Below are 144,179 nucleotides of genomic sequence, written 5' to 3' on the forward strand. Positions count from 1 at the left end.
CCAAATTTATAGGCCCAAACCATGCAAACCTATCATCAGCGTTGATTGTTAACTCGAAATAATATTATGTTTGTGGAAGGAAACTGGCATGTTGAAGTTTGCTCTGAGGCCAGAGTCAATCGAACTGAGCCACTCCTTTGTGTTGACCCATTGCCTCCAAGTTGCCCAATTTTTCGCTTCAAATCAGAGGTGGCACCAAATCGGAAAGGTTTTAGAGTGCACGTCAAATTCACTCTATTAGTCTGAAATTAGGTAAATGCTATCGCTCCACGACGGTACAGAGTAACAATAAGCCTTGTGTGTGCTTCTCCATTAGTTTTGATTGGCATGCGGTGCTTTACTGGCGAGAGGCGAGCCGCTGTTTACCCGCGACAAGAAGTTGATTTTTCGAAAGTCGTAAAACTCAAGTCGCAGTGCGAAGCAACACGTCAAAAACTCACCTGCTTGGTGTGGCGCTTCTGGTCATCGCAGAGCCATGAAATTTTGGCTCGGAGTATAAGTTATAACACATCGTAGTCTCACTGTGACATATGTTTTCTAATCAAAATACCAAGAGAGAAAGTGAATATTGAGTCCGTTCCGGTTTGCAACCTACCGGTATGTCCTATTTGAAACCGTCGCCTTCTACACTTACATTTGTAAGCCTGGTTCACACTAGGCCGATTTTCCGGCCGGTGCTCCGACACCGACTCCGACATGGAGTCTGCCGACTGTGTCGACTGAGTCGGACGGCCTGTTCACACACGGGGAACGACTCACTCGCAATAGAGTCGCATCAATTATCCATAAAAGCAAGAGTTCATGGGGTTAGGAAATTTTGGTAGGACTTTACATTTCATCAAGAGTACAAAAGTACAAAAGTACAAGAGGTCATGAGCTCGACATCGACGCTCTTTGCTGTCATGGTGAAAAGCCTACCGTGATTGGTCCGAATCCCGCTCCATCACGTGCAAGCAGTAAAAATCGGCCGGCTTTTCGGCTAAATATCGACCAGTCGATACTTGGCCGAAAACTAGTGCGACAAGAAAATCGCCGCAGATTTGTCGGAACCCTGTACGACAACACAGTTCACACTACGCAATTTTCGCCCCGATCTTGAGGATTTTTCGTACGAGTCCATGTCGGCCGGAAAATCGGCCTAGTGTGAACCAGGCTTTACTCAGAGTCAGACTCAGGCTCGGCGCAGTGCTCAACCCGACTGCAGCAGGCAGAGTGCGGCGCAGACTGTTCAGTGCAGTTGGCAGTACAATGCCAATGGCCTAGACTAGTGTGTAGTGCATGTGCCACTCCACTCTCCAGTGCATGAACCCGCGATGAAGTACCGCGTAGATCTACCTACCATACCTATGTACGCGCATACTTGGCATTGGCCGGATTTTTTTGGCGACGACTGTACCACCAGCTAGATGGGGTTGCTATGGGGAACAACCTGGCACCTCCATTTGCCATCCTGTTTATGCACACCATTGAGACACGACTTCTTCAGGACTCACCCTTCCAACCTATTTTGTTCAGACGATACATCGACGATATCATCATCCTATGGACACATGGTAGGCAGCGCCTTCTGGAGCTCATAGAAAGATTCAACGCCAGCCACGAACGTATCAAATTCACGCATGAATTAAGTTGTGACAGTGGCTGCATAGACTACATGGACGTAACGATCGCGGTTGGGCAAACTGGAGAGCTGTCATTCAAATTGTTCCAGAAGGCATGCAGTAGTGGCCTACTGGTGGATTATTCATCTGCAGTTCCTCACCACATCAAGTTAGCCGTCGCTCAATCTCAATTCCTAAGGGCACAGCGACTATCGTCTAACCCCATGATGCAAGCCGAGAGCGAACAAAAAATACACAAACAACTGCGCATAAATAACTACCCAGACAGTATCATATCGGAAGAAAGGGAAGCTGCCAGGAAACCTCGGCGTAGACGACGCGGTAATCCCCGCTCTGCCTTCCTTAAACTACCGTTCAAGTCCGATGAAGTATACCACCATGTGAACAAAGCAATACGGAAATACAAGTTGCCGGTACGTGTCGTATACGAGCACTTGGGCAGCCTCAGGCGTCAACTGTGCCGTTCGGCGCTGTTACCACCCAAGTGCGTAAACGAGCCCAACATTACTGAAAAAAGACGAAGAGGACGTCCACTAGGGCCTTGCATTACCTGTCAGTCTGAAGGCGAACGAGTATGTATGACAAAGAATGTAGTCTACGAATTGCAATGCAAATGGTGCCGGGAAACGTATGTAGGGGAGACGGAACGCTCCTTGGAAACAAGAATTCGGGAGCACAATGGCGAGGCACGCCGTCGCACTCTCGATAAGCCATGGGGTGACCACGTGCGCGACAAACATTCTGGCGAGAGTCTAGCTGCTGCGGATAGTGTGTTCTCGGCTGTGTCAGTCCTGGCAAGGGCAGGCGTCAGAGCAAGCAGAAAACTGCGAGAAGCTGTTGAAATCCGCAATTTGCGGCCGCAAGTAAACACTAATGCTGGCTGGGCACTACTGTGAATATATCGTATCTGGATATTAATATATCACCAATCCCTTTCGCCACCTTTGTAGCTGACACATTTGGCGCAAACACAGCACAGCACAGTATATTTGCTGCTCCTTTGTAGAGTGCACATCATTGCAAACCTGATGAGGGCTATATGCCGAAACGTTGTTTTAACTACGAAAATGTGTTCGAACGTTGCAGTGTAAATAGAAGGGAGCGAGTCCGCTCCATCTGTAATTCTGGCATTGCTCATTGCTGAAATTGCAAGAATCTTCACCGATACGTCACACACAGTGTCGGCCAGGGTGAAAAAAATATTTGAAACATGGCAGGTTTTTACTCCACCAACTCGTCGAAAGTGGAGAATACAACAGAATATCTAATAAACAAAGCAAGGAGAGCAGGGGCTGCTGCCAGGCAAGCCTGTGCTGGTGAGGCAAGCCCACAACACTATGGTCATGCCGTTACCGTGGACTTGCGCACCATAGCCTAAAAGAAGGGGTGCGATTAAAGACAAGAGAAGAAAATGAAGGGGAGGTAGAATGGTTGAGGAGAGAGACAGAGAGAGACTGAGAGAGGGAGAGAGAGAGAGAGAGAGGATTTGGGGAGAATTACATCAAACAGGGATTCAGTGATTTGCCTGCACGAACGTTCAGGTGTTAACCACAAAACCGAAGACTGGTACATGAGACATTTGGTATCATGGTAGGCGTGAACTACAGATCAGCTCACTGAAATCCGGCAGAAGGTGCAAAACTAACGCGCAGGACTATGTACGATTGCATAACTTTATTTGTAGATCTGTACGTCTGTACGAAGAAGAAAAGAAGAGAAAACATCTGTACGTCCCGACGATTTCGCACCACTATAAGGACGCCAAATACGCATTTTGTGTAGCATCCCTGTAGACTTGAAAATTTGTTCCCCGAGATTTGAGCCATCAGGTTAGCCATGTAAACCTGGTACGCTTCAAGTGACGGCGGAACTTCTTGTTGAAGTGACGTTCAAGTGTAGAGATTTCCAGACAGATGTTCCGTTTAACGAGATGTTCAGGTGTGTACTGCGTGCACTGAAGCTTGATCATGTACTCCGTCAAAGACTGAGGGTAACGTTAGCAATGAAAAATTGTCCCGCGGAATGCATTAAAACGGTTACCATGGAGTCGCTTCACTGGATGAAGATGGTCCTACGCAAAGATGATGATTCTGATACTTACGGTATATCATATCATCTTAAAGCTCCCAGGAGGATGATAGAGACCTTCACACCCAGTCAACTGTACCAAACAACCATGTTGAATTGGCTGCAACGTTCGAGTTCAGAAATTGCTCTTCCCACCAAGTGTATGCATTACAGGTTAGAATGTTTTCACCTACCGAATTGGAGAGAGAGTAATTATGATAGGGGTTTAAATCAAATGAATATAGGTATTGTAGAAAGGAAAAGGACATAAGGATACGAGTTAAGAGTAACTCTCCATCACTGTAACTGCATACTATGTACAGTCAGAAAGTGCAATAACTAGGCACACAACTGACAAGAGTACTGAGACATTCGACGTCCTGACACCTAGCTTCAACACATCAGTTACAGTGATGGAGAGTTACTCTTAACTCGTATCCTTATGTCCTTTTCCTTTCTACATTTATTTATGGCTCAACATCCGAGTTTCAAATATAGGTATTTCTCATCATAAGACAAACTCTTTGGATATGAGTTTACTCCAGAGGGAGTCACGCCTCGTTTTTCTTCTACGAATAGCGAGCATCGTTGACCTTGCAAAATCATTACCAGAGCGGACAAGTTGGTTGAACCTTTTAATCACCATTAACATCTGTGACAACTGCATACCAGTGGTGGCATCTGCCCTCAAATACCTTCAGAACACGTTGTGCTATTTTCACTCGTTTTTGCCATTTGACTGTTCTATGTACGTGTGTACACCATTCTCCTGTGATGTTTACTGGAAATCAACGTGGCCTGCGTGGAGGTTCGATATACCAGACTTCCTATTCCATGACAGTATTGACCCTCGCATCGAGTTGAGCATTGGTGTCCGTGCTGACTCTACACGGCTTAATCCACGCAACCGGATGTTGTCTACTGGAAGTACAGCATCCAGTTCTTATGACCAGAGTACCGGAAGCTACGAGTCTCATTGGCAGCTACTACCCAAATCATGATGAGGACAACATCTGGATCAGTGGATGTATTTCACTTTGCTCTGGTCATTTTCAGAATACATACATGTTGATTGTGTTCCTATTCTCTTTCAGGAAAATAACAATCGAAACCAACAAGAAGATCGTCGACTACTTGGATGTGACCCCGAATCTCGCCACCGGAACATTCCAACCATACAGGAAACCGAATAGTACACCCCTGTACGTCGATGTGCGGTCCTGTCACCCACCGCAGGTGCTGAGACAAATACCCATTGGCATCAACAAGAGGCTGCAACGTATCTCATGCAATGAACGTTATACGAGGACGCACTGGCCTCAAGTGGCCACCCGAAAACCATGACATACAAGGATGAACCGAGCAACAAGAAGAAAAAAGCGAAGAAAGGGCGCAGCCGCGACGTCATCTGGTTTAACCCGCCGTACAGTACCACGGTCAAAACCAACGTTGGCGCAAAGTTTCTATACCTCGTCAAGAAACACTTCCCTGAAGGGTCGGCGCTACACAAGGTGTTTAACAAGAACACAACAAAAGTAAGCTACAGCTGTATGAAGAACGTAGCGTCGATTATCAAAGGGCACAATGCTGCAAAACTTCACTCGCGACCGCCAATTGTGCCATGCAATTGTCGGGTCAAGGCGTCGTGCCCCCTCAACGGTGACTGCCAGTCTTCCGACGTCGTGTACGAGGCGCATGTAGCATCCAACGAAGTCAAGACCTACGTTGGCATGACTGCTACCACATTCAAGCAGCGCTACAACAAACACACTTCGGACTTCCGCCATGAAAAGTACGCCGCATCGACTAAGTTGTCCAAGCACATCTGGGATCTGAAAAACGAGAACCGCGGATTCGACATCAGATGGGAGATCAAGGATAGAGCACCTTCGTACAGTAACATCAGCAAGAAGTGTGGCCTATGCTTAACCGAAAAGTTCCACATCCTGAAAGCTTCAAAAGCTACCTCCCTAAACAAGAGAAGTGAGCTGGTATCTAAATGCCCTCACCAGCGCAAGTTTCTGCTGGCCACCCCTATTACATAGACAGCTATGACCGCTGCGGGTTTTTTGACGCGTGATTGCAGGAGTTTGTGTGCGCTTAGATTTGTCATACGAACGCAGATGCCTGTGTATACGTGTGGACATGTGTCTATAGGTGTGTGTAGATGCGTGTGTGCGTGTGTTCGTGCGTGTGCGAGTTAGGGTGTTGTGGGTGGGTGGGTGTCCTGTGTGTGCGTGCGCCCGTGTGCAAGTTAGGGTGTTGTGGGTGGGTGTATGTGTGTGTTAGTGTGTGCGTGTATGTGTGTATGTGTGTGTGGGTGTTACTATGTGTGTGCGTGTTAGTATGTGTGTGTGTGTGTGTGGTGTGTGAGCGACATTAAGCGCGTACTTGTTAGTGCTAGACCTGCGCCTACTGCATCTGCCTCTGAAATAGCCCGTCCCTGTATACATTCACGCGATTACTCCTCTCGCTATCATATTATCACACCTCTCTCCACTTAGATATACCAGCGCTGCCTCCTATTCCATTATCGTTGTCTGATGATTGGTTCAGCCATGAAACTCGGAGTCACAACGGAATAAATTTGCCAAGGTTTTCATTGTGTGCCTTTGTGTACGCCGCTCTGCCTGAATCAGGCATTGAGCACTCTTGCAGAACCAAAGCATATTGCCTCTGTGTATTCTCTTTCACAGGTTTCTTTCAAGGTTGATTTTAGTTTCCTTTATTAAACACTTACTGCACACAAGCATTATCCCAGTAGTGTTGGAGTTCTATGTTGAATTAATCCCCATCAACGTTTTGCTCTTTGCCGACCATACTTACCTTTGTTTGATTTGCTGGTCTATAAAAAACGTTTTCGAATTCCAGAATGTTGTCCATGTCTGCTATAGTTCATAGGTATTACCCAATCCAAATCATGCAGGTTGAACAGGCTGGGAAGTTTGTGTGACAGCTTCAGCTGCTCTTAGACGACCACTAGTCAGACACATAGCGATGTTGTGCAAAGTGTAGCTGAATGAACGTAGCATGTGTCTCGGTATAGATGTACATGTACATGTAGTGGCATTGTACGGCTTCAATGTCTCTTACTTATAGTCCTTTGCTGCAGACATCCGGTGTACAAGCCAGGCAGCCCACCCCCACCCCCCCCCCACCCCACACCCCCCCTCACACCCCACACCTCGCCCCCACCCCGCCGACAACAGGATATCAGCTGGACACTTTACTTGTAGCTGCCCACACCAACAGCCTTCCAGCTTGGAATGTTCAATGTTGTGCTAGGACCTATGAGGGCAAGGGGAGCGCAGCTGTAATGTGCACAAGCTATATCCCACAGCAACAAATATTGTGAAAAGAACGATAAAGAACAATGAGATTATGGTAACTACAGAATAGTGGTGTTGGTGAGTCTGGACGCACTATACCTACCAGTGGTGCTAGCATCAGCACGAAAAAAGGGAATGCGTGGGAAGAGGGAAAAGAAACCAAAACAAAAAAGGAGGTGATCCCGGCGTCTATGATATCATGTCCCTACAAGTCTACACGAGACTTCAAGTACTACATGGTTACCTGTACAGTAGGTATAGGATAGTAAAACTAAGTCTGTTACAGTGCGTGTTTTTGTCATGCAGTGGTCACTGTACACGCCTTGCATGTCGCAAACATATTTTCCTGGTTGTACCAGCCACTGACCACCGTGTAACCCGGACAGTGAGGCGCATGACATTTCGTGTCCTGATATTTCGAGGTAGTCATTACATCGAGTGACATTTCTATGGACAAGACGGGAAAACTCTGAGTGGGGACAGTCATTGCGAATACCCGGGTATCATGAACTGTTGTTGTGGTTTGGTATCCCAACGGTTCACCAAAACGAGTTCACAGAACGATCATTCACAGAACAACGGTTCACCGAAACACATTTCACATAATGTAAGATTTAGCGACTGTTCATATCGCCGAAAATCAGGTTCACATAAAACAGGTTCATCGACAGCATGTTCACCGAATTTCTGTTCACAGAATAGGTATTGGATTGAGTTTTTCTCTCTTCAGATTCTTGACGTTTTGTTCATTTTTTTGGTATTGAGATTTTCTGTCATAATATTATGTAAGCACATTTGCTTTGCCCGTACAAGAGGCTTGTCCATAGGTAATGGCTGCTCTTTGAATGTCATGGCTCATTAGTGAAACTACAAGAATGAGCACACTGTAGAGTAGACGGTTCGATACAAGGAGTCGATACCTTAGCGGCTACCGACCCTGAGAAAGCGAACATCTTCTGTCAACAGTTCGCCAAGAATAGTCAAGCTACACCGTCGTCGGATGCAGATCATCGTGATCTCGCCATGCCTTCTTCTCCGGAAACATTTGCCATCCGCCCTCTATCTATCGTGGAAGTATTCAAGGCACTGTCGACCCTAAGTGTGCGAAAATCTACAGCTGGCAGTCTTCCTAACAGGATCCTACGAGAGACAGCAGAAGTGCTCGCCCAATCCCTCACTGCTCTCTTTAACCGCTGCACCACTTACCGATCCCAACCCCTTGAGTGGAAAGTTGCAATCGTTACCCCAATTTACAAGGGTAAGGGAAGTCGCAATGACCCTGCTAACTACCGGCCGATATCTCTGCTGAATGGTGTGGCAAAATGCTACGAAGCGTTAATCAGCCGCCAGGTGTACGCGTTTGTAGCGAAACACAAACTACTGTCGCCGAAACAGTTCGGGTTTCGCCACCACCGAAGCACGGTTGACCAACTTGTGCATATCACATCAACTGTCAGCTCTGCATTTGATAACCGGGCCCAGTGTGATGCCGTCTTTCTCGATTTCTCGAAGGCATTTGATCGTACCAGCCATCGCCTCCTAGCCTCATGTCTGTCCGGTTGGTGTGCACCTGACTCATTCGCGTGGCTGATGGACTTCCTGGAAGGCCGATCGATGTCTGTGCGGGTCGGAACCTCCTTATCAACCCATATGTCGCTCACCGCTGGTGTGCCACAAGGCTCCCACCTAGGCCCTCTATTATTCAACCTTTCTATCAACTCCCTTCCCAGCATTCCCCAATCCAGCGATCTGACTCTGTTTGCGGATGATTCCAACATGGTCTGCGTTTCTCCGCCTACTGTCGTACCCGCCGCGCACACTGCCTCCCTGCAACTAGACCTTGATAGATGTGTGAACTGGTCCCATAAAGCTGAAGCAGTTTTCAATGCTAACAAATGTGTCCATGTTCCCTTTTGCAGACCTAAATCAAACCCACCTGATCCCAGGACCGTCACCATGGCCGGTACGTTACTGACCCAGCCCTCTTCCCACCGCCATCTGGGCATCATCCTCACTCCTTCACTCAATCTGTCCCCCCATATTCAACACATTACCAGCAAATTTCGAGGTCGGGTTTTTCTTTTAAACCACATGTCCAACTTCCTTCCTTTTCCTGCTGTGAATCTTTTGTATAAATGTTATGTTCGTCCCCTCCTTGAATATGCTGTTCCCGTTTGGATGTTTTCCGTTTCAGCCACCATGTCCACAACCCTTGATAAACTGCAGGCTACTGCTGCTAGAGCATACTTAAATAGTAAACTCAAGCGTCGGCCTGACTGGACGACTTCCAAAGAAGACCTCAATGTTCTGTCCTCTTGGGAATCGTTAGCATGGCGACGGCAGATTCTTGGCCTTGTCTATTTCCACCATGTATTCTCCCAATACCCCTCCTTGTTGTCTCACTTCCAGCTACCCTCTTCCCAAAGCAGTCGTCACCCTTCATCCATAATTCTTCCTAAAGCTGGCACCTTCTTTCGTAAATCAACCCTTTTTTCTTTGAGTGTTGCCTGGAATAAACTTCCTGAAGATATTCGTTCACTCTCTACAACAGCGAAATTTAGTATTGCTGTTCGTCGGTATCATTCGCAATCTATGTTTTCTTTGAAAGGTATTCCTGACTTTTGTGTCTAGGCTAACCACATCTATGATAGTTTCAATAGTTTGTGTATATGTCAGTTATAGTAGTCCGCAATGCTGCTTTTCTAATTCTCATTATGATTAGCATGCAATGTACTACCCGAAGTACTGAATTTACTTCTTCTGTACTCTATATTCTAATGTATCTTCTACCTCTTCTCCCTTACGAACATACTTTCTCATTTTCCATACTTATATAGGAGACTCCCTTCGATAGGCATCTATTTGCCTCTGGAGGATCCGTGAAATAAAAATCAATCAAAAATCAATCAAAAAAAATACCGGAACGCTGGCAGGATACAGCCACTGGAACGCAGGCAGGGCAGGTAGCCAGACTGGCACTGCAGTTGAATGGCTGGATACACGTACCCATACACACAACACACAAAGCAGTCAAGAGATGAAGAAAGTGTCTGCTCGGCACATCTTTTGTACAGTCAAGAGATATTAGCATATTTGGAGGAGGTGGTAGCCTAAAACAGGCTCGACAAAAGTTACCGGCTTATGCCAACAACTCAGTGTTCTGGTAGAGTAGACGGTTCGATACCGGAACGCCTTGACAGCCAAATTTGTATAGACCCAAACCGATCATCAGCGTTGATTTTTCACTCGAAATATGTTTGTGGAAGGAAACTGGCATGTTGAAGTTTGCTCTGGGGCCAAAGTCAATCGAACTAAGCCACTCCTTTCTGTTGACCCATTGCCTCCAAGTTGCCCAATTCTTCGCTTCAAAAAAGTTCAAATCAGAGGTGGCTCCAAACCGGACACGTTTTAGAGTGCACCTCAAATTCACTCTGGGTCTGAAATTAGGTAATTGCTATCGCTCCACGACGGCCAGTACAGAGTAACAATAAGCCTTGTGTGTGCTTCCATTAGTTTTGATTGCTATGCGGTGTTTTATTGGCGAGAGGCAAGCCGCTGTTTACCTTCGACAAGAAGTTGATTTTTCGAAAGTCGTAAAACTCCAGTCGCAGTGCGAAGGAACACGTCAAAAACTCACCTGGTTGGTATGGCGCTTCTGGTCATCGCAGAGCCATGAAATTTTGGCCCGGAGTATAACACATCGTAGTCTCACTGTGACATATGTTTTCTAATCAAAATATCAAGAGAGAAAGTGAATATTGAGTCCGTTCCGGTTTGCAACCTGTGTCCCATTTCAAACCGTCTCCTCTACATACATCAGGCCCATTTTCTGTCATAATTTCTTTATTCCTGCTCATCCTCTCTTTCTCCATTTCTTCGCTGCCCTCTACTGTTCGAATTATTTACAGCAATACACTTCTGTTTGTGTGCATGTGCGTGGTTTGTTTGTGGTTTGTATGTGTGTGTTTGTGTGTTTGTGTTTGTGTGTGTGTGTGTGTGTGTGAGAGTGTGGTTGTGGGTGGGTGTGTGTGTGTGTATGTTGTTGTGTGTGTGTGTGTGTGTGTTTGTTTGGTGTGCTCATATTGGGATCATTTTCATGTTCACCCAGAGAATTGGCGAATTTAGGTTGTGTCGGCCGTTGCGTAATTCAATAGCCAGTGGTGTCATCTTTCCAAGATTCCTTTAAAGACCCTCTCCGCTCTCCCGGAAAGACCCACTTGACCAGGTTTGGCAATGCGCAACAAGTACAAAAGAACAAGTAAGTGTGTATGTGTATAGGAGCGCGGGGGAGGGGGGGGGGGGGTGGCAAGGGTGAAGAAAATATTTGAAACATGACAGTTCGACCTACACTCATGTTTGTAACTGAGGTGATGCTGAATATCATTAACCTGGCGATCTACAGTTTATAATCATGGAAGTGGTAAGGAAATTTGCGCTGTGTAGAATTTTGGAAGAAAAATATAAAAAAATTCTATTTTTCTATTTAATAGTGACGGGCGGGTAATATTAATATTTATTATTATTGCGCACACACTCGTGGCCAAGGCCAATCAAGGAGGATGTGAGGGCGATTATAGCCAGCCATGGCAAAAATAAGAAAAATAAGAAAAGGAAGAGAAACTTGTGCAAATCAGAACACCAACAATAAAAGAACAGAATGGGGGAATACATGACAATTCGAAATTTCTCTCAAAGGATTTAAGAGATTTGACGGTAGGAACGTGCAGTTTCTGATCACAAAACTGAAGACAGGTACCTAAGACATTTGGTGACCTGGTAAGCTGCTAAACGCTTGTACAGTTCAATAGCACTAACTACAGTTGCACTCATTGAAATCCGGCAAGAGGCGCAAACCTACCGCTCTAGACCAGTTACGAAGCATCACTCTATTTGAACATGTACTTGAAGTACATCTGTACCTCCAGCCGCATACCTATCACTCATAGGGCCGCCAATTATGGTTGTACAAAGCCTCTTGTACGGGCGAATAACGTAGCGTAGCAAGTCTGATAACTGTTCAATGATGATGTCAGTGCAAGTGTGATAACTGTTCAATGATGATGTCAGTGCATGTAGCAAGTGTGATAACTGTTCAATGATGATGTCAGTGCATAGCAAGTGTGATAACTGTTCAATGATGATGTCAGTGCATGTAGCAAGTGTGATAACTGTTCAATGATGATGGATCCTTGCTGTTGTGTACCCTGCTGTACTGGAACTGGTCCTAGTCACACACATCGTGTCATTCAGTCATACATAGAGACGATCTGTTGGCTACTCTCTTGGTCTCCACCCTACGGGAACCACCAAACTATCTGGACCCATCCCATAAGCTATCTCCCGGCGCTCTCTCGTGCTAACCTTCTGAAATATGTCATACATCATTGGTAGGGCTTGGTGTGATGTAAAAGAAAGCCACTTCCTTTCCTACATTGTCGGAATCGGTCTATGCACCAGCATAACATGTACTTCAGTCGTGGCCAAAGAAATCACACCCGCAAGTCAAAAGTAGCTCAGCGTTTGCACTCCAATGACTCCATGCACGTTCCTAAAACTGATCTGACGGCCGCATGAGACTTGGCATTGCCTTCGTCATGTGGATTGGCCAATTGGATTTCTTTGGCCACGACTGCTCAGTCATCATGTACTAATGTATACTATGGAATGACGGCAAGTAGTTATTTCTGTGCCAAACTGTACTCTGTAGTGTGTAAAATGCATGGTGCAGTGCAACACCTAAGTACACATGTACTGTACTGTGTAGTGTGTAAAATGCATGGTGCAGTGCAACACCTAAGTACACATGTACTGCACTGTGTAGTGTGTAAAATGCATGATGCAGTGCAACACCTAAGTACACATGTACTGTGTAGTGTGTAAAATGCATGGTGCAGTGGAACACCTAAGTACACATGACTTGTACTGTAGTGTGTAGTGTGTAAAATGCATGGTGCAGTGCAACACCTAAGTACACATGTACTGTGTAGTGTGTAAAATGCATGGTGCAGTGGAACACCTAAGTACACATGTACTGTATTGTGTAGTGTGTAAAATGCATGATGCAGTGCAACACCTAAGTACACATGTACTGTACTGTGTAGTGTGTAAAATGCATGGTGCAGTGCAACACCTAAGTACACATGTACTGTACTGTGTAGTGTGTAAAATGCATGGTGCAGTGGAACACCTAATAGTCAGGGAGCCGACCTTCAAAAAAGTGGCGCTCCAGGTCGGGCGAGATGGAGTACAAGATCTCTTCTGCAATGGGTTATGGGTCTATCAGAGAAGGGCTTTCGAGTTCTTGGCCATCCCAAACTGTGCACGGACATCGCGAGGACGCATTTTGTTCGACGATCAAATTCACAATTGTCAAGCATTTAGGCGCAAATGTTTTTCGTTCTCAGCCGACTTCTCGGTTTGAGAAGTAGGTGCGCACGCTCAAAATTCCAAATCAGTGACTATGCGTGTAACAGTTTTCCCCTGTTCTCTAGGCCTTGACGGATTATGCTAATATTTTCGTGATATTATGCTTTTCGCATTGCTGAAAAAATTGCAGAATTATGCTATTTTTATGCTAAAAGTTATCATTATTATGCCGCATTATGCTCACATATGCTGCTAATGCATAATGGTTCTGTGCAAAATAACAGGTGAATTTTTTTGTAGAGGGCGTTGTACTGTAGTAGCAAAAGTTCAACGGGGTCAACGCACCGTCCGACCTAGCTACGACCATCACTGATTGTAGTGGACTGGACATGTTATCAAGGGAGTCGTAAACCTACAACTTCCTAGTGCATCTACTTGTACTCGTACTTGTAGAACATGTACAACTGTATGGAATTTGATGCGAACAGGCGGATTATTACAATTTTATGCGATTCGTATGCAATTTGCCTCGAATTATGCGATTATTCGATTTTGGTAGGAATTATGCGAAAAATTATGCTAGCATAATCCGTCAAGGCCTACTGTTCTCTATAACTTTACACTCCCTCGCACCTCATGCGTCTTACGCCTGTCTATTAGCACCTTCATTGGCGCCATTGCCACATGTATACTATCACATTTTGCATATAACTGGTCGAGGCACGCTCAACCAGGCTCTTACTTTTCAAGTTTGATTAAACCTGTTACACTGGTAGCAGAGGATGGTTACTACTCTGCTTTTGGCAGGTGTTCTGGTCGCTCTGCTTACGCTCCTCGTACTCGTCGTTCGGCTGATAAACGATATCAAGACCGCTCAGCGCGTTAGCCAAGGAAACCGAACGATACATCCGAACTCGGAACCGTGGGAGCCAACACCCCGCCTTACGAAAGAGCCGCCTGTGTTTGGAGGAGATTCCGCTACATTCAAAGAATGGACGTTTGCAATGGACATGGCCCTACGGTCGTTGGCACTCCCAAATGCGGCACAGAGGGTCGACTACGCGGCAGGATTTTTGACTGGAAACGCTCGTCTTTGGTTGATAGCGGCATTGGAAGCTAACCAAGTGTTTTCCGACTGGCCTGCTCTGAAAGCGGCACTTGGCGATGTGTACGGACCACGGCACAACGAGGAAACATCGCGTATGGGACTAATTTCCGCAGCGCAGCGCAGGTCGCTGGACGCATACATTGCTGCCTTCACTCGCCTCAGCCTGCAAGTGCCGGAAATCGACCACCACACCAGAGCGCTGCTGTTCGTCAGGGGTCTAGTGCCGCACATCCAGCGACAGGTCATGCGTGAGCATCCACGTACCCTGGAGCAAGCTGTCATGGCAGCAAACACCGTGGAGCAGTCGTCAGGGCCACAGGCGTCGGGGCCACCAGCCAGTAGAGAGTCGCGTTCCGTGCCCAGCTTCCGTGGTCAGGGCCTCCGCAAGCTGACGGACCAAGAGCGTGTCCAACTGCGAGCAATGGGACACTGCTTTGCTTGCAGGAAGCCAGGCCACCTTGCTAAAGACTGTACTGAGGGTGGACAGCGCTACCCAAACGCTGGTCGCCAGTAAGAAAGGGGGTGCGCTTACTGGCGACGACCCAAGCACCCACGCCGGTACCAGTCGCTAACCGGTTCGGAGCTCTGGAGGTTGAAGACGTTGCTCTCCAGGAACCTACGGAGCCGGAGACACCCATAGCTGTAGGAAATTGTCCCGTTGCAGAAAGGTGTCATGTCAGCAACGTCAGCGTCGGCAATGAACCTGAACACGACCTACTGCGCATACAGGGAAAGATCGGCGGTCGCCGTGCAGTGATGCTGATAGATTCCGGTTCGACGCATGACTTCATTGCAGACAGTTTTGTTCGAAAGCATCATCTTGACACGGATGCAAGCTCAGCAGTGCTGAGCGTAACATTGGCGGACGGCTCGACCAGCGAGGTCCCGCAGATTTCCACACGCACGCTAAGGGTGACAGTCGGGGGCTTCAGTGAGGAACAGCACTTTACTGTGTATCCCCTGACTCGCTACGACGCTATTCTTGGCAAGCCGTGGCTTACAAGGAACAACCCCAGCATCAACTCCCGTACGAACGAAGTTCAGTTGGACGGTGAGCCCTTTGTTGCCAAATTGCCTTCAGCTAACCCGCCGACAGCCGACCGGCCATCTGTGGAAAGCATGTTTATCAGTGGCCGACAAGCTCGTCATGCCCTGAGGAGTGGAGCCGAGGGGTTTCTTGCATGGGTCACTGCTACAAACGAGGAGAATCGTTCCGGGCCACAACTCCAGGAATCAGAGCAACAAGACATCCAGAACCTGCTCAAGAGGTACCAGGATTTATTTCCAGACGAGCTGCCGAATGAGCTTCCACCGAAGAGACCAGTCGACCATGAAATCCAGATAGAAGATGGAGCCAGACCACCGTCTCGACCCGCCTACCGCCTGCCGAAACCAGAGATGGACGAGCTCCAGTCACAGCTGTCAGAATTACTTGAGAAGGGATTCATTGAGCCAAGTAAGTCGCCATACGGTGCACCTGTGTTTTTTGTGAAAAAGTCGGATGGTACTCTGAGAATGGTGTGCGATTGGCGAGAATTGAATAGAATTACGATCAAAAACAAAGCTTGTCTTCCTAATATTGATGACTTATTCGACACGATCCAGGGCAGTGCATATTTCTCCAAGTTGGACTTGCGGTCGGGGTACAATCAAATCAGAATTCAAGACTCGGATGTTTCTAAGACGGCCATTAATACGCCGTTCGGCCACTTCCAATTTAGAGTCATGGGATTCGGGCTGACTAATGCCCCGGCCACCTTTCAGTCACTCATGAACTCTATTCTGCAACCGCATCTCCGAAAATTCGTTGTAGTATTCTTGGATGACATTCTAGTTTTCAGCAAGACCTGGGAAGATCATCAGCATCATCTTCAAACAGTTCTAGAAACACTTAGAAATAGTGAGCTGTATTGCAAACAGTCTAAATGCGAATTCGGCGTGAGAGAAGTTCTCTTCTTGGGGCATAAAATCAACGGCACATCAATTTCCCCTGATCCCAAGAAGATAAGTGCTGTGGAAACATGGCCAACTCCGTCGTCAGTAACTGATGTGAGGAAGTTTCTTGGCTTTGCAAACTATTTCCGAAGGTTCATAGATCGACACTCGACCATCTCTCGTCCATTAGAAGAAATCACCGGAAAAAATTCACGCTTTGAATGGAGCGCTGCTAGACAGAAGGCATTCGAGTCTCTAAAATCAGCATTACTCGAGGCGCCAGTGTTGCAACTGGCCGATGTTGAGAAAAGCTTCACGGTAGAAACTGACGCAAGTGACTTTGCCGTGGCGGGTGTGCTCCTGCAGCAGGGAGAAGATATGGATTTGCATCCCGTAGCCTATTGTAGTCGGAAACTGTCAGCTGCAGAACGCAACTATACTGCGGCCGAGAGGGAAACGTTGGCTGTGGTATTTGCATTAAAGTGCTGGAGAATCTATCTATTCCGCCACTTTGACCTGATGACTGATAATATGGGTGTTGTCTATTTACGAACCAAACCGACTCTCACCAAGCGTGAGGCAAGATGGGTAGAGTTTTTAGCTGACTATGACTTTACGGTCTTTCACAAACCAGGAAAGAAAAACATTGCCGACCCGCTTTCACGCCGTCCAGATCTGTTCAGTGATTCTGAAATAGGCGGGTCATCCTATCCTCCTAACATTCAGTTGAATGCCATAGAGCATACCCTAGAGATTAATCCAGACTTAGCGCAGTTAATTGTCAGCGGTTACAAGTGCGACAAGGATCTTGCTCCCATTATCAGGAGACTGAAAAATTCAAGCCATGACAATCTGCACGACCGTTACCTTCTAAATGAAACACCCGGTTATCTTTATCTCAGATCTTCACCACAGAACAGGTTATGCATTCCAAAGAGTAGCAAACTCCGACTCGCCCTGCTTCAAGAATACCATGACTGTGTGACTGCGGGGCATCCCGGTCGAGATCGCACCTATTTCAGACTCGCTAGATATTTCTATTGGCCCAGAATGGGACTGGATGTAAAGGCGTTTGTCAAGTCATGTGACGTCTGCCAACGAGTTAAAGGCGGCCAGCTAAAAACTGGTCTCTTGCAGAATTTACCAGTGCCCAGTCAGCCGTGGGCGGATATCTCGATGGATTTTATCATGGGTTTGCCTAGGACCGATACAGGTCATGATGCTATATAATATTATGTATTTGTAGACCGCTTGACAAAGTGTGTACATTTAGCACCTACTTCCTCTACTATTGACGCTAAAGGAAGTGCTGATCTGTATATTCAACATGTATTTCGACTTCATGGTTTGAGTTCTAGTATTGTATGTGATCGTGATCCAAGATTTACGGCAGCATTTTTTCAGGAATTGTTTGATCGCTTAGGAACGAAACTAGCATTTAGTACTGCCAATCACCCTCAGACAGATGGCCTAACTGAACGAGTAAACAGAATAGTAGAGGATGTGCTCAGGGCTTTTGTAAATCATAAACAAGATAACTGGGATATGCTCCTACCTCTCTGTGAGTTTTCTATCAACAGCGCTACTCAATCATCTACAGGAAACACACCGTTCTTCTTAAATTACGGTCTAAATCCCAGAGCGCCACCCGACTTCCTCAACCCTATTCAGGGAGGCAGAGATTCAGCTGATTGGTTGCAAGCAAGACAAGACGCGGTCAAGATCTCACAAGATGCGTTAGTGGCAGCTCAAGCTCGTCAGGCCTTCTATGCAGATCGGACAAGGGTCGAGGGAAAGCTGAAGGTGGGAGATTTGGTAATGGTCTACCGGGATTTCCTCCTGACTCCTGAAGCTCGGGACCGACCATCCCATAAATTACGCCCCAAGTGGTTTGGCCCCTTTCCTATAACCCATGTGGTCGGCCCGAATGCCTACAAGCTCAAGTTGCCTCATACCAGCCGCTGTCACCCGGTATTTAATGTGTCGGCACTCCGTGCCTACGAGAAGAACGCTATTCCTAATAGGAGACAGCCTACGCCTCCGCCTATCACGGACCTTGATGGTCATGCCCGCTATGTGGTGGAGAACATTCTCAGTCACCGCCGCCGGCAGAATCAGCTTCAGTACCTAGTCAAGTGGCAAGGCTACTCTGATGCCACTTGGGAGCCTGAACATTATTTGTTGGATGAATCTGGTAATGACATTGTTCCACTTCAGAAGTACAAAACCTTGGCTTCTGCCCGCTGAGTTTTGCAGTTGAACTTCTAGTTTCACCTTACACATTTGTTGAGCTTATTACACTTTATTTGCATGGAGTTTCAGTCGTCTTATTGTGTTACTTCAGTGCGAAGCCTTTTTTCGTCTCGCACGTGTTTGCGCTTATTGTACTCTATTCCACTTGAGCATTTGGGTTATAAGCTCCTTCCTCTCCATAGGAGGGGGATGATGTAACAGTTTTCCGCTGTTCTCTATAACTTTACACTCCCTCGCACCTCATGCGTCTTACGCCTGTCTATTAGCACCTTCATTGGCGCCATTGCCACATGTATACTATCACATTTTGCATATAACTGGTCGAGGCACGCTCAACCAGGCTCTTACTTTTCAAGTTTGATTAAACCTGTTACAATGCGCCTGTCCCGAAGATGACGACGCTGCAAGCTTACTTTCTCAAAGCGTGACATACATTTTCATTACGATTTTGGCTTTGAAAGTGAGAATAGTATTGCCATCGTCAGGTCCACTAGTCACGAAGCATGGCGCTTCTGGACAAAAGCGCAACATAGAGTGTGTACCAGCAATAGTGCACAATAATACTCGCGCCTACTCCGGCAATTCTGCAACGCGTGCAAGCAAAGTTTCAAAAGTATATTTCCAGGTCTGACTGAGGTCGAGTCGAGCGAAGATTCCGGCAGAGTAGGCGAGATGTTGCTTGCTGACAAGTCGGCCTCCGCGTCCCGGAGTCCTGACTGCCAGTGCCACAGCCGTATGCACCAGTGACCAGTCACCGGACGTGCAAGATCATCATCACCCATGTCGGTACTCTGCCTGGCCTATTTATCTGCTGGTGGTGTCAACTCCGTTGCAGTTTGCCAGCTTGTTTGTTCCGGTACTCGTTCTTCACTGGTTCAGGTGAGCCTAGCTGCTTTTGCACAAAATACTTTGTGGATCCTGTGAGAGATCATGTAACTCGAAAACGAGACGTTGTTTGAAACAAAGGTAGAATGACAATCACTGCCAGTTCCACATGCACTTCTGACAGGAACTACGACAGACGTCTACGTGGCAGCACCAAAGGAGAGCATGGGATAGGCAACATAACAAGATAGAACATACATGCGCGCACGTGCATGTGTGCGAGCTTGTGTACACGCGCGCACGCCCACACACGCTTGCAAGCGTGTACTCACATGTGTGCGAGTGTGCATGAGTGCACACACACGCACAGACATGTGACTCTCTGTTCGCACACACACACACATACATGTGTGCGAACATGCGCGCATTCATCACACACGCGTGCGCACATACACACAGGTGGATGCGCACATGCCAATGCTCACACACACACACACGCATACACATGTACATGTGCACGCACACACACGCGTGCGCGCTTGCACGCACATACACACAGGTGGATGCGCACATGCAAATGCTCACACTCACATACACGCATACACATGTACATGTGCACGACACACGTGCGTGCGCACACACATGTGGATGCGCGCACGTGCATGTGTGCGAGCTTGTGTACACGCGCGCACACCCACACACGCGCGCAAGCGTGTACTCACATGTGTGCGAGTGTGCATGAGTGCACACACACGCACAGACATGTGACTCTCTGTTCGCACACACACACATACATGTGTGCGAACATGCGCGCATTCATCACACACGCGTGCGCACATACACACAGGTGGATGCGCACATGCCAATGCTCTCACACACACACGCATACACGTGTACATGTGCACGCACACACACACGCGTGCGCGCTTGCACGCACATACACACAGGTGGATGCGCACATGCAAATGCTCACACACACATACACGCATACACATGTACATGTGCACGACACACGCGCGCACACACAGGTGGATGCGCACATGCAAATGCTCACACACACACACGCATACACGTGTACATGTGCACGACACACGCGCGCGCACACACACACGTGGATGCGCACATGCAGGTGCTCACACGCATACATACATATAAACACACACACACTCATGCACGTGCGCGTCATTATCTATGAATCTCAGAAACATGCAACACGCGGTCAGAAGTTAATCATCACCAGTGAACTTGCTGTGATTGTGGTACCAACAACATGCTGTGCAAGAACGTCACCATCATCGGCTGCTCTGAGGTAGCATTCCAGAATGGCAATTTACAAAGCCGCTGTCTAGTGCCCTACTATCATCTCCACGGAGCAGCAGTCGGAACCCAGGAGATAACTGCTCGGCATAGCTGCAAACATCGCAAAGGTTACAGCACTGGATGCTTCTAGTGCAACGGGTCACACTGCTCGGCATAGCTGCAAACATCGCAACGGTTACAGCACTGGATGCTTCTAGTGCAACGGGTCACCCTAACCCTGTTCTATACTTGCTGGTGCATGTCCGAATGTGACAACCCAATCATTAGCGCCCATGTTCTGGATCGTCACTAACGCTTCCGCCCAGGGCCTTATTACGGGCTTCTACGGTACTCGCCGATGCATGTCCGAATGTGGCAACCCGCTCAGCAGCACTACACATGTGAGCAACAAGTGGACGTCGTTGGCAGCACAGAGCAGAGGATCGCAAACCGGCTGAAGAATGGATACTGTTCTCCATGATGAAGGGATCAAAAACCGTTCAACACAGATATTGCGCTACATCGTCTTGCCTGGATGTATGCGGTGGTGCCGATGCATATCGCGTCCATGACACTGTTTACATATCTGCATTCAGCCTTTGTTCACATAAATATGATGCACCGTAGCTGTAGTTTTAAAATGATTATATTCTACATGTTACCGCCACATTTACTGATTGCGTTTGCGGAAATTCCTAAAATATACTACGTCTACTACTTTTTCTCAATTTACCACACAAAGGACTGAATGAAGTAGGGAAATAATCATCCCATGATCTTCTACAATGTGAATGCTTCCACGTACGCGCATGTCATTGTGCAGCATCCGAAACTTCAACAAAACAATGATTCAAAGAGACGTTATTCAAGATAAGTCATGCATTTCTACGTTCACTGGTATAATCAAAGATTCCGTTCAAGGCAGCTGCCATGGTGTGTACCTTACCACCTTTAACACACGTTGTCAGTCCGCTCATTGACTAGCATGAAATCGTTTGTAGCAGGAGTACTCTTGTTTGTAGTGAGGATCAATCTACAAAACACTATTGGTAAAAACAATCCAGAGTCACCTCGATGGAGACGGACAGTTCCTACGAGACCTGCCTGTCGACATCAGGGTCAAGTGGCAAGCCATTTAGCCGTTACGCACGACAATCTCAGGAACACCAGCCATGTCCTCCTCCGACGAACCAGCTACTGTATGTTACTTCAGAACTCAGAACGACGCAATTATACAAACAGAATGAAAAATGCTTCATCGACGGTGTGACTTTGCGTTTCGCTTCGTGTTTCTTTGTGTTTCTCTTGAAAATCTAGCAAAATTGAGTCATTCGCATGAAAATGTCTGGTTACGTCAGCGAAACCCGCTGATTTTCCCCATTTTTCAAGCGCTGAATGGCGCAAAAACTGTGAAATCACGGCAACGAAATAGTGTTCGACGAGCGAACAAACCTCCTTGCACCGGCATTGGTGCACAGCTTCGGGACGGCCAAGTTCTCAAATCGTCCTCTAGAGACCCTTACCTACCTCTGTGCGAAGTTTCAAGTCCTCCCTCTGAAGTGGCATACCCCGAAAATAAAAAGCATCCTACAGATTTCAGCTCCCGGACTATAAGTACACATGTACTGTACTGTGTAGTGTGTAAAATGCATGGTGCAGTGGAACACCTAAGTACACATGTACTGTACTGTGTAGTGTGTAAAATACATGGTGCAGTGCAACACCTAAGGCTAAGTACACGTACATGTACTGTACTGTGTAGTGTGTAAAATGCATGGTGCAGTGGAACACCTAAGTACACATGTAGAGGAGACGGCTCGATACCGGGACGTTTTGACAGCCAAATTTGTATAGACCCAAACCGATCATCAGCGTTGATTTTTCACTCGAAATATGTTTGTGGAAGGAAACTGGCATGTTGAAGTTTGCTCTGGGGCCAGAGTCAATCGAACTGAGCCACTCCTTTGTGTTGACCCATTGCCTCCAAGTTGCCCAATTTTTCGCTTCAAAAAAGTTCAAATCAGAGGTGGCTCCAAACCGGACACGTTTTAGAGTGCCCGTCAAATTCACTCTGGGTCTGAAATTAGGTAATTGCTATCGCTCCACGACGGCCAGTACAGAGTAACAATAAGCCTTGTGTGTGCTTCCATTAGTTTTTATTGGTATGCGGTGCTTTATTGGCGAGAGGCGAGCCGCTGTTTCCCTGCGACAAGAAGTTGATTTTTCGAAAGTCGTAAAACTCAAGTCGCAGTGCGAAGCAACACGTCAAAAACTCACCTGCTTGATATGGCGCTTCTGGTCATCGCAGAGCCATGAAATTTTGGCTCGGAGTTTAACACATGTCGTAGTCTCACTGTGACATATGTTTTCTAATCAAAATACCAAGAGAGAAAGTGAATATTGAGTCCGTTCCGGTTTGCAACCGGTGTCCTATTTGAAACCGTCCCCTCTACTGTACTGTGTAGTGTGTAAAATGCATGGTGCAGTGCAACACCTAAGTACACATGTACTGTACTGTGTAGTGTGTAAAATGCATGGTGCAGTGCAACACCTAAGTACACATGTACTGTACTGTGTTGTGTGTAAAATGCATGGTGCAGTGCAACACCTAAGTACACATGTACTGTACTGTGTTGTGTGTAAAATGCATGGTGCAGTGCAACACCTAAGTACACATGTACTGTACTGTGTTGTGTGTAAAATGCATGGTGCAGTGCAACACCTAAGTACACATGTACTGTGCTGTGTAGTGTGTAAAATGCATGGTGCAGTGCAACACCTAAGTACACGTCACATGTACTGTACTGTGTAGTGTGTAAAATGCATGGTGCAGTGCAACACCTAAGTACACAATACTGTGCTGTGTAGTGTGTAAAATGCATGGTGCAGTGCAACACCTAAGTACACATGTACTGTACTGTGTTGTGTGTAAAATGCATGGTGCAGTGCAACACCTAAGTACACATGTACTGTACTGTGTAGTGTGTAAAATGCATGGTGCAGTGCAACACCTAAGTACACATGTACTACAATTATCATAGTTAGTAGCCTTAAGGATAAGTCCTTGTTACCTGAGATTAGTTACCAGGACAACAGGCACTTCGTACATAACTACTCTCTCACACATGCAGTCATCTTGAAACAATTATGCTCTATTTCTGATTCCTGGTATCATGAAGTACATAGTCAGCCATCTCTCTGTCCCCACGTCGTTTCTCCACTGACCAATATTGTCATTATGAAAATTAATGTCAGCCTTCAGCATAGCTCTGCTGTATTTGAGAGCGATGGAAAAGGGGATTTACATAAGGATTAGCCGAACTATAGTCACCATCAGTGCACACACAGGTGAAAACAGCTCAGTAACATGCTTCACCGCACTCATACATTGCATCCAGCACAACACATTGAGCAGCAGACAGCACACAGGCACACTGTGAAGGTCGGGTCTCCGTATGGATAACAAAAACAAGACTTCCGAATAATGATGATGAAAATAGAGAAAGTGCAGTGCACCGTACACTAACAAGTTGTGTACCGTAATGACGTAATGACGTAATGACGTAATGATCCGGCAAGGCAATTGCAGCAGTGGTACATGGTGTAAACCTTGGCAAAGTGTAAACGCATCATGTTGTGCAATGATAAGGAAAACAAGTGCAAGATCAGTGCAGACACACACACACACATTCTGTGCTGTAATTAAAAAAGAAGGCCTGCAAAGCAAATTGCTGTTCCGACAAAGTGTGTTCCTTACAGCCACAGAAAACAAAGTAAGAAAACAGCAGAGCATGAAAATACATTGCCGACTCCAACCATGTAGAATAGCAAGCGAAAGGCAACGGCAGCGAAAACAGCTGGCAACACAACAGCAACGAAAACAGCTGGCAATGAAAAAGCAACAAAAACAGCTGGCAGTGAAAAAGCAACGAAAAAAGCAATGAAAACAGTGATGAGCGGCACAAAGACCACACTGTGATCTCACATCATGGATAAAAGTAATGAAGTGCATGATCAGTCCATACACCCACCCACACACGTATTCTGTGCTGTAGTGATAAGAAATGATACAAGCGAAACAGCAGTGTACACAAACACATGTTGTGTAACTGCCACAGAAAACAAATGAAGACATCACTGCACACAAACCCATGCAATCATATTGCAGGTCGGTAGTGATGTAGGCTAGCAAGGGAATAACAATGACAAAAAGCTCACTGGGGTCTGGAATGATGGGTAAAAAAAAGAGGGAAACTGTGAGTTACACAAACAAATTCTGTGCTTTAGTGATGAGAAGAATAACAAGCGAAACTGCAGTGCTGTAGTTCACAAACATGATAATTGTGTCATGTAAAAAATAAAAGTAAAAAAACAAGTGACATCGCAATGCACACACGCACACATACATATTTCCATGAGGTAATGATGAAGACTAGCAAGTGAAGCTGCAGTGAAATGCACAAAGCATGTTGTGATCAGAAATGATGCATAAAAACAAGTCGAACTGTTCAACATGCAAACAATCATGACAGTGTGTTCTGTTCCGTTGTAGTACGAAAAGCAAGCCGAACGGGAACGTAAGGGCAAAAACACACATAGACATCATTGATGACGAAGAAGAGCAAGTGAAATGGCATTACACACAAGCACTTTGTGCTACAAAAAAAGCTAGGCAAATTTTGCAGGCGGCAAGAAGTGTACATGCACAAACAAACACACACACACACACACACACACACTCGCACACACACACACACACACACACACACACACACACACACACACACACACACACACACACACACACATATACACACACACACAAATACTCCCACACATACATACATTCGTAAAACAACTTTAAAAAGACGAGTGAAGGCCATAGTGAACACAAACACAAATCTATAGTGCTCTTCGATACTGAGGCAAACAAGTGAAGGATTTGTATGCATACATGCATGGCATATGCAAGTGAAGTAGTAAACAACAAATTGCCACAATGGCCAATTTCTAGCCAGCATCACTACGAATTGATAATGGAAGACATCAGACACTGTTCCGACTCTGGCGTCAGTGACCATGACAACGATGACCTGGTTGGAGAGTGTAGTCACCTGAAACCTGTATGTGACAAACAAACACATACATGTACACATCATTTATACACACGTGTACACATGTACACACACGTACACGTGCACACACACACACATGCACACACATACACACACCATGTACCATGAATACGCCCGTCGCAAAAGAAGCACAAAAATATGCGAATGCACTGGACGTGCACCCACAGATTTTCTCTAAAAGCAAGGATAGCGAACAAAATCTGAATGAGACAGATCAAGACTTGCGCCAGATAACTCTCTAATCCACACACCTGGCGAAGCCAGGTGAATCGACCACCAATGCACACCTGGTCTACACCACATGGAGGACATCTGCATAAAACGGCAAAGACAGTTATCTATGCACATCCTACACTTGCTGGGGTAACTAGTGTAGACAGCATGCTGCTTTGATAGAAGCAGACACTTAGATTCACTGGTACCTTGAAGTGAAAATGGAGTTACTTTACCAACCAGCCTCGGCTACTGAGTACTACCAACCCAGAGCCAACAGACATACCAACAACCTCAGTCATGAAAGATATTATAGTAAGGACACACTGGATTGTGGAGCCGAAACCAGTCCAACTTCCAAATGCTTACACACACACATACACACACGCACACACACACACACACCACACACGCACGCACACACACACTCACTCACGCACGCACACATGGACACACATGCACTAAACACACTTCAGTGCATACTTGGTCCATCTTGTAAAAATTGGCGGTTTTCTTCGCATTTGATAATAAGTTGATTTTTCGGTGTTCTGCCTGTGTTTCACGGCATGGAAGCACCGATTCACCGTTCTAACACAACCATTGTGCATTGCTTCCGACGACATGGCAGCACAAATCATCACAGAAGTTGCGATCGGTTCGTTTGAGTCTTTTCACTGGAGCTGGCGCCAACGAACACTTCCGTCAGCGCAAGAAATCGCTGCAACCTCTGTTCCAGTCCATAAAATAAGTCGGGATGTTCGCATTTCAGAGCGAAGGAGAATACACTTTCTGCTTACTTCCAGCTGTCTGGTGGCGAGAATGGTTGACCGCAGGGAGTGATAGAAAAGCTGGAAAAGTGCTTCGCGAGCTTGAATTTCAATGCTCGCACATTACAGCGCCCAGTGAAGAGTTATCACCAGCAAATCGCTGACGAAGAAACTACAGCTCATGTAGACATCTCCAGAACATGATACCAATCTGGCAGACACACTTTGAAGCTCACAGAGGACCAGGCAAAGGAGCTAATCAAAATGTACACCAAGTCCTGAGGGAAACACTCGTGCAAAGGACTTTCAGGAAACCAGCCGAAAAGACTGGTGCAATGCGCTGTGACTTAGGAAGTGAGGTGCAGTAGATCTACACATAGGTGTTACATCAATCAAGAGGAAGCTATCACTGCGGCCAAACAATTTTCAAGCAGTTGTCATGGCAACCGGCAGTGGTGATGTAATCATAGGAGTGTGCTGATCACTGACCTGATTAGACTCGATCACTCTCCGTCAGCAAACTGTTCATCTGCTCAAGCCGTGTTGTGTACAGTTGTCCATAACCCTTGACGATGTTGCACAGCTTGATGTAGCCATCACGTTCCTGTGCCATGATGATATCCAGCAGCTCACAGTTGTGGGCTTCCTTACCACGGTACTGCTCAGTGATCATAAGCTTGTTGATCTGAGCAAGATCCGTAAAGAAGCCGTGCTTCTGCGCTTTGCCACGTAGGCCAGCAGCACCTAGTGATTGCAGCCAGATGTGGATATCATCAATGAAGATGGCATGCTTGAATGGGTTCTTCAAGAACGTTTCTGAAAAGCAGAAAGGAACGTGATCATATATTGATGATGCCAATATACAATCTGATCCGGTACTGTTTCTGCCAAAGCAGCAAAGGCAGTATAAATGTTCTGCAGACAAAGTGCCTGTTACGTCAAATGATCAAATACCCTTAGAAACTATTCCAGCCCGTCAATTTTATTAAATAAACAACGAGGAGATAAAAGCTTTCCCTGATAAGTCTTTCATGAAAATTGATTACGAAATTTTGCTTTTAGATTCATCATATTCTTCTCTTTTTGTTTCGTATCCTCTGCCTCACTCATACTATTCTTGACTTGTTTTATCGGTTGAACGCGTCCTTATCGACATCAAGCTTTTAAGTTGTGCATTTGCGTCATAATGCATGCTGCCAGAACACTCTGGTTGACTTTGCTATGAATGAAGGCACAGTTTTCACATCTGACAATAACGAGATTGTTTCAATACTTCTATACCTAGATACCTGACAGTAACGAGATTGTTTCAATACTTCAACACCTAGGTACCTGACAATAACGAGATTGCTTCAATACTTCTACACCTTCGTAGATCTACCTGCCGTGGAATTTGCATTCACGGTGCTTGCAGAACTTTTCTCACGGTGCGTGCAGTACTTTTCTTTTCTCCAGCACATTTCAGGACAGGATGATACAGATTTTGCTCTCGCTCGTTTTTGCTCTCGCTTTCATTTTTAAAACTCACACTTGTGAATTTCACTGCTGTTGTTCTTAGTGTTATTTCTCTAACTTAGATTTTCTATGATAGCTCCATTTTGTTTTAGTGTCCTTTAGTACAACAACGATTCGTGATGAGTGGTGCACGAAAACTTGTTCGAATCCTTGTTTTCTCTACACAATTTCTGCATATTTTCATCGCTTTATTGTACATTGTCTCCACCGATTCACATTGTATGAATAAAGTGTACACAAATGTTGATTCAGCTTGTCTTATTGATTGCGGTTATCAAATTATTGTCTCCTTGCCGTTTGTTAAAGTATACTTATACCTCTCCATATTCACCCTATCATCCCTACAGCCCAACAAACGAGTCACGTTGGTCATACATGTATATGTACGCAGAACTAACGTAAGTCGTTGTTACTTCACTACACACTGGCATGTTCTTGCATGAATCGGAGAGTGATGTGTTCCTGACAGAGTCTTGTTCAACTTTTTGTTAGGATCGATCGTGTAGACATACAGCACCGAGTACTGCTCTCTTTACAGTAAGTATGGAAAAGTGGTGAATAAGTGGTGAATATCAAGCAATATCAACCATTTCTGTTGATGGTCAATTGCATGTGGGTGAATATGGGATGAAGTATAAGCCAGTGTATATAGAGCAAGAAGGTAGACAAGAAGGTATGTATTTTTGTGTGTTTTCGTGTATGTATATAGCATACAGACAGACTAAGACAACAATGGTAACAGCACACAAATTGAAGGGCAGTTGAGTGCAACTAGATAAGAACAGTATAAAGAGAGCAGTCTTATGTTAAAAGCAATAACGCACCTGTTTCTTCAGAGAGCTCTGCTTCATCCTCCTGATACAGGTTTGCAATGCGTTCGTCCGTTGACCACATGGCATGGCTGAAGATACACATGCACACACACACACACACACACACACACACACACACACACACACACACACACACACACACACACACACACACACACACACACAAACACACACACACATTCAAAATGAACAAACATGGAACATACTAACTATTTGATGACATAAATCGATCCTTGCACACACATGTACAGGGGCGTCGGAACCGGTGCGGCAGGTGCGGCCAAAGCCGCACCAATAATTTTCGAATTTTTTTGTCTTGTTAGTGGCTTGTCGACTCATCGACAATGCGGTGTATCATCAACATGCATATTCTTTTCATTATTCTAAAAGGCTTTTAGGCCCAATTTTCAAAAAAAATCCCGGTGGAGGACCCCGGACCCCCCCCCCTCTCACACTTTGGCCGCACCAATGTTAAACTCCTTCCGACGCCCCTGATGTAGATGCCCATATTGCTGGCCGCACTCCTGAGCGCATTTCTGCTCACACTCTTGCCCACGCCCAAACTCCTGCCCACACTCCTGTCCGCACACTTTGCCCACACTCCCCTGCCCACACTCCCCCCCCCCCCCGCCCACACTTCTATGCCCACACTCCCCTGCCCACACTTCTCTACCCAATCTTCTCTACCCACACTCCCCTGCTCACACTCCCCTGTCCACACTTCTCTGCCCACACTCCCCTGCCCACACTCCCTGCCCACACTCCCCTGCCCACACTCCCCTGCCCACACTCCCCTGCCCACCCTTCTCTACCATGGCTCCGGGTTCACGGATGTGTGTTTACTTGCTGACATTATACCATCCTTGGTTAGTGCACCCACACAGTTACTGGCCACAGCGTGAGCGGACCTAGCTTCCCCAGTTGACTACCTTTCAGAAGAACAGTGTACACTCTGCCCACACTCCCCTGCTCACACTCCCATGCCCACACTCCCCTGCCCACACTCCCCTGCCCACACTTCCCTGCCCACACTTCTCTGCCCATACTTCTCTGCCCACACTTCTCTGCCCACACTTCCCTGCCCACACTCCCCTGCCCACACGTCTCTGCGCGCATTCCTGATCACACTCCTACCCACACTCCTGCCCACACTCCTGCCAGCCTTTATGAACATGCTCATAGTCCTCCCCTCACTTCTCTGCTCGCATTCTTGATCACACTCCTGCCAGCCTTTCTGAACACGCTCATACTCCTCCCCTCACTTCTCTGCTCGCATTCTTGATCACACTCCTGCCCACACGCCTGCCAGCACTTCTTCCCACACTCCCTCCCACGGTACTCAGTCCTGCCTCCACTCCTCACTACTGCCTACACTACTGCCTGCACTACTGCCTACACTACTGCCTACACTACTGCCTGCACTACTGCCTACACTACTGCCTACACTACTGCCTTCACTACTGCCTACACTACTGCATGCACTACTGCCTGCACTACTGCCTGCACTACTGCCTGCACTACTGCCTACACTACTGCCTACACTACTGCCTGCACTACTGCCTACACTACTGCCTGCACTACTGCCTGCACTACTGCCTACACTACTGCCTACACTACTGCCTACACTACTGCCTGCACTACTGCCTGCACTACTGCCTACACTACTGCCTACACTACTGCCTACACTACTGCCTACACTATTGCCTACACTACTGCCTACACAACTGCCTGCACTACTGCCTGCACTACTGCCTACACTACTGCCTGCACTATTGCCTACACTACTGCCTACACTACTGCCTACACTATTGCCTACACTACTGCCTACACTACTGCCTGCACTACTGCCTACACTACTGCCTTCACTACTGCCTACGCTATTGCCTACACTACTGCCTACACTACTGCCTGCACTACTGCCTGCACTACTGCCTACACTACTGCCTGCACTACTGCCTACACTACTGCCTACACTACTGCCTACACTTCTGCCTGCACTACTGCCTACACTACAGCCTACACTACTGCCTTCACTATTGCCTACACTACTGCCTACACTACTGCCTACACTATTGCCTACACTACTGCCTACACAACTGCCTACACTTCTGCCTGCACTACTGCCTGCACTACTGCCTACACTACTGCCTGCACTATTGCCTACACTACTGCCTGCACTACTGCCTGCACTACTGCCTACACTACTGCCTACACTACTGCCTACACTACTGCCTACACTACTGCCTACACTACTTCCTACACTACTGCCTGCACTACTGCCTACACTACTGCCTACACTACTGCCTGCACTACTGCCTACACTACTGCCTGCACTACTGCCTGCACTACTGCCTACACTACTGCCTGCACTACTGCCTACACTACTGCCTACACTACTGCCTACACTTCTGCCTGCACTACTGCCTACACTACAGCCTACACTACTGCCTTCACTATTGCCTACACTACTGCCTACACTACTGCCTACACTATTGCCTACACTACTGCCTACACTACTGCCTACACTTCTGCCTGCACTACTGCCTGCACTACTGCCTACACTACTGCCTGCACTATTGCCTACACTACTGCCTGCACTACTGCCTGCACTACTGCCCACACTACTGCCTACACTACTGCCTACACTACTGCCTACACTACTGCCTACACTACTGCCTACACTACTGCCTGCACTACTGCCTACACTACTGCCTACACTACTGCCTGCACTACTGCCTACACTACTGCCTGCACTACTGCCTGCACTACTGCCTACACTACTGCCTGCACTACTGCCTACACTACTGCCTACACTACTGCCTACACTTCTGCCTGCACTACTGCCTACACTACAGCCTACACTACTGCCTACACTACTGCCTACACTACTGCCTACACTATTGCCTACACTACTGCCTACACTACTGCCTGCACTCCGGCCTACACTTCTGCCTGCACTACTGCCTACACTACTGCCTACACTACTGCCTGCACTATTGCCTCCACTACTGCCTACACTACTGCCTACACTACTGCCTACACTACTGCCTGCACTACTGCCTACACTACTGCCTACACTACTGCCTGCACTACTGCCTGCACTTCTGCCTACACTACTGCCTACACTACTGCCTACACTACTGCCTACACTTCTGCCTACACTACTGCCTACACTACTGCCTACACTACTGCCTACACTACGTATAGAATCAAGCATGGAAGGAAGGGCTTGGTGGAAAATTCATGCCCGCGTGTGTACGCTCGAGGGCTTGCCCAAGAGCGTACACACAAGGGCATGGAGTGCCCGAGTGCGTATGCCCGAGGGCTTGCCCGAGGGCTACGCACGAGGGTACGCATTTTCCATCAAGACCTTCCTACCATGCTTGATTGTGTTTCAAACATACCGCATACATCAACAAGCAAACACCAATCACCGATCAGCACGTCCTGATAACGTCCGGAGCTGAAAATGAGCACGGGGGCATGAAGGTATAAAAGCGAGACTCCTCTAGGGGTGGTGGTCGGGGACGTGGAGGATTCAGCTTGTTAGTTTCAGCTCCGTACGCTCGAGGGCTTGCCCGAGAGCGTACGGAGCTGAAACTTCACCTTGCTCGAGATGAAACTAACGGTTACTTCAGAACGAAACTTCACCTTGCTCGAGATGAAACGAACGGTTACTTCAGCACGAAACTTCACCTTGTTCAGCTGAAACGGAGCTGGAACTTCAACTTGTCAGTTGCAGCTCCCAAGCCCTTGAGCGTACGGAGCTCAGAACGAAACTTCAGCTTGTGACTGTGAGTTTGCCCGAGAGCATACGGAGCTGATACTTCGTGAGCTGAAACTTCAGAAACTTCAGCCGTGCGCTCGAGGGCTTGCCCGAGAGCGCACGGAGCTGGAACAGCTGGAATCCGAACATGGAAAACTGACCCCGGTGATTGCCACTTTACTTATTTTGGATTGCTAAGTTCAGAGCAGATAGATAGGTGCATGCTCTTTTATTTCGCTTACCAGAGCAAGTAACGTCAGTTCACAGTCGAATGTACATGCGAACTGAGCTGACAACGAAAAACTGCCAGTGCCCCAGACCCTTGCCGAGCTACGCTGATAGATGGCACCATAGCCTGGCATTTGCATAGCAATTAGCATGCATGCAGGGCATTGGATGTCACCGTACTCCGTAGCATGCTAGCAGGGCATTGCCATGCCGTAGTCCAGGCAATACACACAATTTCTGCCCTGGTACAAGTCGATGCTGATTGGCCGTCGGATGGCAACAAGCACGTGATATGTTTGAATGCCTGCACTACTGCCTACACTACTGCCTACACTACTGCCTGCACTACTGCCTGCACTTCTGCCTACACTACTGCCTACACTACTGCCTACACTTCTGCCTACACTACTGCCTACACTACTGCCTGCACTACTGCCTGCACTACTGCCTACACTACTGCCTACACTACTGCCTGCACTACTGCCTACACTATTGCCTACACTACTGCCTACACTACTGCCTACACTTCTGCCTACACTACTGCCTACACTACTGCCTGCACTACTGCCTGCACTACTGCCTACACTACTGCCTACACTACTGCCTGCACTACTGCCTACACTATTGCCTACACTACTGCCTACACTACTGCCTACACTTCTGCCTACACTACTGCCTACACTACTGCCTGCACTACTGCCTGCACTACTGCCTACACTACTGCCTACACTACTGCCTGCACTACTGCCTACACTACTGCCTACACTACTGCCTACACTTCTGCCTACACTACTGCCTACACTACTGCCTGCACTACTGCCTGCACTACTGCCTACACTACTGCCTACACTACTGCCTGCACTACTGCCTACACTATTGCCTACACTACTGCCTACACTACTGCCTACACTTCTGCCTACACTACTGCCTACACTACTGCCTGCACTACTGCCTGCACTACTGCCTACACTACTGCCTACACTACTGCCTGCACTACTGCCTACACTACTGCCTACACTACTGCCTGCACTACTGCCTACACTACTGCCTACACTACTGCCTACACTTCTGCACGCAGTTCTCTTTACACACTTTACCCAGGCGCGTAGCACCGCTGTTGGCGTTGGTCCGGCCAGGGGGGGGGGGGGGGGGGGGGGTGGGGGGGGGGGATCTCCCCCCGGAAATATTTTGAAATTAGTGTGCAAAATCCTGCATTCTGGGCACTTTTGGCATCATTTTACTATTTCCAAGAAAACAACTATGGACAGCATTCAAAGCCTGTTATCTCCTCCACCATTGAATAGGTGTACACAACTCTCAGCAAAACTAGCGAGGAAAAGAAATGCAGGCAAGAAATAATAATATGTGACAGATGGCGTAGAATATGCATTGAAACAATAAGTATGATATTTATTACTGTGCATGGTCCCTGTTGTGAAACCACAAGTTCTCGAGAGTGAAAGGCCTTCTCGCTTGTGACATTGTGTTCGTTCCAATGCAGCTGTATCCCGACTCCGCCGTACCGCTGATGTTTACGACGTAGTATACGCTACATGCGCTATGTGCGGTTTGCTGTGTGCGCTGTAGTTGTATGTTGTATGTGTATGCTTTTCTCATATACGCTGTCATTTTCACGCTATAACTACCTGGTGGTTTTAGTGTTAGTTATTAAGTTGTTCATTCAGTTATTCAGTTGTTCATTCAGTTGTTCATTCAGTTGTTCATTCAGTTGTTTATTCATTCATTCATTGTCCATTGTTGTTAGTCGATGGAAGTGAAATATACTGTTGAGAATACATAGTTGTCCTCGTGCCGTGTGGGGTCGTTCGTTCCTGATACTTTAGAGAACCGGAGGGTTCACAACATTTGGCGACCACGCCAGGATACGAAGCGAGCATGGCACAGGAACTATGGATCATTGAAGCCAGCTTTATCGCTAACGGAATTCGGTATGGATTTGAAGGCGATAGGTTGAGAGAATACGTGGAGAAGAGGCTCCGACAGAGCGAGGAGTTTGAAGAGCACAGTGCTAGACGGCAAGAGGGTGCGCTCCGCACAGAGTTTAACGAAAAGCTCAAGAAGATGGACGAGCGCATCGCCGTCAGTACATATTATGAGGAAGCAAAGCGAGATTTGCTTGCCTCGCCCGGAAGGACGCCGGACAAGGCGTGTAAGACTTTGCTTACAGACAAGCAGCGGTCAGAGGAGTATTCGAAGCCAGTGGGAGGATCAGATCCAAGGCCCACTGGGTCGGTACAGTGCATGGCGACATCGGTCGGAGACGCTCAGAAGCAGCTGGAGTCTCGGCCGAACGACGTAGAGGCGCAAGACGTAGAGGCGCAAGACGTAGAGGCGCAAGACGTAGAGGCGCAAGACGTAGAGGCGGAAGAGTTGGAGGCGGAAGAGTTAGAGGCGCAAGACTTAGAGGCGCAAGACTTAGAAACGCAAGGTGTAGAAGCCGAGAAAATGAGAAGGGCGATACTACTGGTTAGCACGGAAGAAGTAAGCGGCGAGACTGTGTGGAACACAGAGAGCCGATGTGTGTCCTCGGATTCCGCGCCCGCTCCGGGTCGAAGCAGTGTACCGGTGACCATGTCGTGTGTGACAGCCCACATCGTCGAGCTTTATGACATTTTCGGTTGTGTGTTGTCTGGTCCAGCGTCTGCCCCATGTCGAAGTGGATCAGTGACAGTGTCGTGTGCGACAGCCCACAGCGGCAAGCTTCGCGATGTCGAGTGTTCTGAATTGGTGGGCATTAGTGATATTCCACCATGGCCACCACCGCAGCAGCAGATGACGCGTAGTAAGCCCCAAATCGTTTGACTTGTGAGTTGTTGTACGGCGGTGAGAAGCCCTTTGGTGGGGAGAATGTTGTGAAACCACAAGTTCTAGATAGTGAAAGGCCTTCTCGCTTGTGACATTGTGTTCGTTCCAATGCAGCTGTATCCCGACTCCGCCGTACCGCTGATGTTTACGACGTAGTATACGCTACATGCGCTATGTGCGGTTTGCTGTGTGCGCTGTAGTTGTATGTTGTATGTGTATGCTTTTCTCATATACGCTGTCATTTTCACGCTATAACTACCTGGTGGTTTTAGTGTTAGTTATTCAGTTGTTCATTCAGTTATTCAGTTGTTCATTCAGTTGTTCAATCAGTTGTTCATTCATTCATTCATTGTTCATTGTTGTTAGTCGATGGAAGTGAAATATACTGTTGAGAATACATAGTTGTCCTCGTGCCGTGTGGGGTCGTTCGTTCCTGATACTTTAGAGAACCGGAGGGTTCACAACAGTCCCGCTGCTGTGTGCGAAAGCCAAAGCCACGGAAAAAAGACAAGAAGAGCAATCACAGGCAAACTGCTAGCTGGGTTACTTAGCTGCAAGATCAGCATCCGTGAATGTGCCAAATATTTAGCGGCGGTGATCACTGCTGGTGACATCGACGAAGCCATTGCCCAACTCCACCACAGACAGTGCATCTGTCCTGTCCTTGTGCGTCTGGAGGAGCATGACTGAATTTAACCGACCCTAGCCCATTGTGAAGCGGAGATAGGTCTTGATTCTCCGCATTGCTGAGAAGGATCTCTCGCTTATGGCGTTGGTAGCTGGGCTTACCAGAATCAAGCACACCAGCTTCACAACTTCAGACAGAAGCTGCCTCTGAGATGTGGAGTAGCCCCGCAAGAACTTCAGCACCGACCTAAACGTGACATCGTCATCAGAGTTCAGATGCGTCTGAAGGAGGGAAAACTGGGTCAGAAGGAGGTTGGAGTCGAGATCCTCGCCGTACAACTCTGTCACTGCCTTGAACTCGTCTGTAGCGTCAACCCCTTTGGCACTCTTGAAGAGAAGGTTCTCCATCTTCGTGTATATGGCGAAGCCCTTCTGATTAAACCGGGTCTGGATGGAGGACTTGGCACTGTCAAGCACTTCATAATACAGCTGCCGATAGTGGCCTTCCGGGGAGCTGGGGTGGTGTGCTGGCTCATCTCCACATTCATACCTCTGTGGACGTTTGCGTTTGCGAGGGAACTGCGGTTCAGAGACATCAAACTGGTGACTTTTTGCCACAGTAGCCTCCCAGAACATCGAGAATGAATTCTCTGTGCGCATCTTTGTGATTGTGTCCACCGTCAAACGTGCTATATTCTGGGCTTGGGCAGCAGACATTGTTGAACTCTGGAGGGAAACAAAAAGGTTGTCACCATGTGCCAGGACGAGACGGGCCAAACTGATTCCAAAGAAGGAGTTGAAAGTCTCCATTTGAGCCTTCACTCCGATTACGCGAGCACGCACGTCGGGGTACACACTCCCAGCCAGAACTTCATCCCACAGTTCTTGCAAGACCAGATAGTTATTCAGGATGCTTTGCAGACTCTTGCCTCGCACTGTCCAGCGGGTCGGGCACAGCACACGGAATCCTGGTGTGTGGGGCGAGATCTTACCCTTCAGGGCGTCAAATCGGGCATTCCGTTTTTGCGAGTACTTAATTAACTTGCTGATCTCGCAGGTGACATCGAGGGAATCTCTGGTCAGCACAGTCGTCTTGATGGTGTCGCACAAGCCAGGTTCAGAGAGTGCCCGTAGCAGTGCACAAAATTAGCCCTTGGCTCTTCATCTCCCAACTGCTTCGCGACACCAGATCTGTGGCCAGCCATATTTGTGGCACCGTCGTAGCATTGGCCTCGGCAACGGTTGAGTCGGTTGGAGGTTGAGTCGCAGCATGCAGTCCCGGATAGCCGCAACGATCGTATCTGCAGATATGTTTTCAATCTGGCACAAACCAACGAAATCTTCATGAGCTTCCAACTCCTGGTCAACCCACCGGAAGCACAACGCCAGCTGTTCCTTGTAAGATACATCTGCGCACTCATCGGCCATTACGCTGAACACCTCAGCAGTATGGATGGACTTGGCCACATTCCGGGTATGCTATGCGACATTAGCTGAAGGATTTCGTTCTGGATTTCGGGGGAGCAGTACTTATCCACTCGTCGCTCCAGCCAAGCATGCAACTCGGGAGTATGTAGCTTCTGTAGTTGCAGCAGTTGCATAAAGTTCGACTCTGCATCGTCGTGGCCACGCAAGGGAAGACCTTGGCGACCCAAAAACTTCATGTTCTCTAGGATTCTCACGAATATTCGCCGATTCAGGGCTTTCTCCTTGGCATGGGCTTGACTTAGCGCCTCACCAACGTCCGAGACAGTCTGCGGTAGCACAAGCATCACCTGGACAGCGTCGATATGACACAGCGACTTTTCGTGCCGGCGGAACCCCTCCGTGGCATCTTTCCAATTCTTGAAGGCCTTAGAAATGAAGGCCGAGTCCTTCGATGGCGCTTTCAGCTTCCCTTGCTGATTAGCAAAGGAACACAAATGGCAGGTCACAGAATCCGTCGACTCGTCGTAGTGCAACCAGTTGAATTTATCGAACCAAGCTGGTTGAAACGGACGCTCAACGATCGATGTTCGCCCGAAACTTCGCTTTGGAAACGCAAAGTTCCGAGGCTGATGAGCCTCCATGGTGTCCACACAAGCAGCAATCAGAGAGAAAAAAGACACACAACTACGAGAATTCTTTGGAAAAAGTGGAACACAAAAAGCAGCGGATCAGCGAAGGCGTGCAAGCGAAAAGCGTCCGGGTATGTGCATCACACAGTGTACATGGTCGTAGGCCATACCGGTAGCCCTATATGCACGTACACTCGCATGTGTTACGCTTAGGGCTCCCTGGTGCAAGCCAGGAAGTCGTACGACCCCCTACGACTCCCTGGTGTAGGCCATGCAGCCTTGCAGGGCCTTCAAAAAAACCTGGTCGGGCTAAAAAGTGGTCATGTCATTAAGCAAGCAGTGTAGGGAAATTATTGCCACTGCCTACTGACCAGTACTTTGGCCGAGTGGTTGTGGGCTTGCCTGCGAGTCCCAAGGTTCTGAGTTCAAGACCAGTGCTGACACCAGTGAGCGTGTACGTTGTTAACAAATGCTGTGATGCAAGCGTGAAGCACTTTACATGCAGTTAACTGCTCTGACAACCACTGTCAACTGTGTACTCACTACACTGTATTCGAAGTGAGGGTAACATTGATGCAGCTAACGAGGTTTGCACCTTGTCAGGCATTGCTTGTGATACTTACTAAGTTACCCTCACTGTCACGTGCTACATCTGCCACCCTGGTATCTCAGGCATGGTGGTGGCCTTGTTCAAGCAAAACTTCCTAAACTGGTTGTGTTTCTCAACACAATTGCATAGCCGGTTTGGTTGCGTATCTGCGATCTTTACTTTCTTCTGCTTATGTACTTCAAATAGGGAAGGGTGTTTTAAATAGGATCTGGCAACTACACAGCTCAATAAGACCTTTCTGCTTTCTAGGGATGACGCCACCGCCACATGAAAATACCACATGAAAAGACTACATGAAATGACCACATGCAAAGGTGTCAGATGCCGCTTTTTTACGGATGGAGAGGAAAATTCAGATCCACCAATTACAGTATTTGGGCAAAGGTGAAAACCCACTTTCTGCATCAATGTTGCCCTGTTTTCCACACCTCGTGTTCCCAACTCACTGTGGTGTACAGCACAGTTGAAGCAATCCTCTTCAAGTCAAGACTTGCCCATGATACATATACCTGTCATTGCACAATCATGGTCTGAGATCTCACTCACTGCGCCGGGCTGGCTCATTATGTTGGAAATGGTGCAGTACATTTCACTGAACTTTACACAGGACTGATTCAACGGTTCTATACTTCATTGTTGAGTAATGCATGCGTAGAACTTACAGTGGTGAAGTGGATAGGAAAATCCCACAGCTTCCATGACCAGTGTGATGCTCAGCATGGCCTGATACATTCAACAGGAAAGAACAGAAAACAGATTTAAAACTATCCCTGTCTCTGTGCAGAAGTATTCGATTATAGGAATGGGTATCAAATCATCAAGGTTAGCATAACACATACCTAACCAGTCATGTGTTCATTATCCACAGAGAAAATAATTCATTTGTTCGCATAGAATCCCATGCAAACTGAAGTTCTCTTTGAGACCTGAGCAAGCCCATAGATCAAGTTGTGTTGCAAGATAGTGTGAAGTAGACATTTGCACACAAGTAAACTAACACTAGCATACAGGGAGCACACATGGTGTATTGAGCACATTCAACTTTACCAGCATCATCTTGCCGAGCAGCAGTGGACTGACTGGCTTGATCAGAGTGTGACTGGCTGCCAGAAGGAACGCTCTCCGCGGAGTCTGATTGAACAGTGGAGGAAATAGCTCCGTCAGAGACCGGCTGGACGGCTTGCACCCGACGCTTCCGGAACATGTCTGGAAAATCGGTCGCCAGCTGCAGTGCGGAGAGTAACAAATATACAAACAAGCAACAAACATGGCTCTGATATCAACATCAGCTAGTGTCAATATCATCCACACCACTGAGAGTGAAATCAATGAGAGGTACACGGCCAAGAATACATTGTGCATTGCGTAATGGTAGGTTACAGATGTTTTGTTGAGTAAAATGTTAGAACAACTTGCATACATGAACAGAGATACATAGGCAGAGAGGGGGAGAAGTAGAGAGAGACTGAGAGAGAGAGAGAGAGAGAGAGAGAGAGGGGGGGGCAGAGAGAGAGAGAAAGAGAGAGAGAGAGAAAGAGAGAGAGAGAGAGAGAGAGAGAGAGGGAGAGGGAGAGAGACACTGAGAGAGAGGGGCATACGCAACAGGCGATCACACTCACCAGTTCTTCATGCTGCCGTAGCACCTTGCAGATCTTTGCAAAGCGCTGGGCGTTCGGTGATTTCACTAGCAGCTGGTAAAGCTTGGTCGAGGTGTGATGGTAGTCGGTAACTGCCCAGCTGTGGACCAATGCTGCTGCAGTGTGTGGATGATTACTGTGCTCACGTGATGAAGATGGTAATGTAAGGCCCAGGCAGGTGGCTAGTGCAGGCAGGTCGGACTCACCAAGGCTTTCTCGGATGGACTCAAAGGACTGTGCAGAGAGCAGTGAGGCATGGTTGACCGGCCATTCGAGAAGAAGCGAGGCACGATCAACGTAACGTTGGCTAGTGGAGAGATGAACCTTTGTTGCTACGGATGATCGGACTTCCTCTGCATCGTACACAGCGAAATCAAACTTGTCGCTTGGCTCGTCGAGGTGCTGACGAATGGAAGCAGAGCTGATGATGCTTGTGGAATAGCTAGTACCCGGGCTATACTGTGCTGCCAGGTCACCAAACACCTTGCGCAACAGAGCCAGCAGACAATAGCCATCTAGCGTATCTTCAACGGGCGCATGGACAACAGCGACAGCTTGGCGCAGGCTGTCCGTGACGGAGATGCAACCACGGGCTGTAGAATGGACTGGAGCCACTACCACCAGATTATTCCAGAGCTCAGCAGGAATGCCGTGAAGCTCGTGGAAATAGGCGTACAGCTCTGTCTGTAGCCGGATAACAAGAGCAGTGGAGAAGCAGTGCTGAGTCGTGAAAGAGACTCCTGCGCACGCCGACCGAGATGATGAATCTTTCTTGGCCAGTGAGCCGAGGCAGTTGTCAGCGGTCGGAAGACGGCTAGGTGCCAGGATCCTTTCTTTCTCCTGCAGCAACACACCTAGTTGTATTACCATCTGCAGCAGCAGAGGGCCTTGGCCTTCTGCTCCCTCGAAGCTGTTAAGCTTGTCAAGGACTTCCTGGACCTTTGCAACACCATCTTTGAAGTGGAGCATAACTTCATCGTCAAGCCCAGGTGGTGCGAAGATGAGACCAATGACCTTGGAGAGCAACCAGTTGGGTCGGTTAACAATGATGTCGTCCAGCTCAGGTGATGAGAAAGAAACAATCTAGAAACAAAAACACGATATGCAAACCCATACACACAGCAACACACATAATTGTAAGCCGACACACGATATATGCCAAAACATGGATACACACACATTCCACACGCATGCGCAGACAGGATATTAAAAAGGCCAAATACCTCCAAAATAATACAAAACAAAGCAAGTCACCCAGGCAATCCTCGATGCGTCATGACATCACACTTTGCCAGACCCCACATTTAGTGGCAATGAGAAACTGTTAAATTAAATGAACCCTCCTAAGTTTTAAAGAAATGGAAGTAAGGGAAACGGGTACAGATGCCCTGGCTTGAGTTGCGCGGAAATCAGTGTCGTATCCTCTCATGGACACAGATACAACCCTCTGGTGCCAGCCAAAGCAGGACTATGCCGCGCACCTTCAAAGAAACTCACTGTTGAAGATCAATCCACAAAGGTGTAAAGCACAATGCACCCGTTGTCAATGATTTCTTTTTCAGCCTAAAGCCAGCAATCTGTTGGTGATGTCCCCTGTCAAGCCCCAGCTAAGCAATTTGTGCACAGCAACACACTAAATCTTTCCCACAATTTTTACTTCACCTTGAAGTTTCCAGCAGCCTTACACTTACTAGTATCGGTGTATAGCTGGTCTAGCACAAATTAATAGATCATAAACTACAGCTAATTGCAGGATGGGCATCGTAATGTTCTAGATATGGGCTGTAAAAGAAGTAGGAACAAATCAAACCGGTTGCATCTTTCCCTCAAACCAACGAATAAGAACAAATCTAGTTTAGGGGTCGTTGCAAACGTTTTTTGTTGTCCCTGAGACAAGCATCATTCGTTGGAGGGGTGGAGGGGGGGGGCAAAAATCGCAAGTCGACCAACACTACAGTCAATTCCTCGGAAACTGTCTCGCTGGCTTTTGAAAGCTCGATCTGGGCTGAATTGAGGATCAAAAACCCACTTTAAATCTCAAAAATCTCATTCTGGGTTTGGGATTTGCTTCTCCACATATTTTGCCGTGGCATACCGGTGCAAATTTTATAAACCTGGCTGAATGTCTACTATGTGAGGGAGACACCAAAAAGGTAGGGTGGCAGTTTCCAATAAATCGGGAAAAAATCACAAGTCGACCGATACTTTACATATGTACATGACTACATATACATGCATGCAATTTTCATCATCCAGCATAGCAAGCTGTGTTTGTTTCATAGGGAGTGGAGGGTGTGCGAGTAAGAAATGAGCGATGTTCATTTCAGGGACGATAAAACACTTTTGCGACGATCCCTTAGAAATGTATATGACGTAGATGACATACATCATAACATGAAATACATCTACTGCAAGTAAATTGAAATTACTCTATCTGCAGAGTATGTACATACCAGACCATACGCATTGAGGATCTTGCGATATCGACGGATTTGTGCGGTGTTGATGCTATCTTCATCGTCATCATACTCTACGTTGCTAGCAGCACAAAGCTGTCGAGAGAACTCCCGACTTGTTGAGAATGGCTCTCGGATGTTGTCATGCAGTTGTGCCAGTACTTCCTCTGCCTGCCCGAGCACTTTGGGTTGCTTGGGAGATTTCTGAACATGAACATCAACACAGTGGGTTAATTAATTTTAACCCTAGAACAGCCAATGGTGTCATTTGACACCGCGCGAGTCAAACTTATGGAATTACCGAAATATGGCTAATCAGAATAAGCTCAAATCTTGTTACTATTCCTAATTTTGCTTCCTCTTTCGTCTGCCATAAACCTTTGATTTGTAATTGATGAGGTACCATAATGGCGAGTACGTGTACATATACCTAGAACGGCCAACCAGTGTCATTTGACACCTGCACTATAAAAAGCCATTATTGCAGTTAGATGGAAACAATATGAACACATTTCGAAGGTGTCGGCCATATCGAGTTGCTTGTATGCCAACCAGACAAAAGAAAGGTACATGTGCAGGAAAATTGCTGAATACAGGACAAAATATATGATCAACATCCAACCGTCGGGCGAGAATCGTGAATTTGTGGCGGGTAACCATTAGTGCACAGATTAAACAAACACTCCTCAGCTAATGTCCTTGATACTGCTCATTCCCTTTCATTTTCCTGTAAATTGCCCCAGAGGAGCCATCGCGGTCTGACGGCCAAGGAAATACTAGAACGGATGTAGCCTATTACCATGCATGAATCTGATGATCATGAAAGATAAATTTCCTACTTTATCTTCATTTTATTGCTGTTCAAGTGTAGTAACCATTGGCAATGGTGAATCTGGTCTGTCATTGAGGGTGAATCGTACGGTCACAACACCTGAGTACCTGTGGATTCAGAATGTATTGAGGTTTACGAGCCTCCAGAGAGCGGACGAAGATTATGGGATAGTCCAGACAAGGAATTGTCAGAAACAGTTGCAGGAGTTGTGGAGACCCCGAAATGGATAGTGTTGAGGAAGAGGAATTGCAACTCTGCAACCTGGAGATGGTACACCGCATCATCGCAAGGATGGTGCTGTGTAGATAATCCTTCTAACAACTTGACGAGCTAATAAGGCTCTTGAACCAAACCTCTTCCTCACCCTCTTCAGGCTAAACGGTAGGCAGCCGCTGGGATGCCTTCTCTCTCTTTAGAGGCCCTGGCTGCTGCAGAAGGTGATTGCTAAGTAAGAACTAATAACTTCATCATCAGTGCATTACTGGTCTAGAAACTGTTGGAGAAGAAAGAGTTGCAGTATGAACCACTTTGGTAAATTGAAGTGAACTACCATGTTACCTCATTGCCAATAATAGCGGATTGAATTTTGTTTTTCAAGATAACATTGTAGGATGCAAAGACGGTAGACGTAGAAGGTAGAAGTAGCAAGAATTATCAATGGTCCGCCTAGTGTAGACCACCTAGAGCCATATGTTTTACATGGTGAGAGTAGGAAGCCCCACATCGTCCAATTCTAGCAAAAGACGAGATATGTCCTTGACCGTTTCGATCGAATGTAGTGGATCTACTCAACAAAGACTATTCCAGAAGATGTCCCCCTGCAAGGCGGTGACATAAATGAATAGATGTGACAGGCATCAATGCCTTCACAACATCCCAGAACTTTGCTAGTTCATGCACATCCAGAAAACGCTCATTCCTGCACTGGTCAATAAGCTTGTAGATAGTCATGGCATCTGGTTTCCAAGTGCCAGGCAAGGAGAAGAGAAGGGTATACCTCTTTGAAAGAGTCTAAAATGCAGTCGTTACTAGCCTAATATTGAAACCATGTCTGCCAGCATATGTGTCAGCTTGGTGAAAAAAAGATGCTCATAGTCAGTTGATGTTTGTACTTGTTACTGTGTGTCATTCATCGTGACGGTCGAGTAATCCGATTATGCCAAAGCACATATTCCCGAAAAGCAGTTCCCCATGTGCCCAGTGACGTTGACACATTGCTTGTTATTGTAGCAGACCGAACAAGGTTGTTTTCAACTCTCATGGGAAATTTTTACCTTCCCTTTTCTTACATTAATCGGACAATTATGGAATTGCTTTCCACCCAAAATTACCGCTATAGATTCTGTTTCAGAATTTCGGACACAATTTTGCGCTCATTATAAACAGCATATATTTGCCTGCACAAGTCGTTATAAATTATTGATCATTCTCACTGTTAGGAGATCATCCAACAATTTCTCACCGCTCAAAACATCCTCTACATAGGCAGCTGTACTATGTCCACTTGTCACTGTGCGCTGTTCTTCCTGTTATTGCTGCTCGCTGACAACAGGTACTTCCACGTCTGGCGGAGTGTGACTGTCAAGTGTCAGTCCGCTCCGAAAGTAAAAGTTCAACTGGAACAACAGCGACTTCATCACTCCCACTGTTTCCTGTTGGAGCGGCAGCAGGAGTTGCGCCGCCAGAGCAACGCTTTACAAAAAATCCAGGCTCTGCTGGCTAGAGCTTGGCCTTTGGGGATGTCGCTGAGACATCGAAGAAAAGTCCTCGAGTCAACCAAAACACGATTCAAACGAGGATGATCGCCCGAGCCCTCGGCATTCGAATCGTGTTTTGGTTGACTCGAGACTTTTCTTCGATGTTTGTCCGTATACTCTACGTTGAAGATGCGTCGAGTGCGTCCCAGCAGGGATCACACTGTACAGTGTACAGTGTACACAGTCAGGTCACCCTCCGTGTTTCTTTAGCCGTGCATGCTCACTGTAGTCTGTAGACCATTAGTAGACAGTACTCTGGATTGTAGTCTGTACAATCAACACTAGTCACCAGCTCGAGCACCGCTTTTGGACGATCGTTTCAGGCCGCGCGCGCCCCGAGCCTAGCCTAGCTAGCCCTGGCGCCCTGCCTTTTATTTTTCGAAACCAATGTAGAAACTTTGGAGGGGGGGGGGGGGGGGGCGCGCCCCCCCCCCCCCCCGCCCCCCCCCCTCCCCTAAACCCGCCACTGCTTTTTGGAGGCTTAAAAGCCTGTCAGAATAAAAGTCGGTACTGCGGCTACCCTATGGAGGGGATAGATCACTGAAATGTTTGTCTATTGCCGACAAAAGAGACCATGAACAGAAGACAATAAACACAACGAAGTTTTGTGTAGTCATCATCATCATCCTCTGCGTTGTCGAAAAAATAATAATAGTGAAATAAAAATAAAAATAATAAACGACACTATGCAGCTGTGTAAGCAGTAGATGCACAGTGTGACTGCCAGGCATCTCTGTCAGATGCCAATTGGCAATTCTCATGCAGAGACAAACCAGTCCACGAAACGATATTGTCAGCAAAGGAAATCTTCGGACGACCACGCTTTTCTTACCATCCACGACAACAAACATCACGTCACGTACAAGGTCGCAGGCAGATGGGCGGCATGTGTGTCCGAAATAGGTCAGTTTGCGTATCTTGACCCTGGCTAGCAGCTGTCTCTGTACTCCCAACTCCACCAGGAAACTTTCATTTGTGCGCTTCTCCATCCAGGATACTCTGAGCAGACGTCGGTAGCACCACATTTCTGCTGCCTGTATTCGTCGTTCATCTGTCTTCCGGAGAGTCCAACTCTCAGCTCCATACAGCAGGACAGACCACACAAGGGCATGCATTATTCGGATTTTCGGTTGTCTGGAGATGTTGTGGTCTTTCCAGATGTCAACTAACTGCAGCATCCGCTCTTTCGCCATAGCAATTCTTGACCGAATATCGAGGCTGCAATCACCGTTTGTTGTCTTCCAGGATCCCAGATACTTGAAACTGCTCACCTCTGCAATTCGTTCTCCATCGACCACAAGTGGCGTTGAAGCAGTATCGTTTGCACCAGCAGTACAGGTTCCGATATGCATGATCTTGGTTATGGACAGGTTCAGTGCCAGGTTCTTCTCTCCTCCAGCGTTATTAACAGCATTGCTGAGGGTAGACACTTCTGATGGATGTGCACACAATCCCGTGTCATCTGCATATCGTAGGTTCGACAGCAGGCGTCATCCGATGCTCACACCGATACTGTCCACATCAGCAACACGCATAACACTCTCAGTATACAGGCTAAATAGATGTGGGGACAAAATACAGCTCTGCCCAACACCCTTCTTGATGGCGAACTCTAGCGAATGCGAGCCATTCCATCTGATAACTCCGCTCATCCCCGTGTAAAGATTCTGGAGCAAACAAACTATAATGGCGAAGGAAACCAAAATCCAAAAGGCAATCGAAAAGATGTAAGTGGTTAACTGTGTCAAAGGCTTTACGATAATCGATAAATAAAATGGATATAGGATTCTGCCATTCAAGAGATTTTTCGATAATGATTTGTAGAACACAGAGCATATCTACAGTACTGCGACCAGCTCGAAAACCAGCCTGCTCATCTGGTAACTCAGCCTCTATCTTCTCTTTCATACGATTCAAGATAATTGTCAGAAGGATCTTGCTTGCATGTGACATCAGAACAATGGTCCGATAGTTGGAACACTCCTTACCTGATCCAGCTTTGGGTAGCACGACGATTTCTTGACGTTTCCACGCTTTTGGCAATCTCCCTGTTTTCCAAATCTCCAAAAAAAGTTTATGTAGGAATAGACCACAAACTGAGGATGCATGCTGAATCAGTTCCGCCACGATCCCATCAAGTCCAGGGGCTTTCCTCTTCTTCAAGGACAATATGGCTCGCTCAGCCAAGAGAGGCACAGGCTCAGGGGTAATCAGTGGCGATGGAAGCTCCTCCGCACCATTCTCCGCCGAGGCCGAACACCCTTGATCTCCTGACAGCTGGCCAAATAGCTGCTGCCCATATTCACACCACCGCAGCAATACATCTTCCTTCTCCGTCAGGGTCGTGCCATCAGCAGCATTGATACATGCTTGATTTGGCCGGAATGATGATTTTTAATGGATTTAATGGTGTTGAATCATGGTTCCTCCCAGAAGATTCAATGTGTTTACATTTATCCTCTAACCACTTTCTCCTGTCACAGCGAATCCTTCGACGCACTTCTAGTTTCAGATTCTTGTATTCTTGGTCCTTACCAGTGCATCTGGCTATACGCTTTCTTTCTACCAGAGCTATCACCTTCTCACTGATGCAGGGCTTGGGAGGCTTTTTCCTTTCTCTGCGCCCAACTACTTCCTCCGCAATCTCCATAACTCCCGCTTGAATCTGATCCCACAACTCATCTGGTGTGTATTCCTGGTCCTGCAGCAAGCTGAAACGATTTTCAGTCGCCACTGAATACTTTTCCGAGACGTCAGGATTCCGCAGTCTCGCCACGTCGAACGGTCGCACAGCCATAGACTTGCAGCGAACCTTACGGAAATGCTTGGTGCGTCACTTCAATGTAACTAGATGGTGACCAGTGTCACATTCAGCACCAGGGCGAGCTCTGGAATCCAGCACACTTGAGAACCACGACTTGCTGATCATGACATAGTCGATTAGATTACGGGTGCAACCATCAGGAGATATCCATGTGTAGCGACTGCGCAGATTGTGCTGAAAAGCTGTGTTACAAACGACCAAGCCATTAATCCTACAGAACTCTGCCAGCATGTCCCCACGTTCATTGCGCTGTCCAAGGCCATAGTCCCAAACACCGCTTTCAAAGTCTCTCCCAAGTCCCAACTTGGCGTTGAAATCGCCCATGACTACACATACCTGACGACTCTTCATGGCGTCAATGACAGCTTGCAATTTTTCATAGAAATCATCTATTTCCTCTGCCGAGCATGACGAGGTCGGCGCGTACACTTGAATGATGGTAATAGGGACAGGAGTTGCCTGTATGCGCACCACCAAGAGACGATTTGATACTGGAGTATATGATAATAAGCTGTTCTTCACCGCTGTGCTCAGAACGACAGCCACTCCGCCATATCCACCGTCCGGCGAGCTGCTTGAAATTACCAACTTGTCACCACTGGCGAAATGGTCTTCTCCGCTCCAACGCGTTTCACACAGACTAAGAACATCCAGCTTGAGTCGTTCCATTTCCTTCAGCAAAAGATCTAGCTTGCCCAGCTCTCGCAGAGTTCGAACATTCCATGTCCCAAACTGATACGCTCATGAGTTTTCCGTCCCTTTTTTTGTTGGTTTCCTCCAACTCCTTTGCTGACCGTTTCGTGGAGCGGCTCTCTCAAAACTTTCTTCATGAAACAAAACAAACACCGCTCGCACTGCTCGCCCACTACTCCACAGTCTTCGGCAAGAATAAAACAAGCACAGAAGGTCGCCATTACTTTCTGTGCTATCCATGTGCACCAAGAGAGCGGAGCACCAAAAAGTGCAACCGCTCTCCACCAGTGCACATCTTTGTGTAATGGAGGAAGTGTATTATCCTCATGAAGGGAAGAACTTCCATAAAGGTATGGTGAAATAGAATGTTGTTGCAACTGCGAGTTTCCCACATGTGAGATGATCAAACAAAAGGCATCATGCCATGAACAATAGATGAACAATAAAACACCACAGTAAGAACAACTACGCAAGCGCAGCACATTTTTCCACAAGCATCCGCCATTTTTTCTTGTCTAGAGCCAGTTCAAAACAGTCAGAAATATCAATAGCGGCGTGCTTTGGATCATTTTTAATATTGTCAATCCATCTGAGATGGGGTCGGCCACGTGGGCGCTTGGTGTACCGGGTATTAATTGCCATCTCCAGTGCTTGGTAGGACGCTGAGTTATGTCCATCGCGAACAACATGGCCCAGCCAGAGCAGCCGACGTCTGCGACAGGTAGTGCTGACTGGGTCTTGTCGCGTTGAGGAGTACACCGTAGCAATTGACATGTGGTGAGGGTACACAACACCAAGCAGGTACCGCAATTTTCTTCGGTGACACGCATCCAGCCGATTACTGAGTTGCTGTGTCAGGGCCCACAGTCCGCAGTTATACAACAGGATAGGCAGAATGAGGGCAGAGAACATACAAAGTCTGGAGCTCAGTTTATGACGCTTCCATGAAATCGAACCGAACGCTCTATTTGCAGCACCTATTCTTGCCTGAATATCCTCTGCGGACCCTAACAAAGAGTCAAGCAGCTTGACAGATCGCCAAGAGGAGTCGGCTTTAGTTACTGTAATATATTGTGTTTTCTGCATATTTAACATTAGGTAATTTGAATTTTTCACTTGATTTCTCCACCATCTCCTCGACTTCTCGCCTCTCCGTATCATGGATTGTTGTGTCGTCTGAATATTGGGTGGTTGGTGCTGGAAAAGATAAGTGCGATAGCTTAGGATCAAGGTGGCGCATGGCACCCTCAGCATACACATTGTATATGATGGGAGAGAGCGGATCCCTTGCACTACTCCGATATTTGTAGCAAATGCTTTGCCTAAATGAGAACACTCTCACCGTCGTGTCCGAGATCAGAGTGGCAACGACATCAGTGGCAGCTCCAGAGTCTGAAAACTGCGCCAGCGCCTTCTCACGGACAATGGTATCAAATGCACCGCTGAAGTCTAATAGTGCGGCAGAGTATTTCCAGTCATCGAGTAGTGCACGTTTGCACATGACACGGGTATAACAACTTCTTGAGCATATCAAGACCAATGCAATGCCACAAGAGCATCCTGCACCCGAGTATAATGTGCTTGAAGAAGGAGATTCTTCAGATGCCAAAATCTCTCCGCAGGACAAGAAGATCAAGATTCTGTGGGATTTCGCCATCCGGTGCGATCGCTTCACTAAGCACCGACGGCCTGATATTGTTCTGGTGGATGGATCTGCCAAGAAGGCCCTGATCATTGACATTGCTGTACCTGGTGATCCACGCGTTGCTGAAAAGGAAGTTGAGAAACGTGCCAAGTATCAGCTTCTTGCTTGCGAAATCCATCGCCTATGGCAAGTTGAGACTCAGATTGTTCCTGTAGTAGTTGGGGCTTTGGGCATGTTTCCAAACAGTTGCCAGGATACCTTGACACCATCGGTATCACCAGCTTCTGCTCTGCTCTGTATCTGAATGACAAAATAATGCTCTCCTTGGCTCGGCAGCTATCCTGTGTAAGGTCCTTGCTTTGTAATGCTCTGGGGTGGGTGGCGGAGTTCTTTCGGTCCTATTTTCCTCCAAACTCTCTCATGTTTCCTATGATCGATATTTAGAAAAGGGTTGTGTGTTTCTCTTTGTTGTTTACCTACCATCATTTAATATCTATATGATGCACGGCCCCACCTTTGGCTGCTGGATTCTAGCTCGATGGGTGCCTATCTCTAGCCTTCGGCCGAGTGATCATGGATAATTGGATAATTCAAAGGATGAGTCGGGGAAGTGAACTGCCTGAAAAGATAAAAAATCACCAGACCCCTAGGACCTTGTCCTGGTGGCTGAGTAGATCAGCCACGTGGTCTTGGACCAAAAATCGCTGATCCATATTTTCCCTCGTGTCAGGCCATGATCCAGGCACCATCCCTGCAGCTTGCCACTTTCTATGCCGCACAATATTTTGTGAAGGTCATTCTTGGAACATCGTATAAGGTTGCTTTCCAGTTTGAATAGTTCTTTCGTAACCAAATCCATGGCACAATTCACGGGAGAGGTGCAAGTGCGGATCACCATAAATGATTATAAACTCTGTCTAATGCACTGGTGTGCATTGCAGTTCTATCTCCGTCTATCTTTAACTCAAAATCTCACTCTCTGTCTCCCCAACTCTTTCCCTCCATCATTTTTCCATCTTTCTCTTCTTCTCTTTCTGCCTTTCTCTCATTCTCTTTCTGCCTCTCTTTCTCTCATTCTCTTCTCTCATGCTCTTTTCTCTTTCTCTTTCTCGTTCTCATTATCTATCTCTTTATACCTCTCCCTCTTTCTCTCCATCTTTCCAACTATACCTCTTCCTACCACACTTTAACTTTCCTGATCCCTTTACTATCCCCTAGTTTCTCCACATGTAGTAATTGAAACATGGTTTACAGTTTTACTTACGCTCAGGATATCTGTGCAAACCACAGAAAGTTTTTCTCTCAGGCGGTCGAAGCTTGTGTCATTGACGGTGGCATTGATAGCAAAGGGTCCGTGAAAGTGGAGTTTATCACCAAACTCCCCCTTGACACTACCATAGCTTGCGGCAAGCTTTGCAGCAAGTTCTCCATGATCCTCTCTCTTGATCTCGTCGCGGAAGGTCGCAATGATCATGACATTGAACGGCTGGTCTGTATTTGCAACAACAAGAGATGGGAAACGGACACAAAAAAAATTATAAAACAAAATTATTATATAGTTGTGGTGAGGAGATTTGAGGAAAGGTGATTTTAAGCAAGAAACTCTCCGCAATATCATAGCATGCAGCTAAAAAATTGGTCAAAAGAGTGTTTTAAAGCAATTGTGCTAATGCTACTTCAAATGAATTGGCGACCAATAGTACGTACTAGGGTGTTATGAGCGGCCTCGAAGATCTATCTCGTGACTGAGGATGGAACCATGCCTGACCTCCATGTGTTCGGTCTCGGGCTGAAAACCTTGGTAATCTACTGGAGAAGTGGCTGCACAGGCCAGTCAGAAGTTATCGCTGCTGTTTCTGCGACAAATGAAGAAGAAGCAGCTAATGCCGACCAGGCTGATTCTATTGTCAGATCTCTGGAGAGCAAAGTCTGGAGATGGCGAAGATAGATGCGAGTTCTCTGAATGTTTCCGAAAATCTTGGGCTCCATCGGGCATAGACAATTTTGGTATGGACATAGCTTATTTTGGACATTGCTCAATTGGAGAAGAGAGCAGAATATTTGAACCAAGGCTCTTCCATTCAAGGCTCTCAACACTAAAGGATCTGAACGTTTTCGATCCAGAAGCTGTTTGCTGTTTTCTCACTTGTCAGTTGTGGACTCATTGTTGCAGCAAAGATGAGGCGGGACTATTCCATGCCCTATAATAAAATAATTAATTTCTTTCTCATACACAAAGCTCACTTTCCCTGCCTGCATGTATGTGCCCGTGACAAGTCTGTGGACTTGTGCCACGTGATTCATGTAGCACGACAGTCCGGGTGTCCAGTAGACTGGTAGTGGTACATAACTTTATGCACAGACCATAGTGCTCTGTGTGGTAAAACTGTTAACCACTGCACACACACAGCATGAAAAGTCCAACTCTGGAAAGTTTGGAATAACTTGAAGATTTGTATAATGTCCACTATCCGTGTACGCGCCCATGTGCAATGTGTCGACACTCTTATCTCATTTTCTAGACCACCTCCGTGTGAACATACATGGGCAAAAGGAAAGACCCAGTACATGGGGCAGTGCATGTTCAGCTTGATGTGCAGTAACAACTCGTTAGTACAGTGTACAGTGTAGTGCACAGCACTTGTGAACGAGAGAGCTTGGAAGTTGAGGGCCCTACGCTATGCTTTTTTGCCTTGATGACCTAGACAAAAAAAAACATAGGGATGTTATAAATTCTTTAAAAAAAATCCTCTTTCTAATTAAGACATAACCAGGGATTTGAACCCGCACTATCGCGCGCCCTGCATGCATCCCCCGATACACTTCGCATACATACTAATTCTTCCAAGTTGTTTCACATTGTGATCTGACGGCAAAAACGCATAGGATGTTATAAAATTTTCAGTTCTCCTATTTTTTTTCAGGCATATCCTGGGATTCGAACCCGCACTATCGCCCTACATGCATTCCCCCATACACTTCGCATTCATACCCATTCTTCCAAGTTGTTTCACATTGTGATCTTGCATTTGAAAGCCCTATTTGACTATGCATTGTGGCCAGCCGTCTTTGATGGCACGGTACGGTAGGGGATAGGTACGGGACAGGTACGATCGAGGGTAATACGACACCGTCTCCCGTACCGTACCGTACCATCAAACACAGCTGGCCACATACAGCTGCCCGCAATATTCAAATAGGGCTTTCAAACGCAAGATAATAACGTGAAGCAACTTGGAAGAATGGGTATGAATGCGAAGTGTATGGGGGAATTCATGTAGGGCGATAGTGCGGGTTCGAATCCCAGGATATGCCTGAAAAAAAAATAGGAGAATTGAAAAATGTATAACATCCTATGCTTTTTTGCCGTCAGATACGGATAGCGCCAGGCGTGACACAAACAAACAAACAAACACACACACAAATACCAAATTAAAGCTGTGTGGACCCTGGCTAGCGCCAGACGTTACTGAAGTAACGTCTTCTGCATAGCTACGGGAATAAAACTGTTTGTTCATGTGAAAAACAGTCTGATTTCACGTATCCAAAATATCGCCGGGACCACATACCCTCCCGGGCCCATATTGACGCACGTGTGCTCGACCTTCACCAATGTTTCAACCCAAGGACTTATTACAGGCATTTACCATGGACAGAGAGATGAATATCTAGGGCTGAGTCTGGTAGCATTTTTCTTCAGGGATTTTTTGGGGTAGTCTTCCACGGGTAGCACGGATACCCTATTGGGTAATGTTTCCATGGTGACAGCACAATGCACTCCTTCCCTTACACACTGGATAGACATGCAGAGTACTACATGAATTTGTACATGTGCACTGTACATGATGCCATCAGCGACTTCGGCTTTTCAGGTACTATTCTGTACCCGTCTACACAAGATCCTCACGGGCTGCATGGGTATCCGACTTCCCATGCACACCACTATAAATAACACACACACATAAACACACACACACACACACACCTGCATGCACACACACACACACACACACACATACCTGCATGCACACACACAGTGCCCTCCCTCCACCAGTATACAGAATCAAACACATACCCCAATCATTCATTCATTCATGTAGTGTCGTGAGAATGAAGTTGAAGACACCACTGCAGCTGTACTTATGGTTGATAAATATGGTGGTAAAGACACACCTGGCAATATGGCGGTAAACACACGCCTGCCCACACACGCTCTCTAGGCTGCAAAGTTCTGGCACAGAGCTCTCCTTCTCACCACCACCACCATCAGTTCGCGCCTGGCGCCTGGTCGATGCATGGTTGGCGGTATCCGGCATAGCAGGCTGGTACATCAAGTAGCGCATGGCACATAGATGATGACACAGCAACTACATAGCTCGATTGCGACGTACGTTTCGTCCCCGCTGGACTCATCAGGCAATCTTCTTCTTGGATGTCTTCATACGGAGCTTGACTGATGAGTCCAGCGGGGACGAAACGTACGTCGCAATCGAGCTATGGCGTTGCTGTGTCATCATCTATGTGCCATGCGCTACTTGATGTACCAGTCTGCTATGCCGGATACCGCCAGCCATGCATCGACCAGGCGCCAGGCGCGAACTGATGGTGGTGGTGGTGGTGAGAAGGAGAGCTCTGTGCCAGAACTTTTCAGCCTAGAGAGCGTGTGTGGGAAGGCGTGTGTTTACCGCCATATTGCCAGGTGTGTCTTTACCACCTTATCAAGAGTCCATAACCCAAGAGTATGCAACTGTGATCTCTTTTCTATGGGCCAGATGCGCGGCGCGCTGCCTTCATTACATCATTCAGCTGCAGTCCGCGCACTGCGGAGAATCAATCACCGCACTTTCCCTCAGTTTGAAATGAACTTTTGTACGGAACTGGAGTTCACGCGCCAGAATTCTGAGATTGTGTAGGTACTGGAACGAATCGAGCAAAAACGGATGGGCTCGTGCGAGAAATTGAGAGTTTGAATGCATGCTTTCAGAGCGTGATGAAGGCAAGTTACGTAATGAAGGCAGCGCGCCACGCATGCACCCATAATCACAGTTGCCTACTCTTGGGTTATGGACTCTTGACCATATTTATCAACATGTAGTGTCGTGGACATGGAAATCCGGTCACACATCTAGCGGCCCCAGGGCACTCGCCATGCGGCCGTGGACAAGCGATACACACATGTTGTTATGCTCTGCAGAGCGCTGGTCGTATCGGATCAACATGTGCACTGCTCGCAGCGTTCTGTTCTCGCTGAGGGCGCCAGCCCTGGTCAATCAACTGAATTTCCATGTCTGCTACAGTACATGCCGACATACGGATCAACAGACACAAACAAAATTTCACAAAAATGCATTTGATAAAATTTCGCACTGACCTGATGTTACCGATGGTGGCTTCCGGCTCAAAAACCGACCAACTGTGGTGGTTATGCTTGTTGTAATCCGTTTCTCGTCCCATTTACTTTTGACAACAGCAAGACCGAGGCTTGGTACTGATGTGGATAGGCAGAAAATGTCGTGTGTCGCTGAAAACGCGTCCTGCCCAGCGAGATCTTTGATACGCAAATGCTGACCACGCTCATCAGTGAAGTTGGACATCTGGATGCCTCGGGTTCGTTTCGAGTCGTTTGATGTGCCGTTGTTTCCTCCTTCTCTCAATGTCTTGATCAGTGTGGATTTCCCAACAAGTTGTTCACCGCTAACTAGAACAACTAGAGTGTTAGCGTCCACTTGGCCTTCAGAATAAAATTCTTCCAGCTGAAGGTAAGTCTGCGCATATGTAATACACACAAGAACAACAATTAAAGAATTGGGCGTTCGTCAACTTACAATCGCTCTATGCAGTTGCTATTCTCACTTGGCTCATGCGCTGGATGAAAATTCTTTATCAGTGACATCGACAAAATTATGACGTTTCGGGCCACTCATTGTGCATAACGTTAGCAACTGAATAGAGTGGTTGTCAGTTGATAAACTCCCTTTTCTTTATAATGCAGTTGTGTGAAGTCCACCATTATCTTAGTAAAGAAAAACAATTACTGGATATAAGTGTTGAAAGCAATTTTTCCTAAGGGTTGGTTGACATAAGCAAAATCGGCGCCAAAAGACATCGCAAGACATCGGCGGTGAGCGAGATCCCGATCCGTTGCGCATACGGTTCGAGTACCAAATCTACTACAAAGTATTACAGAATGTGTCCAAATGCTATGACAGGTTTGCCAAGTGAAGCTTGAATTCTTTGTGTCTTCAGTAGTTCAAGGTCTTTCGGTGATGGCCACTGGTTGCTACCTTTTACTGGAGATCAGGAAACTACTTCTACACATTTTCTTGCAGTCTAGTGAGCTATGGTTTCGAAATTATGCATGCAAACGTTGGTAAAGTCACAAGAACTTGCCAATGTATCCATCGTATTAATTGTTTCAGTTGTATTTGTCTCATACGCTGCACAACAGTCAAGCAGATCATCCGAAAAGGACGGGTTGGTATGCTGACTTATTTGCCACCTTGAAGCGAGTACAAGAATGGCGAACGAACCTCGTCTCTAGCTTCAATTTAGGAAAATTTAGGTCGAGCCTTCGTTTGAAATTTTGACAAAGTCTGGCTTCCGGTAGGCGATCACCGGCCCTAACGGTTCACAAACCACTTTTGGTCAAAATCGTATGGGATCAGTGCCGGGGCAGATCGCAAGAGTTGGGCACCGTCCAACTTTGCCGGCGGTCCCTTGCGATATTTTACTGTATGATTTTATTACGACTGCACTGGTTCACATAATCGTAATGCGCTGGGAGAGGTTACAAGAGGCCCATTCCCGTTAACTCCCGGCACGTACCGGCGATATGTGAACCAACCCTAAACAGCTGGGAAGATAATAATGCTCCATAGTTGGTAGTGTTCATCTGTTTGACAGTAAAGTATGCGAGGAGAACATTTCTTAAGTGGTGATGTAATTTTTTATAAGTCGGACAATATAAATGAGAAGATCAGCTTGTATATATGCTATATGGGTCTTTCGGCAAACTGCATGCACAGCAAACATGTACTTGCCTGAATTTAAACACAGGCAGGAAATGAATCTATGAAGATTCTTGCTACTTTCAACACTAGGGTGGTGTACATCGAAAAAATGAGTTGGTCATAGCTTTGTGAAACGTATTGAAAGTACAGATGACTTTTTACCTAATGCACGGATTAAAAACGAAACTCCATCCTTTTTAACAATTACTATGTACATAACATCAGCGAATGACCTCAATTGTCACGATACTCTCCATAGCAACCTGATACTTGGAATACTCAGTATGACAGATAATAATGACTTTACCTTAAGAGCTCGGATGGTGAGCCCATGTAATCATGGAAAAATAAAGAAAGGACAACATTTTACAAGTTATGACCAACTGTCCAACAGTGAAACCAGATAATTTAACGTCATCAAGTGCGACAACAGGGCACAAAGCTGAAAAGGAGTACTGACACATTCAATGACTTGGCACAAATACATCTGAGATGTGCGAACCAACAACCTTCCAACTTGGTAGGCTCAGGTAAGGAAATATCGAAAGAGGGGAAGGAAAGCGCAACAAAGAAGAGCACGGACTCTGTCCCACGGCAACAAAGAACTCTGAACGTTACTGGATGAAGACGAGAATAGTAAGACAATTGTACTTACCAGTCTTACTACAACACTACGTTGCAAAGTAACTGACCACCCAAATTGAGACGTTCAAGTTTATAAGGTGAACATGGAAGGGGAAGCTGAGTGTTCCTTGTCAGTTTTTCAGGTAAGTACTCCTTGTCAGTTTTGTGCCCTTTTGTCACATTTGCTGACTGTATAATATCTGGTTAAATCGGTGGACAGCTAGTCATAACTCGTAACATGTTGTGCTTTCTCTACTTACCCGAAGAAAACGACAGTTGTGAGTTTCAGCAGTCGGCTTGTCAGCGGCATGTCGCACAATTTCCATGACCTACATTGCCAACAGAACACACAGGAAAAACCATGACAGTTGTACAAGTAGGAATAGGGAAGAGGACAGGTGGTTGGTAGAGAATCGTCCGTAGAGAAACAGGGTTGCCGTGAAGTGAGGTGCCATTAAAGACGGTCACGGACAAGGTAGCATGAGTAGAAAGAATAATTTTCTTTGTGGTTATTTACTTAATATATATATATCTATTATTGCACGATTAACGAGGTCAATAGATGAAGCACAGAACGAGTAAAAACGAGATCCCCCGAGGTCTTTTACGACATCTATATTTCATATATTGACCGATTATGAGGGCAATAATAGATTTATAAAAAAAGGTTTCAGAGCAGACTCGCTCTCTTCCCATTCACTCTGCAAACTCGAACTCGGGTTCACGTCCATTGTGGCTAGAATTGTTCCCTCTGGCGCTTTCATATCTGGGCATATGGTACGAATATGATCGAGAGCATCGCTGGTATTGGTTAAATGCGCGGGGACGAATTCCAGTAATTCATGTAGTACGCGCTCTAGAACAATCGCGATTCCTGTAACTGGACTATCACAAGCGGAAACAACTGGGCGGAGGGGCAAATTTTGCTTATGGTCTTTGGGCAGGCCGTAAAACTCTGGAAAACTCGTTTCACTCGGTATTATCGACTTCAGTACATCACCGTCCATGTTCTTACAATGAATCTTCAGGATACTTTTCACTTTCTCCTCATACGCGTTGATGGTGAGGTCAATATTATTGTACATGGTGCTATCGGATAGAAGATTCCCTGCTTTCTCCAAGTAAACTTTCTGCCCCATAGCCACAAGCTTCTTACTCTTATCTGATGGCTTGATGACTGTATTTGGGTCGTGGCGAATTCTTATCAGCTCCTCGCGCTCTTCTTGAGTTATATTGGGCTTGGACGGCGTATGGTTGTCAAATGCTGCTACAATCTCATCCTTGAAATTGGCGAGCTTTCTCTCTTCGTCTGGGCTCATCTTCGGAGGTTGCATGAACCCAGCGCGACAAACACCTCGTGAAGCTCCAGGTAGCAGCGTGAGTCAGAGTCGCTCATGGAGTTGTGCTAAACAGACGTTGAGAGCCAGTATAGCTATTTGCAACGCTGTCACCTCCAACAACTGGAAACTGGAAGCTGGAAACTGGAAGCTGGGAACAACTGGAAACAAGCAACAACTGGAAACAAGCTGGAAACTGGAAGCTGGAAATAAAGTGTCTCTGTAAGTTTGTATCCCTGGTGATGGGTTTTCCTGGAGAGCAGTATATGAGTGGTGCTTTTCAGGCACAATCTTCCTCAGCCTACTCAAGCTCAACTGATGAGGGGTGAATTCCCCGAAACACTGTGTAGTGAGCAGGGAGTGATGCTTTCTTGCAGGTTTGCGGAGTGGAAGGTGCGACGTGCTTCTCGTGTGCTCCGGATGGCAGTCGTGAGTCAGTCAAGTGTCAAGTTCGGCAAAAGCGTGTGTTCCTAGTTGGAACAATCAACTTCATGACTATTATCGCCGAAATCGCAACTTCTAAGTTCGTATAATTATCATTGATAAAATATGGTGGTAAAGACACACCTGGCCATATGGTGGTAAAGACACACCGGGCAATATGGTGGTAAAGACACACCTGGCAATATGGTGGTAAAGAAACACCTGGCAATATGGCGGTAAACACACGCCTGCCCACACACGCTCTCTAGGCTGCAAAGTTCTGGCACAGAACTCTCCTTCTCACCACCACCACCATCAGTTCGCGCCTGGCGCCTGGTCGATGCATGGTTGGCGGTATCCGGAATAGCAGGCTGGTACATCAAGTAGCGCATGGCACATATATGATGACACAGCAACGACATAGCTCGAATGCGACGTACGTTTCGTCCCCGCTGGACTCATCAGGCAATCTTCTTCTTGGATGTCTTCCTACGGAGCTTGACTCCGGAGAATGAAGTTGAAGACACCACTGCAGCTGTACTTATGGTTGATAAATATGGTGGTAAAGACACACCTGGCAATATGGCGGTAAACACACGCCTGCCCACACACGCTCTGTAGGCTGCAAAGTTCTGGCACAGAGCTCTCCTTCTCACCACCACCACCATCAGTTCGCGCCTGGCGCCTGGTCGATGCATGGCTAGCGGTATCCGACATAGCAGGCTGGTACATCAAGTAGCGCATGGCACATAGATGATGACACAGCAACGACCTTGATTGCGACGTACGTTTCGTCCCCGCTGGACTTATCAGTGTTTACCGCCATATTGCCAGGTGTGTCTTTACCACCATATTTATCAACCATAAGTACAGCTGCAGTGGTGTCTTTAACTTCATTATAATTATCATAATATATACAATGTAGCTCATTGGTATTGAAGATATGTCATTTTTGAATATGTCTATAATTATGAATATTGCAGCCTGAGTGATGATGATAGTGCTATTTCCTGAGTTTGATTGTTTCAGGATCTGTCAGTATATCACAATGCACAGACCTTCATGCATAGACCTCGCCATGCTGGTCTGTCATGGGCAATGGCTCGCAGGCTCTGCTATCACGACATAGCATACCTAAATTTTGCTTGCTTTGTCATAGGAAGAAAGGAATTCCATTGTAATAGCACATAGTATGCACGAGCACCCGGGTCTACGGTTAGACTTTTTCGAGCTCCGTAGTTTTTCGTGCGATTTATCAGCCCAGCCGGCACCTTCTTTCATTCTCATGATGGCCTGTGGCCAATAAGAGAATAATAGTTACAGGCACTGGGATCAGATACAGAGAGATCAAAGTTTAGCTGCTTGCTGAGGCAGCAGGGATGGCAATAGGGAGTTTATCACATAGGCTGGGCACAATGGGGCTCTAGATGTACTGAGCAATGTGAGCAAGTACATACGAAAGAGATGACAAGTGGTAGGATGTTTGCTTTGAAATCTCGTCTGGGGTTGATTTGCCGGAGGCTGAGTGGAATGCTATTAAAGAGATCAAGAGAATCATAGATGGGGGAGTCCCTTAGCCGGTTTGTACGTGCTGTGGGTAGCTCAAAGGTTCGGGGGAACCTGAGCGTGCGAATGGATTGCATTCGGGTTAGGTGAATTGCAAGAATGTGTGGTGGTGCATATCTACTTGGTCCGGCTCATCGCAATTGTCGTTTATCCCTCACGCACTTTTTGACAGGTGAAGTACAATCACGATATCTTACTTACCTTTGTTTGGGAGGTTGGGATGGCAAGATCAAAGGAGGCACCAAAGAAAATGATCGCGACTAGGGCTTTGAATCGCGATGTGTTCGACCTTTTACAGAAGAGGGAATCTGGCCATTCACTGTCTGTGTTGCCAATAGCCAAGCGCTGCGACCTGAAGACCGGAACTGTAGCAGGGGCAACTGACATCCTGACCTGGAGAGCGTGACAGGCACGCGTGCATGGCAGAAGGGTATTAGCATCATGCTGAAAAAGAAAGGTGTTTTTGATGCGGTGGCGGATGCACTGACGTGTTGTTGATTCCTTCGCTTGGTGGACCTAGCAGCAGCATTACAAGAGTCGTGGTCAGCGTATCCAGCTGAGCGTATGACAGCTATCTGGAGAGGCCGGTATGCCTCATTCGATGGTTTTGTTGAAACACACTCTGGTGACACACAGGTCCCACTACACACAGTTCCTTCAAGCACCGAAGTGACAGCCACAACTGTTCCTTTCCCATTGCTGCCATACGACACTCGACATACGACACTGGACAGCAGGCTGAGAATGCAAGAGGTAATCTACCAGTCTACGACAGCAGCTAGACATCAGCAATTAATGTCAGCTCATGTAATGGCGCGGCAGCTCGAGTGATGCAGAGTTGAATGAACTCCGGACCTTTATTACTAGTGTGAGTGCATGAACGCGCTCCTTCGCTGATTTAGTTCGTCCATTTTGCTTACCTTGCTTCCTTTCTTCGACTCGCTTCACCTGATTCCACTGCTGAACCTTCTTTCTGGTGGCAGAGAGTATTCACGTATCATGCTTCCTCACTATGCCTATTGTAAATTTCACTGAGCAGTAAAAAAACTCCTGTTCTTAGTAGCGATAGATAAGCGACAATTGCGATGAGCCGGACCAAGTATGATGCAGGCTATGCGCAAGAAGGATATGGAGGAGGGTACGGCGGCTGCTGAGTGATGGCCATTTGAGTCGGTCCGGCAGCAGGGACTGGGTTCTGTGTACAAAGAAGGGAGATGCAAACAGAGGCGAGCGGCGCGCCGTTGGAAGCGCTCAAGCTGGTCGTTGAGGGTTGCGTGGAGGGGTGAGAGGACAGTGCAAGCAAAAACAAGAATTGGGCGGACGTAAGTTCGATAGAAGGAGGAGAGAGCAGAAGTGTTTAAGCGAGCATGTCTGAGAATACCAAAGTATGTGTGCAAGTGGATCTCTCCGATTTCGCTCAAAATTTGCAGGTAGGTTCCCTTTGGGGTGTGGATCGATTATGCAAAGCCCTTGAAAAAGTTTCTGAAGGGAACCTTGAAATTTGCATACCCCTCAAAAATGGTCGAAATATCACATTATTTATGGGTCTAGAAACAAGTCACGCCACAGCGTATACGAACAAGCTATGAACAAAACTCCATCAAGCCAACATTGCCTCACCTTAGAAGAGTTCCTGGAGCAGTACCGCTTAGCCACGCCAGGATCCCAGAAGACGAGGTCCATCACCCCCTGACGCCACAAATGATACTCTTGAAAATAGCCAATTTACAAGCGCTGGCAAAACAGCCAGCTACGTCCTCAATTGGCCAGAACTATACACCGGCAGATAGTAGAACACCTCTTCTAGCGCTGAGGACATGTCCCCCATCTTCCTTTTGGGGTTTTCTTGAAATAAACCTTTTTGAATTTTTCCACTCGACCATGCTGAAATACGGCCAAAGTCATACCTGCGCAGGAAAGCACGCTACTCCGCGACGTCTCCTCAGCAATTTCTACTCCAACACTTCTCCCAAGGCCGCAGAACAAAGTGTAGTGTTGACTCTGACAAGGAAAAGCAGCGGTGATCACTTGTCACTCCAAACGACAAGCTTCTCCTTGCGCCACCAATAATTTTTTGTGCGACTGTTGATGCAAAAGTGACTGAAGGCCTGAGCGCAGTTTTTGAATTTTATTGCAAGATGCACGGTGAGATCGCGTGCCCTGTGACGTAGATGACGCTTCCTGCATCACGTTACGCGGCCATCGATCGCGAATGTGCCTGGAACGCTACTCGGAACAGACCATGATGGCAGAGGTAAGATGAGCTTCATTTCCTGCTTGAACTGCTGAGAACCCCCACAAACTGTCCTAGGAGTGTTGCAATCGCAGCAAGCCGTTGAAATATGCCCCGTACAGCATGGAGAGTTATTCGTCTTTCACACTTACCTCCTGCAATCCCGAACATAGTCCAACAGTAAAAAGTCCCTTGTTTTCATGTCGATGCTCGACAAAAGCGACTAGCTCGGTCCCTTTGTGTTGACGGGCACGCGAGCAGCACTGGCTGCACGCACTTGTCGCGTGAACTGCATGAGAGATTTCTTACGTCATAAAGAATGTGATTTCATCATCATTTCACTGGTCTTCGACCTACATGGTCAGGGAAAGTCCCGGTTCGTAGGCCTACAACACGGTCAGCGTGTTCTTGAGCGCCGTAACAACACAAGTGTGATCACTTCCAGACCAACGGGCGTTCAAGGCGAGTAACAAGCGCACTTGACAAAGGTGACTCTGAAATCTCGTGAGCCGTGGGCCACGCGACTTGGCATTCTTGCGTCACAAGGCACGTGATTTCACCGTGCATCTTGCAATAAAATTCAAAAACTGCGCTCAGGCCTTCAGTCACTTTTGCAGCAACAGTCGCACAAAAAATTATTGGTGGCCAAGGAGAAGCTTGTCGTTTGGAGTGACAAGTGATCACCGCTGCTTTTCCTTGTCAGAGTCAACACTACACTTTGTTCTGCGGCCTTGGGAGTAGTGTTGGAGTAGAAATTGCTGAGGAGACGTCGCGGAGTGGCGAGCTTTCCTGCGCAGGTATGACTTTGGCCGTATTTCAGCATGGTCGAGTGGAAAAATTCAAAAAAGTTTATTTCAAGAAAACCCCTAAAGGAAGATGGGGGACATGTCCTCAGCGCTAGAAGAGGTGTTCTACTATCTGCCGGTGTATAGTTCTGGCCAATTGAGGACGTAGCTGGCTGTTTTGCCAGCGCTTGTAAATTGGCTATTTTCAAGACGATCATTTGTGGCGTCAGGGTGTGATGGACCTCGTCTTCTGGGATCCTGGCGTGGCTAAGCGGTACTGCTCCAGGAACTCTTCTAAGGTGAGGCAATGTTGGCTTGATGGAGTTTTGTTCATAGCTTGTTCGTATACGCTGTGGCGTGACTCGTTTCTAGACCCATAAATAATGTGATATATTTCGGCCATTTTTGAGGGTATGCAAATTTCAAGGTTCCCTTCAGAAACTTTTTCAAGGGCTTTGCATAATCGATCCACACCCCAAAGGGAACCTACCTGCAAATTTTGAGCGAAATCGGAGAGATCCACTTGCACACATACTTTGGTATTCTCAGACATGCTCTCTTAAGGAATTGCATAGTCGCAGAAGAAGGAACATCTTCCTGGTCGCTCTAGTCATGATGTAGTCAACATGCGAGTTCCAGCATAGATTCTGCTGTATGAGGAGGCCAAGGTGGCGATGCCTTAAGGCCACAGTGAGATTGGTATCGTTGAGTGGGATTGACGGTGGTCTAGGAGGTGGCCGGTTGGTGTGGTGAAAGTGGACGACTGTGGTCTTACTTTCGTTGACCAGGAAATTCCAAACCTTCAGCCACTGTGCCGCAGTTGTCACAGCTGACTGGAGGCGCTCTTCTGCGGCTAGAAATTTTCTCGTGAGCGGCAATGATGGCAGTGTCGTCGGCAAGCTGGTTGCACTCAGTGTTGGCATTTATGCAGGCGGTTGGCAGATCGACTGTGTAGGCCGTGAACAAAAGTGGCCCCAAGACAGATCCTTGGGGGACCCCCGCTGAAATGTTCAGCCAGGTTGAACTGCTGCTCTTCACTTCCACACATTGTCATCATGTTGGTGAGATAAGAGGCAAGCCACTGGAGGCATTTGCCATCGAGTCCGAGGTGGGCCAATTTTCCAAGCAGTCCTTGGTACCACACCCGGTAAAACGCCTTAGATAGGTCGAAGAAGCAAGGAATTACTGTTTGCCCAGCGTCTCTTTTCTCGGTGATCTGATGGATTACCCGAGATAGCTGCTGGGTGATGCCATCGTTTGGCGGAAAGCCTGATTGGCCATTGGGGAGGTGAGGTTGGATGTGCTTCGAGATGCGGTCAGCAACTATCCTCTTTTGCACTTTTGACGTCATGCTGAGCAGCGATATCGGTCGGAGGGCTCGGTTCTGCTGCCTTTCTTGTGGATGCGGGTGACTGTTGCGTCCCTCCACTCTTGCGGGATAGTGCAACGTTCGAAGGAGATGTTTAAAGGGTTGCTAGGGATGGCGCAAGTGAACTGGCTACCTCTTTCAGTAGGCGAGTTGGTATGCCATCACAGCCCGAGCTCTTTGACGGGTCCAGGTTAAACAGTGGCTTTGAGACCTCTTGGGCTGTTGTTTCGAGTGTAGTGAGGTCAGGTGTATTGGGTATGGGGAAATGAATGGAGGGGAGTTCCTCGTGACACCCTGTGACTGACTGTTGGCTCTGCGAGATGAAGAAAGCGTTTTTCAGCGGGGGTTGAGAGAGTCTGGCCCTGGGAGAACGTGTCTGGCAGAGTAGGTCGTTTTGAGGACTGGAGGCTGCGCATCAGTTTGTGTAGGTTTGGTGTGGAGTGGCTCGTCCCAGTGCCATTACTGACATATGTAGACTTAGTGATTCGGAGAAGGTGAGTAACTTTGTTGCGTTGGATGGTGTATGCTGTCCAGTTGCAGGGCGCCCGGGTGCGCAAGTAGGCACGATAGAGCCAGTGTTTTTCCCTGATGGAGTTAGTGAGCTCTGGGTTCAGCCATGGCTTTGCTGGGTGGCTAGCATGCCTCGGGGAGTGAGGTACTGCACAGTGTTTGCAGGCGCAAGTGAGCACTTTGTGCTTCCATGAGTGCCACAGGTTGTCTATGTTGGTAGTGTTCAGGGTGTCACCTTCCGGTAGCAGTTGTGTGCGTTCAATTTCGGCTTTCAAACTGCTGATGCTTTGGTCTGACCATTTCCAATGGGTGGTGTTATGGTTGGGAGGTGGTACGGCTCGAGGGGGTGCAGCGACTGGCTTGATTAAACCCCTGATGGATAGGTGGTCCGAGTTGCCAATCTGCGGGAGACCAGAGATAAGGACATAGTCGCTGTCAACATCCATGACGGCGAGACCTAGGCAGGATTTAAGGTGCCCATTCTGCACAAGAGTGGGGAATGTGACATGTTGGTGTAGAGAGTAAGTTTGGAACCGCACTGCTAGATCCTCGCCAACAGCATCTGTCGTGTCAGAGTGGCACCAAGCAGCGTTCTTTGCATTGAAATCAGTGAGGATAATCTTTTGCGTTGTTGCTGGTATGGCTCGGATCAGTTCCTCAAGGTGCTGGCAGAATAGACGATGGTCGCAACGGGGTGGCCGGTAGGCACATGTTGCGTTAATGGTGCGGTCGTTGGCTGACAGTTTCAGCGATAGTAGGTCAAAGCTGTCTGGGGTTGTTGTAGGAAAGAGTTTATGAGGTATAGGTCGTTCACGTAGAGACTCACTCCTCCACCTTGGAGGTCTGGACGGTCTGCACGATGTAGTGTGTAACCACTGAGGGCAAACAGGGAGTCTGGGTCGTGCTGGGTACACCATGTTTCAGAGACAGCAATGACATCATAAGGTGCCGTTGTTGACGATACTATTGCTGACAGGTCATCCATTTTGGGGAAGAGACTGCGAGCATTGAGGGAAAGAAAGGAGATGCTTTTTTGTACATTTCCGTTTTTCTTTTTTTTTTCACTGGTGGTGGTTGATGCTGGTTCCAGTTCAGGCGTGGTCCATGATGACTCCTGTAGGAATCTGGTCAGCTAGTTTATTTAGTTTTTTTGTGTTTTTAGAGGCATATGGCTGTTGTGCGTCTGGGGGCGTCTGCTCTAGCTGGTGGCGTCTGCGTGTGCGACGTCTGGTGTAGAGTTTCCATTCTTCCTCTGCTGCATTCAGCTTCTGCAGGAGTTGTTTGGCGCGATTTCCATCTTCCTCAAGTAGGCTCTCGTCGTTTCTGTCGTCTTCCGCTGGCGTGCGAGGTGAGCCTGGTGAGTGGCAATACATGCTCATACTGGTTGATAGTGCACAGACTGCTCTCTCGTCGGCTCGATCGATATCTGTGCTAGTTCTACGAGTACGAGTTTGGTGCTCATCGGAGGCACTGGCAGTGTGTCCGTGCAGGTCTGCACTTTTGCTGGGCTGGATGTGTTCAGTGACTTCCTGTTGGAGTGAGCTGGCAGGGGTCACAGGGGATGCTACATGTGCGTACAGTAAGCTGGCCTGGCTTTTGGAGGCTGTCGGATCTGGTGCTGGATCGACTCCACCCTACGCCAAAAGTTCGGACCTGTTTGTTTTGTTTTCGGTTGTAGGTCTGTCTCTTCGATAACAGTCGTATCCTGGGAGAGAGAAAATTTGAGCTCCGTGCAGCCATGTCTCAGTAATAGAAACGAACAGCGGGTCCCACGTCGAGCAGAAGTCAGTTATTATTGCTGGAGCGCGCGATTCAATATGAACTCGTACGTATCTTATTCGGGGTCCTTGGGACTGTGCACCGCCCGTATCTCAGATTTGCCCGTATATCAGAACAGCTTGTCTACCATCTATTATACCAGTTTTGAAGCAGGTTTTTTGGCACGTATTACGCATGTTCAGGATAAAAAATAGTGAATTGATGAAATATAGCTCGGATGGTGAGCCAATTAAATAAAAAAATTGAAAATTGAAGTTTTGGAACTAGATGTCAGGTCGACGAACGTCTCAGTACTCCTTATCAGTGTTGTGCCATTTTGTCGCACTCGCTGACTGTATAAGATCTGGTTACTTTGGTGGACAGTTAGTCATAATTTGTAACATTTTGTCCTTCTTCTTTTCACCATGAATTGATTAAAACGTGTTTTCACTCACAAAGCAACTGTTGAGTGCATGGGATAGTGGTCAAGCTAAAGGTGCTCGGTAGAGAGGCGTGCCAGTATCCGAGGCGTCCGGATAGGAGACAATTGAGTGCACTCATTGATATTAATATTTGCAACTATTGCACCCTTTCCGCAGTCTTAGTAAACTGCGTTGCAACCATTCATGCATGATTGCACTCATACCAAACACCCACGCATGACGTTTCTGCTGCGAACGTCACTTTTGGGTCACGTAATGTTTGGCCATATCCCATCATTAGTTTGAACCAGTAACCTGATACTGAGCTATGCCTGAATTTTTGGTGAATCAAAAGCGGTGTTCGCAGCAGGGAGACCTTTTTGTGTGAGTGTATGGAGGGAATAGAGTGGTATTGTTACCTCATTGGTTACGCAAGTTTTCGAATGGGAAATTCATTTTGATGTATTTTCATTTTTTTTAAGTTGCGCTTACCTTCTCCTGCTCCTCTGGGTACTTGCTCTCAAGATGGCGGATAATTGCCCTTAAGTTAGGTATAGGTTTTTCCCACGAATTCCTTGCTAATGCATAGTCCAGGCATGTCATGTTGCCCTGGTAGAATGAAAAATGGTAAAACCACAAGAAAGTGAAAGGCCTCTTAGTAAACATTGCATATAGCTATGTAAACGAGAAAAGCAGTCGATTTTGAATACTTTGAAGATTCAAGAAAGTAATGACTTTTCTAATGCCCATGCTGAGAATTATCACAACTCCCATTAACACATTATAATAGTGGAGCCAAACTATGTCTTGTGATCAGAAAATTGTACTAATTCTTCAGTGCATACTTCAAGTATGGTATTGGTCAGAGAAAATAATGTAATTCGTCATTGGTTGATTCGCGTTTTTGAGTTGCAGTAAGACCAATCTGTCAAATGGTCTTACCTATCTCCTGATCATTCTGTAGCTTTCGACATTCTTTCCTCCCGAATGATATACCTCGTGCACACCTTTGTTGCATTATCTTCCCCTCATTTGACATTTCTGCACGTAAAGCTTCCATGTGATACAAGAAAGTTGTTGTTTTTCAATTCGTAGATTTGTTGGCGCTAGGTGTCAGGTCGTTGAATGTCTCAGTACCTCTGTTAGTTTTGCGTCTTGTTGTCGCACTGTCTGACTGTTTTTCTCCCTTTACATTGGTGGATCATTGTCAAAACTCGTAACATTTTGCCCCTTGCTCCCAGTTTGACCCTTACTCCCATTTTGACCCTTACTCCCAATTTGACCCTCACTCCCATTTTGACTCTTACTCCCATTTTGACCCTTACTCCCATTTTGAACCTTACTCCCATTTTGACCCTTACTACCATTTTGACCCTTACTCCCATTTTGACCCTTACTCCCATTTTGGCCCTTAGGGTCGGTCCAGACTAGGTAATAAAAATGGCGTGCCGTGCAGTCAACGTACGTAAATGTACGTGACGTACACGCGGCGCTCTGTCCACACTACAATCAGGTGCACTCGCAAAAGCTGTCGTGGAGCACGTGCACCCGTGTAGTTGCACTGCAGACGCTCCGCTTCATGTAACACTATAGTGGCCCTTTCGTTTTCTCTGCAAACCCGCTAGAAATACCAGCATTTTTTAACGCCAAACACCATTATAACCACTGCCCTGGATAACCCCTGTGCCACTGCCTGCCTTCATTGGCCTTGTTTTCTCTGCAAGTAAAGAGTGGTTTGCAAGTTTTTTCTCTCTCTCTCTTTGTTTGTGACTTTGACGTGTCTTTTCCTTTTGTGATTCAGTTTCTCCTAGCGTAGCTTTCACGATGATGGCCCCCTCGGATTTTATTTCGTTGTTGGCTCACCCTGAGGTGCGTTTGGCTTTAAAAGCTGCATCCGTCCCCACCGGCGAGATACAAAATGGTCCCTCCGCCCCAAACAGCGGAATACAAGTCGGTCCCTCCGCCCTACCAGCGGAATACAAAATGGTCCATCCGCCTCCGCCAGCAGCATACAAAATGGTCCACCTGCTCACTCCGGCCATATACAAACAGGTCCTTTTCGCCACTGCCGGCGGCTCAGAAATTGGCACACGGCAGACACCACCTCCAAGACCCTCAAGGGTAGATTCACACAGGGTTGCCACTGAGAGCCCCCGGGCCTCAGATGACGAATCTATGGGATACCATGGCCATGCACGTTTTGCTAGGGACAAATCCCCAGGTTTGCACGTCCTTGTTTCCGACAATGAGTTGGGCCACGGTCGTTCCCGTTCTCGATCGCCATTTTCCCATCAAGAACACCATCGGGGACTCGAAAAGGCCAGTCCGCTAGCAGGCAGTCCGCACATGCACCCTCAACGGGATTTCCGCATAGGGTCCCGCTAACCGGGACTGGGGATCGATCTCAACGACGACATCGTCGTTCGTCGAGTGAGTCCGGATCGGGACCCGGCGATGTCGTCCCCTCCCGGGCCTTGGTCGAGGGAGCTAGGCGGAGAGTCCACTCTCCTGGTCGTCGACGCTCGCAGTGCAGACGCTCCCGGTCCTCATCCACGGACTCCGGATCTAGTAGTGGGTCGTGCTCTTTGTGCGAGGTTTTCTCCTCTAGTTGAACGGCCTCCTCACCTGACCGTGATCACGAGGATGAGGTCTTTGACCCGTCGCGCTTAGTTGCAAAGGACTCTTGGCGTCCACCAGCGGATATTGAGGCTTTCGTCCGTGCTAATGCCCAGCGGTCTCTCATCTCCAAGCAGAAGGCAGAATTGAAAAAATCTCTGCCCATTTCCGGAGGTGAAGGAGGCCCAGGGTCCTCGCCTGGATAATTTTGTACGCGGCCTCCCGTCGCTGGGCTTTGGCCGAAAGACTGATATAGCCATGGCGGCAGTCCAAGCTCGGGTGTGTGCTGCGTTTGTGCCCGTTTCGGCATCTTGGGCCGCAGTGGATGCTGGGCGACCAGCCAAGGAGATCACGCAGCTCCTGCAGGTCGCAGTGTCTTTTGTGGGTGATAATGCTAATAGCATCTCGGTCATGCGGCTGCAAAGACTGACGGGGCAGCTCTCGAACAAGTGCTCATCCAGCCTCCTCCGGGAAATGGCCCCGTCTGGGAACTTGCTGTTCGGCGAGGACTTTACCAGCCAATACAAGAAGCGGACTCAAGGAATTGACGCTTACAAGGATAGTCGGCCTTCCAACTTCAGGGGCCATACTTATTACCCAGCAAGCGCTGGTGGGCGTCGTGGGGCCACCGTTCATTTCCCCGCCATGACAATCATAGGCAAGAGGGTCATTCTTCCGCCACTGCCGGTTCAAAAAGGGCGTGGAGGCAATCAGCCCTTTCGGGGGCGCGGTCAGGGTCATTGATGACCCTGCCGGTGGATGGTTCGCGCTCCCAGCTCAACCTACATCTTTGCGGCCATCCAACTCCACCCCACAACGAGCTGGCACGCGCTCCGCTCGTGCCCCCGCTCCCCCAAATTCCGGTCGCTGGGCGTTTGAGGCATTTTGTGCAAGCCTGGTCGGCAATCACGTCAGACCCGTGGGTCTTGGATGCGGTGCGGGGCCTGAAGCTGGATCTCGTGGCCGATCCCGCACAAAGCACGGAGCCCAGAGAATTATCTCTGGAGGAGGACAGAGCGCTTGCTGTGCGGCTCAAAGTGGACGGATTGGTGCTGAAAGGGGCCGTTACTCGAGTGCAGGAGCGTCCTCATCAATTCGTCAGCCAGATTTTCACCATTCCAAAGAAAGCATCCGGCAAGGAACGCCCCGTGGAGAATTTGAAGGCGTTGAACGGGTTCGTTCGCTACGAGCACTACAAGATGGAAGGATTGAAGCTCCTGCCCGATCTCCTTCAGCCCAACGACTGGCTGGTCAAACTGGATCTGAAGGATGCTTATTTCGTGGTGCCAATCCACCACGATTTCAAGAGACTGCTCTGATTTCCATGGTCAGGTCAGCTGTTCCAATTTCAGTGCTTGCCTTTCGGCCTGAGCAGCGCGCCAAGGGTGTTCACCAAGCTCATGAAGGTTCCGACGTCAATTCTGCGCAGCCAAGGTGTGCGCCTGATTATCCATCTGAAGGACCTGCTGATTATTGTAACAGATTCACTGTTACTACTAACACTAGGAATAGGATACACTTATCACCTGCTATTATCACGCTGCTGCTGTTAGGTGTTATGTCCATCATTGCTTGTTCATGTATATCAGAATGCATTATGGCAAGGATCATTGCTTATTCCAAGAATGACTACTGAAGTTAGTTGGACTGTTACACTGGTAGCAAGAGGATGGTTTTTCTTTTCGTCATGTTCGGGCTATGCGCAGTGGCCGCATTAGTCGCCTACGGTATATTCGAGATTCAGAAGCGTCTGAATCACCTTATCGCACTCGGTCAGTGCGATGGATCAGATCAAACGCCAAGACGTGCTCAAGCTCCCAGCGGAGAGAGGCCACGCATGCGCCATGTTAAGTCTCCGCCTGTGTTTCGTGGAGATACACGAGAGTTCAAGGAGTGGGCCTTCGCCATCGAACTCGCCATGAAGTCCCTGCAGCTGGACAACGCGGAGGAGCGCTTGAGCTACGCGGCGAGTTTTCTGGAGCGCAACGCTCGTCTTTGGTTTATCGCCTCTGAGGAGGCAAACACGCTGTTTTCCGACTGGCCAGACCTGAAGAGCAAGCTGGGAGAAGTGTACGGCCCGGTTTATGACAGGGAACAGGCGCGCATCGACTTATTTGCTCTTCACCAAGATGAGACACTTGACGAATACATCAACAAATTTTCGCGGCTTAGCTTACAAGTTCCCGAGCTTGATGACCACTCCAGAGCTATCTTGTTCACGCGTGGGCTGGCTCAGGGCCTAAGCGGTGAGGTACTTAGGGAGCATCCGCAACATTTGGCCCAAGCCATACGAGCTGCGGTCTCAGCAGACCAGTCGATGCGGCTAGCCCAAGCAAGCTACGCCAAGGCAGTGCGCGCACCAGGGCATCAGAGGCGCCAGCCCGGACCCTGGTCAAGCCAACCAACACCATCCGGTGGGAGAGAAACCAGGGAGCAGAGGGTCGTTCAAGGCTGTTTTTCACCTGCAGGAAACCCGGCCATATTGCCAGATTCTGTCCAGAAGGAGGGAGGAACGCCACAAGCAAGCCTTCTTTAAACGATGGACGCCAGTAAGGAAGGGAGTGCGACTACTGGCGAACACGAGAGCACCCAGGAATAGGTCACGAATCAAAGTTCAGAACAAATTCAGCCCCTTAGCAAATGAGGAACCACGCCTCGAGGAGACCGAAATTGAAGCCTCGCCTGTCAAGCATTCGTCACCTGATACTGTTGGCCGGCCTAATGAAGTAACCGCCAGCACAGGGAGCATTTCCGCCGACAACGAACACGACCTAATGCGCGTCCAGGGCAAGATAAATGGACGTCGCGTTACCATGCTACTGGATTCTGGGTCAACCCACGACTTCATTTCAACTGACCTTGTCAAGAAGCACAACATCTCCACAACAACCGGTAGCGACGTCCTGAACGTCACACTTGCTGATGGATCGGTCCGCTCACAGCCTATTACGAAAACGGACAGCTTGAAGACCGTAGTCGGCGACTTTAGCGAGCACCAACAGTTCCTAGTATTCCCTATGACGCGGTATGACGTCATCCTCGGCAAACCATGGCTGACCCGGACAAACCCACAGATCAATTTTCGTACCAATGAAATCAAGCTGGAGGGTGGATCCATCATCTGTCAACCGAGTGAAAGTGATGGCACGGACAAATCCAACCCACCGATCGAGACGTTCCTCATCTCAGGGAAGCAGGCTAGGCATGCAATGAGAGGTGGCGCAGAAGGAATCCTAGCGTATGTGACAGCAGATCCGGACGAGCCACAGACGGTGGATAGTCCGGGTAGGGAGGATCAGAAGGATTTCAAGGACCTGCTGAAGGAGTTCGGGGACGTCTTTCTCGATGAGCTTCCAAACAAGCTGCCACCCAGAAGAGGCGCAGATCACGAGATAAAAACGGAAGAAGGAGCTAAACCGCCATCTCGTGCAGCATATCGTTTACCAAAACCAGAGATGGATGAGCTTCAAGCTCAGCTCACCGAGCTGCTCCGTAGAGGATTCATCCAGCCCAGCAAATCCCCATACGGAGCCCCTGTGTTCTTCGTAAAGAAAGCGGATGGAACACTTCGAATGGTATGCGACTGGCGTGAGCTAAACCGCATAACCATTAAGAACAAGGCATGCCTACCGAATATTGACGACCTCTTTGATACCGTCCAAGGCAGTGCGTATTTCACCAAGCTAGATCTGAGGTCCGGTTACAATCAGATTCGAATAGAAGAAACAGATATTCCGAAGACAGCAATAAATACCCCATTCGGTCACTTTCAGTTCACAGTGATGGGTTTCGGCCTAACAAATGCCCCGGCAACATTCCAAACCTTGATGAACAGTGTCCTCCAGCCATACCTGCGTAAATTCGTTGTGGTGTTTCTAGACGATATCCTCATATTCAGCAAATCATGGGAGGAGCACCTCGATCATGTCAGAACCATCTTAAACGCCCTCAGGAGCAATGAGCTATATTGCAAACCGTCTAAATGTGAATTCGGCCGGACAGACGTTCTGTTTCTTGGGCTCCGGATAGACGGCCAATGCATTTCTCCAGATCCAGAGAAGATCAAGGCCGTGCATAACTGGCCTGTCCCGACGACGGTCACGCACGTAAGACAGTTTCTGGTCGAGATACGCGATTCACGTCGGCGTTCTTCAAGGAGGTTTTCAGTATTCTTGGCGTGGAGCTAAAAATGAGCACGGCCAACCACCCGCAGACCGATGGCATGACTGAGCGTGTGAACCGTGTCATTGAGGATACGCTAAGAGCTTTCGTCAACCATAGGCAAAACAATTGGGATGAACTCCTATCGCTATGTGAGTTTGCGATCAACAATGCCGATCAAGCGTCAACAGGTAACACGCCATTTTTCCTCAACCATGGATGCCATCCAGTTACTCCCTCGAGGTTATTGACGAAGCAGAAAGCTGGAGCTGGCATGGACACGAATGGTCCGCTGTCATGGCTGGATGGCCGCGTAGAGGCACAACGTGAGGCACAGGATGCCATTGTGGCGGCGCAGGCCCGGCAATCATTGTATGCGGATCGAGGACGGGTGGAGGACGCCCTGAAGGAGGGGGATGAGGTGTTGGTCTTCAGGGACTTCCTGCTGACGCCCGAGGAACGAGACAGGCCTTCACACAAATTAAGGCTCAAGTGGTATGGGCCGTTCAAGGTGCAGAAGAAAGTGGCCCCGAATGCGTACAGATTAGCTCTTCCAAGAATCATTCGGGCCCATCCAGTGTTCAATATTGCTGCCCTCAAGCTGTAGAGGGGACGGCTCGATACCGGGACGTTTTGACAGCCAAATTTGTATAGACCCAAACCGATCATCAGCGTTGATTTTTCACTCGAAATATGTTTGTGGAAGGAAACTGGCATGTTGAAGTTTGCTCTGGGGCCAGAGTCAATCGAACTGAGCCACTCCTTTGTGTTGACCCATTGCCTCCAAGTTGCCCAATTTTTCGCTTCAAAAAAGTTCAAATCAGAGGTGGCTCCAAACCGGACACGTTTTAGAGTGCACGTCAAATTCACTCTGGGGCTGAAATTAGGTAATTGCTATCGCTCCACGACGGCCAGTACAGAGTAACAATACGCCTTGTGTGTGCTTCCATTAGTTTTGATTGGTATGTGGTGCTTTACTGGCGAGAGGCGAGCCGCTGTTTACCTGCGACAAGAAGTTGATTTTTCGAAAGTCGTAAAACTCAAGTCGCAGTGCGAAGCAACACGTCAAAAACTCACCTGCTTGATATGGCGCTTCTGGTCATCGCAGAGCCATGAAATTTTGGCTCGGAGTATAACACATCGTAGTCTCACTGTGACATATGTTTTCTAATCAGAATACCAAGAGAGAAAGTGAATATTGAGTCCGTTCCGGTTTGCAACCGGTGTCCTATTTGAAACCGTCCCCTCTACCATGGCAATGAGATACCGGGCCGTACTCAGCCGGCACCTCCACCCCTAACCGATGCGGATGGCCATACGCGGTACATTGTCGAAAAGGTGTTGTCGCACAAGAAGAGAGGACGGCGCACGCAGTACCTAGTGAAATGGAAGGGCTACCGAGATGCCACCTGGGAGCCGGAGGAATACTTGATGGATGAAGCAGGAAACGCTATTATTCCGCTGAAAACCTACCTGGACCGTTTTTCATAAATTGCTATTTAATTGGCAGCCACAGTTGCATTGCTAGTTTCTACGTATTGCAATAGAAATGTAGCATTCTGCATGATTAGGATAGTGCTTCCCTGCCAGCCAGGCGTTATTTGCAGAGGACATGCACTGGATCTTGAGTTCATCAGTGTTGTTTTCGGCTACCATGCATTCCACATATCCATGCATGATCATTAGTTACCATAACTGTTCCTTCGAATTGGTACTGTTCTGACAGTTGAGAGGGGGGAATGGTGTAACAGATTCACTGTTACTACTAACACTAGGAATAGGATACACTTATCACCTGCTATTATCACGCTGCTGCTGTTAGGTGTTATGTCCATCATTGCTTGTTCATGTATATAAGATTGCATTATGGCAAGGATCATTGCTTATTCCAAGAATGACTACTGAAGTTAGTTGGACTGTTACAATTATGGCATCGGCGGCGGCGGAAGCACTGGAGCACTTGCGCCGGGCAATTCAGTTGTTACATCAACTAGGATTTCTCATCAACTTCAAGAAGTTGGTGTTGACTCCTGCCCAGAGCATCTCATTCTTGGGTTTTCGTGCCATGGAGATGCGTGTGCCTCCGAAGAAGATCCGGAAGCTTCGCCAGGAGTGCACCAAGCTTCTGCTGCAGCCACGGGTGACTGTTCGCACGTTAGCCTGTCGGTTGGGGCGCTTGACATCCCTTTCTACGGGTCTGCTAACAGCGCCGCTCCGTTACCGGCATCAGTACGTGTCCTTCTCGATAGTGGTAGTCAACGGTCCTTCATCAGACGGAGTGTGGCACAGTCTCTCAACATGCCTGTGGAACATGGCAAAGTCATGCGGCTGTCAACTGTCGCTGCAAACAAGCCCACGGATGTACCGACAGAAGTTGTTTCTGCAAGCATTGCCATTGCTAACAACCAACAGGTGAAGATGTCTCTTCACACTCTACCCAAGGTCACTGACCCATTTGTCCGCAATGCGATTCCATCGGCTGACATATCTTTCCTGCAACTACTGTCATCTGGGTCCTTGGCCGACGTAGTACCAACGGAAGATACACAGGTTTCCATTGACATTCTTATTGGAGCAGACTACTTCTGGGACTTTGTTCACTCATCCCAGAACAAAGCCGTGTTGCCATCTGGACTGAACCTGATCCCATCTTGCTTCGGCTATCTCCTCACTACCAGCCATCTCACCGAGTCCGTTCAACCCTCTCCTCGACCAAAGTTAGTTGGACTGTTACAATTATGGCATCGGCGGCGGCGGAAGCACTGGAGCACTTGCGCCGGGCAATTCAGTTGTTACATCAACTAGGATTTCTCATCAACTTCAAGAAGTTGGTGTTGACTCCTGCCCAGAGCATCTCATTCTTGGGTTTTCGTGCCATGGAGATGCGTGTGCCTCCGAAGAAGATCCGGAAGCTTCGCCAGGAGTGCACCAAGCTTCTGCTGCAGCCACGGGTGACTGTTCGCACGTTAGCCTGTCGGTTGGGGCGCTTGACATCCCTTTCTACGGGTCTGCTAACAGCGCCGCTCCGTTACCGGCATCTGCAGGAGCTCAAGATCCTAGCTCTTCGCGAGACCCAGTCTTACGAGGTGACCGTCCAGTGGACATCTGATCTATGGGAGGAGAATTTCGATCAGGAGTGCCGCTCCATTACCAATGCTGTGGGTCTGTTAGAGCAGCAGGGCATCATAGGCCCTGGAAAAATCCCCACAAGAAATTACTGTAGCAGCGGATCGTCAAGCGAATTCTACTCCAGCTACAGAGGAAACAAGTGGGCGTGGCAGCAGCCCTACGTCATCACCTGGTCACCCATTGTCTGCCAGTTTCACCAGTAAATCGACAACACCCACAGATGTACCCATCACCACAACCGTAACCACACCAGGAGCAAGTCCTGTGTTATCCACCACACCGCCTGATACACCGACACCAGCAATCAGGCAAGCAGACTTTATTACTGCTGTGGCCGCCGCCGCCGCACAAGCAGCCACAGCTGCCACAGGAGTAAATTCACAAAACAACGTCCTCGTGAAATTGCCAGCCCTCCAACTCCAACACTTCCACAGTGATATCTTCAAACGGGCGGAGGTCTGGCAAGCCTTTTAATCCACTGTCCATGACAACGCCAAGGTACCGGACGTGGCGAAATTCACCTATTTGAAAATCATTCTCGAGGGTGAGGCTGCGAGAGCCGTAGACGGTATACCAATTACGTCAACAAACTACCCTGTTGCTATTTCTGTTCTGAAGGAGAAATTCGGTCGCCAGGACCTCATAGTCATGAAGTTGTATTCTCAGCTGATGAGCATCGCAGTTCCCATGAACAAGTTTGAAGAACTCAAAGCCACCATTGACTACATGGAACAACTGCTTCGTCAGCTAGAGGCACAAGGAGAAACAGTAAATGCTCAGCGGATGCTCGTCCAACAATTGATGGCGAGGTTTCCGGTGGGATTTCTAACTAACCTCGCAGAACAACGTAACAAACCCTGTGAACCCTGGTCAACCAGTGACCTACGTGCTGCTATGAAGAAGTATCTCGATGTTCATGCTACAGCCCGCAAAATGGCTGACTTCCAGCACGAACATCGACACAACCAGCCATCATCACACCACCCCAGACAACACGCTAGACCATCAGCCAGCTCACTCCAGGTCCTTGCAGCACATCAAAGCCTACCACAACGTGCTAGTAAGCCTCTGTCCTGCAGCTATTGCAGAGGGCCACACTGGAATGATGAATGTGATCGCCATACAACAATGGACAGCAGAAAGGCCCGCCTGGCTGAAGAGAAGAGATGCTTCCGTTGCCTCCGCGTAGGGCACGCAGCCAACAACTGTCTACGCACGAAAGACCGCAAGTGTGTCCACTGTGGTAGGCTTGGCCACAACCGCTCTCTGTGCCCTACTAAGTTTGGCACAATGACCGAGAATCGTCCTTACCAATCCTACAGCACGGCAACAAATGTCGCCACCCATATGGCAAGTGCTACTCAACTTCATCAGCCGCAGTCGGACAGCGGCTCACTCCACTGCAACATCTCCGGCAAGAATGCTCTACTGCAAACTGCTACTACAGCGGTGAGCGGACCCAATGGGGTTGCAACAGTACGTGTCCTTCTCGATAGTGGTAGTCAACGGTCCTTCATCAGACGGAGTGTGGCACAGTCTCTCAACATGCCTGTGGAACATGGCAAAGTCATGCGGCTGTCAACTGTCGCTGCAAACAAGCCCACGGATGTACCGACAGAAGTTGTTTCTGCAAGCATTGCCATTGCTAACAACCAACAGGTGAAGATGTCTCTTCACACTCTACCCAAGGTCACTGACCCATTTGTCCGCAATGCGATTCCATCGGCTGACATATCTTTCCTGCAACTACTGTCATCTGGGTCCTTGGCCGACGTAGTACCAACGGAAGATACACAGGTTTCCATTGACAGTCTTATTGGAGCAGACTACTTCTGGGACTTTGTTCACTCATCCCAGAACAAAGCCGTGTTGCCATCTGGACTGAACCTGATCCCATCTTGCTTCGGCTATCTCCTCACTACCAGCCATCTCACCGAGTCCGTTCAACCCTCTCCTCGACCAACAACTGTCCTCAGTGCGGTCTGCAGCCAGATTCCGGCATCGAACTATGTCACGACGACCAACTGTCAAAAGTCTCAAGGACTTCTGGCTACTCGAGAATATCGGCATGTGGGATTCTCCCTTCACAAATGATGATGATGTAGCGCTGGACCACTTCCAACACACAACAGTGTTCGACCAGGGGCGCTATGCAGTCAAATGGCCTTGGAAATCAGAACTCACAAAGGATACGTTGCCCGACAACTTTGGCCTCGCACGGGGCCGGATGACAACCTTGGCGAAACGCCTGTCCAAAGACCCACCGCTACTGCAACGGTACAACAAAGTCATCCAACAACAACTGGAACGGGACATTATCGAACTCTCACCACTACAGCCTGAAGGCAAGGTGCACTACCTACCACACAATCCTGTCCTCACTGCCGCCAAATCCACAAAGGTACGGCTAGTATACCATGCTTCATCCAAGGCCCGTAAAGGATTGCCTGTTGCCTGACTTGGGTGGTGTCTTGCTCCGGCTTTGCCTCAAACCCGTCGTTTTGTCGGCCGATGTGGAGAAAGCGTTTCTGCAGATTAACCTACAACAAACAGAGCGCGATGTCACTCGTTTCCTGTGGTACAAGGACATGTCCAAGCCAGATGTGATCGAGAACAACCTTGTCACGTACCGCTTCCAACGAGTGCCTTTCGGCATTGTCTCCAGTCCGTTTCTGCTGGCAGAAACTATCCGCCACCGCCTGGCCAATGTCGACACACCAACAGCCCAGAAAATTCAGGATGGCCTGTATGTTGACAACCTGACAACTACCGTTGATTCTGCAGATGACGCATTTGCCTTCTACAAAGAGGCCGAGTCTACCTTCCAACAGTGCAGCATGAACCTACATGACTGGCAATCCAACTCCCAATCGGTCATGGAACAGATTCCAGACAAGGACCAACTTCGGAGCACACCAGCAAGTATTCTTGGCTTGAAATGGGACTCTGCACAGGATGTCCTGTCCATCAACTCCCCAGCTCAGAGTATCAGTGAACCTACCAAGCGCACGGTTTTGCACCGAGTGACCAGCGTCTACAACCCTCTCGGCCTGTGCTCGCCAACAACTCTACAGGGCAAGCAGTTCCTACGACGCCTATGGGATAGTGGATATGCCTGGGACGCACCCCTCCACACTGAGCTGCTTCCTGAATGGTCAAACCTACAATCAATGCTACAACACCTGAGCACTCTGTGTATCCCACGCTTCATCGGCCCAATCACAAAGTCCCAGACGTTAGAACTACACGTGTTTGCTGACGCATCTCAGTACGCTTATGCTGCAGCCGTCTATGTACGCTCCATGCACAATGGTCAACCAGCCCAACTGGCTTATACCCAAGCCACAGCCACTGCCTCAGCATGCCTTCAGAGAGCTGAAGATACCCATGCAGCATCCATCCGTCGAAGGCTCGCAGCGGGTGGTTTATCCAGTCCTGAATGGTGGTCCACTGTCAAGCGTGCCGGTGGGTGTGGGCGTAGCCATGATATCCCTACCCTCAAGGAGGAAAACGGCGAGGAGCTAACCACCTGTAAGGACAAAGCAGAGAGCTTTGCCCGCTACTTTTCAGCGAAATGCAGCCTTGGTGATGACCTTGATGCCAGCAACCTCCCGTATGTACGCCCGCGATCTGATGCTTGTCTGAGTACCATCCACTTTAGGCCACGAACGGTATGCCGTGAACTGAGGAGGATTGTCCCGTCCAAAGCCACTGGCTCGGATCGTGTACCAGGACGAGTGTTGAAGCAGTGCTGTGAGGAACTGTGCAGGCCTGTGGCCCAGCTCTTCAGCAAGGCATCCCGCCAAGGCCGGCAACCGTCACTGTGGAAGCTTGCCTCAGTTGTACCTGTGCACAAGAAGGGTTCGAAGTCCGCAACAAAGAACTACCGACCCATATCCCTGCTACCAATTCTGTCAAAGGTCATGGAAGCTATCATCAATCGTGGCCTTATGGGATTCCTTGAGCGCCAGCACATCCTCACTGCTAACCAGTACGGCTTCCGCTCTGGCCTGGGATTGCAGGACCTCCTTACCATACTACACCATCGTTGGAGTACCGTGGCTGCAGGGGGCGGAGCTGTGCGGGTTGTTGCTGTGGATATTGCTGGAGCGTTTGATTGAGTCTCCCACCCAGGTGTGATCCACAAAGCCCAGCAGTACGGTGTATCTGGCATGCTCCTTGCATGGTTGGGGGACTACCTGCTGGACAGGCGCCTGAGTGTTGTCGTTGGTGGGCAGTCGTCCAGCCCACACCGCATCACAGCCGTGAATTGGGGCACCAGCTGGAGAATTGCGTTCGAGCCAGCCAAGTCCCAGGCCATGACTATTGACCATCACCGCCCCGCCTGGGACTTCCCAGCAGTACAGTTTGCGGGTGTCCCCCTGAATGGAGAGAGTAACCTCAAGCTTCTTGGGGTAACCTTGTACAGCCAACTTTCCCACCGCAACTACCTCCGTACCATCGCCATCAGAGCACGCCAGCGTCTCGGGCTCCTGCGGAAGGCCTCGCCGCTCCTGGATTCTCGCAGCCGAGCTACAGTGTACCGTGGGTTTGTACGCCCAGTAATGGAGTACTGCCCATTAGTCTTGAAGGGCGCAGCAGATTGTCACTTGCAGCGACTTGACCAGACGCAACGCTCAGCCCTCCACTTGATTGGCCCCGGCGCAATGCTGCAAAGCCTGTCTATCCGGCGCATGGTAGCTGCGTGTACCTACATTTACAAGCTACTGTGCTCAAATCCTACCAGCCCACTTCGTCAGCTCTTGCCTCCCTCTCAAGCCCCCCGACCAGCCCATGTTCAACCCACTCGTCTCTCTCTCGTCCGTCTCGACATGCATAACTACCAGCTTGAGACAGGGCTACCTGTCAATAGGCGGGAAAGTTGCAGTAGAGCTTTCCCCGCCTGTGCTGTCCCTGTATGGAATGCCCTGCCACCCGCCGTCCTCAGCCAGCCACCTGACCGGAAACGGCTGCAAAGTTTCAAAATGTCTGTCTTCCGCACCTCCGTGCCCAGCAATGGCACTGGGCCAATGACACCTTGTAAGATGTATGCACATCTGCCCACACACTGCTGCATATTGCCATACGCATCGTGCCCTGCTTACTCTTTTCTCTGGATCTGAATGTGCACCCCTTACGCATTATATAATTATACTTTATTTAGTTCTCTCCCCCTCTCTTGCCCCCAACCCTCCCCGCTCGCTCTCTCTCCCTCCCTCTCTTTCTCTCTCTCTCTCTATCATTTTTTTAATATACTTAATTTAGTTCTCTTATTTCGTTCTCTTGCTCCCCAACCCTCCCCGCTCTCTCTCTCTCTATCTCTCTTTCTCTCTCTCTCTCCTCTCTCTCTCACTCTCTCTCTCTCTCTCCTATCTCTCTCTCCTCTCTATCTCTCTCTCTCTCTCTCTCTCTCTCTCTCTTTCTCTATCTATCTCTATCTCTATCTCTACCTCTATCTCTATCTCTATTTCTATCTCTCTCTGTCTACGTCTCTCTCTCTCTCTCCCTCTCTTTCTCTCTCTGCTATTGGCGCACCTGGTTGTGATGAACCCGAGACCCAAGGTCGGCAGAGTATCCCAGACCATGCCACCACTCCCCTTATTCATGGCTCACACATGGGTTTAAGTTGCTCTAGTAAAAAAAAAAAAATCGCTACCGCCTGGCTCCGAAATCCAAGTCCACGGACACCAACATGACCATCCCACGGCTGGAACTGATGGGCGCTGTCATTGGAGCAAAGACTGCCAAATTTGTCAAGAACGAAATGCAAATCGCCACCACCCGAACTACCCTTTGGTTAGATGCCAAATGCGTCTTGGCATGGATCACGTCTTCGAGGCCACAGCAACGCTTTGTGGAGAACTATGTCAAGCAAATCAAAGAAATCCCTGATCAGCAGTTCCGGTATGTCACCTCGGAGGACAACCCTGCCGACCTCGCCACTCGTGGACTCACCACAGCCGACCCGAACAACAACAGCCTATGGTGACATGGTCCAGACTGGCTCCTACTGCCTGACAAGCACTGGCCCACATACACAATGGACGATACTGCAGAGCCGCAAAGGCCTGATGCCTCGTCTCCAGTGACCTCCGAGGATGCAGCTCCGGAATCAGCACAGACGTCGGCAACCCACTCGTTCGCTACGGTCAACGCAGTACCTACTACCGGGTCATACCGACAGTCCTTGGCTTCATTTTAGACCGCAGCTCAACATTCAACAAAGCACTGAGGGTCACATCCTTAGTGCTCAAATTCATTGCCAAAAAGGTTTGGCAATTCTGAACCTGCTGTTGCGCCATGAGCAGCATCGCTACTCCTACGACGTCTTTCAAGCTGTTCAGCGGGAGGCGCCAATGCCGATTGTGCGACAGCTAGGCATTGCAGTAGCAGCTGACGGTCTTCTCATCTGCCATAGCAGACATGACCCGCTGGACAACACACCTGCTCCACTGCTACATTGTCGCTCAAATCTGAGCAAACTCATAATTGAGCACATTCATCAGCAGTCCCATCATCCTGGAACAGCACAGACTCTGGCCCAACTCACAACAACCATGTGGACTCCCCAAGGCCGAGCCCCCACGAAATCGGCACTGAGGTCTTGTGTCACATGTCACCGGCACAAAGGTCCCAGCTTCTCGAAACCAGCTATGCCACAACCACCGAAGGAACGAGTGCAGCGCTCTGAGTCATTTCAGTTCACAGGCTTGTACATCTTGGGACCCCTCTTGTTCTCAACAGAAGGCAGCCAGCCCAACAAGCTGTGGGTGTGCCTCTTTACATGCCTTTCAACCAGAACTATTCACCTGGAGTGGATGGATGACATGACCACTGATACGTTCCTCGACTGCCTGAGGCGATTCATCAGCCGCAGAGGATGCCCCACGAAGATCCTGAGTGACAACGCCCCTCAGTTCAAGGTTGCCAGCACCATCCTCAACAACCGCTGGGCTAAAATTGTCCGTGACCAGCAAGCTGCAGCATTTAGCCAGCACCACAATGTGCAATGGAAGTTCACAACTGAGTATGCGCCGTGGATGGGAGGTATCTATGAAGGAATGGTTGGTCGGGTCAAGAGGAGCTTGAGGAAGACCATTGGGCGCCAGCTTCTCACCAAGCCGAAACTCATCACCCTTCGGACTGAGATAGAAGCCACCATCAACAGCCGACCACTGACGTATGTTGCAGGAGAAGAAGATTTTCGGCACTATCATCACACCAGCTCATTTCCTGAATGTAAAAGCTCCTTCTACAATGCCAACAGCTGATCCAGATCAAGAGGATCCCTGACCACTGTCGACGTCAGCGCATCTTGAAAGCCAGCTACGACAGCAGGAAGCCCTGCTTGACTAGTTCTGGCAGATATGGGAATCAGAGTACCTGACGTACCTGAGAGAGCGATCACGCCAACACCACCGGACAAGGAATGCGTTACCAAGACAGCCAACACCTGGAGAAGTCGTCACCATCAAGGATGAAAAGAAGAAAAGAGCAACGTGGAAACTGGGAACCGTGACACAATTGATTGCCAGTGCAGATGGATGCATTCGGTCTGTAAAGCTTCGCCTCCCAAACGAAAGAACCCTCACCAGGCCGGTAGTCATGTGTTACCCACTAGAGGTGACACCAACTCAAGACAACCCGCCACCAGTCTAACCACAGGGTGGTCTGAAGTCAACCAACAAAGCCGCAGCACGAATCGGCTCCGAGACTCGTCGACAAGCAGCATACATCGCGCGCTACCGCATTGCTGCACAGCTTGAATGAACACTGTTATCCACCAAGCTTAAGCATCTAGTGTTTGCATGAGCTGTTCCTTTCTTACTTGCATATTTTTTTTCCTTTCTGCTGGGAGTGTCAGTCTGAGTAATGAATATTGTATTTCTGTACTGTGCATACCATGTATTTGTGCCGGTGAATCACTGCGGTTTCACTTGTAAGTTGTGACACGTATTTTACCCGATTTCTTGAACGTGGAAAATATTGCCACATAAGTTTTAGTTCGGGATAGATTTTTTTGAGTGATATTGGAGAAGGAACAGTTTGAACAGATAAATGTTTTGGTTCTTCTTCTTCTTCTTCTTCTTGCCAATCTGAGAGGTAATTCTACTCTTGTTCTCTTTGCCTGGTGATATATCGCGAGGAATAAAAGAATAATTACAAGTCATTTCGCGACAATGACTATACTATAGTCCAATACTCATTTACTCTACATATGCACTGAATTACACCTACCGGTACCTACCTGCACATTCAGTGCGCGCGCCATAATAATTTAGTGTCCACTGGTGCAAAGATGGAGGTTCTTGTAGAATTTCCAATAATTGCTGATTTCAAATTGAATTCAACGGGATCTGGGGGATGAATTCTGATTAGGACACGTTCGATTACCTACTAGTACAGAGATGTCTTGGTCAGAAAGTACTGATATCTTACTCTCCTGCCAGAATTTGTGCAATATTTTGGTGTACGCTTTCTTGACCCCACGCTGGTACGTTGCATGACATGGTATACTAGAGAACGGGTGTATTGACAAAGCCTATCGCGTGAAACGATAAAGTATGGGTTCGGGTGTGATCAAATGCACGCATCGTGCTCATAAACTGTGTGCAGTGCTCTCTTCACCAACAGAACACTACCATACTTTGCAGATCTTGTACCAATCCCAGGGATAATGAAACACAAAATTGATGTGTTTGAGTCACGACACACACACATAGTAGTTATCACATGAAAACATGATTGTGATAACTACTAGCACTATGGTACACCGTTTTTCGTGCCATGCCTGACAACAATAAGTAAGTTACACGCAAAACATTACGCGCATCGACCCTCACAAGGCAAGTCAAGACATACTCGGAGCAAAGAGAATTTGTTCGTGTGATGCATGAAATTTGGTATAACTACCAGTACATTTTTTTCTTGTGCGACGCCTACTGTAGTGCACCTGACAATAATAAATTTTCTCCAAAAAATATTATCGTATCATATTGGTGCGCGATCCTCACAAGGCAAGTCAAGACAAACTAATTGAGGCTTACCTAATTTCAGACTCTTCTGTCACTGGCATTGGCGGCTTCTGCATGTCGAGATAATTTCGAAGAGCAGTGGTGGGTACAGCCTAATGCAAGGTTACGATCTCGTTAACTGCGAAGTCCGCTACGCAAGAAACCTTGGGCCGACAGCGACGGCAGCATCCTACCAGAAAAATAATTCCCGCGGGCTGGGCATGGCTTTGTCCACACTCGCACCAGTCGGAGTCCCAAACGAATCGAGAGTCTGGTGGCCAAGCTACTGGTCTTCTTCTGTCGAACGCAGCTGCTGAGGCATCTTCTTCCTCAACATTTGTAACACGCGATGGCAGCTCTTTAGCAGAGTATCTGGGCTCCCTGCCCCAACCATACGCGGCGGTGGGTTGATGGTGGTCTTCACTGACCTCAGCATCGCTGCCTTCATTGCTGGGTACAAAGAATTGTTCGGAATAGCTCATCTTTCCTTGAAATTGAATACTAAAAGAGTGCACCTAGATTCAGACCATGCCACAATGACGTAGTTAGGCCGGGATGACATAGCCAAATGGCCGCATGACGTCACGGCGCGGCCCCCGTTTTTGCCAATATCTCAAGAACCCTTTGCCGTAGACACTTCGGACCAAGGCCATTCGAGTCAGCACCCGAGACTACAGGATACGAAAGTTTCATTTTCCGTGGAGTTCCCCTTTAAGATAAAACATGTTTGCATGCAATGTTTATGATACGAGTGCGCACTTGATTCTATTCATCGGCATATCATGATTGTTATTTCCACGATGCCAATTTAACTAAAAGTGTGACTTACATTTCTCAAGGCGAGAAGATCTGAACCCGCTCGAAGCAGAAATTCTAGAACCTCCGGCTTGCCGTGTCCACAGGCGTTGTGCAATGGTGTTTCTTGAGCCTGGAGTAGGGAGAGGTGAGAACGTTGAAGATATTTTGTTTTGGGAAAACAACAAGGGAAGGGACAGAGAAACGAACGACTACATGATTGATCACGGCAAAAGAAAGAGAGGGAGAGTGAGAGTGAGCAAGGGAGAGAGCTACAATTTAGATAAAAAGGCCTGAGTGCCTATGACCAATACTGGTGCACAAGCATCTGGTATGCAGGAACTCGTCAAGCTTTGTGTACTGGGTGCAGACAAGCAAGAGAAAGGTTGTGCTAAGAAACAGTATGCAGAAGATGGGGACCTAACAGTTTGTTCAGGTTCTGAACAGAGTACTACTACTAGTAATCAGGAAATGTCATGCGTCAAAAGAGACCATGTCTGAGAGTACCAAAGTATGTGCCCTTCTGGCTTCACCATAGCAGGGAGGTACTGCCATCTGGTGACTCAGCATTTATGGAGGTTCGCGTCCTTGCAATTGAGTCGCATCGGGCCAGGCGGAGGAGGATACGCAAAGCGATAAAAATTCGGGACATGGGCCTGAGAATATAAGCCAACGCAGGATTGAACCTCCTGTAAAGGCATTCCTGATACAAATTACTGGCCCAGTACTTGCTTCTCTCGGATAGTGAATTATTTGTCTACTTCCATAAACTGCTGTTGCCAGCACCCGCAATTATGTGCACATGTACATATTTATAAAAAGTAAAAAGGACCAAGAAACTACAAGTTACCCTATAATGCCCACTAACACAATCAGTTACTAAACAATCAGCTCATGCGATAACATTACTAGCCAGTTAGTTGTAGAACGTCAGTGCCGGCGGTCAGTGTCGTGCAATGTTATCACATGAGCTGATTGTTTAGTAACTGGTGGTGCTGGTGGACATTATAGTGTAACTTGTAGTGTCTTGGCCCTTTTTGCTTTGCATAAAATTTATTATTTAATAATCCTTGGCTCTCCATCCGAGTTCATAGATGTACATAATACACGCACATGTTCTGCTTGGTGCATGTGGAATGTTTTACAGTTGTCACGTATCATGCTTTTGCTGTAGCAGTTTTGTGTTTGTTTCTGATGTTTCCTCAACCTCTTTTCTCTCTCTCCACAGTTCATGCATGTATGAATATTATCTCCCCACAGCACTGTTCATTATCAAACCTTTCCCAGTGGTGACCATGCCCATATTCATTCTTGATGTCCTTGTTGCTATTATCATTTCTGATGATGGGTATTTTATGACCGAAACAATTACCGTATTTTTCCGGTTGTAAGTCGACCTTTTACGACTTAAAATAGAAGGAGAAAGGGTGGGGGTCGACTTACAACCGGGATTCGACTTATAACCGGTAACTATCAGAATCTTCAAAAAAAATGACGTGCACTGCATGCACGAGTGTACCATGTTTACACATTTTGCCAGTTTATTGGCCTTTTTCAAGGATTGGGAAGTTATATCCTCCAATAAGGAATGTTTACATGATTTGTTAATGTGTTAGTAGCAGGAGGTGGTTAGTAGTGCTTCTTTGGGTGAACACTTTTTAAAAAACTTTTTAAATATTTTCCTGATATGATTGTGCGTGAGTCTGTGTTGCTCACAATCCACTTTCACGGAGCAGTGCCTACATCCTGGAGGTTCACTGGCCACCTTCGCCGATGATACAACGGTCTACACCTGTGTTGGATCACCCGAAATGCTCCCAAACAGTAAGAAAAGCTTACAAGCTACCCTGGATGCGCTCAATGACTGGGGCAAGAAGTGCCGGATCAGGTTTGATCCCACAAAGTCACAGCTCATGACGATAGCCCATCAGCGGCACAGGTGGCCTATCATTGAACTCACGTTTGGAGATCACACTGTGTCTGAGCTATTGGAAGTAAACCTCGGCATCACATTTTGACTCGGGCCTCTCCTTCAAGACCCACCTCCACGACACAGCACTCAAAGCGAATTCTCGCCTGGGCTTCCTGCGCAAAGCTGCTCGCGTACTCGATGGTGCTGGTAAACAAACCATCTGCAGAGGCCAGTCCTAGAGTATGCGCCATTGGTATGGATGGGAGCCGCTTCAGGCCATCTGCGCCTTCTCGATCGAGTGCAGAGACGCGCCCTCCACATTCTTGGCCCTGATGTCCTCCTCCAGAGTTTGGCAGCAAGGAGATTGGTCACCACCCTCAGCTATATGTACAAACTGATGTGTCTGGCAGGGCCACCGCAAATAACGTGGCTGGTCCCCCCCCCTCCCCCACCCCCCCCCCCCCCCCCACAGCTTTCTCCACCAACATGTCCTCAAACTTGATCCGATCACTCGGTGCGCCACAAGTCTCAGCTACAGAACGTCCTCCCGGCTTTCTCTCCTGATTACGTGCGACGCTGCTTCCCCCACAGCATCATTGATGAGTGGAACAACTTGCCCCCAAATGTGCTGCAGTCCCTGCTACGCCTGACGGCCCTCCAGTCGTTCAAGGGCAAGGTGCATCAGCACCTAAGACAAAGCCGCTGGTATTGGGCTACATACTCATTGTAACACCCCATACTACATACTCGCTGTAACACCCCATACTACATACTCGCTGTAACACCCCATATATCCACAATAAGCTCATCCCGCTCACTTGTCTATTTACATGTGTTTCGTAATCCCGTCCATGGTGCGCTGGATAGCGCTAACGCCGAGACCCTAGGCCGGCGTTGCTAGTCCCGCCTCACCGGCACAGGCTCCCTCTAAGACCCTACTAGTACATTGTCTGTCTTTCCCCTCGGCTGCAGGCAGTAATGCGCGATTGAGGCCTTCCTCCAAGGCCTCTGTCGTCTTCAACATTGCGCCGTCAGTTTCTTCTGCCGCTGCCTTGAGTGTGGCCCCCGATGTACTTGCTTCGGCTGTTTCTCAGGCAGTCGGCCAGGTCCTCCAGCCCCTGATGGAGCGAGTAGAGCAGTTGAAATATGCTGCAGCCGTCGTGCCGCCTGTCAACTCAAGCTCTGTTCATGCATTGGGCCATCTGCCGGCTGCTCATCCGTCACTCTCTGTACCTGATAACCTTTGCGGGCGAATTGAACGCGGCGAGCTTATTGATTTCGAGGACCTCCTCCCGGACGATTCATCTTCAACTGGCTGGCAACGGCTATCAACTGGGTCCTTGTCCATGTCGGCTCCTTGCCCGACGTAATGCATTACCTCGATGACTTCCTCGACATCTGCCTACCAAGCTCCTCCCTGGTGGCCAAGCACAAGGCCATCATCTTGGACTTGTTCCAGTTCGTGAACGTACCTGTCGCCACAGAGAAAGTTGAGGGCCCTTCCACTGTCCTCACCTTCCTCGGTTTGGAGCTGGACACCGATCGCTTGGAAGTGCGTCTGCCTCGGTCCAAGCTTCTGGCCCTACGTCGTTTAGTCTCTACCACCCTCGACAAGGGTTGCATTCTCAAACGCGAACACGCCTCACTCCTGGGCCACCTCTCGTTCACTTCCGGAGCAATTCCTGCCGCCCGTGCATTCTTACGCCGCTTGTAAGACCTTGACAAAGCCACATCTGAGATGTCATCTCACCGAATGCTGCGCCTCTCAGCCTCAGCCAAGGGTGACCTGAGCTGGTGGCACCTGACTCTGGCAACATGGAACGGAAAGTCATTGTTACTGCTAGAGAAGTGGATGACCTCCAGTTGCAAACCGACGCAAGTGGCACCATTGGATTTGGAGCCTTCTTCAATGGTCGCTGGTTCAGAGGTGACTGGTCTTCGCAGCAACTGGAACTAAGCATTACCTACAAGGAGCTCTTCGCCATTGTCGCGGCCTGCGCAACATGGGGGATCGAGTGGCTGCGGCTGCGTGTGGAGTTTCAGTGCGGCAACCAAGCTGCCGTGGAGTGCCTGAAGACGGGCACGAGCCGGTCTCCTGCAGTCGTGGCACTCATCCGCACCCTGTACTCAATTTGTGTGATGCACAATTTCCTAGTCCGAGCATCGCTCCTGCCAGGCATGTCCAATACCATCGCTGATGCCCTGTCCCGGAACAAGATGGATGCCTTCAGGACCTTTGCTCCCACAGCTGCAGAGCGGCCTGACACCCTGGTCCAGCCAATCACTGAGTAAGTGCAAAGAGATTCAATTCAAGATTCAATAGGATGCAGATAGCGTTCTCTGTCGATCCTACTCCACAATATCAGTCTGACTTTATGCCTCTAGAACAACGCTCTTGTGCAATACATACTTACCATCTATATGTGCTGTTATCACCCGCTATCTCCTCTGGCCCTAATGGGAATGTCGGCATGGGCACTCCTCCTTAACTGGCCTCTCACGCACCTCTATTAAACTCGCATGGATCATAAACCGCTCCTGCTCAACGCAGGCCGACCCACCAACTCGCATGGGTCACAAACCGCTCCTGCTCAGTGCAGGCCGACCCACTTGGTCATATAGAGCTCCTGCCCTCGGTAGGCCGACCACATGATTCGTTAACGCGCACTCAATTGAGCTACTCTGCCCGACATTCCCATTCTTCCAAACTCACTCTCTTGTCTTTCGGTGTGTCGCGTCCTGCACGCTTGTGTGTCTACTCTATACTCTAGCATAGGGAGTAGAATGTTGAATGTTCGGTTGACGTAGGAGTTACCCGTTGTTAACAGTCATGTACCATTGCTTCGCTGTTGGCCTTTATAACGAGTTGCATGACCCTCCTTACGTGTGTGCACGATCTTGCTCTCTCTAGATACTGCTGTGTATCATAGACATTACATGCCCACGCTCTGCGCATGAGCAGATTTCCTGTGCACACAACAGAGCTTGCTGTCTTTCCAGTTTCCTTGCCTGCAGTCAGCTTTCAAATTCTCACCCACCATCCTCATAGCATTTCTTACTCTTACACTATTATTATTATTATGAACAGTTTCGCGTACTTGAGGACCAGCCTCTTTCCGCCTCTGTGTTCCTGAGCAATAGAAGGAGAGAGACAAAACTATACTCTTATGATGATGACAAGGGAAGACATGGACTGCAAGGTACGGTTTACAAATCGACAATAAGCAAATAGCACTGAGAAGGATGGGCAACTTCTGTTTCGTCAGTGTCTTACACTACACTCTACATATTTTTGAAACACACGATTCGTTAACGCGCACGCAATTGAGGCCAGCTACTCTGCCCGACATTCCCATTCTTCCAAACACACTCTCTTATCTTTTGGTGTGTCGCGTCCTGCACGCGTGTGTGTCTACTCTATACTCTAGCATGGGGAGTATGATGTTAACTTATGTATATACAATGGTTCTTATGCAGCCGAATGCAATGGACCTCTGCCACGTGACATTACCGCCCATCGGGCTTCTCCCTCCCTCGTCGTCCCTGCCCCTCGGGTGTCTCAATCCACATGGGTATGTGTAAGTTCATTGAATAGGCAATTCACGCAGAAAAAATGCCCTATACTAAAAATGAGCAGGGACAGAACAGCATAGGCAGCAAGCGCAAGAAAAGACACTAAGAGACAACAATTAAGGCAACGTAATGGCGGGCGACGGACAGCACAAGGGAGGTAACCAAAACTTCTAACTGAGGCCGTGTTGCAAGACCCCTAATGAGCACAGTTTCTGAGAGAACAAAACCGGACTGCATGAAAGCGGAATGGTGGTGGTTCCTGTCCAAAAAGACAGACCGGTTGGGATGCATCCCGAAATGAGCCGAAACCGGGCTGAAAGGTTTCTCGGGTAACGGTGAACGGTGTTGCAAGCCCACTTGCGCGCCAGAACGGCCACCATGGTGCTGATGGCCAGTGAGGTAAAACAACAGTGGCATGACACGGTATAGCTCTGAGGAAATGAAACAATTTGCTTAACAAGCGAGGTGGGGGGGGAGACACAAATTGCTTTCACCCTCCCATGTGAAACAGTCAACACCCGACGAACCTGGGGACCACCAAAGGGAGTTGAAAGTAGGGAGTTGATGGGACAAATGACTCGCAAATCTATCGACAGTATGGGGCCCCCACTTCTTATCAAAATAAACAAACAATACAGCCGAAATAGCCCAGTCATCCATGTCTAGAATCCGTCAGAGATAGTCAGCCGTGGTATTTTCACCCCGGGGGATCCACTGTGCAAACAGTTCAATGTGTTCACATTGACAGAAACGGAAAATGTCAACAGCTTCTTGGTGCAGCGTTGGGTTACGGCTACCGTTACACAAAATGGACACCACGTTCTGGTTGTCGGCATTAAGACAAATTGCATGGCCAGACAATCGAGACACTAAAAAGATTAGGGCAAAGCGGGCAGCAAGCAGCTCCCTCAATATGGAGCTGGTGTGTGCGGCTGACATGGTCCAGGGCCACTTGCTCCTTGCAATTTCAACCCCGTTCATCAGGCTGAAACCACCCCACCCGGAGTCACTAGCATCCGTGAATACCAATTGCAGCGTGCGGGGCCCAGCAGGCCAGATGGGTCTCCCGTGAAAATGATCAAATTCAGATTGCCAAAAACGTTATTCAGCCTTGGCAGCATGCTCAAGTGGGATAGCTATCTCCCAGCCCTCTTCTTGGGTTGGGCCCAGACATGCATGCAAGCTTCTTGTCTGCAAGCGCACCACGCAGCCCAGAGCAAGTCACATAGAGCTGAGCGACCCCGTTAGTTTGGCAAGCAAGCGTGCGGGGACCACAGTGGGGTAAGACATAATCTCAGCTAGCAGCAGTTTAAATTTGGATACGCGGTTTGGGGTGACATGAATGCTGTTGTTGGCTGTGTCCAGGACATGACCCAAGGCCGAGACCACCTGCTGGGGTTGAAAATTACTCTTTTGCTTGTTAATGACAAGACCGCATTTTTCCAAATCTGACCTCACAAGTTGGGCGACCCGCTGCTTCTCCTCTGCGGAGTTTGCGGCTCCAGTTCCGTCATCCAGATACAGGGAAATACGTATGCCTTGGTCACGCAAATGGGTGACCAAAGGCCGCAGCACTTTTGTGAACACAAATGGGGCGGGCTTAAGGCCAAACAGAAGTGCGGCAAATACAAAAAACCGAGCCTGATCCCGGAACTGCCATTGAAAACATAGGAACTTCCTATGTTCTGGGGCAATAGAGACGTGATGGTAGCCATCCTTCAGATCAAAAGTGAACAGGAGACAACCCGGATCGAAGAGTTTCGGGATGAGTCTCAGGTCCTCAACTCTAAAATGGGAGTCTGCCAAATGCTTATTGAGGAAGCGGAGGTCTATAATCAGCCTCAATTTTCCGTTGCCCTTGGGAAACACGTCCAACGGACAAATTACATGGGTAGCGTTTTCCTCCACCATCTCGACTGCCCCCGAACGTAACAGCATACGGATTTGGTCAGACACAAAACTGGAATGATCATTAGAAGACTTTAGGTTACATGTCCGGGACTGGGGTGGGGGGGGGGGGAGACAAAACAAAAAAATAGCCATATCGAATAATACGTAAAACAAAATCAATATTTTGCCAAAATGCAATGCAGTGTTATAACCGCACATGAACGTTATTGTCACAAGCACTTATCTCGTCATACTCCAGCGGGTCCGGGCACTCATGCTATGTCCATTCCAGGACGAGCTCCGGCAGTGGGTTGTGGTTGCTGAGTCCAGTGTGGTTGGTGACTACTCCCTCAGCCAAACTCGGGGCAATGCCTGCTGACGTGACCCAACTGTTGGCAGTTCCAGCAACGTGGGCCGCTTCCAGGGGTTCGGCCACCGTTGGCAAACGGTCCGTGGCCCGATGGCCTCCGCTCAAATTGAGAGTTGTTGCCAAAACTGGGGGCACGACAATTTCTACTTGGGTATGACCTCTCAGTCTCAGGTTGGAAACGCTCCCTGGGCTGCAGTTGCCTGAGTCGACGAGCAGTGGAGGCCGCGTCCGCCATCCTTTTGTCGTCAGCGAGGCTGTCACCCACCCTGCCCTCCTCATAAACTCTCCCAGTCTCCGAGTCGAACAAATCTGCTATTTTCATTTGCTTCTGCCTTTTGCAGATTTCGCGCTTACCCTCTGCGTCAGGAGTTCCTTGGCCTCGGGTGCGGAGTCCGGGAGCACCGATATGGCGGCATCCACCTTTTGGAACACAGTTTCATTGGTGGCGAACTGGGCCTGCAGCCCTGGTGACTTGAGTTTCGGCTTTGGGGCCTGGTTTAGTTGGCTTGTTAGGGACTGCGCTGCTTTGAGTTTGCCACCTCAGCGCGGGCCGCCATGGCCTCCTCCTGCACTCCCTTGATTTGTGATGACAGGTTGGTAAATGCGGAGGCGAACAACGGCGGCATCTCCTCACCTGCCGAGCTTGGTGTTGGCGGGGCAGGTGAGGTGGTGGAGGTGGCGGTTGGGCGTCGTCTGGCGATCCTGGCAGGCTCAGGATGAGCTACAGGAGCCGCGGTTCCTTGGCTGCGAGTAGACGGCATAATTTATCACTTAGATCTCTGGATGTCAAAAAACTGTACGAGGAATACAAGACCACGATGGCAGGTGGGGGAGAGTTGCGCAGTGGAAGAGGAGCAGAGCACGACAGAAAAATGGTGAGTGAAAAATACGTTTTTACACTCTTTCGCTACGCTCAGCCGTGAAAAAAACAACACTTTGCTGTCACCCTATACTGATGACTATTGTCTATGTCTGATTCCTTACCTGTGGTACGGCTGCTGGTGAGTATATGCCCCGTTTATATCAAAAGTCAAACTGCGACAATTTCGATGACAATTTCGATGACGCTTAGGAGGTCATTAACTTGATGTGTCCTTTTTCTCATTTTTTTCTAAAACACAGCCAAGTTCGCGTAAATCTGTGCAATTAACCAATCCATTCCAGAAGAAGTTTTTACATGAGGTATCAAGCCGTTTTCTTCCCTTCCTCTCCAGGATTATACAGGGAATGGCTGAAATGAAAAATACTACTTCGAAGTACAACGTATAGCGTAAATGTATTGAGATACAACTCTTGTGACAGGGGTTCGGCCACCGTTGGCAAACGGTCCATGGCCCGATGGCCTCCGCTCAAATTGAGAGTTGTTGCCAAAACTGGGGGCACGACAATTTCTGCTTGGGTATGGCCTCTCAGTCTCAGGTTAGAAACGCTCCCTGGGCTGCAGTTGCCTGAGTCGACGAGCAGTGGAGGCCGCGTCCGCCATCCTTTTGTCGTCAGCGAGGCTGTCACCCACCCTGCCCTCCTCATAGACTCTCCCAGTCTCCGAGTCGAACGAATCTGCTATTTTCAGTTGCTTCTGCCTTTTGCAGATTTCGTGCTTCGTGCTTAGTCAGGAGTTCCTTGGCCTCGGTTGCGGAGTCCGGGAGCACCGATATGGTGGCATCCACCTTTTGGAACACAGTTTCATTGGTGGCGAACTGGGCCTGCAGCCCTGGTGACTTGAGTTTCGGCTTTGGGGACTGGTTTAGTTGGTTTGTTAGAGACTGCGCTGCTTTGAGTTTTGCCACCTCAGCGCGGGCCGCCATGGCCTCCTCCTGCACTCCCTTGATTTGTGATGAAAGGTTGGTAAATGCGGAGGCGAACCAAGACGGCATCTCCTCACCTGCCGAGCTTGGTGTTGGTGGGGCAGGTGAGGTGGCGGAGGTGGTGGCTGTGCGTCGTCTGGCGGTCCTGGCAGGCTCAGGATGAGCTACAGGAGCCGCGGTTCCTTGGCTGCGAGTAGACGGCATAATTTATCACTTAGATCCCTGGACGTCAAAAAACTATACGAGGAATACAAGACCACGATGGCAGGTGGGGGAGAGTTGCGCAGTGGAAGAGGAGCAGAGCACGACAGAAAAATTGTGAGTGAAAAATACGTTTTTACACTCTTTCGCTACGCCAGCCGTGAAAAAACAACACTTTGCTATCACCCTATACTTATGACTATCGTCTATGTCTGATTCCTTACCTGTGGTACGGCTGCTGGTGAGTATATACCCCGTTTATATCAAAAGTCAAACTGCGACAATTTCGATGACGATTTCGATGACGCTTAGGAGGTCATTAACTTGATGTGTCCTTTTTCTCATTTGTTTCTAAAACAAAGCCAAGTTCGCGTAAATCTGTGCAATTAACCCATCCATTCCAGAAGACATTTCACATGAGGTATCAAGCCGTTTTCTTCCTTTTCTCTCCAGGATTATACAGGGAATGGCTGAAATGAAAAATACTACTTCGAAGTACAACGTATAGCGTAAATGTACTGAGATACAACTCTCGTGACAGGGTAGAAATATGTCAAGTTTTAGAAGGAGATATAATATAACTGTTAGGTGCCTCCTCCCGTACAATCTTACCTACAACCATTCCTTAGCTGGCTGGCCTGCATGCACCCGTACTACGTCATACTCACCTTTCGTTCCATCGGCCTGGGTAGCTACTTGCGCGCCCATGTTTGCCATAGCTACCCATGTTGTTGTTTCTGAGTCGATCTCTCTCTCTTCAATAATCTCGCTCTCTTCAATAATCTCGCTTTTCTCACTCTTCATCAATGTAGTCGTTTCGTTCGTCTTGGTCTCTTGTCTCGTCCTCTATCATAAATGTTGTTCCCAATAACTTGTTCCCGTTGTCCGTTGTAATGTCTGGAGAATATGTCGTCAGTTGACCTTCTTCGGACTCAACATAACAACAACAGCGTAGTGAAGAAATTGTGTAGCATTATTCACACATCGACGAGGAATAGCATCAAACAATTGTACAGACAATACATTTTCTTTCTGGAAACAAAGCATAGGATCAAACTTAAGTTTGTACAACGCTTCTAACACAACCGAATGCAATGAACCTGTACAACGTGACAGTACTGAGCAAACGTCATTACAGTACAACTCCCGACAATTAGCATACGTGGACAGATGGCTTTAGATAGATGAAGTACCACTCTGGGCTCATTTCTTTGTTGTCCCCTGAAGTGTCCTGTCATATCTCCTCTGCGTGACATCACAGTACCCATCTCATGGCCTGGTGGAGTTCATTGTCCCTTCAGCTGCATCTCCTCCAGTATGATTCTTCGTGGAGCTTCTCACTCTAGCTTCTCTAGTCTCAAAGTTCTGGTTTAATTACGCGGTCTTCCACGTTGTCCAACACCCACTTTGGTTATCACTTCTATTGTCATTGTAAGTCGGTCCTCTCCAGTACGTCTTCTCACTTGGCTTCCTGTGACGCTGATGGATCCTTTCACAGTTTGGTTGGTTTTTCGGTGGGCCTTTCTCCAACTTTTACATTTCTCTGGGTTGACTCCAGCCCCACACATGTGAATGATGAGAAGCAAGTTGGCATATCTACACCGGAAGAGGATGATTCAACAGTAGACGGTGAATTACATATAGGAGGACGACCACGACGACGACGAGACTCAAGCGCATCAAGCGGAACAACACTGAACGGCACATTTTGGCGGATGCGTGCGCTTTATTATCATACTGTTTTTACAAAACACATACATCGTTATTTTGACGGCACAAAGTAGCAAGGCGGCAATGAGACATACGGAATGGCACGGGTGGAGGAAAGGGAGGGGCAGCTTGCTGGACATAGGATCTCGGCTTCATTGCTACCCAAGTTCGAGGCAAGGGGATCAACGGCCAGTGTTCATATCGGCAGCATCCACACAACGCAGACAGGAAAGGTGTCAGCTATGTATAGGTTCCACAGACCTGAGCCTCGAGATAACTCCGGACTTCTGGCCAAGGCCTCTATACCGTGCGAAGCCCAACCGACAACACCCTGCCAGCGCTGCGAGAGATGCCCCTACAACTGATGGTGCTGACGAGGCTGACAGAGACGGTACGGCATTAGCTAGCGCCCCCCCCCCCCCACCCCCATTGATCAGTGCAGCTCCGCTGCTCCGCTGGCTAGTGACCAACACATTTGATCTCACCAACAAGCTGGAAGCGTGCCAGCATGCACTGCTCAACAATAACGTTGACATAGCAGTTATCACAGAAACGAACTTCTCGGCCAAGACTGTAGCCTCTGAGACGATATTTCCAGGATACTAGCTTCCCATCCAACGTGACCGGGATGCATCTGGCAGCGGCATTGCTGTATGGGTGAAGTCCGGCCTCCCAGTGGGGCACCTCGACCATTCCCACTGATGACCACGAAGTCCTCCGGCTCGCAGTGAGTCTTTCTACGCAACAATCTGTTGTTATCGGTGCCTTGTTTCAGCCTGGATCCTGTGCGGACAACGACACCTGTCTGATTGAGTATCTTGGACCTGCACTATACATGGCCCGCACTCACGGCACTCACATGGTGCTAGCTGGGGATTTTAATGTCCATCAAGAGACTTGGCTCTGCAGCACCAAAACAACTGTAGCTGGAGAGGCCTTGGAAGAACTGTGTGCTGAGCTTCAACTCCACCAGCATGTCTTGCAGCCGACTAGGGGTCTGAACACCCTGGACCTCATCCTCTCCAACACGCCCGTTCCTATAGACACCACTGTCAAAGCGCCACTTGGTTGCACTGACCATGGGGTTGTTCTTGCCGACTTCTAGCTCACCCCTGATGCTCAGCAAGCTACCTCCAGGACTGTCTGGCGCTACAATCAGGCAGATTGGGGGCGCTTCTGACTGGTCCACCATTGCGACTGACGACCCTGAAGAGTCCTGCAGAAAGCTGAGTGACGTCATCTCCAGCGGGATGCAGAAATTTATCACCGACAAGCAGCTTGTTACCCGCCCAGCAGACCCCAAATGGTGGACTCCTTTGTGCACCACAGCAATTAACGCTAAAGACAAGGCATGGAAGACCTGGAGATGCAATATTGTCAGCGAAGCCCACAAGGCTTGCTTTATGAGCTCAGTAGAAGATGCTATCCTCGCGAATGTGCGAGCTTGCACACCCTGGGAACTGAGAGTTTGTCGGAAACTGTCACGCGAAGGCCTTAGAGACAAGCAATGGTGGTCAGTGCTGAAATTTGCTGCTGGCGCCAGTCACGGCTCGCATATACCATGCCTGGTGGATGACGCTGGTCGACAACTCCATATGAATGCTGCCAAAGTGAACTACCTTGGTCCCTATTTCGCCAATAAACGTAGCCTTGGAGATGATGACTTGGGCCGGGGGGGGGGGGGGGGGGGGATCTCCCTCATGCTCGCGAACCCGGGGTCACCCCACTTACCCGAATCCACTTCCGCCTGCAAACAGTGAAACGCCTCCTGAACCAGCTCGACGTTGGCAAGGCGTCCGGTCCGGACAACATCCCTGACCGAGTGCTCAAAGAGTGCTCCCATGAACTGGGGGGGGGGGGAGGGGGGTACTAAGGGGAAAGTAGGTAAAATATGAGAGAGTCTAGAAGTGAATGGAAGAGGGAACAGAGTTAGAGCATTTTCGTCTTTTGCCTTTAGTTCGTAGCCTGTCCATCTTTGAACATCTGCAATGCTTTCCTTGTTCACGGGTTCAGAAGAACACACTGCGGGAGCTGGTTCCAGACCTCCACAATATGCTGAGGGAAGGATGAAAGTACATCATTCCGTTCTCTGAGGGGAAGAGTGGGGGCGAGCTGAAACTGGTGTGATGAATGCAGTTGGGTGCTATGGCTTGATGTGTTGGTAGCTCGGGGTGGAAGACGGGCGAGGAGCATATCTGGGCCAGTTGAACAATGGAGCTTGTACAGAAAGCAGAGTGCTCCAAGCGTTCTGTGAATGCCTAGGCAAGGGAGGTTTTTCTTTCCTTTTTCATTTTTCCACATTGATCATGGCTCTTGGGCAAAGACAAAAAAATTGCATAGTGGGAGCATAGTAATGGTGAGGCTTTCTGGCCTCAGCCGACCTGAGGTCTCGACATTATGGGGACATAAAACGCACCAAAAAAAAGAAGAAGAAAAAATTAAAGAAGTGACAGGTACATGACACTAAATGTTAGTAGAAGAGACAGTACATTAGAAGGAAGGGAAGGATAAGACAGAGAGTGTTACGAGGAGAAGGAGAGAAAATAAGGAAACACGTTATTGGAATGAGTACATGGAGCGGAATTTGAAAATCATGGGGTGAGGCAGATATGATGCTGATACCCAGAGATGATCATGCACCCACGATCATCCGTTGTTCTTCAAACAGCGGTTGGCTGCAACTATGAAATGTTGCAAGTTCTTGTTGCAAAATGGACCAGAGAAGACTCTGGCGGGCAGCTGGTTCCAGACGGGGAAAACTGAGCGAGGGTAGGCTCGACACAGGTTGTATTGGGAAGTGACTGGAAGTTCATTTTGCCAGTTGGTGTGCGTGGGCGTTACATCTTTGAAACGCACTACGGGTGGAGTGGACTGTTTGGGATTGGGGCTGCTGGGGTGGCAACATCCTCTGCAGAAAGCGATGTGCATCTGGACAATGCATATTGTACAGGAGGCAAAGGTAGGGTCCCTCACCGATTAGGCGATGGCCACACTGTTGGATGGGGCGAGCCAGAGTGGTTTGTGCCCGGGCGGACAAAGCGCCTGCAGATCACACAATGACACCTGGAGTCCAGCATTTGAGAGGGATTCCGGAGGAAGCCGAGATGCTGCGATCCTCGAATAGCCATCTTGGAAACATATACCAGATCTCTTCAAGACATTGGACTTACGAGCACGTTTGAGGTGACGCAAGTAACTTATTATCCTTTTCCAGGCTAATGAAGCTAAGGAAAAATGTTGATAGGAAACACCTCGGGCTCTTCAACAACGTTCTGAAAACTAATGGTTTCGCGAGTAAACTTCCGTACCTTCTCCTCAGGTGATATAAGAGCAAGAGCAAATACAATGAATTATGAACTCGGATGGTGAGCCAATTAAATTTTGGTTGAAAAGGAGAAGGACAAAAAAATGTAAGAGTCATGACTAACTGTCCACCAACCACCATTTTGTCACACTCGCTGACTGTATAAGATCTGGTTACGTTGGTGGATAGTTAGTCATAACTCATAACATGTTGTCCTTCTCCTTTATCACCATAATTTAATTGGCTCACCATCCGAGTTCAACTTTGCACACCTTATGAGCCGCCATAACCTATACGGCGAAACGTACGTCGTGTGGAACAACTTGTTACTGCACATAATTAGCCTATCATACTTAAAGGACACAGTGTAGTGAAGTTCAGTAGAATGTTGACGTTTCGGTTTGTCACAATTCGTCTTCGCTTAGCTTCCCTTTTCATTGTTTTCCACATAAACTTGAGCCTCCCAAGTTGGGTGGTTTTTTCGAGTTGTAGTAAGGCCGGTATGTCCAATAGTCTTACTAGTTTCGTCATAATCCAGTAACATTTGGCATTCTTTGTTCCCGTGGCGCGTAGCTCGTGCTCTTCTTCGTTGCGCTTGCCTTCCCCTCTTGGACCTTTTCGAAACTGAGCCTTCCAAGTTGGAAGGTTGTTGGTTTCTGCACCTTGGAGAAGTGTTGGAGCCAGGAGTCAAGTCGCCGAATGTCTCAGTACTCCTGGTCAGTTTTGTGCCATTTTTGCCGCAACTCTGCTGTGATAGTTGCTGGGACTTCAATGTACATCACCAAGTGTGGCTCCACAGTAGCATAACAACTAGAGGTGTCGAGCATGCAGAGGACAGGTGCTACATGCACGGTGTTGAACAGCTAGCCTAGTCGACCAACCACAGCACGGCTGCAACACACTGGACCAGATGATGACCGACCTACCCGTAGAATCATTGGTTTCTGCTTTGCCACCTCTTGGCAAATCTGACCATGCCTGTCTACTTGCCGACTTCCAGATCCATGCATCACGCGAGCCTCCCATATCTAGAACAGTATGGAAGTGTAACAGGTAGCCGAGTGGTAGGCGCGGTGCAATCAACAAGAGTTAGTTTTATTCTACTTCTCTCAGGTACACACCTGGGATATAATTATTAGTAAAAGAAGAAGCGGCAAATAAATGACTTTCTCTCCGGCGCACACCTAGAGGTTGACTACTTCTTCTTCGAGTTAGCTTTGTCGTTTCTATACAATCTTAATAATCTAATGAAATCAGCAATGCGCAACAGCTTTTATGCAACAGACGCCGTACGCTTACAAACGGAGATACACAAAATATACATCAGGTAAAGTTCCGTATTAGTCCCGTATTACTTCCGTATTAGCCGGCCAGGGATACTACACCTTCCCTTCCTACAGATAATCACGCCCTCGTGATTTTCAAAAATTAGCGAAGAGTTATGTACCCAGCGTCAACCGGAAGATGGCAAATTATATCGGAAATGATAACGTTAAGAGTAGACACGTTTTTCGGGCTCTCCTTTTTTCCCCTTTTTTGCAGCCCAGCCGGCATCAGGCCGGACTGGAAGTAGACTAGATCAGTGATTAGAAGTAGAGTAGTGTCGGAAACTTGCCATGCCCGGAGCTACCACGAGAACTAACTCTCGTGTATCAGCCTTGACTGAATCTGAGACGAAAATGTTGGGCTCCCTGCCTAGTATCGAGTCGGATGTATGGGCAGTGCTAAAAAGTCTGGCCGCACTTGTCTCCGAGGCCGCCGATCGCGAGGATCGCCTGAACAATAGGTTCGATGAGCTATCCAGACAAGTATCTGAGCTGAAGGAGGAGGTAGCTTCTCTCAAAGAATCCGCCATTGCCGCGGCGAAAGCTCCTCAGCCATGCCAGCCAGGACGTACTACGAACCCTGACCGTACCCGTACTGACCCCCGCACAGCCTGCAGGCAGTGTAGCATGAGTGCGAGAACGAGCAGATCTACCAGCTACAGCAGCGCGCTGAACCAAGGTCCAGCATCCGATGCGCCCCGTACTGAATTTGAAAATGATGCTCGCCCAGCAGCCAGCCCTGGCCACAATGTGGACAGCGTGAGCGAGAGTGACGCGGATGACGGTTTTCAGCAGCCACGGAGACGAAAGCGCAACAAGAGCACAAAGGTGGTGCAGCCCATCTCCGACGATGCATGGAAACTAATTGCAGATGAGCCCCACAGAGCGAAGAGAGCTGTCGTATATGTTGGTAACCTCAGCAGGGAGACAACTGAAGACCGGTTACGCGAATTTGTTGATTTGCGTAGCAGGGCCGTCAACTCCGACACACCAGTAGTGCTCCACACCTGTAGCATGCATGTCAATGCTAGCGGCTGCATGTCTGCAAGAGCGTTTGTGGATGCCAGCTCCCTGCATATCCTGCTGGCTGCCAACTTCTGGCCAAGGCCACTTTATTGCAGGAGGTGGACCTTCCACACATCTGACACTCACAAGACAGTACCAGGGTCAGCTCAGCCTGGCTGCCCACCAACTGACACGCCAGAGACATCCCCATCCCTGCCCAATCCACTGCAAAGCGTAGGTAGCAACAAAAGCAGCAGCGCAGATACTGCAAGCAACAACAAAAGCAGCAGCGCAGATACTGCAAGCAAGCAACAATGAAAATCCTCCTTACAAATGCTGGTGGAATCATGTCCAAATTTGGAGAGTTTCAACACGCGCTTGTATCCTCCAAAGCTGATATCGCTGTTGTTACTGAAACCAAGATCACCGCAGAGAAATTCTCCCTTCACGAGTCAGCCATCCCAGGGTACTCCGGCCCACTCCGGCGTGACAGGACTGAACATGGTGGTGGCATAGCAATCTGGATACGCAGCCCATTGGCGTACCATCATCTAGATCAGTACGACTCATCTGTTCACGAAGTAACTTGGCTCACAGTGCAGTCTGCCCATCATGGTAAGATAGTGCTGGGTGCTGTATACAGGCCAGGATCCGCCTCAGACACTGATATCTCAACACTTGAGCACCTCGATGGCATCCTGGATAGCGTCAGAAAACACGGCACCCACACCATGCTGGTCGGAGACTTCAATGTCCACAACACGGCTTGGCTCGGCAGCTCTAAGACCACCCGTGCAGGGGAGTACATGGAGGAACTAAGCGCTGCCCACAGCCTCATGCAGCATGTCCAAGAACCAACCCGAGGTCTCAACACCCTGGACTTAGTGCTCTCTGACTTCACTGGTACTGTGACCACCGGTATCTCGCCGCCGATAGGAAGGTCAGACCATTGTGTTGTCCACGCTGTGCTCGCTCAAGCCCCGCTAGGAAATGAGCCCAGCACACGGAGGCGTGTGTGGCGATATGGCCAAGCCGACTGGAACAGACTGCGTGCCCACTACCGTCGCATTGCCTGGGCAGCTGAGTTTCCGGAGGACCCAGAGGAAGCATGCAGCCTTGTTACTAGGCACATCGTGTCTGGGATGCTGCAGTTTATTCCCCACAAGATGCTGGAAACAAGGCCGTCCGATCCGAGCTGGTGGACACCAGAATGCACTGAGGCTCAACGTGCCAAAGAGAAAGCATGGAAGGCCTGGCGTCACCAGGGGCCCAGCGAATGCCTGGAGCAGTCGTTCATGACAACTGTCACTCAATCTATTACAACCCAACATCGTGCACAACAAGCTGAAGAGCAGACAGTCCGCGAGCGTCTCACACGTGGTTCCATGAGAGACAAGGACTGGTGGAGGAATGTCAAGCGCGCCGCCGGTCTGGGTAGGACTACAGACGTGCCAACACTCACTGATGCTGACGGGCACGAGCACAGTACATCGAAAGCCAAGAGCGAGTGCCTTGCTAGATTCTTTGCTGAAAAATGTAGCCTTGGGGATAATGACATCGACAATGCTGAGTTACCAGCAACACCCCGCACTACCACTCCGGGCCTGCAGCGCATCCGCTTCCGCGTCTCTGAAGTCCAACAGTGCCTGAAGCGTCTCAACACATCCAAATCCACTGGTCCAGATGAGATCCCAGGACGAGTACTCAAGGAGTGTGCAGCTGAACTAGCACATCCGCTGGCTAGATTGTTTCGCCTGTGTTTTGCAAATGGAGTCCAGCCCCAATCATGGAAAATTGCCCGTGTCGTTCCAGTGCACAAGAAAGGACCCAAATCCATGATGAAGAACTACCGGCCTATATCTCTCCTGACGATCATCTCTAAGATCATGGAAGGTATCATCAATCGGCAGCTTGTGAACCACCTGGAAACCCATCAACTCTTCTCCTCGTCCCAGTTTGGCTTCCGACGTGGACTGGGCACAAGTGACCTACTGACGGCTCTCCAGCATTCCTGGGCCACCACCCTGGCTGGCGGCGGTCTTGTGCATGCCCTGGCAGTTGATATTGCCGGGGCATTCGACAAGGTTTCCCACCCAGGTGTCCTTGCAAAGGCACAGCAATGTGGCATCCACGGCCAACTCCTGGCTTGGCTAAGGTCGTATCTCCATGACCGAAAACTGACTGTAGTTGTTGGCGGTCAGTCCTCCCCATTGTTCCCGATCAAGGCTGGAGTGCCCCAGGGTAGCCTCCTAGGTCCCACTCTTTTCCTGTTATATGTAAACGATGCAGAACAGTGTTTAGCCCCAGGCTCCAGTCTAGCTGTCTATGCGGACGATACAACACTCTATGCCCTAATCAGAAACCCAGATACCATCGCTGCTGCTTGCAATAGCCTCCAAGCATCTATTGACCGCCTGCAGACTTGGGGTGCCCAATGGAAGATAAAGTTCGAGCCATCAAAATCTCAGGCAATACTCCTTGACCGCCACAGACCATCCCTGGATGTCCCACAGCTCACATTTGATGGCATGCAGGTGCCTGAGAGCCCTCAGCTCAAGCTGCTAGGAGTGTTATTTGACAGTACTCTCTCCTTCCGGGCCCACATCCGTTCCCTTGCCGTTAGAGCCAACCAGCGACTCGGCCTGCTCCGAAAGGCATCTCGGATCCTGGACAGTGCAGGGCGCCTAACTGTGTACAAAGGATTTGTACGGCCTATAATGGAGTACGCCCCTCTCGTCTGGGCAAGTGCGGCACATTGTCACCTCCATCAGCTGGACCTGGTCCAGCGTCGAGCCATGAAGGTTATTGGCCCCTCATTGTTCCCCAGCCTGGCAATCCGAAGGCATGTTTACGGGCTGTGCTACCTGTATAAGCTGCAATGCATACCAGGTCCAGCTCTGCTCACCAACATGGTACCTCCCCCAGCAAGAGTTAACGCTGCACCCCGGACGCGCCGGCAACGCCAGTCCCTCGGTGGCCACTCTTTCCAACTCGCAACTCCTCTGCCAGCCTCCAGTCCAGAGTTAATCCGCCGCTCCTTCCCATACTTTGTCCTGGAGAGCTGGAACACACTGCCTGCCCCAATCCTCGCCGAACGCCCAACTCTCAAGAAATTGCCGACATTCAAGACCAAGGCCTACCATCACCTCCGCCAGACCAATTGGCTATGGGCCACTGAAGTCCACCAGCACTGAGAATAACCGGTTGTCTCTATTATTATCATTTTCTGTCTCTCTCTCTCTCTCTCTCACTCTTCCTCTCCTGGGAAGCTCCTCATGCTCATTCTCCCTTTCTCTGTCCATTTCCCCTTCCTGATGCGTAGACCAACTGTTGAACCCGAGACCACTAGGTCGGGGGAGGTTGACCTACCTCATCGGCACGCATGCCACGCTCCTCTGTGTTGTCAAAGTTCGCTTGTCCACTTTTGTCTACCTCCCCTTTTATGTTGCTGGCCAGTGCTTTGTAGTAAAAAAAAAAAAAAAAAAAAAAAAAAGACAGAAGAAATGAACTGATAACAAATCATAACATAGAAGTAAAAGCACACCAGGTTCACACGATCTCTCGGGGTCAGGGAAAGAATGGTCCTCCAAACAGGACGTGAAAGACAGCCAAATTTCTAAACATCGCGGGCTCAAACTGCCAGGAAATTCAAAATTTCAAAAAAATGCATTGCATCGTGGGAAATTACTCCGGTACACACCTGGAGTGTAAAAGGGGTTTCTCACACACTTCTCTCACCAGGTTAAATAGGTAAAATGTGGCTCACTATGATCAGACGCCTACCAAACTAAACTGGATATCACACACTCGCATAAAGGAAGACTGAAGAGAACAGGGAGACTGAAGGAAGACAGGAAAGAAAATGCCATACCTGGAATCAGCGTCAGTAACCACGACTAGCTCGGCATAAGACAGGGATACTACAGAGGTATCAGCATGCAGATTGGGCCAGGCTCCGTCACTTGGTCAGAACCACCAATTGGGCAGCTGTTGCTTGGATTGATCCAGACCTGTCATGCACTGGCATCTCAAAGAGGATCCTGGAGGGTATGAAGTTATTCATCCCCTCTAATACCCTGAAAACCTGTGCATTCGACCCTCTTTGGTGGATCCCTGTGTGCACTGCTGCCACAGTGAGGAAATGACGTGCATGGAGATACCTGAGAGATAACCTGCTCTGCTGAACTGGAACAACCTCTTTCTACACTGTTCACACAATGCTTCCAAACTGTGATACAGCCCAAGACATGGAATATTGCCAACATAGTCCCTATATTCAAACGGAAATCAAAGTCTCTACGCTCCAATTACCATCCAGTTTCGCTCTTGTGTATTCTGTCCAAAGTGATGGAGACAATCATCAACAGAACAATAACTAATTTCCTCGAGTAGAACGACGTCTTCTCCACAAGACAGTTTGGATTTCGCCATGGCCATAGTGCAGCCGACCTCCTCTCCAGCCTCCACAACCAATGGCTGCATACAGCCGGGAAGAAAGGCGCAGCACGCATACTCACCATTGACATAGCCGGCACGTTTGATCGCGTATCACACCCCGGTGTGCTACACAAGTACAATGTATACGGCTTGCGTGGGCAGCTGCACCAGTGGCTCAGCAGCTATCTCATTGAACGCTACCTTCAAGTGGTCATTTGTGGCCAGACATCCTCAAGGCTCTCAATTCAGACTGGAGTCCCCCAGGGCAGTATTCTGGGTCCGACTCTCTTCCTCATATACGTGAACGACTGCAAGGACCACGTACCAGCCGGTGCTGACCGAGCCTTATTCGCAGACGACACTACACTGCATGCCAACATCACCTCCACCACCCAACAAGATACCACCCAAGCCCATCTGCTAGCAGTCAACAACATCTGAAGTCAAGAATGGAAGATAGAAATTTGAACTCGCAAAAAAGTATTCAACTGCGTAATTCTTCTTTCTGCTCATGAAAACGATCATGCATCAGGGATAATCTGACTTACATTATTCCTTGGTTCCAACGAATGTCCAGAAGTGAGAAGATATTCCACTGTGGAAACATGACCATTATATGCTGCAACATGTAATGGTGTGTCCCCAGGCTGGAAGTAGCAGCAAATTAAAGACAAGACATGTACACACATACCCACATTCATACACATGTTGATGCACACGCACCCTTGCACGCACACACACACTCATGCATGCATGCACACACACACACACACACACACACACACACACACACACGCACACAAACACACACACATCCAAAAACACACAAACACACAGGCACCTCAGATCCTAGATCTCAGACCTGCTCATCGCAGAAGCAATGGTAAAGAACAGGTACGTTAGACACAGCAACTAGTGATGGGATAACACACACACACAAACACACACACACACAAACACACACACACTTTGTTACTAGATAACCACAAACCATCATGGTGCAAACGCCGGCACAAACACACACAGATGCGCATAGCGATGGCAGCCGAAGCAGTGGAGGCGGGGCAAGAGCAGCTAAACCGACCAGGGGTCTCGGCCTCAGCACTGCTCATGCGCGTCAAACAGAAAAATACGAAAATAGAAAAAAATGAGCAGGAGCACTACAGAGCAAATGTGAAATAAGGGTGGCAGCACGGCCACGGAGTGTTGCTCAATGGGAGGAAAAAAGTTCAGGTACACCGTACATTGACTGCATACGCCCAGCAGGTATCCTAAATCGTACACACAAGCACGCATGCGCACACACACACACACGCACACACGAACAGCCACACACACACACACACACACGCACACACGAACAGCCAAACACACACACACGTACTATACACACACACCCTCACACTATACACACACACACACACACACACTATACACACACGCACACACACACACACGCACACACACGCACACACACACACTATACACACAAGCACACACACACACGCACACACACACACACACACACACACGCACACACACACACACACACACACACACACACACACACACACACGCACACACACACACACACACACACGCACACACACACACACACACACACACACACACACACACACACACACACACATACACACACACACACACACACACACACACACACATACACATACACACACACCCACACGCACACACACACACACACAGATCACAGGTGCGTAGTAGTCTAAGGTCCAAGGTGGTATTTTCTAGAAACTCGTAGCGTATAGGAGCTCACAAATCTTTTAGAGCTGTTTCGGACTAAGTTGTGGCTGCTGAAGACGATAAAAGTATCGGCAAGTCTGTACAGTTGTCCGTTTGTTAGATATGGCGATCTTCCGCTCCATAGGGAATTTGTACATGTACTCTAACCCAGTCATGCTAGAGTACAGTGGGTGCATGCGTTCGATTATGCACTTGAATCGATTCATGAATCCATTCGCATGCATTCTCACTATTTTTAGAGCTGTTTCTGACTAAGTTGTGGCTTCTGAAGACAATATAAGTATCGGCAAGTCTGTACAGTTGTCCGTTTGTTAGATATAGCGATCTTCCGCTGCATACGGAAATTGTACATGTACTCGAACCCAGTCATTCTAGAGTATATTGGGTTTCTGCATACAGAGTCCGTTTTAGACTCCAGTTGGTGGCAGTCAGGGAGGGTACGACTCCCTGGTGGCAATAAAACATCATTCAGCTGAGTACATTGAAAAAAGCAAAAATGTTTATGTATAATTTAGGTGGACTTGCAAGGTCAGTGCGAGCAACTGTACAAACACAATCAAATTGATTTTCATGCGAGTCTGTGGCATGGCTGTCAAACTTTTAGTTGTGTAATGTGGCGCTCAGTCCCTGATACAAATTTAGAGTCTGTGCTACAAAAAATGAAAAGTACATTGGCTGTGTCATGTACTCAAGCGCAGCAGCAAGTAGAATACAGTAGCAATGACTCTGGGCCGACATAATTAAATACAAGTGAAAAGACAACCAAACTATTTACATGTCTGTCTCAAGCGGTGCAGCAGCAAAGAATAGCAAAGAGCGACCAGAATGATATACAGGTGACACAACGAAATTATTTACATATTCAGCAGTTTGCAAGCTTTGAAGTATTTACATATAGCAAAAAAAAATCGGTTTATGACGCAGTAAACACATGCATCAGAGTTTTGCTCGCAGTCCACAAGACAGCAGGATGAAGTAGGTCAATACACCTCTGGATTTCAGTGTTGATGTCGTCATCATCATTGCAACAATCACTGCCAGCTCCATAGGAAAAGCCACTTGTACGGGCAAGTCAACATGTGTATCATCAAACTAAAGTGATTGGGGAAATAATATCAAAATAAACAATTAAACACAAAAGCAATAAAACATTGGTCTAATTGTTTTGACCAGGTGGTGATCAGGGAAATCACTGGACCAGGGGACAACGCTGCACGATTGCCATCTGCTGGGTCGCCCGCCACAGCCGACACCGAACCAGGCAATAACGCGGCACACGTGCCATCCACTGGGTCCCCCGCAGCATGCACACCATCCACCAGCCCTCGATGCAGATGAGGAGGGCTCTCATAGGTTCCCGTAGGCAGGAGCTGCACGAGTGGTTTGGTCGCTTGGATAGATGCAGCCAGTTCTACCCGAGCGCGGTGCTCTCGAGAACCGGGATAGCCTGAACACCAAATCGCAGGTTAAACACCATCCCTCAGCAGGACCGGCGGCAACAGGCACTCGTTCAGCTTCCTATCGAGCTCAGTCAACAGTCCAGGCGCGCACGGTGAGCCGCGCAGGTGATAAGCCCAGATCCCAGCCAAGCCTTTGGTGAATACAGCAAAGGCAGCGTGCGGTTGGGTCAGTGCCATACCAGAGAGGTCATGACTCATCTAAGGCCTTCTTCCACAGTTCTGGTTCTCTGCGGGATGCAGGCCGATGGAACTGCAACCGGTCGCCGAAGTGTGCCATGAGGCGTTGTTTCACCGCGAAGGAATTCTGAACATGACCAATCAATCCTAGTTCGTCCAGGAATCGACTGTAACGTTTACATACTTCAGTCATATCTGTTGCGGAGTTACTCTGAGTCAGGACATTAATTTCAATCCACTCACACAATTTCTTGAATGCCTGCGCCTTCACATCGCCATTCTGGGCCAGATCAGAATCCACTGCATCATTAGCAAGACGTTTCAGAGACTTTTAGTTTACGTACAGTGAAAAACAGCTACGGTGATACTTGATCTCATTCGCTATACCATCCTGATTTTCAAGTTCGTTCAATATTCTAGCGTGGCTGCGTGTACAAGCAGCATCGAGCAGACTAAACTCTGACTCGTATGTGGCGTACTGAGTAAATTTCTCTGCCAAGCGTCTGTTCTGCGTGTCAGGTTTATAATCCTGGCACACCACACACTTGCTCAGATCGTGCCTGTTCCCCTTTGGGTCTGCCTGCCTGATTCGGCTCCAAAACACTCTGGAGCAAGCTTTTCTTCAAACGTCCAAGGTTTCGAATTTCTTGACGGACTCTGTATGCAGAAACACACTACATGTACAGTATCCTAGAATGACTGGGTTCGAGTACATGTACAATTTCCGTATGCAGCGGAAGATCGCCATATCTACCAAACGGACAACAGTACAGACTTGCCGATACTTTTATCGTCTTCAGCAGCCGCAACTTAGTCGGAAACAGCTCTAAAATGTTGGTGAGCTCCTACTTGCCACGAAACTTCTAAACTATGACTCCTTTACGAAATGGGACCGCGCACTATAGAGGCCCAATGCCAGTCAGCAGATCACAGATACTTATGAACGCCTTCTTTGAACTGCTGGAGGCGAGGTAGAGTTAGTGGTGCTGTGATGAGCTCTGGAGGAAGGCGATTCCAATCCTCAACGATGGCGGACGGAAATGATCGCTGTACGCTGTTGCGTGAGTGACGGTTGCGGGGCATGGCAAACTGCAATTCATGGCAAATCCGGGTCTGCTGATTAGTGCGAGGATGCCCTTGCAGCTCTGGTGCAACGGCAAGGATCATTGCTCGCAGTGGTGAGCTAGTTGAGAGGCACTGGAGCTTGTATAAGTACGTGTGAGCAACAACGGCATGGCGGAGGGCCAGACTTGGAAGCCATGATGCCCTTGCAGCTCTGGTGCAACGGCAAGGATCATTGCTCGCAGTGGTGAGCTAGTTGAGAGGCACTGGAGCTTGTATAAGTACGTGTGAGCAGCAACGGCATGGCGGAGGGCCAGACTTGGAAGCCATGATGCCCTTGCAGCTCTGGTGCAACGGCAGAGATCATTGCTCGCAGTGGTGAGCTAGTTGAGAGGCACTAGAGCTTGTATAAGTACGTGTGAGCAGCAACAGCATGGCGGAGGGCCAGACTTGGAAGCCATGACTCACGAGAGATGATCTTGAGAGCTCGTAACTGAACTGCATCAAGCTGGCGAAGGGTTGTAGTGGCAGCCCATATCCAGACCAACGGGCAGTATACCATTACTGGTCTGACGAAACCTTTGTAGACTCGCTCTCTTCCACGAACATCAAGGATGGGGCAGCTCTGTTCAGGAAGTGTAACCGCTGGTGTGCACGTACGGCTACAGAGCGCAAATGCTGGTGGAAAGACAACTGTGTGTCGAACTGGACTCCTTGGAGCTTGAGCTCTGCTTCCTCCACAACTGGTACTACATCGAAGGAGATGGCCGGGAGCTGCCGACGTGGCCGATGGTGATCGATGGTGAGGGCCTGGGATTTGGTGGGCTCAAATGAGATCTTCCAGGCTTTGCCCCAGGCGGAGAGGTCACCCACTGCATGCTGCAAAACACGGCTTCGTTCATTAACGTCTGCGCGCACTGCGGGACACTGATACAGCGTGGTGTCGTCCGCATAGACAGCGAGATCTACGCCCTCTCCAAGAGTAGTGTCACTGTCATTCACGTATAACAAGAACAGGGTAGGCCCCAATATACTTCCTTGAGGAACACCAGCGGTAATCAGAAAGACATTAGACTCATGGCCAGATACGACTGCACGGAGATGCCGAGCTGATAGATAGTCGGTCAACTAGGTTAAAAGGGGGCCCTGAGCCCATAGACAGCAGCCTTGTGAATCACACCTTTGTGGGACACCTTATCAAATGCTCCAGCTATGTATATTGCAAGAACATGGGCTGAGCCTCCCGAACCAGCAGCTCTACGACATAGATGATGTAGGAGCGTCAGGACATCTGCAGTTCCAAGGCGTCGGCGGAATCCATATTGCTTTGCAGACAGATCGGCGATCTAGAAAGTTCATGATTGCGAGGTTCACAATGCCTTATATTACCTTTGAGATAATGTTGAGTAGGAACACTGGTCGGTAGTGGCTGATGGGTGAACGGGAGTTCTTCTTGTGAACTGGAACTATTCTGGCCTCTTTCCAGTCTTCCGGTTGTCTTCCAATAGAGATACACGTGGCAAAGAGGCGTGCTGGGGGGGGGGGGGGGGACAGCAAGCTCGTTTGCACACGTCTTGAGGACACAAGCTGATTGTTGACAGGTCCTGTTGCTTTGGAGGTGTCAAGCTGATGGGGGGCTCGGGCTACAGCTAGTTCCCTGAAATGCACTGGGTGCAAGGGGGCGGTAGACTTAGGCTGTACATGTGGGAGAGGCTCATCCTCGAAATCATCTACAAGAGAGCATTTCCCAGCAAAATACTTCCCAAACGCCTCAGCTTTACTTCTATTGGTGGAGTGTTAATTGCCATCACAACCGATGATAGTAGCTATGCCAGAGTTGCGTCCATGGCCACTGGCTTGCTTCAGAGTTTTCCACCACTCTTTATCGTTTGCACAACCTGCTTGTAGTCGAGCTCAAAGACCCTGACGGTGGATTGACTTTGCAGCAATAATGCGGCATCGGGTATTGGTGCAGGCTATCTTGTATGTGCTCTGATCAGCAACACAAGGTTGCGAGCGCCAATGCCCCCAAGCTCTTTGCTTCTCTTTGACAGCGTCAGAGCATTCCGGTGTCCACCATGGTTTATCAGATGGGCGTGCTACAAGTCTCCGAGATGGTATGAACTTCTGCATACCCAGAAGAATGTGGCTAGTCACTGCCCGGGTGAATTCATCAACATCAGGTGAGTGCAATGCGTCCCAATCTGTGGTTCGGTAGAAGTGCTGTAGGCGAGGCCAGTCTGCTTTCTTGTAGCGCCAGACGGTTCTCCGCGTGCTCTTCCCTCTCTGCAGCTGAGAACTACATGTAGCTATGATGACAGCATGGTCAGACTTGCCAATTGGGGGCAGTACTTGAATGTGGACGGGGTCTTGAAAGTCCGTCATGACCAGGTCCAACGTGTTAACATCGCGGTTGGGTTCCAGTACATGTTGGGTGAGACCATGCAGTGCGCACATGTCCTCTGCAGCTTCACCAGCAACGCTCGTCCTGGTGCTGTGGAGCCAAGCTCGGTTGTGCACATTGAAATCGCCGGCAATAACGATGTTAGATCCTTGCTGCCGCACTCTGCTCCACCTAACCTGAGCATTGTCTTTGGTTCGACTGTTATTGCCCCGTCTGATGAAGTTAAGTATCTAGGACTGACTCTCGATTCAACTTTAAGTTTCAGTGCCCACGTTAACTACCTCAGGAAAGACATCGGAAAGAAACTAGGTGCTTTTCGACGTGGAAGGAGGAACCTTGCTGTCCAGGCCAGAAGGCAGTTCTACTTGTCAGTAGTCCAGAGCAAGCTCGAGTATGCCAGCACTGCCCACGTCCACTGCCTCGCTGACAATGTGAGAGATCAGCTGCTACGCATAAGTAAGAGAGCACTTAGCTGCATATTTGAGCATGACACATTCACGCGGACATCATACTTGCTTGAGCGATACCAAATAATTAGCTTAGGCAAAATATATCATACTAAGTCCATATTCTACGTGTTTCGTTGCATCCACAATATCTGCAGTTCACTCCTCTCTGACATGTTCTCCCTTCGCCGTGACTGCGCTCACACAGACAGAGTAACCCGCGGCCAAGTCAATTATTCCCTTTCCTTACCCATTGTGCAAACTCAAGCTGGATACAGATCTATTTCATTCCTTGGTGCTGACCGCTTTAATGCGCTTCCCGAATCCCTTTGCACAAATCATATCCCCAATTCATTTCGCCAGGAACATAACAATTTCATTCATCTTGGGCACCCTGTAAGAAGACCTTAGGGTCTGTTTGGGAATGCCCAAGTAAAGTAATAAAATACAATACAATACAAAAAATACAATACTCAATTGTGCTATCGATATGCTCGATCATGGAGATGTCGCTGTCAAAACACGAGCTTGGCCGGTAAGCGGCACACACCACTACGTTGTTGCCTGATTGTAGTTGCACAGTAATCCATATTACCTCCAGGTCACCGCAGCTCACCTACTCCAGACGTCTGTAGGCCAGACCGGCCCGCAACCACACAGCTACGCCTCCACCCTGTGATGTACGGTCCCGAAGGATGGGCGGTTGGTAACCTGGCAGCATCGCATCCACAATCGTACATTTCTCTGTCGTGAACTTCGTCTCCGTGACAATGGCAATGTCTGGGAGGTGTGTGGTGACTACGTGCTGGAATTCACCAAGCTTAGATATCAGGCCAGATGCATTAGTTAGAATTAGTTTACACTAAGGGTCGCCCAGTGCTGCCATCATTGTTTATCACTGGTCGGCAAAGTTGGTGGGCAGCCAGGCTGAGCTGACCCTGGTGCCGTCTTGTGAATGTCAGATGTGTGGAAGGTCCACCTCCTGCAGTAAAGTGGCCTTGGCCAGAAGTTGGCAGCCAGCAGGATATGCAGGGAGCTGGCATCCACCATCGCAGTTGCAGATATGCAGCCGCTATCATTGACATGCATGCTAGAGGTATGGAGCACTACTGGTGTGTCAGAGTTGACAGCCCTGCTACGCAAATCACCAAATTTGCATAACCGGTCTTCAGTTGTCTCCCTGCTGAGATTACCAACATACACGACAGCTCTCTTCGCTCTGTGGGGCTCATCTGCAATGAGTTTCCATGCATCGTCGGAGATAGGCTGCAACACCTTTGTGCTCTTGTTGCGCTTTCGTCTCCATGGCTGCTGAAAACCGTCATCCGCGTCACTCTCGCTCACGCTGTCCACATTGGGGCCAGGACTGGCTGCTGGGCGAGAATCATTTTCAAATTCAGTATGGGGCGCATCAGATGCTGGACCTTGGTTCAGCGCGCTGGTAGATCTACTCATACTCGAACTCCTGCTACACGGCCTGCAGGCTGTGCGGGGGTCAGTACGGGTACGATCACGGTTCGTAGTACGTCCTGGCTGGCATGGCTGAGGAGCTTTCGCCGCGGCAATGGCGGATTCTTTGAGAGTAGCTACCTCCTCCTTCAGCTCAGATACTTGTCTGGATAGCTCATCGAACCTATTGTTCAGGCGATCCTCGCGATCGGCGGCCTCGGAGACAAGTGCGGCCAGACTTTTTAGCGCTGCCGATACATCCGACTCGAGACTAGGCAGGGAGCCCAACATTTTCGTCTCAGATTTAGGCTGATACAGTTGAACATCGATTATCCGACCACCTCTGGGCAGACAACTGTCAGGCGGTACCCCGCGGTGTTCAGATAAGGCAAATGTTCCGGATAAGAAAAAAACTGTCACTCACACACTTTCAGTGGTTATTACTAGCCGCACGACCTTTTTACTTTTTACTTTTCAAAATTTTAGTATTTTTTGAATGGCTCACTACATGCACAGTGCGTACTCTACGGCACGTGCGCCCAAAAAAACTGTTACGGATAATCGAATGGTCGGATAGTCGATGTGCGGATAATCGATGTTCAACTGTACACGAAAGATAGTTCTCGTGGTAGCTCCGGGCATGGCAAGTTTCCGACACTACTCTACTTCTAATCACTGATCTAGTCTACTTCCAGTCCCGCCTGATGCCGGCTGGGCTGCAATAAAGGGTAAAAAAAGGAGAGCCCGAAAGACGCGTGCCTCACTTAAAAAAAAAGAAAACAAAAAAAACCACACATTAACAACAACATGCAGAAACGTGTGGTACGGGGGAGTACCGGCCATCGGAGTGAGAGGCTACGGAGAGAAATGCGTAGACACGGCGGAAGCAGAATGTTGGCGGAGCCAAGTATGTACAAGAGAGGATTCAGGGTCGGCCGGGTAGACACTGCAAGACCAGAATGTTGGCGGAGCCAAGCTTCTACAAGAGTAGCCGGAAATGAGCGTGGGCAACACCCCATGATTTATTCACTTGATCAAAGTAAATTAGTAATGAGAAATGGAAGGTGGGAGGGTAAACAGTACGAGCAAACAGGAATAATCCACATACAGAACGGATCGAAATATAATAACGTTAGTCAGGCAAACTCTAGCAAGACACTTCGAGTGCGACGTCGAACGAACGTCGAATGTCGCCCAGGTTGAGCGCCACATACAAATGCCATGGTGACGCCATGTCGCACGCCTCCCACATCGGAGTCAAGCACCACGCATGAATGCCATGTTGAGAGACACGTTCAATCTAACGTAGAGAGTCACATTCAATGTCACGTAGAGCACCAAGCGACGTAGAGTACCAGATGTGCATGCACTATGCTTTTTTGGTCAACATGATCACCGTGATGTGCAGAGCCAGCAGCAAAGCATGAGCATGCAGTCACAGCACTATCAATCATAGCAGCATAGATTAAGCGGTAGCACAAAGCTGTGTGTATCCATTAATCTGCATTATCACCATAATGCTACACAAACTTCTCCTTTATTCTTTTTAAACAATCGACGAGGAGACAATAGTCGTAAAATGGCAATAAATAAGATAAATTGTGCACTCATAACAACAGCAAAAATGAAGAAAGTCAAGTTCCATAACGTTTTCTTGTGACTGTCATCAGTGGAACGCCGTCACATAAAAATGTAATAACTAAAACACACACTTATATACATGTAGCTAATATGGTTTCAGGTAGAAATACAGCAGCTAACAAGTACAAAAAGCGAAGTTTGCACCTTTGCAGTGTGTGAATATAGTGTATGTGAGAAAGGTAGTGGCAGATGAATGTGATACTGTGTGAATGAATGTAATGGTGCGTGTGTATTACTTGAAGAGTGTGAGTGATACAACGTTTTCTTTCTGTTTACATAGCACAGGGTCACGAGTACGAATATACACAGCTTCCAGCACCTGCAATTGCTTGAAGAAACGTGCGCAACGAATAACACTAAACCAGGAATCGTCAAACACCTTACGACATTCTGGACTGGACACCAAATGCTTGTACACTGCAGACTTCCTCTTGTCAACATCAAACTCCTCCTCATCACTACTCTCATCCTCCACCTCCATTCCAATGCCGCCGTCCATCCCATCGCACTCGTATTCGTCGTCATCAGTCTCCATCTCCTCGCGACACTGCTTCCCTCTCCTTGATTCGTTCTGTGCCGTGCCTGTGCTTCCTCCTGCGTCTCCTTGCCTTGTGTTCTCCACTTGTCTCAGTCGTGCCTCTGCTAGTCTCTTGCTTCTCCTCGGTTCTGCTCTGTTTTCAAGTTGTTCCCCTTCCGCTCTTACCGTTGTAGCAACATGGTTTGTCGAGGAGCGACCGTCCGGCGGCCTCCCTTGCCGTGGTCCGGTTTCCGAGGGGGGAACCAGATTAGTCTGCTCGTTCTCCATGGAAGTAGTCGGTGTTTCTGTTTCCGAATTGTGAGCCGTGCTAGGTGTAGAAATAGGCAGCGGATGTTTTCGTGGTCTCCCACGCTTCGGCCTGCTTAACCTGGCAGCCTGGGACAACAATGATAATGGGACGTGCTGCTTGATGCGTTCGGACAAGTGTTGAAGCGTCCTGCCAACATACCGACTACCACATTGTCGGCATTCAAATTGATAAATGAGATGGCTCAAATGGTGGGTTGGCAGGACGTCCTTCAACACTGTGAACGAACGCACCGTTGTAAAGACAGTAACTACATTCACTGCATAGGATGTCTTTTGCACGATCGATTTCACTGCACGACTGACTTTTGTTGATTCAGAGCCTTTCCAAGGCAGGCATAAGAACACCCGACACGGTGTTGGCCCGATTTTGTGTTCCTTCCGCGGCTCTTTGCTCGTGAGCAGTTTTGCTAAGAGTGATGATGGAAGACGTTTCATCAAGCAATTGCAGGTGCTGGAAGCTGTGTATATTCGTATTCGTGACCCTGTGCTATGTAAACAGAAAGAAAACGTTGTATCACTCACACTCTTCAAGTAATACACACGCACCATTACATTCATTCACACAGTATCACATTCATCTGCCACTACCTTTCTCACATACACTATATTCACACACTGCAAAGGTGCAAACTTCGCTTTTTGTACTTGTTAGCTGCTGTATTTCTACCTGAAACCATATTAGCTACATGTATATAAGTGTGTGTTTTAGTTATTACATTTTTATGTGACGGCGTTCCACTGATGACAGTCACAAGAAAACGTTATGGAACTTGACTTTCTTCATTTTTGCTGTTGTTATGAGTGCACAATTTATCTTATTTATTGCCATTTATTCTTTTTCTTTCCTTCTTTTCTCTTCTTCCTTTGCTGAGAGCCTTCTGTTCCCATATTTTCTTTTCATTTGTGTCCCCATTCCTGGGTTACTTGGACATCATTCGCTTCCTTGTCATGGGACATGTTCAGTCCATTTGGTTTGCGAATTCAAATAAACACAACCAACCAACCAACAACCGCACGCACGCACGCACGCATGCACGCACGCACGCACACACACCTTGAACCTTGAACGTACCCATTGCCGATGGCAATGACAGCGAAGGGACTATCTGCTAGCTTTGCAGTACGGAGCGTGGCGCTTGAGGTCCCCGGGACGACGGCAGATCTTTCCACATGCGCAGCGGAAGCAAGAGTCAGGATCAGGAGGAGCACGGGCGGGAGGACGACGATGAACAATCTCCAGGCAGAGCGATCCTGAGCAGCATCAAGCCAGAAGTCAGAAGGCACAGGGGGGCTGATGGAGCGGAGATCATCCACGATGGCGTCACATCACCGCTTGTGTGGACCATGGCGAGGGCGTGTTGCAGGGAGCTCCCCAAACAAAACTCGATTCGGCACGCGGTCGTCGTTCATCCGTCCAACATGGCCAAGCCAACGCAGTCGATATTCCCGGATGATGTCCGCGACGTGACAGTCAATGCCGAGGGTTCGGGACATGGTAACGGAGGTTACGCGGTTGTCCCACTGGTCCCGCCTGTATACGCCAACGATGATGCAAACACACGGGTGATGAAAGGTGTTGAGAGAGTGCAGGTCTGTTGCCTTCGGTGTCCACGTCTCTGCTCCGTACACACACACACACACACACACCTTGAACCTTGAACCTTGAACCTTGAGCCTTGAAACTGCCACCTAAAGGTGATCCAGTGCCTGAAAGAGGCAAGGGGGGGGGGGGCAGAGTTACTTCTTGCATTTGTGTTGAGCCAGGTACTGGGGACGTGTGAACTTCCGAGAGCAGGTCGGGCATGAGATGGTGCGGCGTTCCGAGCCAGAGCTGCATGTTCTGCGGCTGCAGTTGTGCCGGCGGTGCCCAGTTTGCATGACCTCAGATTGACTTGTACACTTTTCCCGTACAGTAGAGCTTATTTATCCACCCCCGTATTTGTATACGTCTCCCAGGTTCAGTGTACCTGCTCATATACGCCCCTGTGCGGACCGCACCGTGTCTACGAATTTCCATAAACGCATTTGTCTCTCCTTATTGATTTTTCCTTCTCTCTCTTTCTATTTCCCTTGGCTTTTTTCCTTTGCCATTCATACTGTTGGGTGACACTTTTTTTGGTCCTCAAAAGACCTCCAGCTTCAACGTCTAGTTGGACCTGTATCTCTTCCACGCGTGCATGTGAAAGCAAGTGTTGTCAGATCACTCGCAGCTGTTGGCGCATACGTACATCTCTGCGCAGACGTAATTGCAGGCATCGGAGGTGTCAGCATAGGCTATGACGAAGCAGGCGAGGTAAACCCTGCTACGTTTGGCCCGGGCACAGCAACTTCTGGCATCACAGCAACACCGTGTTTGCCGGCGAACACCCCGCACGTCATGTGACAGTTACGACGGATTATATAGGGGTAACGCCGACTACGGTCTAATCCGGTGGGATGAAGACACCGAGCAGTGGCGCTGGAAAGACGGACGGACAAGCGCCATTGACTGGACGATCGGCTCAGTCATTTGTCAGTACGCACACAGAGATCTGTCCGATGAGGGAGAGGCTCAATTCTGTGCAAAAGTGGACTCGTGGGTAAAGAAGGGTTGGCAAGTAGAGCTTGATGAAGCCACCCACGGATGCGTTGCAGCCTTCATTCCACAATTGACGAAGAGCCAGACGCACAAGGCTAGCACACCGGTACGTCTGTGTCTAGACTACCATGGCCTGAATAACCTGATCCAGTCGAGGCATCCAGTAAGGATGCGCCTGCATGTGCGGAGAAGATCCTTTAATGGCGGAAAGTCGGAGAGCAGTATGAGCTCATTGACATACGCAAGGCTTACCTGCAAGTGCACATTGCTCCTGCTTTTTAACGCAGTCGTGACAAGCTTTACGTGATGGCGCGAGCGTGCTTTGGGCTATCAATTGCCCAGAAGTTGATGTTACACGGCCGTGGCCTGCGGTAGACAATTATGTTGATGATGTGCTGACGCCAGCATCAACACGAGAAGCAGTAGCTGCTGAACTGATAGGCTACAGCCTGCCCACAAAGCCACCAGAGCTACTGTCTACAGCACGAGTCTTTGCATTGCAGCTGTCGACATCTGCTAACAGTGCCAGATGGTTGCGGCGAGATGGCATACATCTTGCATTTGAGTGTTCCCTGACAAAGCGAAGCGTCTTCCAGTGGACTGGATGACTGAGAAATCACTACCCAGTATGCGCCTGGCTGCAACCCGTCTGCTCGTATCTGAGCGTATGACAAGCACAACTACTGGGAAGAACGATCCAGTTCTATAAGGCATTGTACGGTGTGCTGAGGAAGTATTGGAGCGTCTGCCATGTGGTGACCCTGCGCGTGGAGTTTGGCGCATGCCTACAACATCTGACGGCATCTGGGCAGCCTACTGCGACGTGTCTGACCTGGCAACTGGTGTTGTGCTGAAACGCAATGGAGATATCATTGAGGATGGAACGTGGCTACGTGATGCAGACAACAGGAAACACATCAACGTCGCAGAACTCGACGTGGCAATGCGTGGCCTGTCACTGGCTGTTGAGTGGGGCTTGGAAACAGTGCAGCTCTCAGTACTGACTCCAAGGCTGTAGTTGGATGGCTATGTGAAGTTGCCGAAAATGTATGCCATGTTCGCGTAGTAGGCCTGCATAAGGTGCTCATTGTACATCGCTTACAAGTGGCAACTGACCTGATGGAGACCGGACGACTAAAGGTGCGTGTTGAGTGAAAGTTCACTGAGGAGAACCCAGCTGACCAACTGCCTCGTGTTCCGGTGCACTGGGCTAAGTGGTGCAGACCCGATGCAGCTGCTGAGAATGCCACACCCCCCGCTAGCGCAGTTGACTATGCAACGGAACAAAACCATCACGCGCCAAGAAGTACAGCATGCCCAGAGAGCATCTCCTCAGCTGATGCCTGCACTGTCGATCGTCTAGATGGGCAAACGGGTCGAGATAAAGTCATTCAACAGGATAAGAGACCAGCATTTTCTGGATGACGGAGAGTTATCTCGCAGCTTCAGGCTCCTTGCAGTTGGGAATATGACCGTGCTGATCGTCCCAGGATCTCTGACACGTGTAGTGGAAGAAGCGCATCAGATGTCCGAGCACGGTAGCTGGACAGTGATGTATGAGATGTTGCTCGGTATCTGCTACTTCCCTGGTATGAACTCATGCAGCCAAGAATGTTGCCAAAACTGGCAAGCATGCTGTGCAGGGAATGGAAGTGGTGGAACGATGGTGCCACCTACTGCCCCAGAGATCCCCGGTCGCCCGTGGAGGGTGACGCAAGTGAACACACTCGAGCTTAGCGCAGACCGCAGTGGACAGTAGCACTGCGTACTCGTGTGCACTGATGTATTTAGCAAGTGGGTCGAGGTGAAGCCACTACGGCGACAAATTGCTACAAGTCTTGCAGGAGCGCTGACTAGTATCTGCTGCAGGTGGGGTCCGCCCGACAAGATCAGAATGGACAATGGGACCGAGTTCCAGACTGCTCCTGTCCGGGCCCTCTTCGCCGAGTTCGGCGTGCGTGTAAAAAGGGGAGCAGCTCATCACCCACAGTCGCAAGGCGGCGTGGAGCGCATGAATCGGACTCTCATAATGCAGATGAGAAAGGTACTAGATCAAGTATCGGACCGGAGGAGGGAGCTGGACCTCCTGCTGTTCTACTACATTCCCCTGCCGTATTCTTCGACAAAAGTGTCGCCTATGCACGCGATGTGTGGCTGGAAGCCCCGGTCATTCGTTCTGGAAGCGTGCCCGGGCGCCCCTGTGCCGAGTAAATGGGTTGAGAAGCTGAATGGATCGGCTGCCCATGTATGCGATGTTGTGGAGACAGAATTGTCTGCATCGAGCCCTCCACAACCACCCCACAACCATACGTTCCCCGTGATGCCCTACTGTACCGATGCCCCGGGTGTCACGAGAAGCTGCTCCCGCCATTTGAGCCTGGCTGGAAGGTGGAGAAGAGTGTGTCACCATCAACCGTTGTGACCAGCCATGTCAATGACGCAGAGACAGTGGTCAACATTGACTGCTGAAGCTAGACTGAGCTCCTGTATTACCGAACACTGAGGATGTAAAGGGAGGGGTGACTTGAATTGCCTTACATTACTACTGATGTCCACAGCACTTAGCCGAGTCCTGCCAAGAGTGACAGTGATAGTGACGCTAGTGATAGTGAAGCCGTCGCCCTGGAATTTGATGGCGGAGACATTGACTTGGTCCCACCCTATGATCTCCATGCCCCAGCTATCCGTCGATGCCGAATGCGATATTGTTCCTGACTAGTGGCGTCTAGAGGGAGAGGTGTAATATTAACTGCAAACGCCATCTCATCTCTCTATCTCTCTCTCTCTCTTTCTCTCTCTCTCTATTCCTTTCTTGATAACAAACATATTTGCGGTTGATCACTACGTGTCAATTCTTCTTGAGCTTTATATTATAAAATTCGCACTGTGTTCGTGACAGTTTTTCATTGCACACGATGACGTAGGTCGCCATTTTGTCCGTGTCATCTTGGTGCACAAGCCTTTATCCTTTTTCTCTAGCTCTTTTAGTTTTAGTCCTTCTTGTGCAAAAGCAAGTAACTAGTCCAATGTCGAGTGGGCTTTGAGTGTTGCATGTTGGCCAGTGTAGACGGGGTAGTTCACAACAACACCAACCATAATGACATTGTTCTTGCATGTGACTGACTACTTACTTTCACGTTCTTTTTATGGTATGCCATCAATGCAATGTCAACATAACTGTTTGCTTCTACCTCATACTAGGTGTTCACCCCCCCCCCCCCCCCACCACCCATTTCTCACATCACATCATCTTCCATACGGTAGATTGGAGGATTTAGCTCTGCTCCTCCTAACCGGCATTGGCCTCACTTGTTCCTGCTCATTACAAGTCAGCTATGGCTCCTCATTAACTAGCTGCTGTCCATAGCTTGGTATTTCACTTCACAACTATTGTAAGTGTATTGTGGGGATTTCCGAGCTAGTTGCAGGCAGCAGTGTGGCGTTGCTTTCAAGCTTGTTGAACATTTGCATTATAATACAAGTTACTCAAAGCAGCATACTGTCTCCCAAAAAGATCGTTATTGTCTGGGATAAGTTTGAGGGTGTGAGGTATAGGGTAAGAATTTACAAATAGCCTCTAAAATATGCCCAACCCTCTGCTGCCACTGAGAGCCAATTCATAATCTCAGAACATATGCTTTCAATGAACAAAAAACACGGCGCATCGATGCCATTAACCAGTTTTCTCCCCATGTGGGTTGGTAGATTGTTTTTGTTCAGGACAAGAAAGTACGTCACTTAAAACTGAACCAACCAAGTTTGGCTGCGACTTCTTCGTGCAGATTTACACAAACCACCATTACTGTACGGGTTACACACAAAGACATGACTGATTGAGCTGTCCAACTATCTTACCCACCACTGGAAAGTGTAACATTTTGCAGGTGTATAACATACCAAAGATCTCCAATCTAGTAGCCGGTTGCTTTACAGAACCACAATGGTGTTCAGTGCAATTTCACATGAAACCCATACACCACATCTTCTTGAAACATTGGACTTATAAGTACTTTTGAGGTGACGCAAGGAACTCAATAGTGTTGTCTAGGCTGTTGAACGAAGTAACGGTGAGGCATCCTGCAGCTTTATAACTCGAAGAGAATTGGTGAGCACACATGCTCATTCCCTGGGCACTGCAAATTCACAGCACATTTCATTTCAAAAAATCATTTTCAACGTTTCGGCAAATTGCCATCATCAGGACGCAATATGAAGTGGAAGTCTGCCCAGGAGCAGTTATATACACTAATTCGGTGTTCTTAGGTGTTGATAATATTTCTATAACTACACACGTTACCTACACGTTGCGCTGGCAGCAGGCCCAGCCTCAACAGGTGGAGGATCCAGACAACGAGACTGTTTCTGACACAGTGGGCGACAGAAAACTCTGGAAGCTCAAGCAGCGTGAGTTTAAACAACCGCCGAAAATGTGTGACGATGAAGAAAAGAAGCTTGCGAATTTCAAGGACGATGTTCTCGCTGCCTACACCAAACACAAGCCACCGACGTCTAAAATGACCAAGAAGGAATGAGATGAGCTGGCCAGACTCTGCAAGGACACAAGTACAGTCATCACTTGAAACCGTCAGACAAAAGTAAGAAGTTGGTCGCACTGAAACTAAAACTCTACCTGGAGAAGGCAGACGCATTGCTATCGGATAGCGCTATGTACGAAAAGGTTGACATAACAATAACCGAGTTCGAGTCTCGGGTGAAAGCTGTCCTTAGGGACAAATGCAAGAACATTGATTCCAAGCTGCTGAAGTCGATTCTCCCCAATAATACAAGATTCCCCGAGTTCTATGTTCTTCCAAAGGATCATAAGCAGAACCTACCCCTAGAGCCTCATCATTAATGCAAGAGAAGCAGCAAGGAAACCCAAGCGTCGCTGCCGAGGTAATCCGTGTTGTGCGTTTTTGAAGCTGCCATATAAGTGGGATGGGGTGCATCACAGCGTCAGCAAAGCTATCCGGAAGCACAAGTTACCAGTCCGGGTGGCTTACGAGCATGCCGGTAGCCTCAAACGTCAGCTCAGTCATTCAGCACAAAGTCCGCCCAGCTGCATTAAGGAGAGCCCAACATCAGAAAGACGAAGAGAAGAGGACGCCCAGTGGGACCGTGTCTGACTTGTAAGTTGGGTGGAGTAAAAATATGTTTGAGGAGGAATGTAATATACCGTCTGCAATGCAAGTTGTGCAGGGAAAAATAAATCGGAGAGACGGGTCGCACACTGGAGACGAGACTGGAGGAACAGAATGGTGAAGCTCGTAGACGCACTGTGGATAAGCCAGCGGGTGACCACAGGCGAGCTAAACATGCAGGGATCAACCTGAGTGTCAGGAACAGCATCTTCTGGGCAGTGTCGGTGATTGCAAGAGCCAGTGACAGGGCAAGCCGCAAATTGCGGGAGGCAGTGGAGATCAGAAACGAAGGGCCAGAGATCAACACCAGTGCTGGATGGTTATTACTCTAAAACAGTTACACCGCACCGGTTATCTAGGTGACAGTATTTTCGGGAGAATACTGACATGGTTACATTCGTCTATTGCTTGCGAGAAACCTGTTCAGACATTTCTCAAGTTATCTTGTGACATCTGCGCTGTGCTAACTTATTACCAACACCCAGCATATGAGTCAGTGAAAACTTGTGATCTTTCACTAGTTTTAGACATGTCATATTCCTAGCACTGAGGTAAGAGGTGTAGTATAGAAATATTATCAACACCTAAGAACACCAAATTAGTGTATATAACTGCTCCTGGGCACACTTCCACTTCATATTGCATCCTGATGATGGCAATTTGCCGAAACATTGAAAATGATTCTTTGAAATGAAATAAGTTGTGAATTTGCAGTGCCCAGGGAATGAGCATGGGTGCTCGCCAATTTTCTTCTAGGCTGTTGAAGATCGTGAAAACTGTTGTTCTTCTTGGAAAACATTTTCCAGTTGTGCATGTTATTTTGTGCGTACAACTGATGAACATAAGACCTGGTACACATGCACAGGACTTTGTACACCAGTACAATTCTTCTTTTCTGTTCATACACTAACAAGGATGCACCTGGGATATCCGGACTTACATTATCCTTTGGATCCAAGGAATGTCCAGAATTAATTAGATATTCTGCTACGGAAACATGTCCACACGATGCTGCCCAGTGTAATGGTGTGCTACCATGCTGGAAGTAGCATTGTTAATGAATGCAAACCAAGTAGATACAAACACACACAACAGAACAACAAGGACAATCAAGGCTTGTTTGCTGTACAAACACACATAAACATACACAAATACACACATACACATGCCGATTCCCACACACATAAAATAATACGCATATGCATGAAAACACACACGCACGCTCACGCACACACACACACACACACACACACACACACAAACACACACACATACAACTATGCATGGGCAAAAACATACACACAAACCCACACACACACACAAACAAACAAACAAACACAGTTAGTGGGCAAAGGTAACAAAGGCAATGGCATAGAGATTTCTGGATCATTATCAATGAAGTTTTCTTTGGGAATTGATGAACAATTTCCTTGGAGACAAGAATGCAATTTTCAGTAGTATACTTTCATGCCTGATCATCAGGTGAAATACAGGCAAAATCCAATGAACAAGGCATGGCGCATGTTGTGTGTGGGTGTGTGCGCTCGTGCATGTCCACGAATGTTGAGCACGCACACGTAGGCGTACACACGTGTGTGTGCGTATGAGAGCATGCCGTTTACTTTGCATATGCATGCTACTGCAGGTGTGCGTATGTGACATATTTGTGTGGGCAAGGGGTACTTATTTGTGAGGGTGAGTATGTCTCTCTCTCTCTCTCTTTCTTCCTCTTTTCTCTCTCTCTCTCTCTCTCTCTCTCTCTCTCTCTTCCTCTCTCTCTCTCCCTTTCTCTCTCTCTCTTTCTCTCTCTGTTCTCTGTTCTCTCTCTCCCCCTCTCCTTCTCTCTCTCTCTCACTCACTCTCTCTATTCCTTTCTTGATATCGAATGTATTTACTATTGATCACTACGTATCATTTCTTATTGAGCTTTGTATTATTTATCCGCGCTCTGTTCGTGACGTTCATCCATTTTCCAGTATTATTTTTCTAGTTTTATTGTGAGTGCACACATTGACGTAGGTCACCATTTTGTCCATGTGCACTTGATCGCGAGCCTTGATACCTTTTCTTTTGCTCTTTTTTTACTTCTTCTTGTGCAAAATAAAGTAATTGGTTCAATGTCGAGTGGGCTGTGAGTGTTTGCATAGGATGTCCGTTTGTCCATGGCAGACAGGGACCTGAAGGTGTCTGAATGCCTTGATAGGATCCGGGCACTGCAAACAGCAACCGGCACCAGAGTTGGTGCAGTGTCCTCAGCTTCCACATTTGTGCAAGACAGTGTTGCCACGCCATCACCGCTGCTTTGCCACCATTGTGGAGAACCGGGCCACTTTATAAGGCATTGCCCGAAGCTATGCCGAGGAGGGCATGTTGCAAAGCACACACACACACACACACATACACACATACACACACACACACACACACACACACACACACACACACAAACACACACACACACAAACACACACACAAACACACACACACACACCCACAAACAAACACACACACACACACATGTACACTGACCGCCATACATACAATTGCTTTGCAATGTTCTCAGTTCATAGTTGAAACGGGACTCCTGCAGCACGGAACTGATGAGGAACGGAGATGGAGCGAATTCTGCTAGGCAGGTTGTTCCAGCATAGTGCACCCTGGAAGGCAAATGTCCCCTTTCCAGAGTTCCTGCGGGCGGGTGGCAGGCGGAGACCCATGCCAGAGTCCAGGCGCGTGCACCGGCCACAAGCTGGCAGCAAGAGATCCTGAAGCTCAGGACTTGCTTGGCCGTAGCGGCACTACCATACAAGGAATGCCACCTTCTGCTTGTATACTTCAGTTACCCGATACAGTGAGAGCCGCTCCAGTAGGTCATGTGCAGATGTCCATGGCGGGCGTCCAAACACTGCACGGGTACCACGGGTTTCCAGAACCTGGAGTCGATGACAGTGCCTGACTGCCAGAGATGTCGAGTGTGCATTTGATCCCTACAGAAGATCTGGAATTATGATGGGTCGGAAGTAAGTGATCCGACCCTGTGTGCTGAGGCAACGCCGCATCCTCCACAGGACTCATATTTTTTTGAGATTCACGGTTTGCACAGCGGGTTACGTGGCCATCCCAAGACATGTTACTATCAAATTTCACGCCAATGTACCTGGCAGACTCCACAAGTGGCAGCAGGGTCCCGTTACAGTTAACCGAGAGTGGAGTATGCTTCTCAGGTAGGTTCCCAGAAATAGATGTCACCTGGCTTTGGAAGCATTCACGATCAAGCAAGATCGTTTAGCCAGTTAGCAATAGCTGAAGCTGATGCAGACAGAATTGCAGACCCTTCAGACTTAGTTGATTTGCTACAAGTGAGACCGAGGTCATCTGCAAACTGCAAAGACAAGGCTTGTCCAGCAACATAGGGTATTTGTCGAGTAAATAGGTTGAACAGAATGGAGGCCGAGCATAAATCCCTGTGGCGCTCCGCATGTGCAGCGAGTGATAGTACTGCGTGATTGTCCGACACAGACACGCTGGTTCCCTTCGGAGAGATAAGACATGAACCACCGCAGGGCTGTGGCTGTGACGCCAACATTGAAAAAGGTAGAGAATTAGTTGGTGATGTCTAACTTTATGAAAATAATGCTTTGGACATGTCCAGTAGGCACACACCTGTGTACATTCGTTTGTCCCGGGCAGTAAGGATACGGTTGGTGATGAGAGCTAGTGCATCCTCAGTGGAATGGTTGCTGCAAACTGCAAACTAAGTGGAGGGTAGTGACTTTGTGATGTTCATGACTGATACCAGTTCCTTCTGCACCAGCTTCTCTAATACAGGTTGGGGAGGAGGGAAATGAAACGGAAGTGAGTAGGAACTGCTGGGTCACCAGCTTTATATAGTGGTGATATGTGTGCAAGCTTGAAGGCAGAGGGTACTGTACCACGGGATAGTGAGGCATTGAAGAGAGCAGCAACAGACGGAGCAGTGATATCAGCACAATACGTCAGAAGTACTCCTGGGATGCTGTCACTGCCTGTGGCCTTGGCTGCATTGATGCCTCTTAGGAGACGCTAAACAGTGTTGGTTCAGACATACCGAACGGTTGAAAAGGCTGTGGGGTGTGATTGACCCTGTGGCATGGTGAGCACAGGGGGTCTATCAGCATCAGTCACAACTTTACTGAAGGCTGTTGCAACATCCTCCACATCACACGTTGGATCAATACGTTGGCGAGTTTGAGATGTTGCAGTGTTGATGATATGCCACAGTTTGCGTGGATTGCGACTATGTTTAACACTTTGGGTTTGGAAATACTCATTGCGTTTCCTACGATAAGCATTTCGTGCAGCCGCACGGGCGCGCCTGAATACAAAGCAGATCTAGGTGCTGTCCTTGTCCTGACGCAACTGGCGATGTAGCCTGTTCTTGCAACACTGGACTTGGTACAATTCCCTGTCAGACCACGGTGGATATGAGCTCGCCTTCCTGCTGGTGGATTTTAGAGGGCCACGTCTGTCAAGAACACTCATGAGTTTAGTGTGCAAAGTACTCGACATCTCATCACTGGAGGAAGTTGATTGGAGCACGCCCAGGTTGGCATTGGCAAGCTCTTCACGAAATTCTGGATGGTTTATGGTTCTGCGTGTTGCTGGTTAGCCCCATCCCTCACACAAACAAATCAAGAAAGAGTCAGCTTTGGATTGCAGAGTGCTGGCTTCAAAGCAACTCGTTTGAAGCTCAAAGTAGAGCTGCTATTAGCTCAAAGTAAAGCTGCTGCTGTTAGCTCAAAGTACACCGGCCGCAACAACAAGAGACCGTACTGTTACTGTGAATGACTGTCTGGTCAGCTGCTGTCCGTTCGAGAGTACGAACAAGAGTTGCTACGGTCCCTCGCGACGAGTGACAAATGGGTAGCTAACCATGGCACGGACCGGGCGGTACGGCGGTAAAGACGGGTTAATGTCACTGGTAACGTCTATACCGAATGCGTCTGTCTTGGATGAAAGCAGGAAGAGTTGCAGGCGTCCGTCACCCGGGGAGCTAGTGCAGCCCCGTGTGGTGCCATCCGTGAATTTGGCACACAGAAGAAATCCAAAGAACGCTAGCAGTATGGCGGCTTGGTAGAGCAGCTTGTCATGGCCATTCAGGATACTACTTTTCGGGCGTGCATCCATCAAGTGTCGTAGGATTGGCATAGTGATAGGTAGGCAAGGGGTGAGTACAGCCGTACCATGGCATCGCTGGATGCCCTTAATCACCCTCTTCAGAAGGCACGCATCTACTAAGGGGCCGGCGAACCCATTCTCAAGATGGGCTTTACGCACCACACTCACATACACAGATACAGTTCAGGGCACACTGATCATAGATGAAGCATGAATGTGCGTCCAGGAACGATGACTTGGGCATCAACAGTGAGCTTCGCCAGGAGGGACTCGAGTTGACGCTGGCCGATGCTGCGCTCGCTGATAGTATCCACGAGTGGTGCATGGATCTTGAACAGCTTGTCTGGTAGCCGAGCTTCATGGCGCTCGCAGTCTAGGGAGGTCAATGATGGTGTGACCCTTCAAGCTTGTATGTAGCAAGGAGGAATGCCGAGATACGTGAATGCCCGGAGGGGGATGGTCAGTTGCTGGTTGGCTGCAACCAAACCAGTGGAGATATGAAGAAATTCCTCGAGGTAATGAAGGTGGTGATCTATAGCAAACTCGTGCTGCATGATCCAGTTGACTGCTGTGGCTACTGAGTCAAAGAAGGCTGGGCTGGAGCGAAGACCGAAAGGCAGAAAGCGCTCATAGTAGTTGGAGCCTTCCCAGAAAAGTCCTGACGGCGGACTGTGATCTGCCGAAATGCACTGCGTACATCGAGCTTGGACAAATAAACCGGCTGTGGGCATGACATGATGGTGTTGATCACGTTTTCAATGCTCACACAGAGCAGAGAAAGCGGCTCGGCAAAAATGCTGTCGTTCACGCCGATGCCTTCCGGACTGGACAGATGGTGGATCATTCACAGCTTGCCGTACTTTTTGGGGACGGCACCAATTCCAGCGCATGAACTGAAATGGAGGTGACGGAAAGGGGCCTGTGGTCTTGCTGCAGGCGCAGGAAGCAGTTAATTGCTCGGAAATAAATGCCGGATGAGTTAAAGCCGAGGGCAGATTATTAGAGAAAACCGAAATGTCGTGTTTGCCGGCAGATACAAGAGCAAAACCATGGCGCAGGGCATGGAGAACATACACAACACATGATTGATCTGGGTGGTTACGTAACAGACGGGCAAAGTGGTCAGCTAGCAGTGTGGTGTCTGCAGAGTGTATAGGGAAGAAGCTACGTACCGAGTCAAGCGATTCAGTAGCCATTCTGCTAGGAGCGGCGGGGTGGTCGATTGGCTCTGCGCTGCTGCTGGTTGCACCTCATGCATGGGTGGTCCTTGCCACACTGGCTGCAGGTGTGGGAGAAGCCGCACGACGATGAAGAACAGCGACCTCTGTTGACATTGCGGCAGATTTCGTGGCCGTCGCTGGTATGGTTGCGACCACTTGAGGTACATGCTGCTGGCTTGGGGAATTGAGATTGGGGACGAAAAAGCAGCGTCTTACATTGAGCACGTTTTAGGTGTGCATGGCCTGTGAAAGCTATCAGCCATAGGTTCACGTCGACGGTGTTCAACCTCTTCGTGCCTGGTTACTGGGCCACGAGCATCAGCAGCTAGCGGTCGTACTCTAGCCACGCGCTTGGGAAGAACTGGCAGTAAGTAGTCAGGATCAACTGCTGGTAAGCAATCAGTTCAGTAGATCAGCAGTGCGGTGTGGGGCAGCAGCCGTGATAACAGACATGTATGCGGTCCATGCCTCGAGCCGGGTAGCAATATCGTGAACCTTGTGACGCACCTGCTTTGCGTCATCCGACTCAACGATATTTAGCTTGCCATCGTTATTCGGGCTGCGCACCAGCCAGAACGTTGAGCCGGAAGTGTTGGCGGCCGACAAAGCCGACTACACCTCGTCCCGTACGAGAGCGCAGAGATCCGTCGAGCCCGCATGACCTGAGCTGGCGGAGGAGGCATTGGTGCCAGTCGGGGTTTCTGGGCACGCGAGCCGTGTCCGCACTGTCATGTTGCTGGTTCTCCTGGCCGGAGCATACCTCACTACCAAGGGCTGGCTGTGCCAGCAAACGGTCCTGTAAAATACTTTTACTCAGTTTCCTTTCGGATTCAAGCTGCGCTGAGAAAGCTGGCCTCGGAGGGCTTGCCAATGCATTGCCTTGACAGTGTCGACAGTTAGGTCAGACATACTGAAGAAATAAAATATCAAGGTGACACTCAGGCTGGCAGCAAAGCTACGAACGGAAAATATACACTGCTGAAGCACGATCCGTTGTCTGGAAGAGCACCAAAAAGAAACACTGCTGAAGAATGATCCGTTGTCTGGAAGAGCACAACAGGGCAAGCAAGATTTGTTTTTCTTTTGAGCAAAATGGGCTGGTGCCATTTGTGATTACGCAGCAAAACATAGCGCATGACGTCAGTCTTGAATGCAGGTGTGTGTGTGCGTGCGCGCGCGTGCATGTGTGTGTGTGTGCTGTATGCACTTGTGTGTGCACGAGTGTGTATCTTACACACCGTTCACTTCTCAAACAACAATAGGCCAATAATCCGCCATATAAAAGTCTAACACTCGATCACTTTCATCTCTCTCTCTTGGACACGATATTATTATAAGTACATTGCATATTCTGCAGTCAGCACGTCAAATTCAAAATACATGGTACAATTATGTGTATGTGTGTTCGCGTACGCGCGAATGAGAGAGAGAGAGAGAGAGAGAGAGACAGAGACAGAGAGACAGACAGACAGATATTGCCTGTAAGCGCCCTGTCAACCAGGCCAAAACGGCTCTTCTTCATCGTCTCTGGCATCTCCAAATCCTTTGTACTGCTGTGATGGATTTGGGAAAGTTTTTTTAATGGCTGTTGCAATGCAACGTCAACATAACTGTTTGCTTCTAGCTCATGCTAGGTGTTCAGCCCCCATTTCTCACATCACATCATCTTCCATACCGTAGATTGGAACATTTAGCTCTGCTCCTCCTATCCGGCCATTGGCTTCACTTGTTCCTGCTCATTTCAAGTCAGCTATGGCTCCCCATCAGCCAGCTGCTGTACATAGCTTGGTATTTCACTTTACAACTATCCTAATTGTAGTGCAGGGATTCGCGAGCTAGTTGTAAGCAGCGGTGTGGCATTGCTTTCAAGCTTGTTGAACATTTGCATTACAATACAAATTACTCAAAGCAGCACACTGTCTCCCAAAAAGGTCGTTGTTGTCTGGGATAAGTTTGAGGGTGTGAGGTATAGGGTAAGAACTTAAAAATAGCCTCAAAAATACACCCAACCCTCTGCTGCCACTGAGAGCCAATTCATAAGCTCAGCCCAGATGCTTTCAATGAACACAAAAACGGCGCATCAATGCCATAAACGAGTTTCCTCCCAGTGTGGGTTGGTAGATTGGTTTTGTTCAGGACAAGAAAGGACGCCACTGCAAAGTGAACCAACCAAATTCGGCTGAGAAGATGTTAGGTTCGGTAGACAAGAGACAAGTAGTTTATTGGTTAGAATACACGAAGTAGAAAAACTGAGAAAATACAATCTGTAAACGACAGAGAAGACTCTCAAAGAAATGCGTGCGTGCATACACAGTAGAGCTAAAGTTCTACGACATTACGTCATAACCCAACACCAGTGTTCTACTATACTTGCACGTCAGATCAAGTTCAGTGCTCTAAACAGTACCTATTGTAGCACTGATTGTGATGTGCCAATAGACCCTTTGCACAATAACGGTCACGTGATCCGAGACGGGGCATCCTCTTCGATTTTTGTGCGGAGTATCAGTTGTTGAGCATGGTGAAACACTGTATTTTCCATTTTGGAGATGGAGTGTCGAGTGGTTTGCCATCGATGGCTGTGGCACCCGTGGACGAACTGTCAAATGAAGAATGGTGTGTGAATGAACTGAACAGTTTTCTGCTGAATAATGGGTGCGTATCTGTCTGGAAAAAGAAGGAGTTGTTGGAGCGGTACGTTTTCCGTGTTCAGTGGATAAAGGTTTCGGATTACTTTGGATTGAATTTATTTTTATTTTCTCTGCCTTCTCTCCTCTTTCGATGTAGAGAACACTTCTCTATGCAGAACCCTGATGCTCCTAGAACTAAGAAGGGCACCACTTCCTCGAGTGTACAGTCATCGTGCCCAACATTTCATGCGTCCTAGTGGATGAGTGATGAACCTCTGTTTCCCAGAGTGAGTGCTGTAGGCATGCAAGAAGCCAGACTAAGCACACGGAAAGAATAGACAACTAGCCATTGTGTCTCTCAGATTCTTCATCTGTAAAACCAGCTCAACAGCAGCATATGGCCAAGAGCATTACGCAATGCACTGTTACCATGACTGTGCACATCAGTACTACAGCCGTGATGTACAATGCATGACTACCACATTACCCCCCCTTCCCTAAGAAAAAAATTGTCTGCAAATGCAAACCTGTTTGAGAAAAAAAGGAGAGAAAAAAAGGAAAAAGAAAAAAGGAGAAAATTGCAGACAAGAAAAAACAATGAAATTGCAGAGGAAACGAGCAAAGAATCAATTCAAAGCAACAAATTTGACACACCCTGACACCGACGGGTCAACTCACTGAAGATACATCAAACCTGTAACACGATACAAACAAAACAAACCAAACCAGCAACTAAATCGCAAATTGGCATAGTTATGCAACATGGTCAGTCAAAATGGAGATATTACATCAATGCACCAGCAGCTTTCTCAGTGAGCTTGACAGTGCGGCCAGCGCGGGTTACATAGCCCTCGCGATAGAGCGAGCCAGACTGGGCATCGGGCCGTGGTAGGCGTGATTGACGACGTGATTGGTCACTGGACTCGGGATGAATCTGAGCATCGGCCTCTTTGATCTCAGATTTCACTCCTGCTTCACACGGAGCAGTAGGCGTAGCAGGCGGCACATCTGCATTAGGTGCCGAGGATTTCACTTCTGACTCTGTAGCTGGCTGGGGATCTGGCGACGGAACTGGCTGGAGATCCAAAGACCGAGAAGAGGTGGCAGTTGATGACGCAGGTGAAGCATGTTCTCGCACATGCTGCCGATTTTGGAGCAGTATCCGCCTGCCATCAGTGACGCCGACTTGTCTGCCATATTGCTCCACAACACGCCAAGGGGTAGTTGGGTCGGAATAGCCATCCTGCAAGACTACCATTGTGCCGGGACGCAGCATAGGCAACTGGCGGACACCGCGGCGACTATCATGCGAGACTGCCATATCAGCTTTGGCGCGAATCTGATGAGAAGCATTCACAATGCGTGGGGTAGAATGGTGAGGTAGACGGGTGTGAACCATGCGACCGAAGAAAGCCTCATTGGGTGACATGCCCAGCATTCGGTGCACTGAGTTGCGAATATCAAAGAGAACTTGTTGCAAACGGTGTTGCAAAGACAGGGACGGTCGTAGAGATTGAATTCTCTCTTTGACGACTCGATGAAGACGTTCCACCATGCCATTAGATCTGGGGTAGCGTGGGCTTGATCGATTGTGCTGGATACCCAACCGCTGCACGAACTGGGCCATTTCGGCTGAGGCAAACTGGGGGCCATTGTCGGACACCAACACGCTAGGCAGGCCGAACCTCGCGAACACTTCCATCAGCCGGCCAATGACAGCTGCGGTTGTGGTAGCTGACAAGGGAAGTAGCTCCGGATAGCGTGAACCGTAGTTGACGATGGATAATACTTGTTGACTCTCGATACACACCAGATCAACCGCCAGTTTCTGCCACACTCCTTCAATTTCTGATGGCAGCAGCTCTTGTGCGGGGTTTGTATGATGGCGCCAACACTCTGAACACTGCTCGGCGAACTTGTCGGCATCTTTAGACATGCCGGTCCACCATACTCGTCGTCGCAAAGCATCCTTGAATAAGTCACGACCTGGATGACCTTCATGGGCCAACTGCAGTACGGCATGTCGGAGAGCTTCTGGTATTACACAGCGGTTACCGAATAGCAGGATGCCGTCAATGGTCGTCAGCTGATCTCGGATAAGGTAGTATGGCTCTTCAGCGGGTGTGACTTGGGACCATGATTGCATCAAGACGCGCTGCTGTATGATGCGCAACAGTGGGTCATCACTAGTCGCCTTGGCGATATCGTCGATATTGACTGGGCACTCTTCCAAGACCAGGCCAATGAACTCAGCCATAGAGCGGGCTTCTTCTGGTGAGGCAGTTGAGTCTTGGACAGGCGCTCTTGACAATGTGTCTTCACACACCATCTGCTTCCCAGGTGCATGTGGCAAGGTGTACTGGTATGGCATGAGAGCGACCATCCAGCGCTGCAGCCGTGGTGGTACTTCGTCAAACGGCTTCTGGACGATTGAGATCAGGGGCTTGTGGTCGGTCACAACTTGAACAGATCTCCCCAGGACGTACTGTCGGAATCGAGTCAGAGAGAATACCAAGCATTTCGCGCTCCAACTGGGAATAACGAGATTCAACATCGGACAATGAACGGCTGGCGCAGGTGACAGGTAACCAAGTGCCACTCTTGTCTTGCTGCCACAGAATAGCACCCAGACCAAGTGGAGATGCGTCACATGTTACCTTGGTTGGGACGTCCAATGATGGCTTAAAGTACGCTAAGCACTCTAGCGACGAGGCCACGGCTGTCTTCGCATCGGTGAACGCGGCCGTCAGCTCATCATCAACGACGAATGGTTGTCGCTGAGCCAGTTTCCTCAGCGGCTCAGTTGTCTGTGAGAGCTGCGGTATGAATTTACCAAGGTACATCACCATACCAAGGAAACGACGTACATCTGTCAACTTCTGCGGCAGCTGCAACTGTTGGATTGCCAGCAGCTTGTCACCGTCAGGACGCACACCATCCTTGCTCAGCCAGTGTCCCAAGTACTTGATTTCTGACTGGCGTCTGCGACACTTCTCCCAGTTTAAGCGCAGGTTGGCTTCGCTCAAACGACGGAGTACGGCAGCCATGCGCTCGTCGTGTTCCTGTCGGTTGCGGGCATAGATGAGAATGTCATCTATATAGACAACGACTCCCGGTAGGCCGGCAAGGATGTCAGACACCACACGTTGAATTATCTCCGGTGCGCAAGCAATGCCAAACCGGAGTCTCTTGAATCTAAAGAGGCCCTTGTGAGTGGCGAAAGTGGTAAACGGACGAGTGGGGCATGGAATCAATGCAGCTCATTACCGGCTCCAAGGCTGTATTTGGATTGCTATGTGAAATTGCCGAGAAGGTATGCCGTGTTCGCGTAGTAGGCCTGCATAAGGTGCTCATAGAACATCATTTACAAGTGGCAACTGACCTGATGGAGACCGGACGACTAACCTGCACCCAACGCTAGCGCAGTTGACTATGCAACGGGACAAGCCATCACGCACGAAAAAGTACAGCATGCCCAGAGAGCATCTCCCCAGCCTATGCCTGTACAGTTGACCATCTAGCTAGGCAAAATAGTCGAGGTAAAACCATTCAAAAGGATCAGAGACCAGCTTTTTATGGATGATGGAGAGTTATCTCGCAGCTTCAGGCTCCCGGCAGTTTGGAATATGACCGTGCTGATCATCCCAGGATCCCTGATACCACATGTAGTGGAAGAAGCACATCAGATGTCCGAGCACGGTAGCTGGACAGTGATGTACGAGATGTTGCGCGGCACCTGCTACTTTCCCGGTATGAACTTACGCTGCCAAGAATCTTGCCATGACTGGAAAGCGTGCTGTGAAGCAAATGGACGCGGTGGAGCGACGGTGCCACCTACTGACCCAGATATCCCCGGTCGCCCTTCGAGTGTGCTGCAAGTGGACACACTAGAGCCAACAATACCACTGTGCACTCGTGTAAGGTGATGTATTTAGCAAGAGGTTCGATGTAAAGCCACTACGCGACACGTTGCTGCTAGTCTTGCAGGAATGCTGCATGACTAGTGTCTGCTGCAGGTGGGGTCCACCCGACAAGACTAGAATGGACAACGCGACGGAGTTCCAGAATACTCTTGTCCAGGCCCTCCTCACCCAGTTCGGTGTGCGTGTGAAAACGGGAGCAGTTCATCACCCACAGTCGCAAGGCGGCGTGGAGCGCATGAATCGGACTCTCATCACCCTGATGAGGAAAGTACTAGATAAAGTATCGGACTGGAGGTGGGAGCTGGACCTCCTGCTGTTCTACTACTGTTCCTGGTCGTATTCTTCGACAACAATGTCGCCTATGCACGCAATGTGAGCCTGGAAGCCCCGGTCCTTAGTTCTGGAAGCGTGCCTGTCCGCCCCTGTGGTGAGCGAGTGGGTTTACAAGCTGAATGGATCGGCTGCCCATGTACGCGATGTTGTGGAAAGAGAGTTGTCTGCATTGAGCCCTCCACAACCACGGAGCAGCAAACAGTCAGCCTACATTCTCGGTGATGCAGTACTGTTCCTACGCCCCGGGTGTCACCAGAAGCTGCTCCTGCCATTTGAGCCTGGCTGGAAAGTGGAGAAGAGTGTGTCACCATCAACCGTTGTGATCAGCCATGTCAATGACGCAGAGACAGTGGTCAACATTGACTGCTGAAGCTAGACTGAGCTCCTGTATTACCGAACACTGAGGATGTAAAGGGAGGGGTGACTTGAATTGCCTTACATTCCTACTGATGTCCACAGCGTTTAGCCGGGTCCTGCCAAGAGTGACAGTGATAGTGACGCTAGTGATAGTGAAGCCGTCGCCCTGGAATTTGATGGCGGAGACATTGACTTGGTCCCACCCTATGATCTCCATGCCCCAGCTATCGCTCGACGCCCAATGCGATATTGTTCCTGATTAGTGGCGTCTAGAGGGAGAGGTGTAATAGATTGGCCAAGTAACTGTCAAAGCCATCTCATCTCTCTCTCTCTCTCTCTCTCTCTCTCTCTCTTTCCCTCTCTCTATTCCTTTCTTGATAACAAACATATTTGCAGTTGATCACTAAGTGTCAATTCTTCTTGAGCTTTGTATTATTAATTCGCACTGTGTTCTTGACAGTTTTCCAATTTCCAATACTCTTGTGCGTGCACACGATGACGTAGGTCGCCATTTTGTACGTGTCATCTTGGTGCGCAAGCTTTTATCCTTCTTCTCTAGCTCTTTTAGTTTTAGTCCTTCTTGTGCAAAAGCAAGTAACTAGTCCAATGTCAGGTGGGCTGTGAGTGTTGCATGTTGGCCAGTGTAGACAGGGTAGTTCACAACAACACCAACCATAATGACATGGTTCTTGCAAGTGACTGACTACTTACTTTCACTTCCTTTTTTTATCTGATTCCATCCATGCAACGTCAACATAACTGTTTGCTTCTAGCTCATGCTAGGTTTTCACCCCTCATTTCTCACATCACATCATCTTCCATACGGTAGATTGGAGCATTTAGCTCTGCTCCTCCTAACCGGCATTGGCCTCACTTGTTCCTGCTCATTACAAGTCAGCTATGGCTCCTCATTAACCAGCTGCTGTCCATAGCTTGGTATTTCACTTCACAACTATTATAAGTGTATTGTGGGGATTCCCGAGCTAGTTGCAGGCAGCAGTGTGGCGTTGCTTTCAAGCTTGTTGAACATTTGCATTACAATACAAGTTACTCAAAGCAG

General features: G+C 48.6%; 3 protein-coding genes across 3 annotated transcripts; 1 reads left to right on the forward strand and 2 right to left on the reverse strand.

The window, feature by feature from the left end:
* Positions 1-24,247: 24,247 nt before the first annotated feature.
* LOC135826967 (uncharacterized) lies at positions 24,248-111,150 on the reverse strand. The gene is made up of 13 exons (XM_065339494.1): positions 111,058-111,150; positions 89,012-89,110; positions 69,755-69,871; positions 59,120-59,188; positions 56,597-56,990; positions 52,490-52,716; positions 43,472-43,678; positions 41,001-42,101; positions 40,429-40,606; positions 40,044-40,104; positions 29,259-29,335; positions 27,409-27,735; positions 24,248-25,925 (listed from the first exon to the last, which is right to left on the reverse strand). Exons 3-12 carry the CDS (start codon positions 69,863-69,865, stop codon positions 27,413-27,415), a joined length of 2,748 nt encoding a protein of 915 aa, XP_065195566.1. The 5' UTR covers positions 69,866-69,871; positions 89,012-89,110; positions 111,058-111,150; the 3' UTR covers positions 24,248-25,925; positions 27,409-27,412.
* LOC135827029 (uncharacterized) lies at positions 79,817-81,262 on the forward strand. Its single transcript, XM_065339550.1, has one exon. The coding sequence runs from the start codon at positions 79,817-79,819 to the stop codon at positions 81,260-81,262; it is 1,446 nt and encodes a 481-aa protein (XP_065195622.1).
* Positions 111,151-139,290: 28,140 nt separating the features above from the next.
* Positions 139,291-140,763, reverse strand: LOC135827030 (uncharacterized protein K02A2.6-like). The gene has a single exon (XM_065339552.1). It carries the CDS (start codon positions 140,761-140,763, stop codon positions 139,291-139,293), a length of 1,473 nt encoding a protein of 490 aa, XP_065195624.1.
* Positions 140,764-144,179: the final 3,416 nt, after the last annotated feature.

Source organism: Sycon ciliatum, chromosome 11 (assembly GCF_964019385.1).
Source record: "Sycon ciliatum chromosome 11, ocSycCili1.1, whole genome shotgun sequence".
NCBI lineage: Eukaryota > Metazoa > Porifera > Calcarea > Leucosolenida > Sycettidae > Sycon > Sycon ciliatum.

Excerpts from the sequence above, each read along its gene's own strand:
- LOC135827029 (XM_065339550.1), top strand. The coding sequence starts at position 79,817 with ATGAAGTTGTATTCTCAGCTGATGAGCATCGCAGTTCCCATGAACAAG.
- LOC135826967 (XM_065339494.1), bottom strand. The coding sequence starts at position 69,865 with ATGACATGCCTGGACTATGCATTAGCAAGGAATTCGTGGGAAAAACCT. Across the intron at positions 56,991-59,119 it reads ACAACTGTCGTTTTCTTCGG|ACTTACCTTCAGCTGGAAGA; the intron begins GTAAGTAGAGAA and ends ACATATGCGCAG. Across the intron at positions 52,717-56,596 it reads GCCACCATCGGTAACATCAG|ACCAGCCGTTCAATGTCATG; the intron begins GTCAGTGCGAAA and ends TTGCAAATACAG.
- LOC135827030 (XM_065339552.1), bottom strand. The coding sequence starts at position 140,763 with ATGGCTGAGTTCATTGGCCTGGTCTTGGAAGAGTGCCCAGTCAATATC.